At 42.6% G+C, this 144,179-nt stretch overlaps 1 protein-coding gene and 1 long non-coding RNA gene across 2 annotated transcripts; both read left to right on the top strand.

The window, feature by feature from the left end:
- Positions 1-41,025: 41,025 nt before the first annotated feature.
- Positions 41,026-43,620, top strand: POU4F3 (POU class 4 homeobox 3). Its single transcript, XM_075601031.1, has 2 exons — positions 41,026-41,302; positions 41,615-43,620. The coding sequence occupies exons 1-2, from the start codon at positions 41,183-41,185 to the stop codon at positions 42,497-42,499; spliced, it is 1,005 nt and encodes a 334-aa protein (XP_075457146.1). The 5' UTR covers positions 41,026-41,182; the 3' UTR covers positions 42,500-43,620.
- Positions 43,621-44,346: 726 nt separating this feature from the next.
- Positions 44,347-96,861, top strand: LOC142495482 (uncharacterized). Its single transcript, XR_012801746.1, has 4 exons — positions 44,347-44,706; positions 68,471-68,666; positions 84,755-84,868; positions 96,053-96,861. It is a non-coding gene; the product is annotated as an uncharacterized LOC142495482 (long non-coding RNA).
- The last annotated feature ends 47,318 nt before the right edge of the window (positions 96,862-144,179 follow it).

Here is a 144,179-nt window from a genome sequence, read left to right as displayed (position 1 = left end):
GTGGATGCCAGCGTCAACTTTCTCTAAGACTTATGGAAAAAGATTTGCAGGCCTCTTCAAGAATCATTTCTCAAACAAAAGACACAAGTGGACCGTCATCGCCAAAAGGAACCCAAACTAAGGCCAGGAGACAAGGTGTGGCTCTCGTCTAGGAATATTAGGTTAATGACGCCAACATTTAAATTGGCTCCTAGGTTCGTCCTTTTAAAATTCTTGAGCAGGTCAACCCTGTGGCCTATCGCTTGGAACTGCCTTCATCCATGAAAATACCGGCAGTATTCCATGTTTTCTCCTCAAACCTGTATGCCAGAGTTCCAGAATCTCTGACCACCACCGGTCACAGTCCAGTGTCAGGATGAATTCGAGATCCAATCGATCATAAACTCCAGGTACTCAAGAGGCAATCTCCAGTTTCTCGTGCATTGGAGGGGTTATGGCCCCGAAGAACGCTCTTGGGTACCAAAGAACCAGATCCACGCTCCAGGCTTGCTCAGAAGGTTCCACGCTAGATACCCAGACAAACTGGATCATCCGGAGTTCGATCCTCAAGAGGGGGGGGGTATTGTGAGGAATCGGGGAACACGTCCTTTGCGGCGTGTTCCCTCCTCTCCTACCCAAAATACCGTTGCTGATGCTGCCTCCGCTCCCCTTGTCACTCGTGCGCATAAACCCCGCTCCTGTTACAGAGCACGCGCGCACGCGCTCCTCTTACGCGGCCACCACAGAGCCTGGCTCTGCCACCTCTGACACGCCGCGCCCCCTCCTCACGCGGTGTGCTCGTGTGCCGCCGCACAATGATCCCCAGCTGCAAGTCAAGCCCTAATGAGCCCTTGTCTCTTGCGACCTATCCTGTTCTCCGCTGGGGCCCTGCCCCCGCTCCGCCCCCTGTGCTATTGGCTTTCTTCCTGTGTAAATATCCTGCTAGTGCTCAGTTGCATTGTTGAGCATAACTAAGTGTAGCCTTTGTATGAACCTTGTGTGTGAAGTCTCTCCAGTGTGTTTTTCAGAGTTAACCCTTCGTGTACCGACCTGGCTTGTTTGCGGACCCTCTCTGGCTTTCTGATCCCGGCTTGCCCTCGACGACGTGTACCTCTCTACTCCCCGACCTTTGGCTTACAGACTTCGACTACGCAGCTTTCTATAACCCCGGACTCGGCAAGTATCACTGGATTAACCCTCTCTCTCCTGCCCAGACCCGGCAACGCTAACCTCCACCTTCCGAGCACGCTTCTGCTGCTGTGGGTGTGTGGCTCTAAACCTTCCCACCTCAGTACCAGGTTCTTGTCCTGTTTGTGGGTTCGCGCAAGCGTTACAGTATGCCATCGGGGCCAGGTGCCTTGTTTACTTAAATTTTTTCAAGCCGCTTATGAACTTCTTGCTCAGTTAACCAATTGTTCATTAATATCAAGGTTGTGCTTTCCTCCTGCGGCACTACTTTTGAAATTGATTCTTCCCTGGTAAACACAGAGGCAAAGAATTTGTTTAATATCTCAGCTTTTCCCTTATCTCTAATAATCTGCCTGCCCATCTCACACTGAAAGGATCCTATATTTTCTTTTTTCTTTTTTTTGTTATTAAGGTACTTAAAGAACTTTTTAGGGTTGATCTTACTTTCTATTGCAATCCTTTTTTCATTATTCATTTTTCTAATTTGATCTCACTTTTGCAATTTTTGTTACATTCCCTATAATTCTGATACAATGTCTCCGTCCCTTCTGACTTCAAGAATCTAAACGCCTTCCTCTTCTTGTCCATTTCCTCCCTTACCTGTTTATTTAGCCACATTGGTTTTCACTTATTTCTTTTATACTTATTACCCAAGTAAGTCTGCTTTTCTAACAATGTTTTAAAGACTGTCCATTTATCTTCTACATTTTCCCCTGCAAAAACATCATCCCAGTGTATTACTTGTAGATTAGTTCTCAGTTTATTGAAATCTGCCTGTCTAAAGTTTTAGGTCTTGGTTGAACCCAAGTAATCTGTTTTTTGATAATTTAGTTCAAATGAGACCATGTTATGATCACTCTTACCCAAATGTTCCAGGACTTGAATATTTGTTATTACTTCTACATTGTTTGATATGACAAAATCCAGTATTGCCCCTCTCCTGGTTGGTTCCTCAATAATTTGGGTCATATAATTCTCTTTAAGCACCCCCAAAAACCTGTATCCTTTTATTGTAATGCTAATCTCATTGTCCCAGTCTATGTCTGGATTATTAAAATCCCCCATTATGCAAGCATGAGCCAGATTTCATGCCTTTTCCATTTGCAAAAGTATTTTAGCTTCCTCAATCTCACAGATATTTGGTGGTTTATAGCATATCCCTACTAACATTTTCTTTATACTTTTACCTCCACTGCTAATTTCTATCCACAAGGTCTCTAAATTGTCATCATTCCCTTCATAAACATCATCCCTTATAATAGGTTTTAGATCCGGTTTAACATATAAACATATTCCACCTCCCCTTCTATTTGTTCGATCCTTCCGAAAAAGGGAATAACCCTCTAAATTAACTGCCCAGTCATGAGTTTCATCCCACCATGTTTCAGTAATGCCTATGATATCATACTGCTCCCTTGCAGTTATTAATTCAATCTCCCCCATTTTATCTATCAGGCTTCTTGCATTAGCAAGCATGCATTTAAGTTTTTTTTCAGCTTGTACTATTATCTTATCGACTCCTTCCTTTCTGCGCCCACTTGGTTTAGTTTTTATAAGTTTTCTAGTATTATCTGTATTTACTATGGGTAAATGAGACATTGTAAATGAGACATCTGTATTTACTATGGGTAAATGAGCAATGAGATATTGCTTGTCAAACTCGCACTTGCCCCCATTCTACCTTCGTAACCCCTTGTATCTATTCTATTTAGTTCTTTATCTGTTTCATTCCCCTCTCCCTCCATCCTACTTTAAATCCTCCAACCTTTTAACATTCTCCCCCCTAGCACAGAAATCCCTCTTCTTTGAGGTACAATCCATCCCTAGAATATAGATGGCACCTCTCAGAAAAGGAGTTCCAGTGCTCTAAAAACCCAAACTCCTCCTTCCTACACCACTTTCTTAGCCATGCATTAACCTCCCTAATCTCTGACTGTTTCGCTACGATAGCGCACGGCACTGGTAGTATTTCAGAAAATACTACCTTGGAGGTCCTTGCCTTAAGATTTTTGCCTAGATCCCTGAAATCAATTTTAGGAGCCTCCATCTTTCTCTAACTTTGTCATTGGTGCCAACATGTACCAAGACTGATGGGTCAATCCCAGCCCCCCAAGAATCTGTCTACCCGATCCGCAATGTGCCAAACCCGAGCACCCGGGAGACAACAAACTGTTCGGTTCATGCGGTCATGGGAACAGATTGCCCTATCTACGTTCCTAATAATGGAGTTCCCTACCACCACAATCTTTCTTGGTGTCTGAGCATCCTAAGTCCCCACTGTGCTGGAGGAACTATTCCCCTGGCTGCTAGAGGAATTAGTCTCCCCCAGCCTTGCCATTTCTGCCCTGACACTCCCAACATCAGCACTCAATATGGCAAATCTATTGGGATGTGTCAGCTCAGAAACGAACTGCCTCTCCCTTTTGCCCCTGATTCCCATTCTAACTGTTGGCTACCTACATGCTCCTCACTAACAGCAACCAAGCTACCTACCTGCTCCTCACTAACAGCAATCAAGCTACCTACCTGAACCTCACTAACAGCGCCCCCATCTGCACCACCAGTCGTACATACTCTTTGTGCTTCCCAAATTGATGGGAGAGCCATTCCCAGTGTATTGTTAATAGAAAAAAAATTCTATTAAATGTGAGTTTATTTAGTTAATTACACCAAGATCACTCAGAAGGGAGTCGTTAAGCTTCCACATATGTCTCACCCTAGTAGGATTGATATCTTTTAGCGTGCATGTTACAAGTGCGTGATCAGACCAGGTAATTGGATTGATTTTTGACTCTGTCACAGCTGGGATTAGTGAGTGTTGTATAAAAAAATTATCTAACCTTGAGAATACTAGTTGGGGTGCTGAGTGAAATGTTTAGTCTCTCTCTTTAGGGAGTTGAATCCTCCATATATCCCATAATGCTATATCTTGTATACATCTTGCTAAATCTGTATCTTTAGGATCTTGCACTTTTAGAGTCCTTTTGGGGGCAGCTTGATTTATCTATCATTAAAATCTCCAGCCATAATTATTTTCCCTTCCGCAAACTTTGATAATCTAGGGAAGACTCTCTCATAAAAATCTACCTTTTTCTCATTGGGGGCGTAAATGTTAGCCAGTGTGACCATTGTGTTTCCCAATTTGCTCCCGAGGAACAAAAACAGACCTTGTTTGTCTAAGTCACTTTCCTCAAAAGCAAATGGTACGGACCTTCTGACCAGTATAGCCACTCCTCTTTTCTTCACCAGCGCTGATGCAAAGAAACTCGAAGAGAAGACTGGGTTGATCCTGTTTCCTAAAATGAGTTTCCTGTATAAAAACAATAGCCAACATTTGCTTATTAAAATCTTGCAAAGGTAACTTCCTTTTTCTGGGATTGTTTAAAACTTTAACATTTAGCATATCTAGATTTAACATATTAAAATGAAACCATATTTCCTAGCCATTTTTGTTATTTGAATGTGCACAGGGATTTTGATCTATTGTTTGAGTAGGCTCTCTCTTGCCTCGGTTATGTGAGGGAAGGGGAGGGGTAAGAGAAGAAAGTGGAAAAACAAAAACATATACATATATAACCACATTTACTCAGAGACTTCTGGGAGGATGGGGAAGGGGGTCTGAATGAGGGCGGGGTTTCCCTTTTTCTCCATTCTCTAAAAAAAGAAAGAGACAGAGGAGGGGAGAGGGGGTACAGATTGGGACCCCGAACAAAAAAAAAAAAAAAATCAAACACCACCAGAAAGTAACTTTTAGGGAGCTTCCAGAGCTCCTGTGTCCTTTTCTTCTCCGGATCAGGCTATTGGATGAGTTGCAGCTGGAGGCCGGCTCCGATGTCACTTCACATGGAGGCCAGCTGGCCTTCCTTGTCTCTCCAGCAGGGGAGAAAAAAAAATCCGTGTGGGATCAGATATGTAGTCCTTTTCTTTATTCTTTGTGTGAATTCTTCTGTCTGGTAAAACCTTTGGAGACGGGCCAGTAGTCATTTTTCAGAAACTTTTTGGATGCTTTCTTGGTCCTCTTGGTCTTTTTGCTTGCTTCCTTTCTGTGTCTTCCCCTGTGTCCTGGCGGGTATCGTGGTAGATTTGCTGGGTGACCCCACAGTTGAAAGTGATTTAGATCTTTGTGTTGGACCCAATTTGATCAGTGCTTTTTCTCCTTCCTCTGGATTCTTCACCACTATTGTTGAACCATTATGCCAGATCACGAGCTTAAATGGGAAACCCCACTTATATCTGATTTGGTTGTCCCTCACCGTCTTTGTGACCGGTTGCAGTTCCTTTCTTTTTAGCAGAGTGGAGGGAGCTAGGTCACTGAATATTTGGATCTTTTGTCCTTCAAATCCTATCCACTGTTGCGTTCTGGAAACTTGCATAATGGCTTCTTTCACCGAATAATAGTGAGCCCCCAATATAACATCTCTTATCTTATTGGGGTCAGATTGTTTATGACCCAGAGCCCCTATGCACTCTGTCTAGTAACAGTCTCTCTTCCGTTTCGTCGGGAAGCATGCTCTGGAGCAGTCTTGTGACAAAATCTATTAGTGCCTCAGGCAATAGAGTCTTCGGTATATTCTGTAGTCTCAATTTATTTAATCTAGTGCGATTTTCTGTATCTTGCAGGGCCTCTGTCAGAGTGTTTACTTGTAATTTTAAGTCTCGCAGTTCATGGTCAGTGATGTTTTGGGCTGATATCAGCTCGTTAGCTACCTCTTCTAGACAGTCAGTTCTGGCACCCAGTCCATGCAAATCTCTTTCCAGTTCCGACACTACTTTGGTCATTTTTGTTTGCATCTTTTGTACCATACATTTAAGTAAGTTGTCAAGATCACCTTTTGTAGTGGGTCTGGTACTTTCATCCATACTTCCTGCAGCCCCTGCTTCAGCCTCTGCCACTCCCTCTGATCCTGAAGGGGTCTTGTGCGGCCACCATATTGGCAACCCTGTTGATTCCGCAGTGTTCTTTTTTCAAAGAACTTTGGTACTGCTGGGGTTGCCTGCCTCTTCTCACTGTGTGGCTTCATCTCCCTGCAGCTGATGTCGGCAGTTTGGCTCTTTGCCCAGATGCGCGAACAGCTGGTTTTTTTAAATTTCCCTGCCCGGGGATCGGATGAGCTCCGTGTTAGGCGGCCATCTTGTCGGCCCTCCGTGCATGCCAGTAATAAGGACTTTAAAGGTGCAATATTTCTTGAGTCAACCAATGGCCGTTATTTATTTAAGGGATTAAACCTGAGTGATTGACGCCTTGTTTAACAAATCAGCCAATCATATTGTAAGAATGTTATTATCATTTTTTTAAGTTCCCTAAGATCACCTTTATTGAGAAGTCTGTTATGCTTATGTGATTAGCAAGAACATTAGCAGACATACTGTTTCAGAAAGTGAATTATTAATGAATGTTCCTCATTAATTTCTCGTTAAAGCCAGTCATGTTGGAGATATTTGCTGAATGAAGAAATATAACAAGAAAGAGATGGCAGGTTGTGCCAAATTAATGTTTGGCATCTGGGAACGTACAGAAGACCCAATGCTTTGTTCAGATGAAACAATGAAAGAAGATGCATTGTTAAGATCATTTTAACAATAATTCAAATGTGTACCTACCACAAGAGGATGGTTCTCAAAATGCAAGGCTCATGCAGATTTTAATGCAAAATTGATATTGATAATGTGAAGACAAATCTTTTCTTTAAAAGGTAATCAGAGAAGATTTGGAATGATGGGTTGTATCATATAAAGGATGGCATACTCTGCCCAATGTAATCAAATGCACTTCTCTATGATAAGATTTGCAGTAGTATGAACTGTTAGGCATTCTTCTACATCAAACACACACAGATAGGTATCTAGTGATATGGTATTTTTATCAGATCAATTGGGAGACGGAGCGGAACCTGGTTCAATTCCTGGTGTCGGCTCCTTGTGACCTTGGGCAAGTCACTTTATCTCACTGTTCCTCAGGCACCAAAATCATAGATTGTGAGCTCTACAGGGCAGGGACCTGTGCCTGCAAAATGTTACTGTAAAGCACTACGTAGAACTTGCAGCGCTATACAAGAACATGCTATTATTATTATTATTCAAGTTTCTTTAGCTTTTACTTACTAGCAGACATCTAGCTACTCAATGTAGCAGCCTCATTCATTTAAGGTAATTATTTTTTTGAGAGCAGGTAAAGGTTGCATGTTTTCATGGTGAGATTTTTCAATCATAAAACAATGTTAAATATATGGTGCTATATATGAGTATCATGGAAAGCAATAAATAAGGACAAAGAAATTGAAAAAAAAAAAAGAATAGCATTTACCCAGCAAAACAGCAACCACATTACTACAGTGGATTATGTTAATAAATATTGTGACAATAATGTATTTTGCAATATAATATATCAGGAGTTCCCAGTCTGCAATATTAGCATCACAGCTGGTAGCCATAATTTTACAAAACAGTACTATATACTCTTGTGGCTTCTTCTGAGCCTGGCGGAAGGGAGAAGCAAAAAGAAAACCAGCACACAAAATAGCAATAATTAAAGTCGCAATTTATCCTGTTGATTTCATTTTTTTTTACATTACCTGACAGGGGAACCCTCAGAAGCTGAATTGCAATACAGTATGCTGACCCTCCCTTTCCGAACACCTCCCCTTTGCACATACACAGTTACTGTTGGTGTTTTACTGTATGTGCTGCATGGGAATACTTGCCAGGTGTGCAAAATATATCCGATAGGGTCACCCTTACTCCAACGGCATCCAATAGAAAGCCTGTAACATCATCACAGACTTTTGTGTATGTATATTTTTGTTTATAAAGCACCATTTATGTACATGGAGCTTCACAGCAGTAATACACGTGACATAGTAATATAACACATAATGGGAATAAGCGCTTCAGATATGACAGTAACAATAGGAAGGGGGTCCCTGCCTGGAAGAGATTATAGATAGATAGATACAGTAGATGGAAGATATATTAACAATAACAATGCTGATCTAATAACTCTGGCATCCCAGATGCTGGGGTACTTCATACTCAGGCAGGGATTGATATAGTGCAGTGGTTTTTTACATTGTGCACACCTGCTAGATAATATTTTTTTCTTTGAACCCCTAATTAATAAATCTTATTGCTCACTCAGACTATTGCTAATGTAGCCCCCTCTTTGGGGACTACAAGGTCTTTTAACGGTTTATGTCTTAAGGGGTTCACCCCTCCCCTTTCTACCCCATGGCCAGTGATGTCATAATAGAGAGTGCAAATGGTATATAGCCTCAATCTTTGTTCAAGAAGTATGTTCTTCAGAGGTTTGACTGGAGTCCTCACTGTGAGTCCTGTAAATAGGTGTGTGTGTGTATAGTCATGTGTATTAAGATCTGTCCTGTCACCGTTTGTTTTTTCCCATTAGGAACATGACCTTTTAGATATCGCGTTAGAGGAACAGGGACCTTAAGTTTTGGGAGAGGGATGCCACTTGTCCGGGACTAATAGAGTTGCCCCTACCGCAGCCTGACCACTACTGTTCCCATAGAGTTACCAATACTGTAGCTTACATTCAGATAGAACCTACCTGTCCAGCGGGTTCTTACTGCATTATAGCCTCCCTACAAGCGGTCCCCATGATATCCTTTATAAAAGGCCCTCTGGCTAAGTACTTCTCGAGCGTAGGAGTGAGAACTAACAGGGGATGAAGTATTTAAGTATATGGTTTTCCATGAGTTTTCTGTCAAGTGCAATGTGTGTTGATACCTGTGGCTTATTATAGACAGATGTCAAATAAAGCTCCTTTTTGTTTCATAAAAATTCCTGGTGCCCCTCTTTTTTCTCTGAGAGACTGAGCACTTCCAGTGTGTTTAGTTAATTTGCTGTGACCCCCTTTAGAGCTGGGTAAGGAGAGTTACAATAACAAAACTGTTTGACCGCGGTCCACACACGGGATCAGAAATCCACTATACTACCTGGAATCCACATTTACATCATTTTTTTTGCGACACCCTTGGAGCCCCTATGGGTTCGCAAATCCTCTGTTGTGAATAATTGGTATAGCCTGCAGGGGGCAGAGCTTCGGGGGCCCACCGGTGCAGTGGTACCTGTAATAAAATTGTAGCAACTTTTTATTTGTTATGGAGAGAGTTAGAAGAGACTAAAATGACATGATGTGGAAACCAAAAAAGAAAAGAGAAATGTTGAAAGAAAAAGAGTGAAAGCTGAAAGTAGTAGAGAAAGGAGAATACAATATATCCAAGTAAAGAAAATATAGAAGTATAGAGACTGTGATATATACTAACAGAGATAGGTAAGAATAAAAGATAAGGCAAATAAGTAGACAGATAGCTATGTAGATAGACATAGAGAAGAGAATAGATACAGATAAAGGGATCTATATATATATCAGTTAAAGAATTAAGATATGGAAGCATAGGGATATAAGAAAAGGGTTAGATATTTGCAGTGGTTAGTAGACAAATAGAGAGAGAGATGGGTGACTGAGAGAGATAGTGAGAGTGGGAGAGATAGAGAGATAATGACAGACTGGCTGAAAGAGAGACAGGGAATAGTAAAGTACATACAGCACTAGCTAGTCCGGTCACACATAAAGGACAGACCGACACATCAATGACCACAGGAAGACAGATATTCATAATATACTATTATGATGGATGATAGGGAAAGATGGAAATAGAGACAGCATAGCTAGGCGAAGCCCAGAGATGCGAGAAACAGCTGTCTGGCTTTGCAAGGTGGCAGTTCCTCGAGAAGGATTCAGCAACTGCATGGCCACACCATGAGGTAAATGCACTTCCAACCGGCTCCCATCCATCCAGGCGATTAAAGGGCTTCATAAAAAAGCATCACTGGACAAACAGATAAGTTGAGTTGCAGCCAACACCATCAGCAAATACTACATATCAGCAGAGTCACATTAAGTGCAGGCGTAAGTGGCAGCACACCAACATAGTGCTGATCATAGCATTATGCAGTTAAGTCCTGGCCAGCATTAATCCACAGTTGGAAAGAGGAACTTAAAGAGATACATTTGGGAACTGTTTTTGATATTAGAGAGCTCATTATTACAGTCCTTTCCAATACAATTATATTGCTAATTCTATTTGTTATGTATTGATTTTGTTATAGGTGAAGTTCCAGTGTAATCAAAGTATGTATTGCTCTGCCTCTTCATTTTAGGAGTTTGCTATCTGCCTGGTCTCTCCCAAGAAATGGGTTTCCCACACAGGTAAATTGGAAGGGACCTTGGGTTTGGGTGGGGTCCAGGTTTGATATATATATATATATATAAACAGAAAAAGAGAGAGAGCGCACGCCCCATAGCATAACACTGTATGTTTATTTTAAAAGGGGAAGGGAGGAAGGGGAGGGAAAGAATCGCACTCACAAGATTAAAATGTTTAAAAGGCAGTTTGTGAATATATATCACCACCATCCGGTTCTGTAGATCGGTATAGCTCTGTGGGCTCCTCCAGGACTGCCTGTACACACCGCTGCTACCCGGATACCAGGAACGCCGTGTGCCGCCTCTTTGCTGTCCAGAAATCAGCTCTCCACTCCGAATCGCCGCTGTAAAATTCCCACGCTAGGTTTCGGCCTCGTGCGCGTGCGCAGCGTCGTCGTGACGTAATTGCGCTCTCAGTATCCCTGACGCGTTTCGTCACCAACGGGCGACTTTCTCAAAGGCCCGAAGACCCCCCGTGTTTACATCCAAAACCTCCTATTATGGACTAACTTTGAAGGACTGGTTGGACTTTTTTTTTATTATTATATATACATTTTTATTTCCTCTTTTTTAGCACTTTTTTGCACTTTATTCAATTTTTTCACCATTTTTATGGTTGTGTAGTATTGTTTAGTATAATAGAATACAAACGTTATATGTTATATGGTTAATATTATTGCACATTTCACTTTAAAATACACTTATAGCACTGTATACACTTCCTAAATTACATCTATAGTCACTTTAGTTCATTTAATCACATTCTCACACAGTACTGTTTTTGGCGCCATATCTTTTGCTCCCATATATATATATACAGTGGTCGACAAATCACCAAAAAATCTACTCGCCGAACAAAAAAATCTACTCGCCACCTAGTACCAAACGTGTGCTGCTTGGGCCAATAGGAGCTCGCCATGATGTTAAATCCACTCACCCGGGGCGAGCAAATGTATAGGTTTGTCGAACACTGTATATATATATATGTATATATGTATATATATATGTATGTATATATATATATGTATATATATATATATATGTATGTATATATATGTATATATATGTATATATATGTGTATATATATATGTATATATATGTATATATATATGTGTATATATATATGTATATATATGTATATATATGTATATATATATATACATACATACATATATGTATATATATATATATATATATGTATATATATATATATATATATATATATATATATATATATATATATATAATGAAGATATTACCAGATTGGAGTCCAGTAATGAGGAGACAGCACACCAGGAATGATATTCAAAATGATTCTGTATTGTAGAAAAAATACAGGCACCCCAGCCAATGTTTCGGTCTGCAGAGAGCGACCTTCTTCAGGACAGCCTTCTCTGGAGATCGAAACGTTGGCTGGGGTGCCTGTATTTTTTCTACAATACAGAAGTATTTTGAATATCATTCCTGGTGTGCTGTCTCCTCATTACTGGACTCCAATCTGGTCATATCTTCATTATTCTTACCTATGGGATTAGCATCTGGATTTTTCATTAATACAGGGTGCTGGTTGTTGCTTTGCATTATTTATATATATATATATATATATATATATATATATATATATATAAATATATATATATATATATATATATATATATATATATACCATACATTTTACATATATATATACATACATAGTTTGCATGTATATACATGTATACATAGTTTGGTAATAGAGGACAATAGGACATTAGTAGCAATGGTTATACTGTATATCTTAAGCAAAGGATTTTATCATTATATATTTCTAAATGTTACTGGAGGACATTTTGAAAATGATATAATCTTCACTCGCCTAGTGACCTAAGTTAAATGATAATGTACTTAGTCTTGTGTGTTGGCATTTCTAGCAGCAAAGGCCTGAAGCATGGGTTGAAGGGCTCCTGAAGGCTTTTTCCTATAACTTCAGTTAGTCAATAGGGGTATCATTTGTATATTACATTTTTTCATACTGTAACAAACTATTGTTTGGGTAATCCTCATCTTTGGCTCCATACCCCGCATTCATATGATTAAGAATTAAAAATAGCTATTAACATATATTTCTGAATCATTAAAACATGTACTATGCAGTAATTATCATTATTTTTTTTTTTTTACTGAATGCAAGTAAGAACCAGTAAATAAGCTGAATTTGGTGGTTTTCAAGTCTGCAGACAAGTTTTTGTGAAATGTGTACCACTTCTTGTATCTTTTTACAGAACCAACACTGTGTTTATAGTTTATGTAGACGGAAACTCCTGTCATTGGCCCATCAACTCTTGTAACTTAGCAACTTCCTCTGGCTTTGTTAGGTTGGGCTGTCCAATCTCCCTAATGAATAAGAGCACCATGACAGGTAATTGATGCTGGGCTGTTTAGTTGATGAATAATTCACTGTCTGGGTAATCCTATACATATCCCAAATCAGATTATGCAATGGAACAGCCATGTCATACCTGCTCCAGGTTCTTTTTTTTCTTCTGTTTTATGATGTCAGACAGGTGATAATACCAGCCACATGCTCTCCTTTCAACCTATTCAATGGGTATTTAACTGTTTTATTGCTGGATAGAGTTGCAATGTAATATATTGATGGACAAAGGATGGATGTGCTATAACAGCCATCAAGGGGTTGAAGATAGGATTTTTGTTAAATTATCTATCAGGTCATAAGAGCTAAAAAATAAATGGAAAAAAATAGACCAGTAACAGTTCAGCTACATAAAGTAGCCAATATTGCTTGCTGTTCTGTAAGTGAATGCAATAATTTTTTTTTAAAAGCACAGTAATGTCCTATGAAAAACATTATTAATAAATTGAAAAGACTCATCATTTTTAGAATTGATGTGAAACCAAGTATCATGTAAGTGGCCCAGGCAGTGTACTAATTGTTGGAAATAATCTATAAAAATTAGGTTTTATCAATGGCCAAATTTTAAAAGAAAACTGCAGTTGTATAGTAAAACTGAATTATTGCTTTCTGACAATTATTCTAAAAAAGACAAATTTCTTGGGTAAAAATTGCTCCTTTGAAATATCTATTAAGTATCTATCTAGTCTTTGTGTATATGCATTAAACATGGTGGATAAAAACATAATCCAATTGGACATAATTTGCTCCAAAATGAAATAAACAATAATTTCAAAAGACAAATACTGCAAAAAAAAAAAAAAAAGTGTTTTGGCCAAGATGACATCTGTGGGCATTGTATCTGTCTCCTAAACAAAGTAGCTCCTAGCAATTTAGAAACAGGTACAATATAGGACATCTCTTTAACTGGCTGTCCACAGGGGGTCTTGATGAGGCCCTTAGACTCTGCTCCTGATAATTGCATACTAGTTGCTCAGTATCTAAGTAGCTAAGTGCAATTTCTAACACTGAAACTCACTTGTAAGTTAAGGTAATGTTTATATATGTACACATATTATAATTACTTGCAAAATGTTAAAATAGAGTTATTTTTAAATGTGTTGAAAATGACATCACAATAAGCTTGTGGTCCTTCTACTCCTAAATGTTTTTTGGTCTGGCCCCTTTGGTAGGATGACCAGATTTGTCCCGGTTAATGTCACGCATGCACAGTCGGCGCTCGCCAACTGCGGATGCACAATCGGCACTTGCCGGCTGCTCATGCATGATCGTAGCTTGCCGGTCAGGTAAGCGACCGGCTAACACCGATCGTGCATGTACGGTCGTGCATGCGCACGAGCAGTTGGCAAGTGCCGATCGTGCATGTGTGGCCAACGGACTAAAAACCCAGGACAACACCGCAAAAAGTCGTGAAAAAGCCCTTAAAAACGGGCTGTCCTGGCTATACCGGGACATTTGGTCACCCCACCCTTTGGGGAACTTGTTGAAGAGCACTGTGATATACAATTTTACACCCACAATTTTTGTTTAAAAAGAGTGGCTTTGTCTTCTTTGAAGATGGCCTCCGGGCAACTTCCTGCCTTAGTCACACTGTGACATCATAGGTAATAGTTACTCTTGTGTCTCTTTAAGTTTCCTGTCTGTTGCTATATTAAGTTCCCAAAAAATGGTGGTACAGCATGTTGAAGATGAACATCTTCTGCAGGGGTGTAGCGTGGGAGAATAAAAGACATCCCAGTTTAAAGCTGCAACCCCCCCAGAAGCCTATATGAGTTTAACTTATATGTTTGTATCTTGCCCCATTAGCATGTCCTGCTCTTTAAAATAAAATCTGCGCTGGGCTCTGGGGAAAGCTCTATTTTAACGCCCGAGACTTAATATTTCAAATGCTTATACTGTGTCTCCAGAACAGAGCATCAGAATGAAAAAATAAAAAAATGTGTTGGAAAAGAGCTCTCTTAAAGTAAGTAAAAAAACTAAATGCAAAACAAATGGCATACTGCTGCTTTAAACAATGTAAAGAAAACTATTGAGCAGCACAAATTGGTGTTTAAAACCAATTGTTCATATGAAATAGTCCAAAAATGTATAAAGAAATATGAATAAAGCCGACACACTCACATGACACTCACAGTTAATATTTCAGACATATCCTTTTTCTCCAGTAAAGGAATGAATCCTTTGTCTGTGTGAGTCCCTAATACTGCTGGATAAAAGTGAAACCCTCCATCCTATTCCATTTTTGCATATTAATATTCTACACTTTGGGAAATCAGGACCTAACTGTGCCTCCCTGTAGGTTAAAATATTTATATTTCCTATGCAACACTATATACAACAGCAGTCTTTCTGTTTCAATAGTTTATGGCAGAAGGAAAACTGCTGTCAATATTTTCTGTTAATATGACTTTCCAAAAAACCAAGGAAATGCCTCGTCAGAAGCGAAAATAAATGTTTATAGGTTAATAGTGTGTGTGTGTGTGTGTGTGTGTGTGTGTGTGTGTGTGTGTGTGTGTGTGTGTGTGTGCGTGTGTGTGTGTGTGTGTGTGTGTGTGTGTGTGTGTATGTGTGTGTTGAGAGAGAGAGCTCATATTCCCAATGTGGAATGCATAATTTTAGATTTTACAAATATCCAATCATTCAAAGCAAAACCATTTAAACAATTATTTGAACAATTCTATCTAAGTAAAACAGTAGTTTATGTGTATCAGTTTATCAGCTTATATATCTATTTTACTGACACCTTTCAGTCTGGAGATATATTCTGCAGACGTTCTAGCTAGGGCTCTTTTTCTTGCTTATTGTTTATCCTTGGCTCCTCTTGTCTATTTCTACTGTGTAAAGTCAATAGGATTGGCCAGCAACATAAATATTTCAGGGCTTTAATTAAAGCTATCTTCTCAGATATATGGGGGAGTCTGTTGAAAATAAACGGTATTTGCTCTGTATTCTCCACAGCCCTATATTTAACCCATTCACTGCACTGTGACAATAGTGTAGGAACTTACTATGTAAAAGATAGCCACAAGCTTCTTGAAATACACACAAAAACACACACACACACACACACATTTATATATATTTCTTAATTTCGCAAATATTTAGTATTTTCTAAATGTCTTATTTCTTGTTTTTTTTATGTTACATCACTCCAGAGATTTCTGCTTTCATTTATATTTGGGAGGTGTCTTTTACCAGAGTGCCAAAGCTCCTCCGCAACTTCACGATCAAGTGGCCACTCCGCAGCAGTGATCACGTGATCATAGCATCACTGATGATGGAGTCCTTGTCTTCCTCAGCGGGCCAGATCATGTTCTGTGATTCTGTACAAGCAGATGGAATATGACATAGATATGATGTTATGGGGTCCCTGGAGTTCCAGATGCCATGACATGGTAGCAACCTCATTGGGTCATCGAAGAAGTGAAAATGAATGCCTGCTAACTAACCCCATCACTGCCGACCCCTCTAGCAGTGAATGGGTTAAACAAATGTCCTCAAACTTGAAAATAACAGAAAAACAATTAAACTTTGAGATGAGTATGTAGATGAGCAGCTTGATCTCTGTTGTTTTTTTTTAAATAGGTTTAGTGATCTCAGAATATTAAATATGTTGTCTTTTACATGTAGTGCCCCATGCCATGTGTTTTCTGGCCCTAGCACTGAAAGTCCTGGTAAGGAGCAGGCAGTGTTAGGGTTAAATTCCTCTTGCATGGGCCAGCACGTGAGTCTCCCCCCTGGGTGGTAAATTTGTATTGGTTTTCAGGTGCCTAGTCTGGAAACCATTGGAGCATGTGTCAGGGTGAGTTGGCTCACTGGAGGAGTACTGCCCAGTTACCGGAGCTTAGGAGTGGGACCCTCCCCTGGTATAAAACATGGCATCCTTCCAAATTGTGCAGAATGTGTTCTAGTGTAGCCTGCTCCTTAGGGAGTAATCTGGATTTTACCTCACCCCATCAGGGGTAGGGGGGTGAAGACTAGCTCAGGGGCCTCAAGCTTCTGGGGGCCTAATCAAGGGAATGCAACCTCTCCTGCATGGGAGTTATATGGAAAGGAATTGCATGAGCTGGTCCAGCAATAAATCCAGTTGTACTGTTCTTGGTCTGTGGCTGAATTACTATCAAGGTTACTGTAGGGATAAACCCTACTTCTAGCAGAGCCCTGCAGGATGGAGGCGCTGCAACAAAGATTGAAAGACGGTCTGTTGTCTACTCCCCATACCAACGCGGAGACTCAGACCTCCTGAGAGTCTACATGCCACCATAACACTGCAAGTACTATCAGATCTCCCTTAGGGGTATAGGGGTGTTACATACCTAAAATACAAGAGTTTAGATATTTTACAGCAGCCCCCTATTCTATCTAATATATACAGAAATCCCCTATTCTAGCTAATATATAAATAATCTCACTATTATATCTAATAAATAAAAGAGCCCCCTATTCTAGCTAATATATACAGTACAGAAGCCCCCTATTATAGCTAATATATACAGTAGCCATCTATTCTAGCTAATATATACAGCAGCCCCCTATTCTATCTAATATATTTATTTATAACTACATTTATATAGCACACCTATCCAGGGCGCTGCACATTAGTTAGTAAAACTTGCTTGGTTAGTGGACAGGGATTGGGGTCAGGTCTCTGGATTTAATCTTGTTGGTGGCATGGTGTTGGGTCTGACAGTGGGGGCAATTGGATCGATGAGGTGGGTGACTTTGGAGAGTTTTAGAGGGACTTTAGGAAGGTTTAGTAAGGGTTGAGGGTAGGGGAGATCATGGGCATTGGAGAAGGTGGGATGAGGAAGGAGATGGGATAGGAAGTTAATGGGGGATCATGGAATGTAATGGAGAAGAGATGAGTTTTAAGTTGGCTTCTGAAGATAGTTAGGGAGGGGGCATATTAAATGTGGTGGGGAGCTTCTTCCAGTGGATGGGGGCGAATAAGGCAAATGATCTGAATTGAGAGTAGGCACAGGGGGCTTGGGGGGTGGGGGGACTTAGGGTTGTGGTAGTCAGGGAGCGAAGAGGACGGGAAAGGATGTAGCGAGAAATGAGTGCTGAAAGGTAACGAAGAACAAATCCATGTAGAGATTTGTAGACACGGTGAGGAATTTGAAGAGGGAACGTTGTTGGATGGGTAGGCAGTGGAGTTGGGAGAGGAGAGGGGTGGGCAGAGCAGAGGAGAATGAAGAGTGTATGGGCTGCAGCGTTTTTTATTTTTCGGAAGGGTATGGAGGAGTAAAGGGGGAGACTGAGGAGAAAGGAGTTATAGTAGTCGAGATGGGTGAAGATGAGGGAGTGGATGAGAAGTTTGGCCGAAGTGAGAGAAATGAGCGGACAATTTTTTTTATGTTGTATAGGTGGTAGCGACAGGTGGTAGCGATGAAGGGGATTTGTTGGGTCAAAGAGGAGGGAAGGGTCAAAGGTGACTCTAAGGTTACGAGCAGAAGGGGAGGGGGAGATGGTGAAGGGAGGAAATAAGATAGTGGGGATTGGGGAGGATGGGAGGGAGAAGGAAGCAGGAAAGTAGAGAACTTCAGTCTTAGCTGGGTTAATTTGTAGGATATTGGGAGGAAAGTTGTGGATGGTGAGGAGGGCAGTTCAGCAGAGTGTAAAGGATAGAAGCCAGACTGGACAATGGGAAGGAGGGAATGGGTGTGAATCAAGGTGGCGAGTTTGTTGTGAAGAATACGCTTGAGGAGTTTGGAGAAATATGGAAGGAATGAAATAGGGCGAAAGTTGGAGGTGAGAGCAGGGTCAAGAGATGTTTTTTTGAGAAGAGGGATGATTACCGCAGTTTTGAAGGAGTCTGTGTATTGTCTGCTGGATAGGGTGAAGTTGAATAAGGAAGAGAGATAGGGGAGGAGGAGTGGGAGGAGAGGAAGGATTGTGGAATAGGGTCAGAAGGGGGTGTGGTGGGATGAGAGCGTTTGATGATTAAGAGGAGATCATCGTCAGAGATTGGGCAGAAGGAGGGGAAAAAGTGGGTAGGGGAGGTGGATGCAGGGGGAGGGGAGGCAGCAGTGGGGAAGGAAGCACAGATGTTGTTAATTTTTTGTGAGAAGTAGGAGGCAAGGTCCATGGCTGAGAGGGTGAGGGTAGCTCAGGTGAGAGAGATGTGGAGGGTCGAAGCAGATTATTTAGGGTGGACAATAGTTGATGTGGATGAGGTGATAGGGATTTCATTAGGGTGTTAAGGTTTATTTGTTTTCGTGATTTCAGAGTAGAGGTGTATTGGTGGAGGAGGGATTGGAAAGTGACAAGTGAAGATGTGGAACTGAACGATTTCCATGATCCCTCGGCTTTGCGAAGGGAGAGACAGAGTGTTTTCAGTTGGCTGGTGAGCCAGGGTTGAGGGGGATTTATGGTGGGATGCACAGGGTGTAGTGGTGTCATTGAATCGAGGGAGGATGATAATGCAGAGTTGAGGGTGGATAGGGCAGAGTTCAGTGGGAGAGAGGAAAATTATGGGAGTGGAGGGAGGAGTGATGAGGTGGAGGAGGTAAGGGAGGATGGATCAATGGATTTAAGGTTTCTACAAAGGATTGGATTGGGTGGGGGTGAGGAGGGAGGAAGAGCAGGGAGGGTGATGCAAAGGATGGTGGAGAGGAGGGGATTGGCAGGTGGGAAAAGGAGTGGGACTCGGCGTGGAATCATGCCATGAGGATACGGTTGAGGGTGTCTCTTTGTATGTGGGTGGGGGGAGATTCAGTGAGAGTCCAAAGAAGGAGATGAGAGGGATGAGAACCGAGGCAGACGTGGGGTTGTCGAGGTGAAGGTTAAAGTCCCCGAGGATGTAAAGGGGGTTGGGAGAGGGTGATTGTGAAGAGAGGATACAGTCGAACTCATTGAAAAATAGTGTGGGTGAGCCAGGGGGACGATAAATTATGTTGATTGTTATGGGTACGAGGAAAGAGAAAGAGCAGGCATTGAATTCAAAGGGAGGGATGGGAAGGAAGGGGATTGGTGGCAGGTGTCCAGGATGAGGGGACATGAGGCCAACTCCTCCTCCAGTGCCAGTGTGACGTGGAGCATGGGTAAAGTAAGATTGCGTAGATGTGAAGGCAGCAATGGTGGCAGTATTTGTGGTGTTGATCCATGTTTCAGTGATTGCGAGAAATGCAAGAATGCAAGAATGTTTTGTAGGAAGTGATCGAGGGAGATGCGAGTCCCATAGTCTTTCTAATATATACAACAGTCCACTATCCTATATCATACATACAGCACCCCCCCCCCCCAATCAATCTAATTTATACAGAAGCCCCCTATTCTATCTAATATATACAGAAGCCCTCAAATGTATATAATATATACAGCAGACCCCTATTCTGTCTAATATTTACAATATCCCCCTATTCTATCTAATATATACAGAAACCCCCTATTCTATCTAATATATACAATATCCCTTTGTTCTATCTAATACATACAGCAATCCCCTTTTATATCTAATATATACAGCAGCCCCTAATCTATCTAATATATACAGCAGCCCCTATTCTATCTAATATATACAGGAGTCCCCTATTCTATCTGATAAATACAGCTGCCCCCTAGATCATACCTTGATCCTTCCAGAAACATTGCTTTTCTCAAAAATAAAAATAAGTAATTTATTAACATAACATATTAATTAGCCAAAATACATTTGCTTCACTCATTTTTTAATTAAAAAAAAAAGTGGTTAACCTTCCCCCCGCAGAAAGTGCATGGAATTGTTGCTTACATTTTAGCAAATGGCATTTATTAATGTAATATTCCTGGTTCCTCTGGCCATCTCCAGAAACAGCTAAACAAAAATGTGCTGTGTTTCTCTCCTATAGTACAGTGTTAAACTTTATTTCCACAGTGGAGAAGTTGTTCTGCTCGGTATCACATGGATTGCAGTAAGTCCTAATGTTAATGCAATATTTCACTTTGTTTTATTGTGCTTACAGTAAATAAAAATAAATAGATGTAGAGTTTGGGAAGGTAGTCCCGAAATATATCTGTCTATTAATTACCTCCACCAGAAAAGAGCTGACTATAAATACTGTGCTACTTTGGATAAAACTTTCATGGAGCTATTTAGGCCCCTTAAAATATAAATGATTTCCTTTAAATTTTTTATCATAAATTAGGGCATTAGGATATGCTACAAGACTCTGATTCTGTTTCACCCCCATTACGTCCAGAATAGAATATTTTAGTTTAAGAGGCAGGTAAAACAGCAGTTGGGCCATATTTCTCTTGTAAATATACATGCTGCAATTCCCTATGATGTTGACTATCTGTATGTATTTGTGGAACACCAAAGCTTCTTGATGTGCTGGAAAAATACAGTACCTCCAAAAATATGAAATCTTCCTGGATCAATCATTGTTTTAATAATAAACCAGATCAACTGTTCAATTCTTGTTATAAATGATCTCAAAGTCCCAATGTGAAACTCCAATTTCTCTTCTGCTGTTTACAGAGGGTTAAGAGCAGACTGCAGGGCCGCAGACAAATTTCTCGGGGCAAGTACTAGTTTTTTAACTGTCCCCCCCCCCCACGTCAGCGGCCTTTCAAGCCCTCCCCCTTTCACACCTCCTCCTGAGCCCCTCCTCCATCCTCCCTCTCAAACCTACTCGCAAGCTGCCTCCTCTATCTTCCCCTTCTCCCCATGTATTCTCTTCCTCACCTCTGTCTCCCCTCTCTTCTTCACTAACTCTCCACCGCTCACTCCCCAACCTCCTTCTTCCACCCTCTATCTCCTTTATCTCCCCATGAATATCACTTAATTACCCCTCCTCACATCCACACTTCTGCCCCCCACACACAAAATCCCCCCGATACCCATACAACCCACCCACAATCCCCCCCACCCACACAAAATATAATACCACCCCCCACACAAAGTACAATACAATACCCCCCACCCAAAGTAAAATACCCCACCCCAAATACAATCAAATAACCCCACTCAAAATACAATATCCCCCCCCCCCCACAAAATACAACACACTACCTCACGGGAGGTCTGAGGCCTCTGCTGCTCCAGCTCTCCCCAGCTGTAGCCGGGCCTCTCTCCCACACCGGGCTTCCCTCTCTGCGAGGCCAGGCCTCTCTCCCACCCAGAAATCGTGCTCAATTTCCGGTGCTCACTGGTGGGAGAGAGGCCTGACCGGGAACGGGGCACTCTTCTCGGCTCTCCTCCCCCCCCCCCCGTCAGCGGCCCTGTGCTGACTTGTCTGAGACGTGAATGTGCTCACAAGGGCCATTTATATATATATATATCACAAACACACTCCGAGAAGCCCACCGCTGGGCGAAACGTGTAGAGTGTCTCTATTGGTAGCCTTTATTTCATTATTTCTGCAAGATGAACTTTCCATGGTGCACCCCTTGTGAACTCCATCTACGATCCTGACATGTGGAGGAATTCTATTCTATCAGGATTCCAATGGACTTTTCATCTCCATCAGGAGCTGAGTATTTCTCTGCTTGTCACCAGGGGTTTCCTATTTATGGGACTGTTTTTTCCACTTTAATTTTGGCATGTGTTGTTATCAGTATTCTGTGACCGGAGTAGTATTTTACCTCTCTGTCTCCTTCAGTGCCAACCCCCCTTTTTTGTGGATGCTTTCTGGCACCTTGATATGTTCATGGATATTTATTTTTTACATGCTATGTTTGTCCAGGGTATGAGTAATTTATTCATCTTTTTTCTCCCCTTTGTCTCCCCCGTGGTTGTATACTTTTCAGTGTGCTATATTCTTAGCACACATAAGTTTATTACAATTTACATTTTTTCTCTGTTTCTGCCAGTTTTTTGTATTTAACATTGTTTTGAGTTTAGAAATTAGTTTTTCTTTTCTCATATTATCTGGTAGTTAGGAGTATTTAGGGGTGTCTCTACTTTTCAGCTGTTTTGTATCACTCCATTTATTTGTTGGATATTAGTTGAGATACTTTTTGGCTTACTAGCTTAGTTCTTTCTTTAGCATTTTTTTTTGTATATTTATACCAATATCCTTTCTTGCTTGTTATTGTTGTTTGGCTACCATTAGTATATTTATGTTTTTAAATGTTAGTGTGTTTTACTGCTTCTCATTAAAATCTTTGCCGTATTTTCTATGCTGACTCCGGTTCTGGGTTTTTGTCTCTTTTCTTTATTCTATTATTTTAGGTATATTGTGAGTGCTATTTATAGGGATCTTGTCAGTCTTTTTGTATATATATATATATATATATATATATATATATATATATATACACATATATATATACTATATATATAGTGTGTGGCTCAGTCAAGCAGTTGTAATTGCTACTTTAAAGTAAAAGGGTATTTGTGTTACCTCCTTCTGTACAAGAAGAAATGTCTTTATTACATGTAAGATGGCAGCAGTATTAGAGTAGAAATAGTTCTGTCAGACAAGGGGTTAAGCCTAGCATCTTGTATTACTTTTGTTACTGCAGCATAAAAATATTAACCCCCTCAGTATCGGTGCTGCAAAGTCATGCAGGTCCCATCATTTACTCGCGTTAACGGTGCTGTGACAGTTTAAATCAGGAGCTTTAATTATTGACTTTTCGCTCCCTATCAAGTATGTTTAGAAGTATAATCATAATTATAAATCCTGCATACAGCATCAGGTGGGAAGGGAATGCCCAAACATGTACTACTGTTTTTGCCATTCTTTTATTAAATCCTCCGCTCTCGCGGGTATCAGCAACGCATTGTGTCGGCTTGGCAGTAAAGGGGTTAATAAGGTTCTTCTGAAGGCTTAATGCAGATTGATTTAAAACATGGCGATTGTTTCACAGTTTGTGCTTTGGATAGGAGACCAGAAGTTAAACATCACCAAACATTTAAGCCCACAGCAGGCCACTGCGAAGCCTCCTGTCCACAGATGCAATTGTTTCCCTTTACAATGGGACCCTTTCTGTGCCATGACATTGAACAGCTTGCACTCACATGCATGAAAGTCATTCTCCTCAGTACTATGTGACTGACCAATGTGCTAGGGGGCGAACCAGCATTAAAAAGGCTAAACCTTTCTTGGGATGTCAACATATCCCATTTAGTGCGAGCTATTGGTGGGGCTATCCCATCTGTTTTGTTTTCCTTGCTGCTTGTGGTGAGCGGTTATGCTCTGACTGCACTGCGGTTTGTGCACAGCTCTTCCAGTTCTTTTTATATCATGTAACAGGCCACAAGCATTTCCCATAAAGAAGTTGCCGTCAATGTGTCTTTCACTCCTGAAAACCACACGCATGCCACAATGTGTGCAAGTGAAGGTATTGATCAGCTATCAAACTCCACACTAACACCCAATAATATCCTCACCCCCAGACTTTAATGGCACCAGCTGTGTGGCTGGCAATACTACCTCCTGAGATATAGTCCGTCCCACAATGAACACCCACCTTACCTTTTGTTTCAAAATTGCCCCTTATTCCCTCTAGGTTGTAATCTCTAAGGTGCAGGGTTCTCATTACCTTCCGTATCTGTTTGTTTGTGCTTCTTTGTCCTTATTTGGACGTCATTCATGCACTTCAACATAATAACATAATAATAATTGTCATAGGGCATTTCATAGAGCATCACAGTTTAGGTTAACTGTAACAAGTCCTTAATTTATGATGTATGCCTTTTTACAACAATGTATTGTTTCTACCAAAAAAGATACACTTACTTGCACATTTCATTTGGAAGTTTGTTCTGAGAAGGAAATAAAGTGATTTTACCAAGGTTGCATGGAGCGTAAGAGGCCCAGTAATGAATTAAATCCCATCATACATTCAGGATCAAAACCTAAACAGACGAGGTATTGCACACAAATAATAGCCATATAGTTCCAAGAGAAGTATAGATGTGTTGTAATTTGTGATGCATTTTAATGCAAAATAATAGTTATTCATAGGAAAAAAAATAAAAAATTATGGAGCTTTTTGACATCCCACAGATCTCTTCTTCAATGTACAATCTTCAATAAACCTATTGTGCTTAACATCCCTTATTACCACTTTTAATCAATAACACTCTTTACTTGGTCCAATGATATTAAAACTGCCTTTTCCTTTTATTTATAGTTGCTCACATACTTTTTGTGTGAAACCCAACAGACATTCTCTCTCTCAATAGAATACAAATGATATAAAAATAATACTCACATATTTATCCACATTTATCCACATTGGCCAAAGACAATAATCTGCAGATCAATATAGTTATAATCAATGATGAATCAACAGGATCTAAAATGTCTGCAGAGAAGGATTGTCTCAAATATTACATCGTTTAATATGAATTAACAGCATTGCATTCAACATAAGAATAACTGAATGTCTTTTTTATTATCGCCTTGTGTCTTGTGCATCAATGACATCGGCTAAATCATCCAAATGGTGCTCACACTTCTTGTCACTGTGCCATTGTTATCATTGCCTTCCTCCGCTATGCAAAATCAATATAGGTTGAATATTTCCAGGTACTTAGTGGTTTGAATTTTAAGGCCTCAGTATGAGCCACTATTAAACATATTTTAAATGTGGGGAAAAAACAAACATTAAATTAGTGAAGGCTGTAGAGGTAATTCACTCATCGCATAGTGTAAAAGAAAATGTGGTGCTAATACCATTAGTAATGCTGTCCTTTTTCAAATGCCATTCATGCAGTTTAATAAACTGTGCTAGTGACTTATTTAAAGCTGCAGTTCAGTCAATATTCTGCATGTGTGTTTTTTTTAATAAATCAGTTCTGTAGTAAGAAAAAATACATTTAGCATTTTCTGTTTTTAAAAAAACAACTTTGAAAGACCAATTTTCTTGTATTCTATTTTAACAGCCATTTGCTAAGGCACTGCCCCTTCATGTCCTGTCACAAGCCCTGGCACACCCCTTTGTCAGCCCTGCCCTCCCTCTTGCACATGTCAGTGCAGAAGTGCTCATGAATATTCATGAGCTTCCACTGACTGACAGAAGCAGATGAAAAACATATGCCATATCTAAAGATGTCGCCAAATTTTGCCGATCAATACATGGAGAACGAATTGACTGGCAGCTATACAGTTCTTTAGGTAATTAGAGATTGCCCACATGAAACTATTGAATTAAAAAAATAAATAAATAAATAAAATTAAAAAAAGACTGAACTGCAGCTTTAACATACAGTCAAACAATAGACAGCATTGTATATGCAGATTTAGAAGTGGGCATATTATTAAATTGTTAAGACAGCAATATACTTTGATGTTTTAACACCAACCAGTTAGGTGCTGACAGTGAAAGCCAGATCAGTTGTAAAACTTGTCCCAACTCAATGGCAGGATGGTGAATCAAGCATTTTTAAGGAAGAGTTAACTTGTAAAAAAAATTGCTGAGACCTACTAACAAGTGCATTAGTTATTGTGTTTCTTTGTATAACAATTGATTAACAAAGTGGGAGTTTTAGTGATAAGTAAACAAAATGCAATTTTATGCATATTGACTATTTGAATTGGTATATTTAATTTTAGAGTACATAGGGAGAGATGACTATGAGTAATGAAACTGCAAAATAATAACCCCATTCATCTCAAATATGGACAAATAGTGTATTGTGTTTTATTGCAGCCTCTGAGGTTCTCTCTTGCACATGCTTTATATTTTTTAATAGATGCAAAATCTTTTAATTTAAGTTACATATCAAATCTTGGAAATACCAGTTTGGGGAAGGACAAATTATTTAAAGAGAAAATGAGTCTTGTCCATGGTTCTGAATACCAAGGACTGCCCTTCCTGTCAATGTTCATTTATATTACTTTGTTAAGCGTTCTCGTGTCACTCTTTAATCTCATACGTTTGTAAAAGTACAGAGGTTCAACACACTTCAAAATAATGCAGAATTCTGTTCCTATTAACCATGCTCATACTGATAATACCCAAAAGAATAGATGTCTGTGAGTAAGTTTTCTTACCATGCACTTTTTAAACTGTGCTTAAAAGTTGTGTAATATCACGGGTATAAGCCTGTAAAGATTTATGTTAAAATGATTAAGAAGCAAAAAGTGACACACTGTGAGTGCTGATTTGCATGTCATTACCCATAATCCCTGGCTGCAGTGGACGCATTGTATACGGAGTGATTATGGGGAAGGCAGGTTCCTCGACCTTTATGAAACATGGGGATGTATTCTTAAGTGGTATTTTAATTTTGTTTGTAACTTTTTTACTCACCATAAATTATGTTGTGTACCAGTTTCTATTACAAATACATATACATAATTCTTATTAGAAATCAGAAAGTAAATACACAATTATGCAGGCCTAATTATTGTTGCATAGGGGAAACAGAAGCCAAATAGAAAAAAATCCCCAAAAAGCTACTGTCAAATGTCACAGCATAGAAATCAGAGAAATAATCCCTTTGTTATAGTAAAGTTAATTAAAAAAACATTTCAACAGTAAGGGTGAATTTGAAAATTAAGTATCAGGATCTGAACAAGTGCAAATAAAGTAAAAGTTTAACCAGAAGTTAAACAATTCACTTTTTAAATATTTTCTTTGCACTTCTAAATTAAATATTGATGGGAATCCCTATACAATCCCCACTAACAAGCCTCAAAGGGGCAGTTACTCCTACTCATTTTTTTCAGATCAAGGAGCCCCCCAGTCTCCAAGATAATTACCAATAGTTACCAGGTTTAAATCTCAAAGGAGAAGAAAACTGGCTGCCAACTCTTGTGCCAATAGGAAGATGTAACAATCTGTTACATAGTTACATAGTAGGTGAGGCTGAAAAAAAGACATATCCATTGAGCTCAACTTATGTTAAATGTAAAAGACGGAGATTTGCATTCTACCTATATTTGTATTTACAGTACAATATATTGATCCAGAGCAAAGCAAACAAAAAACACCACGTTTAAACATTATACAATCATGTCATAAAGGAAAAAAATAATTCCTTCCTGACTCCAGTAATAGCAATCAGATTTCTCCCCGGATCAAAATCCTTCCAGTGTTTGGATGGCTGGCAATTTAAATCCCATATAAAAACCCTGAAGTAATATTGTAACTTCACCAGTAAGTATCTCAGGAACTAGGGGGTCCACTGAACTGGAAATAATGCAGTTTAGTCCTGGAAGAACCCCTGTCCCAATCCTGTAATAATGGTGGTTAGTTAGGGTGAATTGTTCATTTAATGCATGTTAGTCTTGCCCTGGTAGAAAGTACGATGTGAAGATTTCAGTTAATGCAGGTAAAATCTTCTCCAGCCCTGGGAAGCAGCTTCACTGCATTTTAAATATTCAATCTCACTTTCATTGGGTGAACGAGAAGAATGAGAGGATCCCAGAAGAAAGAGAGATAACATTATAGTAGTTATATCAAACTCTATTCAAAAATAGCACAATTTAATAAATCCTTAATGCTCTTAGAGTCTAAGGCCGCGTCCATACTGCATGCGACCACGCGCGCACGGCGCAAACACCAGGCTGCACCTCTATGAGGCAGGCCATGGAGCGCGCGATGGCCGGGTCACGTGAGCAGTTCATCCAATGAGGGTGAACCGATCATGTGATGTCAAGACCACGCCTCCGCCATGCCTCCCCGTCGCTTGGGATCTCTATCCACAGATCGCTCAGCCTACAGGCACGTGTGATGCCATGTGCTCCTTCGCACGTGCGCCCACTAAATCTGAGGCCTGAGAGAATGTCACAAGGATCGCAATTTTGGTGGCTCTATGATGTTCGTTCCCTGAACATCATGACATGGTTCTTATGTCTAGTGAATATAGCAGCCACAAGAATTCCGCTTCCATTCCCAGTGTGAGGGTTAAAGGTGCAGTTCCACATAGGTCCAAATTCAACTAAGAACATTGATGCATTTATTAGGGGAAAATTACATAATTCGTACCTCTTGTAAGTATAGGTATCATACAATCATTTTTGAAAATCTGGGAATATCCAGTAGGTTTTTTTTAGCACTTTTTTTATTTATGATTTTAGATACATTACAGCATATGAAAACTGTATCACAAAGTAGATGGCAAAAAATTATAAGAAAGAGAGAGTTCATTAATACAAGAGAAAAAAAAAAGGTCGAGAGAAAATGAAAAAAAAAATAGTGTTGATGGTCGTAAAAATGTTCAAAGATATTTAGGGGTTTATTCTATAACGGCTGAAGCAGACAATTGAGGGAAATCCTACCATATAAACATGAAGATTCCCTTTTGACCACATTTTCCCAAACAGAGCACAGAAACATGAGGGTTAAAGGCATTCAGTCTAGAAGCGGTAAGATACCAGTGTTATATTATTTTGTATAGATTTTCTTATTGTAGCAGATTTTTGTTGCTGATTCCTATATATCTTGCCACTCTTCCAGATCAAGCTCTGTTACAAAATCGCTTTCCCAATTTAGCAAATATTTATCTTTTACAGAAATGTCATTAGGAGCTAATAGTTGGTACAATTTGGAAGTCAGACCAGACAACCCTTGGTAGAACGCACACCAAGGTTAGAAAAAGGTGGCAGTGAGTTTTAAATATGTTACTATTTCGATTGTAAACTCTGTAGAGCAGGGACTCTCTAATTCCCATTGTTTAACTTCCTACTGTATGTTGCGCACTTGTGTGACTTTGTATATTATCTCCCTTACTGTTTTGCTAATTCTGTAAAATACATTGGGGGGGCTATATAAATAAACATATACATACATAGCCAAGGAAGTTGTATAATTTAAGATACTGTATATCAATAAGTCTTTAGATGAGATACCAAATTGCTCTTGTAAACAGGATTATAGAAAAGTGTGTCATCATTCATATTAAAATGAGAGTGGAAAGTCAAGAGTCCCACACACGCAAGAAAAATAAAGGATTGGATTATTTTATATGTCAATGGACCAATATTTTTGTTCAACCAAAAAAAATTCTGGAATTCCTTTGAGGAAGATTTCAAGGATTCTAGTTTTACCCATCTTATAAATTCCAAGGATGTTCCAGACAATAAATTGGGGAGTTGGGCTGCTCTAAAATTAGTTTTTTAAGGCTGAGATTCGCCAAGCCGTAATTGACTGTTTGTATTGCTTAGTGAATTCCAGCCTAAATGTGGTCAAGCCAAAACCATAGTGGGTTTAGACAGTATATATCTATTCAGTTGAGGTATTTTTAATTCCAATATAAGCATGTTAAGCTTAGCTGGCAGAAATTATAGATCTAAGCCGGGCAAAGGAATTGGAAGAGTGTAAAAATAATATAACATTCTTGGTAAGATATTCATTTTAACCATTCTTGTACGTCCAATCTATTAAATCATATATGTATTTCATAACTACAAAACAGCTAATGTTGTCAGATAAGCATTACTCCCTTTGACTCCTAAAAAAGGCCCCTATTCAATATGTGGTTCAGCTGCTTCCCACTACTGGAGAAGAGTTCAGCTGCATTCAAATGTATGGAGCCAAAATCTTTTCCAGCACAGGAAAGTGGAAATGTTTTATACTATGTCCACGTGCTTATTATATTCTCTTCTGCATGGTACTTTTCTGGCAGCTCTTCTTTTTTTTATTTTATTGGACTTGTTGTCATACTGGCCGATATTTGAAAGCTCCTTTCAGGGAGATTTAGTATGAAAATGCTGGAGATTTATACAGCTAGCATTGATTTGCATTGGTGTGAGGACAATATTGAAAAGGGGACAGTATAAAGTTTATGGTGCATATTTACTAAGCAGTGCTATGCCGAAATACACCTTTCAGCATGGCAAGACCTATTACAGCCCAGTGACTTGAAAAGGTCCTATGGTGTCTTTCAGCAGTGCAGTGTGTCTAATGGCATAGCACTGCTTAATAAATATGGGTGTATATATTATTGACATAAAAACCAGGGAGTCTCCCTGACAGATCGGGAGACACGGGCAGCATTTTTGTAGTTTTCTGTTATAATTACAGGAAGTCACAAGCAGAGCTATTTTGGGTGGAGAGGGGGACTGAATTGCAATGGCAATGAGATGCCGTGGGACGTCACATTGGTGATGTCCGTGGCATCATTTGACGCTGCGATTCGAAAGGAGAAGGAGGGTGGTTGCAAGGAGGCTAAGTGCCTTCCCATTAGGCCCAATTCCTACAAAAGCGTGGCAAACGTATATAGGGGCTGACATTTTTGCCGGCCCAAAATTTAGCCTACTGGGAAATCCACCACTGCCCATATATAATACATATTTTATAGAAGTCAAATGAAGAAGTGACTATAAAGATGTGTATTTTGTCTCTGTTTCTAATAGTGGGAGAAAGTGATATCCTCATGTTTGGGTAAGTAGATACTAAAGTGTGTTACTAGTTGTGAAACAGAAATGAACCACGCTATCCTCCATCTGTATTGAATACACAAAAGCTCAAACACAAGTTATACTGTTAGTATACAAATGCGACCTTAATAACAGAAAGATGTTCAGTGTTGGCTTTGCGTAGTAAAGAGCTTTAATAATCATACTGCTCTTGGAGAAAAACAACATTTTGTGTTTTCAATTGACCCACATTTGTAGCAGTTTAATTATTTAAACCACAAATTCATCATTCATCAGACAGTTAAAACCCTGACAATTTATCTTCAATTTCCTAACACATTAAGGGGCAGATCCATCAAGCATTGGTACGGTTTGGGCACCTGATCCGGCATTAGCACTCATTGACTTGAATGGGAGTTAACGCTGGATTGGGTGCGCTAACAAGCACTGGCGCTTAATTAATGTACCTTCGTGTCACTTATGAATTATAACTACCGGTATAACTATAACATTTGCTATGTGTCTTCTCTGGTAGTCATTTAAAAAAAATCTTATTATTATTATGATAGTATATTTATAGTGTCAATATATTCTGCAGCACAGTACAATGGGGGAACAGAAGGATATCAATCACATAAACAGAATGACATATGTGGGCTCTGCTCATGAAAGCTTACAATCTAGAGCAGAGGCGCTCAACTCCAACCCTCAAGACTGCCCAACAGATCAGGTTTTCAGGATATCCCTGCTGAGCCACTGAATGGGCCACCTGTGCTGAAGCAGGTATATCCTGAAAACCTGATCTGTTTGGCAGTCTTGAGGACTGGAGCTGAGCACCACTGCTTTACAGGATGCAACATTTTAATGGCAAGTGCCAAACAAAGGGTCACCAATAAACAAAGCCCAAACTGGATAGTTAGTGACGTGATTGAGAAAGAAAATACATTATTTCCTGGCATGACTACTGGAGATTACAGACCCATCTGGTATTAAAAAACGAACGACAATAACTGAATATAAAACATGTAACCTGTTGATGATGCAGTAAACGTGAATATATAAGACAGACTGTCCACAGTTTTTATCATTAATTCCGTTGTTTGCATAAGTAGCATATCATAAAAACAGATTTCTGCAAACATCAATGGAATATGTATTTAAAATGATAATCTCTAACACAAGAAGTAATTTTCAAATCTGGCATTTAAAATATGCTGATGTAAATGAATGTTTTTCTTGGAAATAACTTGTGTTTATACTAGTGTTATTATGAGACATGAATCCGTGTTCCAAATCGCTACATTTCTCAAACATTGTACACAAATAAAACTTCAGAAACCCTTCTGTGTTATTGAAAATAAATGGCTTTGGTGAAGTACTCCTTTTTCTGATCCCTGTTATGTCTCAGGTTTGAACCAGTGAAATAATTGCCTCTAAGATAATTAATATAGGACAAGCCACACATGCCAACATATTGCCAACAGACCATATGGCTGTTTTCCTTGTACTTTATTGCCTTAGAAATTAAGGAACTCTTCAAGAAAGTTTTCCAAGGTCTACAGCTTGGATCTTCCAGTCATTACCATTCTGTGACTGTGTCCGCGTGGATTGGTTGATTAAACTACGAACACATGGATTGACATCAGGAAATATTACAACACATAATTTGGGTAGTTTTTATTTAATAATAGCTGATGGATACAGCATTTTCTATTTAAGTGTTTTATTCTTATACTGTACTGCTGTGTATAAAGGGTCATTAGTGTTAGGAGAATCCAACACTAGGTAAGTACAGTGAGTTGGATGAATCCATCAACAATCCAAATGAGCTATAGATGTGGGGTGTTACTATATATTTGATGAGCCATTGCTGCTGAAAATATGGGGTGCAAGTGATTATTAGGGTGCAGTTGCTTTCTGACCTGTTTGTCATTTTTTTTTTTTTCAAATATTTTTATTAGGCAGGTATAGAATATACATACAGGGAACATTATACACAGCCTAATACAGAAACATTTTTGTATTTTTTGGAGGAGAAGAGTGGCAAAACCTGTTGCCAGAAGTTGGTGGCCTTCCGAAAAAGGAGAGGCCATGCAAATAGAAAGAGGGGGGAGAAAGAGCGGGTAGGGGGGGGGGGTGTCTACCCTAGTCACTGAGTGTCCACCTTAGGCGGACTCTTACTAAGCACTGATTGTCACAGGCTTCCTTTTCCCGGCGTTTTATCTTCTCGGCTATACCTTAGCGAGTTAGACTCGTTCTATAAAGTTATCTATGGTTCCCAGATTCTATAGAAAGCTGTCGTGTTTTGCTTAAGAAGCGCAGTTAGTTTTTCCATAAGCATCACTTTGTTTATTCTTTTTTTTAGCTTTCCTTTGGAGGGGGGGGAGATACTTTCTTCCAGGAGGCCGCTACCTCACATCTCGCCGCTGGGAGAATAAAGGAGATTAATTTCCTTACTGGGCGGTCAATTTCTTTCATTGGCCTAGCCAGCAGGAAGGTCAGTGGATCAATAGGTAAATCGAGGTTGGTAACCTCTTTTAGTAAAATTTGAACCATGTCCCAATACTTCTTTATTTCTGGACATGACCACCAGATGTGGGCCATGTCACCCTTTTGTCCACAGCCTCTCCAACAGAGATCAGATGCCAGAGGATAGATTTGCTTTAGTCTCACTGGAGTGAGATACCAGTAGAACATTATTTTGTAAATATTTTCTTTGGTTGTGGTGCATATGGAAGTTCCTGAGGCTACTTCCCAAATATCGTCCCAATCCTCTCTGTTGATATTTATATTCAGGTCCGCGGCCCATTTCAGCATATAATCATGAGTTGGAGGGTCCGCTGATATCTCCAATTCAGTGTAGATTTTTGATATTAGCCCCTTTTGGTGAGAGCTATCTCTGCATAGTCTCTCAAACTTAGTGAGAAGGGGAAATTCTGGATTCGCGGATATTGTTTGGGTGAAATGTCTAATTTGGAGGTATTTGAATGTATACAATTGTGGTATATCATATTTAGCACGTAAATTTTGGTAGCTCAAGAGTTTCTCTAGGCTCCGAATGTCTCCGATTGTCCTGATCCCCTTCAATTTAAATTGATCGTATAATTTAGACGCACATCCGGGAGGAAATTTGGGATTATTAAAAATTGGCGTGAGTTGCGAGCTGGTGGAAGCAAGTCTGAATTTAGTCTTGGCTTTCAACCAGACCTCCCAAGTGTGTCTCATCGCCCCCAGCTTAAATTTGTGCTGGTGCATATCTCCTCTATCTAAGCTCCAAAGGCATGCTTGCAGAGAAGGCATTTTAGCATATTGCGATTCTATTTCGAGCCAGCATCGCTGGTCTGGGTCTGCGTTCCACATGGCCGCTTGTTTTAGTTGGGCTGCCTGATAATATTTAGAGATATCTGGGACACCCATACATCCCCTTGCTCTTGATGCCAGCAATACTGATCTTGCGACTCTGGGTGTTTTGCCCTGCCAAATAAAATTGAACAGTCTATTTTGGATGTTTTTTAGTTCAAAACCAGGAACGTGGACCAGAAGTGTTTGAAAGAAATATAATAATCTAGGGAGTATATTCATCTTTATCGAGATCATTCTTCCGATCCAAGAAATCTGGTAACCTTCCCATTTATCTAGGTCTTTCTTGATTTTTTCAAACAGAGCTGGGTAATTGTGTTGATATAAAAATTGGTAGTTCTTTGATACATTTACTCCCAAGTATTTGATGTACGAAGAACTCCATCTACAACTGAAATTCAGTTTGAGCAGTTTCACTTCTGGTTCTGAGAGGCTTAGGTTGAGGGCTTCAGATTTATCGCTATTTATTTTGTATCCAGATATTTTGCCAAAATCTCCTAGTTCCCTTTGAAGGTTAGGAAGGGAAGTTTGGGGTCTGGATAGGGTCAAGATAATATCGTCAGAAAAAAGGGAAATTTTGTAATTTGTTTTTCCAATTTCCTTGGATGTTTCTGTTATTTCGTATTTTAGACGCTAGAGGTTCAATAGTGAGAGCAAAGAGGAGGGGGGATAAGGGGCATCCCTGTCTCGTTCCATTTTTTATTTGGAACCTTTCAGTGTTCCCTCCAGGCAGTCTAACAAGGGCAGACGTATTTTGGTAGAGCGCTCGCACCCCTTCTAGATAGGAATCTTTTAAGCCGAATTTTTTCATAGTATTATCAAGAAATAGCCAATCAATTCTATCAAATGCCTTCTCAGCATCTAAACTCAGAAGCATTGCCTTGGTGCCTGTGAGGTGCACGTCATCAATTATGTTGATTATCTTACGAGTATTGTCTGAGGCTTGACGCCCCGAGACAAACCCCACTTGGTCTAGTTTTATTAATCTGGGCAAAATTGGGTTTAGTCTATTTGCTAAGATCTTGCTGTACAATTTAAGATCATTATTTAGGAGGGAAATTGGCCTATAGCTACCACATTGTGTTGGGTCTTGCCCTTCCTTATGTATAATAGCAATGTTTGCCAGGGACATTGACGATGGGATCCGGTTTCCCTCCATGAATGAATTAAACAAATTCAGCAAATGAGTGGACAGTATTGGTAAGAATTTCTTATAATAGACATTGGAGAAGCCGTCAGGGGCTTTAGAGGTTTTTAGTGTTTTCACCACTGCAGTCAGTTCTGCCTTCGAGATTTTGAAGTTGTGAGGAGTTCTCTTCCTCTGTCAATGAAGTAAGATTGCAATCATCGAGGTAATTTGTGATTGCTTCCAACCCGGTTGGCTCTGATGTGCCGCATTGGGTCCTCACGTTATATAATTTGGTGTAAAATTTGGTAAATTCTTCTGCTATTTTTTTTTCGTTGTATAGTATCTCACCAGACTTACTCTTAATCGCTGTTATTTGGGATCTTTTCTGCACTCCTCTTAACCTGCTACCAAGAAGTTTGTTGGCCTTGTTGCCCTTATCATAGTATTTTTGGTTGGTCCATTTAAGAGCTTTTTCTACATTCTCCAATTGAATTTGCTTAAGCTCATTTCTATTGGTGGTCAATAGTTTATATATATTTTTTGAAGGATTGGTTTTGTGTTGTTTCTCCAGTTCGAGAATTTTGTCTGTTAATGTTTTTATCATTTTTACTTTAATTTTCTTTTTGTGGGAGGCGATTGAGATAAACTTACCTCTAATTGTAGCCTTACGGGCTTCCCACAAGATTGCTGGGGATAATACCAATCCGAAGTTAATATTAAAGTAGTCTTTGAGGGCTTTTTTAATTTCTTTTTCTACTTCCACATTGTTTAATAAGGAGCCATTCAATTTCCAATTATAAGTGATCTTTTTGGTAAATGGTATGGAGATTGTCAGGGTTACAGGAGCATGATCTGACCATGTGATCGGGCCGATGTCTGAATTGGTGGCGGCTGCTAAGATATTCTTGGTAGCTAGAAAATAGTCGATGAGTGAGTATGTCTGGTGAGGGGGAGAGTAAAAAGGGAAGTCTATTTGGCCCTGGTGGTGGGTTCTCCAAATGTCCATCAGAGACAACTCTTTAATTATCTCTTTAAATTTTTTCCCAATTTTATGCGATTGGACAGAATGCGAGCGGCCTGGAATAAGTGATTTCTCTTCAACAGGGTTTAATGCATATTTAGGTTTCCACCTAGTATTATTGAGGATAAATATTCAGGGTCCACTTCTTCCAGCACTTTTTTTAAGAACTCGGTTTGGTTTTCATTTGGTGCATAACGGTTAATCAGTGCGATCGACGAGCCAGAGAGAGATCCATATACCACTAGAAATCTACCCTCTGGATCCGTTGTTACTTTTGTTAAATTGAATGGAGTACCTTGGCGAATTAAAATTGCTACTCCTCATTTTTTATTACTAAATGACGAGTAATAACTCATTGGGAATGCATTTTGAAAAGTTTTGGGCGGGTCCTAGGATGTAAAGTGCGTCTCCTGAAGGAATATAATATTTCCCCCAGAACTCTTCATCTCTTGAAGAGCTAGCCTCCTCTTCCTATTATTTTGTAAACCTTTTACATTCAGGGAGACCAGTTTGATAGCAGATTGGTTAGCCATGGGGTTTGCTTTTAATGTGTGTTTTTAAAGCCTTTCCTTTCCCAGTGGGGAGGGCTTGCTTCAAAGCCAGATTATCTGTACTTAGTTTGGCTATCAGTACTGCTTGAGTCGTTCTTAGAAGTGAATCTTTCTCAGCTGATCAGGGCAGGGGGGGGGCAGGAGTAAGGGGGGGGAAAGGAGAGGAAAGAAGGGGCCTGCTGGTGACAGTATCAGCAGGTGATAGTAAGAATAAACTAGGCCTTGATATGGCCTTAAAGAGCTACAACTGGTGTAACTGTTAACCGGTTATTGGGCTGAAGGCCCTTGGGGGGTAAGTCCGGTGTCGACAACCCTTGAGGACGGGGAAAATGTGGGCCAGTGAATATACAGTACATAACTTTGCCCCCTTCTGGGGGTACGAACAGCAGAACTTGTGCATAATATTTTAAAATCATTGTATGACCGATTGCCCAACTTGGAGGACCCTAGCATCCTCACTTTAAGCGAGAAAGCTGGACAACATCAAGACCAGAGTGCTTCAACGATACAGTTTCTCAATTATTACGGAATATGTGGTGATAAGGTATCTGGTTTCTGTGATGCCTAAACCGGGTTCCGGTAATCATATTGCTTTCTTATCTAGCTGGGGGGGGGGGAGAGCAGGGGTGGGAGATGGGGGGGTAGGGGTGAGAGAAGCGGGAGTAGGGTTGAAGGGGGTGGGGAGGGAGGCAAAAGATGAGGCATAGGAAGGCCCCTTGTCAGGTAGGAGGTAGGGGAACGGGACTGATGTACATTTTTAGACATTGAACAGTTTCACCATTGTGCATTTCAATAATACTGGATAGAAAGGTTGAAGTACAGCTAAACATGCAACATTAACAGTTGAGTTTCACAGTGTGTCATCTTGATTTATAGCTTTGAGCAAAACATATATACAATATCGAGCTCCCTTCAATTCAGTGTTACATTTTCTTGCCAATTGTAAGGTATTTAACGGACAGATATCTAGTCTCTATGGCTCTAGTCTCTGGGGGGGAGAGGGAGGGAGGGAGGATGGACGGGAAGGGGGAGGAGGGAAGGGGGGGAGGTTGGGGAGAGGGGGGGGAGGAAAGGGAGGGGGAAGGAGTGGGAGGAGGGGGAGGGGCAGGGAGGGGGTGAGGTGGAGGGGGGGAAGGAGGGGAGGTGGAGGGGGGAGGGGAGCAGAGGTGGGAGGCGAGGTAGTAGAAGGTAATGGGAAAGGCAGGGGGCAGGTGGACAGAGCTAGTATTCCCTTTCAATAATTGAGCAGTTTCAACATTTTACACATCCCTGACAATGAGTAGAGACATTGACAGGGTATGGCCACACGGGTCTCTCCATTGAGTGGGTCTCGCCATGGACTGTATCAGTTCATAGCTTTTCAAAAGGAAAGGACATCGCTGGGAGAAATATGCAGGCCTTAAGCAAGGGGGTGCCAATTATTCTAACAGGGAGGGGTGGGGGAGAGGAGGTGGGAAAGGGACAGTTACAAATCTTTTATACGAACCCTAAATCTAGAACTGAGAAAAATGCAGCAGGTTTGCCGGGAGATCTAAAACCTCTATTAGGGTACCTCTTTAATGGGACATTAAACTGGGTAGGGGGGGGGAGAGACCATATTTTGTCGACGGCGGGGCATAGAGTATTAATAGTCCCACATCTCACTCCCTCACCCGCCAGCCCCACAAACCCTGCGACGCTCCCGCCTCCGATTCTGGTGCTCGGGATCGGCTCTCTCTCTGGAGTGATGAGCCGACACTCGGTTGCAGTCCCGGCTTCCAGGTGAAGTCGCCGCCAAAGCAGGCCCCCCACCCACCCAACAAAAACTTGAGGCAGGAGCCCAACGGGGCTCCAGCTTTCTTCAACGGGAGTACTGGGATGGCTGGTTACAGGAAAAAAGAGCGCTTACAACTCTCGGCGACTTTTCGGATGTCCTCCTCCGTGGTGGGTCAAGTGGGCTGCATCTCTGGTGCTCGCGAGTCGGCGGGAACAGGAGCAGTCAAACGGGGTAAGAGCACCTCCATTATTTGAGGTAGGGTCTCAACGATTTCACCAGGTAGTTATTTATTTTTGGCATGTTGGTGAGCAGCAATTCTCACTGATGCCCACGCCAGGCCTCCTCTGCTCACGTTGGGGTCTTGGTTCGGTGGCTCAGTCGACCATGATGGTGGGGGGGTCAGGCCAAATGCACGGGCGAACGGCTGCATATCCTCTGGGTGGTGTAGGATCAGGAATCTTCACCCTTTGCTGGCAATCAATTTGAAAGGGAACCCCCAGCGGTATTTAACCTCTTTCTCGCACAATAGGGTAGTAAGGGGCTTCAGTTCCCTTCGACGGTTGATGGTGTGTCTCGAGAGGTTGTTGAACATCAGCAAGGGTTCTTCGTGGAATATTAGGGATTCCCTCTCTCTGCAGGCCGCTATAATCTTTTCCTTAGAGGAGAAGCTGTGCATTCTCACTATGATTTCGCGTCTGCGTTTAGGGTCATCCGATTTCGGGCCCAAAGCACGGTGGGCCCTATTGATCTCGAGATCTTTTTCATCAATGTCTCCGCAGATCGTGGTGAATAGCTCAATCAGGTATGGTCTGATGTGCTCAGGCGTTACTGCTTCAGGGACATTTCGGATGCGCAGATTTTGCCGTCTGTCCCTATTTTCCTTCTCCTCCAGACCTTCTTTGAGGGTTGATATCTCCTCTCCTAATCGGATGATTTCTTCTTCTGCCACGGCCTGCCTTGACAGGTACTCCCCCACTTTGTTTTCAGTGTCCGTTGTTCTTGTCGCCAGACTCGCAATATCCTGCCTGATATCTCTGACAGCCTCTTTTATGTCCGCTTGTAGTGATATATGTAATTTGGAATGCATTGCAGCAAAGAGCTCCTCTAGGTAGGCTCGGGTTATCGGTTCTTCAGACCTCGGGCTCGCTCTCAGTTGTGCCCGGTCATATGCAGCCATTGCAGCACCTCACGCTCCGCCGCCATCTTGCTTTTCGCCCGGCTCCTCTGCTCTCTTCTGGGGCGGCGAAAAGTATTTAGAAACCCCTTGGTTTGCCGTTTTTTTTAGTCTAGATGACATTCTTGGTCTTTCGGTCTTCTCGGGGAGTCTAAGTAAGTAAATATTTTCGGGCCAGAAGGGTGTTTTCTATTGATAGAATGCTAGCGGGGCTACGGAGCTCCACGCTTACTCGACCATACTTGGTGATGTCACCGGAAGCCCTGTTTGTCACATTTTGATGCAGAGAGCTGCTTAGTACTGTGTGCAGTAGTCTTTAAGACTCTCCTCAAATGTGATTACACTTTTGAGTCTAGTAATAATAATTACAATAGTGGTAATAATAAATATTGTCTAATAATAGAATTCTGATGACATTTCAGCTTGGCTAAACAACACATTACTGTGGCACTATATATATTTGTATATGTATATCATATACAGTACAGATAGATAGATAGATAGATAGATAGATAGATAGATAGATAGATAGATAGATAGATAGATAGATAGATAGATAGATAGATAGATAGATAGATAGATAGATAGATAGATAGATATGTAGAAACATATAAACATATACTGTAAATGTAGAGCTAAATATTTCATGGAGCTTTTGGGATAAGAACAGCTCACTATGTGTGTATGTATATGTATGTGTGTATGTATGTATATATATAATATTATAGCAAGGTATGTATATAATGTGATAATGCGGTCCTCTGCCGCACAAGCTCACATCTGTACTTGGGTTTCTGCAAGGTACAGTACATAGCAAACTGTCAGTGTATCTGTGACCTTCACATTAGAGATAGTTTTTCTTTATTAAACAGGCATTTTGTTAGTAATGAACACGTCATGGGAAGCGCCTTTAAGCTTCACTTCCTCGGGCTACTTAGCTGCTCTCCTAACTTGGAGCACGCCTGCGCACAGCGGCTGGACCTATTCTTGGCATGCTGGTTGTAAGATGAGTGAAGAAGCAGGTGGGGGAGAGAGAGCTAGAGAGCAGCTCTTTCATTGAAAATTGCTCACTTTTACAGTTGCAAGCCACAGAGACAACCCTGAGTCTATTTCAGGGCAGCCTACCTGCCAGGTTAGCAAAGATGATGACCATGAACAGTAAGCAGCCGTTCACCATGCATCCTATCCTCCAGGATCCCAAATACTCCAGCTTGCATTCCAGTTCAGAGGCTATGCGCAGAGTTTGCCTTCCAGCCCCTCAGGTATGTACATCAGGCATAATTACTGCTTTAAGGCACATTTTTTGACAGGCACTTGCTTAATGTTTTTTTCATGTCATCAGAACAATTGCACATCTCTGAACGACTGAAACTCTCTCTCTCTCTCTCTCTCCCTCAGTACCTCTCCCCCTCTTTTGTCTCAGATTCATATGTCTATTCAAGCAAAGCTTCTGTCTTCATATTAATTTTTATGACCTGAGCTTTGAGGAGAAATCTCTGTGCTTGAAAATGTTTTTTTAATCCTGAGTTGACAGTATTCCCTACTGACTCCAATATGCGCATTCTTGCTTGCAGCTCCAGGGCAATATATTTGGAGGCTTTGATGAGAGTCTGTTGGCCCGTGCAGAAGCTCTGGCGGCTGTTGATATTGTCTCCCACGGCAAAAACCATCATTACAAGACAGACGCAACCTACCATACCATGAGCAGTGTCCCATGCACTTCTACCTCTACCATATCCCATCCTTCAGCACTGACATCGCACCCTCACCATTCACTGCACCAATGTTTGGAAGGGGATCTCCTGGACCATATATCACCTACTTTGACTGTAAGTTGCATGGGGGGAGCTGACCACTCAGTGATGTCCACACAGATCCATCCACATCACCTAGGAGCCATGGGACACCTGCATCAAGCCATGGGTGTGGGACACCCCCATTCTGTGTCTACTCTCAATGGGATGTCCTGCATCAACGACGTGGAGTCCGATCCCAGAGAGTTGGAGGCATTTGCTGAGAGGTTCAAGCAGAGGAGGATAAAACTTGGAGTTACCCAGGCAGATGTTGGGTCCGCTTTGGCCAACCTGAAGATCCCAGGTGTTGGGTCTCTAAGCCAGAGCACCATCTGCAGGTTTGAGTCCTTGACCCTGTCCCACAACAACATGATAGCCCTGAAACCTGTACTCCAAGCATGGCTGGAAGAAGCCGAGGCTGCTTACAGAGAGAAAAACACCAAGCCCGAGCTTTTTAACGGTAGTGAGAGGAAGCGCAAACGCACCTCCATAGCAGCCCCAGAGAAGAGGTCACTGGAAGCTTACTTTTCCATCCAGCCCAGACCCTCATCAGAGAAGATTGCAGCCATTGCAGAGAAACTGGACCTTAAAAAGAATGTGGTGAGGGTTTGGTTTTGCAATCAAAGACAAAAACAGAAAAGGATGAAATATTCTGCAGTCCATTAACTGGGGGGTCTGCAAAGCCTTGACTTTTATTATAGAATTTATTCAAAGAGCAGGGATCTTTATTCAGGACTTCTGAGGACTTGCAGAAAAAAAAAGCAAAAAGCCATTGATTGACTTGTTTTTTTTTTTTCCACATGATCACAATATATTAAAATAGTTTCCGGTTGGCACTGAGAAGATTGAAGTATGAGCTATATACATATTAAATTGTCACTATCACCTCTACATCAATAGTTTCTCACTTTTAATTGTACTAATGAATTGTCTTGTTTTTAAAGATCAATTGCAATAACAAAAATGTTAGTCATTAAAACACTTTGATAAAGAAATGCGTGTGAAACCAGTAACAATGTGTTTTCCTTCAGAAGGTTATGACAGTATTGAAAAAGTGCTATTTGATGAAAGTCACAGCTACCTTTTGCTTACCTTTCTTGTCTATTTTATCCCTTGCAGTTTTACCTCTAGCACCCCAGAATTTAACACCTACGTGGTAATTTCAGCGGTGTGCTAGTAACTTCCACAAACACATATTAATGTGGGGTATTGTTTCTAATGATACTTTTCCCCCCCAGCAGCAACACCAATATGAATAATAAATGAGAAATGCAAAGCAATTTTCAGCTGATGGTTTTCTGTTTGCAATTATGGTTTCCTCTATTTCCAGCCATCTGTACTTACTGAGACCAAATTGTGTTCATTCATTTTTGTTCAGAAGTGTGCTCAGTTGAGTCTGTCTTGCCCTGTCCTGTCACAGTGACTGTACAATACACTGTTTAGAAAATGCACTGTGATTATTGCCTATGGTTATTTATTCAACTTTTGTAACTCCAAAAAGATCAATATGCAACAGTTTCCCCATTTCATGCAACAGAGCTCTTATTTTATTTTAATGGCTGCATCTAAAACCTGTATTACACACCAGGACAATGCAGGTCCCTTTGTAAATGCTTTAGTTCAGTATTTTAAATCCCTCCTCTATGCATTTAGTGTTTTATGTAACTGTACTTTGTGTAGTTCCTGTGTTTGTGTGTGTGAATATACTTTTGTTCTTTGAATACAATTTGAAGTAAAAGTGTTTTATGCCCCAAATCAACCTCTGCAATAAATACTTTATTTTTGAACTCTGAATACGTTTCTTTCATTGTTGCAGGAGAAACAGTATTGAATGCTTACGATATGTGAAAACTAAATCGAGAAAGGGAGTTTAGGAAATAAAACATGATGTGACAAGAACAACGTTTCTGTTTGCTACAACACAAACACCAATTGTATTTTCAGAGATTCACTGTGTAATACAATTTAGTATAACTCTTGGTATAATAATTTTAAGAGACAGCAACATTGATTATGTAGCAGTCTTGCAAAACTGGAGCACAACATCTCACAAGATTTATTAAAGAAAAACAACCCCGATGTTTTCAATAGGATTTTTTATTTTGATAAAGTTCTGCTATATTATCTTAACTACTTTTTGTGCCAAATTTGCACCCGGTAGACATTATATTGAGTCCTCGTAGTATACCACAGATACATATTCTAATATATTTAAATCTTAGCTAGAAGGATAACATTATTTCTTTAAACGTGCTTGCTACAGTAAGTGCAATATATGGGAGTTACCAGAAAGACAGGAATGAGACAACGTTGATTAACTTGTAATCTTCGCAGAGGTGCAAATTTCTCATCGGATAATACATCTAACAAAAGTTCATTTGTAATTCTGTGTTTTAAACTGGCCTTTTTATTCATGAATCCCAGAAGCTTCTTTAAGATTAAAAATTAATGCTCTCTGCACTGGCATCTTCTGAATATTTTACTGTAGCATTTCAATGAGTGTCAAACATCAAACCTCACATCAGCAAGAAAAAGACTCTCCCAGACATGGAAGGGGAAAAAAAATCAGGTTGCAAACTCCTTCTTTTAGTATTTAGCTATCCTCTGAGCTAGACTTGTAATGTGTCTACTTCCAGAGTATGTTTAATCACCCCCAATGATTTTCGTTTCCAATCAAATGCGCTTTAATAATAAATGCCCTTATGCCATTACATTATATTGTGGGTTTTGAAAATTTAAAATAAGGCTAATGCAATATTAATTGACTATAGTGGTATAAAATAGCACAGAATAGAGCCCAGGCTTCATAAGAGACTTCACCCATGTCCACTAGGATTTAAGGACATACTGTACATGGGGGATATTGCACTCAGGTAAGACTTCTCCTTACTTTAGTTTGGTTTCTTCGATTATAACACACAGGTTCCTGCAGCTTTATTTATCACAAGTGCGAATAGACAAATACAAGTTTTTATATCATCAACTGATCTGTTCTTTTTATAGTGTTTCTATTATTTTATTTCCTTTTTTTGCATCAATTAATATAGCTTCACATTGTATTTTTGCGCATAAAATAATAATATTCTAACATGTAAATAATTTAGGAAATTAGAGGAAAAATTCCCAAAGGAGCAACACAAAAATAATTAATAAGTATTTAAAATGAAATCTGAACAACTTTGCCGAGCTATTTGAGATCTTTGGATCACTATTACATTATGTTACAGTATATTATTCTCTAACAATTTATGTAGGAGCATTTGAAGCTTGTGTAAATTATGCCCAATCATTTACTATGTACTTACCATTTCAGATATATGAAAATTACGTTGGTTGCCTCGGGTAGCATATCATGTTTTATCTATTTAAACGCGGATTTATACTCAGCTTTTTTGTTCTACCATCGTGCTACTGTAGGTCTATGCTTCGACTTTCGTATATACAGTATAATATTACTATATTATATTATTTAACATGAATAGATGACAAGACACTTACTGTATTCGACTTGTACAGAAATGAAATGAAAGTTTTATATTTTAATAGAATATATTATTATGATTATTATTATTTTATAAAGAACAGAGCATACACATCAACGTTAAATTATCTTGTTTTTCCTTGACATACCTCTATATGAGTTAGTAGAATATTATTAGTAGGATAGTAGGATCTGCGAGCATATAACATGTATATTTGTATGCCACTAATTGACAGAGCTAGTCATTTATATCTGCATATAAATAGCAGGTGGGAAGGATTAGGCATAGGAAGGTATATCCCATCTTGAGGTCCCAATAAATATGAAACATACTGATTTACATACACACCTTCAAAATGTCTAATAATAATTTCTACAATTTAGCTTTGGATGTACTATTGTTTTATCGGATCACTTTAGATGATTAAAACAAAATGCGGGCTTTAGTGTGAGAGAGCATACTAATATTTCATACTATATATAGTACTTTATTATGTTGATTTTGTGGAATATTTTGGGTTTATGTATGAAAGTCACCCGACTGGAAAGGTGTGCCAAAAATAACACAATATTATCGAATATATATATATATTTTGGTTCATATGGGATTTTTTTTCTAGCGCTATGTTTCTCCCTTATTTTGCAAACGCGATTCTTTGATACACATCTCCCCTTATCCCCAATGTATTTTTTTCATCTTTGCCAGCACATTTTTCCTGCTTTAATAACTACAAGTACAGGGAATTATCAATGAGAGGGAGCCCAGGGATACAGACAGACTGTCAGTAAGTACAACACACACTGCATGCGTTTTACACACATATTGCTAGGGCATCCTTTTCCACAACAGGAACAGGTGTCTGATAACAGTTATTTTATTACTTCTGCAGCACAACTTTTTTTTTACCTTGTCTTGGACTTTAACTTTCTTTTATTATTTTCAGCTCGCAGAATGCTAGGCAAGAATTATTTAACTTGTTGACAGATACTGTAAGTGAAAAGCATATCATTGTGCTCCAGCTATTTTTGTGTGATCATCCATCTATCAAAAGGCTAATCTTATAGCATTAGTCTATACAATAATTGTGTGTGTGTGTGTGTGTGTGTGTATGTATGTGTGTGTATATATATATATATATATATATATATATATATATATATATATATATATACACATACATACATACATACATACATACATACATACATACATACATACATACATACATACATACATACATAAAATACATTTACAGTACAATAGACAATTCGTGGTTTAACGTGTAAACAGCCAGGTAGTTTATATAAATAAAGCTTTGGTTCACTAGTTATACTAGCGATGCTAATATGTATTAACACACACGTATGTATCGGGTGTGTGTTAATACATAATATATGTATTATTATTTTTTTGGTTTATCTGTATCTATACTTAATGCGTTTAAATGCTGACTCAGATTCAGAAGTGTGTCATTTCCTCATGTGGAGGGGAAAAGAAGAGAATGTGTTTCCCAGATATAACGACCGGAAACAAACTTCTACTTTTTCAAGAAACTATAACAATCTCAGAAAAGAAAGATATCTGCAGGTGTACAGGTAGAAATAGTTCTGCAAGCACATCATAAACATTAGCCATATATTTGCGTTAGCCACAGAACGGTATCATCTATTCGTTTTTTATTTTATGTGTGTGTGTGTTATGTGTTTTCACCAGATGTTTACTTTTATTAATTTTAAATTGAGAACTTTTGAGAATATATTTTCCCTGTAGAATGTGCTTGTAACCTAGACAGTACTGTGAAAGGCATGCAAAGTTCCCACATCTTTCTAGCAAAGTGTCACATTCCACATTGCATTGTAGAATATTGGTTTACACGAGGGAATGGGATTCATTTGTTTTTATTTGTAGGGATTCTTTAATTTATTATGCACAGTCCAGTACCAAGTAACGATGCCTCAGATTTCCTCTGCCTTATAATGCCAAACATATACATACAGTGTATGTACATCATCAATCAAGCACATAAAAGGCTTACTTTATATGCACTCAATTTCTACCAAACCCAAACTAATTGCATACATACCTCTAGGCCACTTAGGAATCTGATCAATTAGTCATTAGGCACTCCATTAGATGGGTTTTAAGCTTGCTAATATAAATGTCCTCTGTCAATTTGCTTGTAATTGAGTGAATCAAAAAGATACAATTATTTGCACATGGAACATAAATGATGTATAGCCAGTTTTATTATACAAAATATTAATCTATTACAGCATGTACTTCTATTTCCCCTTGCTATCATTAGAAGACAATTCCAGTCACGTTATGGCACTGGGTATTTTATATCTACTTGTAAGCAATTAATACAAGTTTGGATTTGTGTCATCCAAAATGAGAACTTATTTCTTAGGCTGCTGGATTTCGTTACCACTAGTCAAGTCATTAATGTTTAGCTATTATTTATTTGCACAGACAGCATATGCAGCTCATTACACTGCACGCATGTTTTCAGTTTAAATACAAGAGATTGATGATAGGACACTGGCAGGAGAGCACCAGGCCAGGAAAAAGAACATATGCCTGGAACAGGTTACTGTCCATCTATGAGAATGCATGGTACTGTACGTTAAGAGTGAAGTTCTAGATACCATGTCAACGAATGACAGTGACATGTTGGGGTAGATATTAGTAATTCAATACAGATAAGTATTTCAAATATGTAGAACTTTCCCCATTGTTTTTATATAGCAGAGAGGATTCCTTATGGGTTTTGATAACGTTTAGTGAGATACTTGAAGAAGGCACCTGTCAGGTTTCCAAAACACTGAACATTATAATCTGTGAGCATCTGTTGTGTGAGTCCCCGAAAAGGTGTCACTACTCGCATTAAATCTATGCTTCTGCAGAACCAAAACCGATACTGGAACTTTGAACCAATAATTTACAAAATGGCTTGGATTGGGGGTTTGTGCTGGATAATCTTCTTTGCTCCGACTATCTTTAATCTTCACCCTCCACTATAGTAAGATAAAAGGATAAAAGAAGAGGTGAGCATAACATATGCACAGTAAATGTTAATGTACCGGGTTTACAAACAGTTCAGATTATTTTTAAAAATAATGCTTCTACCTGTGTGATATTCTAAAGGCACCAAGCGGCTAGTTTTAACATATTAAACATCATTTGTCAAGTCTCTTGGCTGCAAACATGCAATACAACGGCACCAGAATAATTCTCTTTATTTACATATCATTTGAATATTATTTGGTTATCTGGCCAGGGATCTAGAATATAAGGTAGAGAACTATTGACAGAGTGGATCCATGAACATTTAACGCCTAAAGTCAGGGGGGGCTGGGGCCCTTATTGCTTAGCACAGGCAAGGCTTATTATAAGTAGTATGAGTGCTCCAATCATTAATTATTCACTCTCATCATTTCTGTGACATATCCAAATTGTCAATGCACATACAAATCTTACTGATCTATGTATCAAAGCAAAGTGTGCTTTTGGAACATAACAATTTCATTTTTATTTTCATCTTAGGGCTGTGGCAAATATATGAAGCCTATTATACATGTTTTGTACATTGAATGCAGATCTTTACTCAGGGAGGTACCTGACTGTGCAGACCTGGCAGAGTTTTTGAGCTAGATTGAAGGATAATACTGTAAAATGAGGGAGGTAACATATGATACATTTCATTATAATGTGGGTGTCTCCCAGCTCTTTCTTTACCCAAATCACAAGCTAATGAAGAAGGAGTAAAATAAATTCAGAGCAGGATTGCAGGAACTGTATGTTGGGTGGGTTTGCTGTAAAAACAATCTATAAAACACATACATTACCATAATGTAATCATGTATGAACCCAGGAGGGGCTGCAGCTCCCACTGCACCCCCAGAATAATTTCATGCAGTAGGAGCTATTAATTCAAGTGTCCCAGTTATAAAGCTAATGCACCAGGTTTATTAAAATATATATATTTTATATATATATATATATATTATATATATATTTTTTAATTTGGTATTTCTTGCACCACCTTCCAGCCAACATCTTGCCCTTTTGAAGTTTGTTATTGTATCACAAGTTCATATGTCGACATTATTCTGGAATCCTTTCATGAACTATGTACTGTATACTGTACTTTAAAATGTAAAATAAATCCAAAGACCAAATCTGGGGCTTCAAAATACAATCCCAACAGTGAATTTGGGGCACTGTTTGTCTATATCAAAAAACACAACAATAATGTCCATTCCTTTGTTTCTTTACCAGAAAGGTATCCTTGTCAGCTCCACTTATAAAATGTGTAAATGATCAGTCTTGGGGTTATATAAAAAGATGGTGAGTGGCTGGTTCTGCTCTGTTAAAGAGCTTTCACAAATCAGCTGTAAATAATCACATTGAATGGCACCTAGTTAACTTTTTGAATCAATAACTGTAGACTTGCTCGTCCCCCTATACACTAGACTGTATCCTCAATAATAACGAAGTGGAGACTCACGTTTGTGAAAGGTGCATAAGTCCAATCTTGGTCCCGTAGGTTGCTGCAGGGCACCTTTTGATGTGCTGGTCGCTGAATAGATAGAATAAAGGGAAGAATGCGCCACGCAACACTGGAACAACAAATAAATAAATAAACTGGAGAGAGGGTAACTACAAAATTTGCTTTTAATTACACATATGATCAGATGACAGGCGACAACAACGGAGCCGACATGTTTCGTGCTTGTGCACGTTATCAAGGCTCCTACTTATGAGTAATTAAAAGCATATTTTGTAGTTACCCTCTCTCCAGTTTATTTATTTTTTGTTTCCGGTGGTGCGTCGCGCATTCTTCACTTTATACTTTAAAATGTGAATTTCATTACTGTAACATATTTTGTATGGTGTCAAATGGATACATTAGTAGCGATAGTTTGATTTTGTTATTGGTGGCCCAGCCATTAAATCCATATTATCCTACAGAACACAACATTTTAGCCACAGATATCCTTGGGAACAAATGTAATTATGAAGAACCTTTCATGGCTTAACCCTTTCTTTGCTCCACAGGACTGCAACACATTGCAGCTTAAAGGCCTACCTACCTGAGGATGCGTTAAACTCCTGACCGTGTAACTTGAAAAATAAAATATTTCTAAAAAATTGATTATAGAGTAAGAGGGCAGTTTAAAACAGCTCTTGATGTAAATGTGTCTTTCCTGTATGACCCCCATGGCAGTACAAACAGATTCATTATTCCTGAGAGAGGACGAAATAAACTTTACAGGTAACTTCCTACTTCCCCAATAAACAGACCACACCTCCTCTCTTTGCTAGTCTTCTCTGTCCTAAACGTATAGAAAACAAATACATAGAACCTGCGCTCCTCCCTTTCTTTATGGAGTTTACAGCCGGTAGACCGATTGGCCTTACATTTATTATGGAAAACAAATATACTATTCCAGTGCAACTCCCAAATGGGCTGGCAAATTATTAGTGAGATTAGGTTAAAAATGTACAAATCCTCAATAATAAATCACCAGCCAAAATGGTAGGAGTGCTGGAATTGTATATTTGTACATTTATTCTCTGTCCTACCATGGGTTTGTTCTTTTTAAGCATATGGGCTCACCTCACTAGGCCCAGATCCACATAGCTCAGTTATTGACCAACAGGTATCTTCAAAGCTCACTAATGCAGTGTTTAGTGCTGTTTTTAGCCGTAATGAGCCCCTGCGTTAATATAATGGACGTTAGTGCTAATGATATACCAAAGCGGTATTCCCTCTATGAACGCCTATCCGCATAGCTCCATTATAATTAACACAGGGATTTAACAATACATTAGTTAGCATGTTAGCTCATAGCTAAACTTGGCATCACATCCAGATGCTGAAACAGGTCTTTTGCAGGGTCTGCATAAGTGTAAGACCACAGAGGTATAATTTAACTATCATATTATTTATAGGATTTATTTTCCTCTCCTGCCTTCTCTTTTTAATTGTAATTAAACACCATATTTAGGGTCTTGATAGGAGTAATGCTGCCTTTGGGTAAGGAAGGCTTCAAGGCGTGAAGCTAACGCAAGGCAGTGCTTATTTCACATGGCATTACGCCTATGTTAATGAGATAGCTAATGTCTGGTACTTTTTGCATATATTTAGCTTTTGCGAGGCTTCGTGGGTTCTGCGTCCAAGTTTGCGTGCATGTGCCGATTCCAGTGCTGGATACTTTACACTTCCACCCAAACTGAGGCGGCCGTGGCCATCTTGCCTTCTGGCAACCTGCCTATAAATAGGCTGGATATCCTCCAGGAAGTTGCCAGAGCATGGTTTCCTGTTAGTCTCCAGCTTTGAGCTTGTTTGCTTGCATCAAGCCTTGACCTCAGCCTGTGACCCTGACTCTGATTCTCTGCCACCTGTCTCGACCCCAGCCTATGACCCAAATATTGCTATACTCATTCAGGACTCTGTCTCACAGTTCAGGTCGGCGATCATATATCCTATCTCAGCCAAGCAGGTCAACTCCTTGTTTTGAGATGAGCACCGTTACATTATTCTATGGCCACATGGAACCCGCGGAGATAGAGAAGGCCGTGTCCACCCAAGGGCAACTCCTAGGAAGCCATGAGCAATGCCTTTTTGATCAGGATCAGCAACTGGCCCAAATCTCCCGTTACTATCAGGCTATCATTGCCAAACTGGATAACTTGCCAATGGTGCCATCTCCTGCATCACCTCCTGTGGCGGCTCTCTCAACTCCATCCCCATTACCTCCTATACTTTGGGAACCTCAATTCATATTCCTCTACGTTATGGAAGAGATGACGCTACCTGCAGAGTATTCCAAAATCAATGCTCCATCCAATTTGAGCTTCAACCCTCGATGATTGTTAGTGGGTTGGCCTCTCCTATCTAGGAGAGAGAATTGCTGCTGATCAATGAATCCCTCACCTTGATTCATGAGTTTAGAATTCTTTGAAGCCCCAGGTCGGGTGACTACAGCTTCTTCTTCCCTTCTCCATATCCGTCAGAGTACTCATAATGTGGGTATCGAATTTTGCATGCTGGCCCTGGAGACGGTCTGGAACAATAAAGCCCAGGTAGCAGCCTTCTGGCAGGATTTATCTGATCGCCTTAAAAATGAATTGACCTGTCAAAACATTACGACTAACCTGAAAAATCTTATTGCCTTATGTGTCTGGATGGACCTCTGAATGCAGGAACATCAGGCTGAATGGGACTGGCCTCATAGAATCCCACCATCCTGACTGGCTCTACACTTCCAATCCCCCCAAACTGTCCCTATTGCTGAGGAAGAATCAATGCAGTTGAGTAGGACTAAGTTTACATACAGTATGAGAAGAAGCACCAGAGAAAGGTCACTTTGCCTGGAATTGTCTTATCAAAACTCCAGTGCCCAGGGAAAGTGGAGGAATGTTCACTGGGTATTTTGGCCATTACTCCTCCAGTCACGCCCATGCATCTCCTTGTACCCATCCAGATTTCTGGGGAATCTTTTTCAGTCCATACTCAGGCTTTTGTGGACTCCGGAGCTGAGGGGAACTTCATTGACTGCGCCTTCATGGAGAATAATTCTATTCCCCTCTGACCCCAGAAGACCCCATTGGCTGTTAAGGCTATTGACGGAAGAACCCATCCTCAATGTAATTAAATCTCCTTCTGCCATGGTGCTGCCAGGATTCCCCTGGCTGCGACGACACAATTCCAGCATAGATTGGGCTGACAGCTTGGGGATCATCCAGTCAGGACACCTGTCTCCACATCACTTGCCCCATTTCAGCGAAATGCAACTCAGCCCCCCTCTGGACCTCCGCAGTCCATACCTAGACTTCCCTGATGTATTTGATAAAAAAAAGGCAAAATAATTACTCACTCAAAGACTGTATGACTTCCCGATTGATCTCCTGACAGGTTCCGTGCCTCCCCATGGCTGAACCTGCCCATTTCTGAACCCAAGACTAAGCTACTGTATGTGAGAGTATATTCTGTATAACTTACAGTGGAACTCTATTCACAAGTCCTGCTCTCCTATAGGAGCCAGGTTCTTCTTTGTCCATAAGAAACAATGCACCTTAAGTCCAATAATTGATTACTGGGGATTTAACAAGGTAACTGTAAAGAACCAGTACCCTCTCTCGTTGATTTCTGAGCTCTTCGAGTGTCTGCAATGGGCAATCATATTCTTGAAGCTGGATCTATGTGGGGCGTACAACCGTATACGGGAGAACGACGAGAAAAAGACGGCCTTTAGTAATTGGGATGACCATAATGAGTATCCAGTCATACCTTTCAGTGTATAAAATGCCCCCACTGTTTTCAAGAATTTTGCAAACAAAATTTTCCGGGACTTACTGTATTGGACTACTTTGTCATAGTCTATTTGGACAACATTGTAATTTAATCCCACTCTTTGGCTGAGCATCGGGCACAGGTCAGGCAAGTACTGGAAAGATTCCAAGATAACTTTTTCCCCAAACTTGAGAAATGTCAATTCGAGAAAAAGAGGATCGCTTTCCTGGGCTATATTAGTTCAGCTACCGGTCTTGAATTGGATACAGCCAAAGTTGCAGCAGTCATTGACTTGCTTTCACCCTTAGCCTTAAACCTGTCCAACATCTTCTGGGATTCACCAATTATTATAGGCGCTTCATTATACATCTGTACAATGTAGATGTGCGTTGCCCCAAAGGTGGACAGCCTGATGGGGCTCCCCTCTGCACAGGACCAGCGTGCTAAGGGTTAACATTTGCTTGTACTTTGTGGAACGTCAACCCCACCCACTGGAATGTTAATGAGCCAAGAGGACACAAAGAAATGTTTGTTCACAGCTGCATTGAGTCTCAACCACCCCAGTGTACATCTGCATTGCCCCAAAGGCGGACAGCCTTATGGGGCTACCCAAGAGCTGCTCCCCTCTGCACAGGACCAGCGTGCTAAGGGTTAACATTTGCTTGTACTTTGTGGAACGTCAATCCCACCCACTGGAATGTTAATGAGCCAAGAGGACACAAAGAAATGTTTGTTCACAGTTGCATTGAGTCTCAGCCACCCCAGTGTACATCTGCATTGCCCCAAAGGTGGACAGCCTTTGGCGCAGTCAAAGGGCAGCCAAAGGGTGTGAGCTGTTTGTTGCCATTCTCTGATGTTTGGTGGTGTTAAAGTGATGTTAAAGCTGCTCTATTTCAATCTGAAACTCGCAAGCCCTTTTCCCCCTGTACCCAATTTTCCAACTCTATCTGTCCATGAAATGTCTGTGAATTGACTGTATAACCCTGTTATTTTAATGTAACCATGTATTTTTTTATATCTCTGTGCCCAGGACATACTTGAAAACTAGAGGTAACTCTCAATGTATTACTTCCTGGTAAAACATTTTTTATAAATAAATAAATACATTTGCAATGTTTCCAAGCTCGCATTGCCTATTACGGTCCTAACTAAGAAAGGGGCAAATCCTTCAGTTTGGTCTCATGAAGCTTTATTCAGTTTTGAAAAACTGAAGACAGCTTTTTCAATGCCCTAATCTTGATCCATCCTGATCTTGCCAAACCCTTTGCATTTGAAGTTTATGATTCCGATGTAGAGGCAGGAGCAATCCTTTCTCAACGCAAGGATTTTCAGAATAAACTGCACCGTGTGCTTTTTTTCTAAAACATTTTCTCCTGCAGAGAGGAACATGATGTGGGCAACCGGGAGCTTTTTGCCATCGTGACTGCCCTTGAGGAATGGTGTCACCCCTTGGAGGGAACATTCCCCCAGTAACATTCTCACTGATCACAAGAATCTGGAATATATTGGGAGTGCCAAGAAATTGGGTATACACCAGAGAAGGTGGGCATTGTTCTTTACCTGCTTCAATTTGGTAATTTCCTACCTGCCAGGCACAAAGAATGTCAAGGCAGATGTTCTATGTCAATAATTCATTTCCGATGACACTAAAGAGGCTGACGCAGGATTCATAATTTCTCCTGCTTGGGTAATTTCTTCTACATCCTTTGACATCTTGGAATAGATTATCCTGGCACAGCCTGACTCCCGCTGAAATCTCTGTACCTCCTGCAAGACTCTTGTACCTCCAAAGCTCAGGGAAAAGGTTCTTTAATGGGGTCATCATTCTAAGTTTGTTGGGCATTCTGGGAAGAAGACTTCCAACATCCTGGAGTGCAGCTTATGGTGGCCTGAGATCTGAAGAGATGTTAAGCAGTTCGTGATTTCCCTGTCTGTGTCCGAACTAAGGTACTCTGAGCTCTCCCTTGTGACTTACCCCAAACTCTGTCTGTTCCTGACCGCCCCTGGAAACACCTGGCAATGGATTTCATTGTGGAACTGCCACCATCTTAGGGCATGACCACAATACTGGTGGTAGTCGACAGGCTTCACTTGGCAGGCTTACTTCATCCCACTCAAGAAGCTATCCACTGCAGCTGTACTCACAGACATATTTCTCAAAGAGATTTTTTACCTGCAAGGGATTCCTATGGCCATAGTCTCTGGCCAAGGCTCCCAGTTTGTCTCCATGTTTTGGAGGGCCTTTTGTCGCAGGATGGGGATCACCCTCCGCTTTTCCTCTGCCTTTCACAAATAGTTCAATGGCCTCAAAGAGAGGGCCAACCAATTGCCAGAGCAGTATCTCCGATGTTTTGTTTCGGACCGTCAGGATGACTGGGCGGACTTGCTTCCCTTTGCTGAGTTTTCATGCAATTCCTTAAAGAACGATTCCACCCAGGAATCTCCCTTTTTCTGTGCATACGGTCACAGCGCCGGTCTTACCTGTGGCTGGGTCTATGGCAGCATGCTACGAGCAGTGCCCCTCCTACTGCAACGTAATGACGTCATGGCATAATAATGTTGTGTTGTCATGGCAAAGCGGCGTGTTGCCATAATGTCATGGTGTAACGACATTGCATTGTCATGCAATGCGTCGCCATGAGAATGCAATGCTGCAGATGGCCACTCTTCATAAGGTAAGACATCCCAGCTATATAAACATGCCTGAATGCACATACCTCCCCAAGCGAAAGACATACCTTAGGGTGAGCAGTGGTGTGATCCTGTGCCAGTTCGGGGACTTCCCAGCTTCCTCCTCCAGCTCTCACCTTTCCTGTCGGGTGGAATTTTGATTCTGGTGCTGACAGTAGGAGGGAGATCAGGGAGTGTGGGGCCTCCTAAAGGTGCAGAGCAAAAGTCAACGCCTTGCTCAACTTGCCTTAAGGCTGGTCTGGATACCACCCTTCGGTCCTCACAGCTTTGGCTTCACTTTCTGGAGTCCCCACAGTGGATTTCAATTCCAGGTGATTCCGAGGAAAGCTTTAGTATCTGGTCCATGGGATGGGGCTACAGCCTTGAAGAATGTTCTTGGGTGAATTCTGAGGATGTTTATGCCCCTCTCTGGTTAGGGTGTTCCATTAGAGGTTCCCATTCATGCTCGCCTTGGAACACACAGAGGTCGCTCCTGAAGGGGGGAGTACTGTGATGCTTTGGCATGCTCTGCATCCAAGTTTGCGTGCATGTGCCGATTCTAGTGCTTGAGACTTTACACTTTCGCCCACAGATTATTTATATAGCGCCATCCAGGTACATAGCGCTTTACAATACATGTGACATAATATTATAACACAATTGGAATAAGGGCTTCAGACAAAACAATATGAATGGAGTCCCTGCCCTGAAGAGCTTACAATCTAAGTGGTAAGTGGGGAGAACTTACAGAAACAGAAGAAAGATAAGTACCTCTGCCAGTGGTCAAGGTCAGTTCAAATGAGCTATATAGTGCCGGATGTAGTAGCCATCTTGACTACTGGCAATCTGCCTATAAATAGACTGGACTTTGTCCGGGAAGTTACCAGAACATGGTTTCCTGTTGGTTCCTGTTAGTCTCCAGCTTTGATCCTGTTTTCTGGTATCCTGCCTTGACCTCCTGTGACCTCGACTCGGATAATCTGTTGCATGCCTCGACCCCAGGCTGTGATCCGGACATCACTTTCCTTATTCAGGACTCTGTTTCTTGGTTCAGGTCGGTGATCCTATATCCTACCGCAGCCATGTGGGTTAGTTTCCTATTTTGAGGCGAGCACCGTTACAGCTTTGTGAATTTGTGGTAACCTTAGGGAACATAATGTCCATTACTCATTTTGATAACGGAGTTTTGTGGATCTGCTAGTACTTTCTGCAGCCAGATTAGAAACCTGAAGTTCTGATGTCATACACCATGGCAAATACAATTCAGGGAGGACCTTATTTGACTCAGGTGCACACACAAACAATAGCCTCTCCAATTTTCTCCTAAGAAAGGGCAAGGCATTGGTTTGGGCTTCATTACCTTAAAAAAATTATACCGACTAGATGTGCAAGCATCAGCAGATGTAAGTTTTGGCAGTTTCCAAACAGTAGGGAAATGACAAAATAAGATAATTTGTGTATCTGCAGCATGTCAGGTTCAATGAGTATTGGTTGGGTACATTGGAGCATACTGACATGGACCTTACAGGCAGTGTCGTCGACAAGGGAGCACTGCCAGGACAACTGACAAAGGCCGGTGTTGCAATGGATCCTAGCGGGGCATACTCAGAAGTTGTGTCCTGTCATAAAGCAGGTCTAACCACCACTATTGAACACCTGAACAGACCTTTAATTCTGACAAGTACCTTGCTGATGGGTAGTGTGATGGTAGGGTTAGCCAGCCTCACTTAATAAAGATAAAGCCTGACTGGCTGCCCCAAAACCATGTGTAATGGCCGCCTCTGTGAGCCTCATTTTGGCCAGTGAGTGTAATTATTTGTGTAACCCCTTCCAGAAAAGAGCTAATCACTGTGTGATGTCTGGAAGGGGGAATACTGTATGGTTTGGGGACTGCAATTGTACAATAAAGAAAAGCACTTTTATTCCCCATGTTAGACTGTAGCATGTTCTCCATACAGTTACTCAACAAGCCAGTACTGTACTTTATGTGTTTTAGCACTTCTCTGTATCCATACCCAGTAATTCACTTAGCTGGGCTGTCTGCAGAGAAATGCCGGGTCTTCACAAAAGGCTGGTAGCAGCTACAGATAGGTGGATGTTGGTGGATGTTGAACTGGGGCGCTCCCTGGAATATGTGGCTAGAAAATACTAAAACGCCTAGGATATATTAAATAATTAAAAAATGTAAAAATTATGTTTCAGTATAAAAGAGTATAAAAATGTATACTGGCCCTTTTTGTTGGTTTTTTAGCTGCTGCTTGACCTTGAAGAAGGAAACCCTGAGTCCTTCTTATCGTTGCAATTGAAGTGTGAAGATGGTCAGCGCAAACTCATGGACCTCACGATGTTGATGGAACAGAGTGGAATCGAATAAAAATAGAATAAATCGAATCGAATTTATTCTATTTTTATTCGATTCCACTCTGTTCCATCAACATCGTGAGGTCCATGAGCAGCTACAGATGCAGCTACCAGTATTAGAACACTTGCCTGGGAAATTCTGGGGCAGTCTCACAGTAAATGCCTCAACATTGCCTTAACATTTCTGTGAGATTCTTAATGGCCCATCTGATTGTATTGTATTGTACTGTATGTCTTTATTTGTATAGCGTCATTAATGTACATAGCGCTTCACAGTAGTAATACATGTGGTAATCATATACATTATCAGTGTTCGACAATCCTATACATTTACACGCCCGGGGCGAGAGGATTTAACCTCCGGGCGAGTAAATATTGGCCCAAGCAGCACACGTGTTTTTTTTTTTTCATTTCACTGCTAGCGCTGAAATTTTCCCTGCTCGCTTAAAAAAAAAAAAAAAACTCCCCTGCTACCTGACTGCTGATTGGCGCGCGCTCCCAGGCTTTGTGGGCGCGCGGCCAGGCTCTATATGAGCCTGCCCCCAACGAGCGGCCATTTTTTCTGGCCGGAGATCTGTTGGAGAGTAAGTACTCTCCAATCCTCCATCTTGCGGCCCCCCTGCTCCTTCCCTGCAAGCCCCCTTACTCCCCGCTTCGCGTGCGGGGCAGGAGATGGTAGTGGGGTTGTCCCCCCTTCTCTCCTTGTCCCGGCTTCCCGCCGATCCCCGCGCGGGGCAGGAGATGGTAGTGGGGGTGTCCCCCCTTCTCTCCCTGTCCCCGCTTACCTCGACTTCGCGCCGATCCCCGCGCGGGGCAGGAGATGGTAGTGGGGGTGTCCCCCCTTCTCTCCCTGTCCCGGCTTACCCCGACTTCCCGCCGATCACCGCGCGGGGCAGGAGATGGTAGTGGGGGTGTTCCCCCCTTCTCTCCCTGTCCCGGCTTACCCCGACTTCCCGCCGATCCCCGCACAGGGCAGGAGATGGTAGAGGGTGTGTCCCCCCTTCTCTCCCTGTCCCAGCTTCCCGACGATCCCCGCGCGGGGCAGAAGATGGTAGTGGGGGTGTCCCCCCTTCTCTCCCTGTCCCAGCTTCCCGCCAATCCCCGCGCGGGGCAGGAGATGGTAGTGGGGGTGTCCCCCCTTCTCTCCTGGTCCCGGCTTACCCCGACTTCACGCCGATCACAGCGCGGGGCAGGAGATGGTAGAGGGGGTGTTCCCCCTTCTCTCCTTGTCCCGGCTTCCCGCGCGGGGCTGGAGATGGTCACGGGGAGGCGAGCGGGATAGTGGTGGTGCTCTGTCACGTGGCCTTTCCTCTTCTTCCCCCTGTCGTATGCGTGTGTATGCGTGTGTATGCGTGTGTGTGTATGTGTATGCATGTGGGTGTGTGTGTGTATGTATGTGTGTGTATGTATGGGTGTGTGTGTATGTATTGGTGTGTGTGTGTGTATGTATGGGTGTGTGTGTGTGTATGTATGGGTGTGTGTGTGTGTATGGGTGTGTGTGTGTATGTATGGGTGTGTGTGTATGTATGGGTGTGTGTGTGTGTATGGGTGTTTGTGTGTGTGTGTGTGTGCATGGGTGTGTGTGTGTGTGTGCATGGGTGTGTGTGTGTGCATGGGTGTGTGTATGCATGGGAGAGTGTGCCTCCCCCCCACCCTGCCGTAACAATTTTTTATGCTGTCAACAATTATTCCTAATGTATTTGTCCCATTCTACACCCAGTCACCCACCACAGTCAGTCACCCACCCCAGTCAGTCACCCACCCCAGTCAGTCACCCACCCCAGTCAGTCACCCACTCACCCCATCAGTCACTCAGTAACCCACTCACCCAGTCACTCAGTAACCCAGTCAGTCAGTCACTCACCCAGTCACTCAGTCAGTAACCCAGTCACTCACTCACCCAGTCACTGTCAGTAACCCAGTCACTCACCCAGTCAGTCAGTCAGTCAGTCACCCACCCCGTCAGTCACCCACCCCGTCAGTCACTCACCCAGTCAGTCAGTAACCCAGTCAGTCACTCACTCACCCTGTCACTCACTCACCCAGTCACTCACCCAGTCAGTCAGTAACCCAGTCACTCACTCACCCAGTCACTCACCCAGTCAGTCACCCACTCAGTCACTCACCTAGTCACTCAGTCAGTAACCCAGTCACTCACTCACCCAGTAAGTCAGTCACCCACTCACCCTGTCACTCACCCAGTAACTCACCCTGTCACTCAGTCACTCACTGTCAGTCACACACACACCCAGTCAGCCACCCAGTCAGTCAGCCACCCACCCAGTCAGCCACCCAGTCAGAAGTCAGCCACCCACCCACCCAGTCAGCCACACACCCACCCACCCAGTCAGCCACCTACCCAGTCAGCCAGCCAGCCACCCACCCAGTCAGCCACCCACCCAGTCAGCCAGCCACCCACCCAGTCAGCCAGCCACCCACCCAGTCAGCCAGCCACCCAGTCAGCCACCCACCCAAGTCAGTAACCCACCCACCCAAGTCAGCCACCCACCCAAGTCAGCCACCCACCCAAGTCAGCCAGTCCGCTAAGTCAGCCAGTCAGCCAAGTCAGCCACCCAGCCACCCACCCAAGTCAACCACCCACCCACCCAAGTCAGCCACCCACCCAAGTCAGCCACCCACCCAAGTCAGCCACCCACCCAAGTCAGCCAGCCACCCAAGTCAGCCAGCCACCCACGTCAGCCAGCCACCCAAGTCAGCCAGCCACCCAAGTCAGCCAGCCACCCAAGTCAGCCAGCCACCCAGTCAGTCACCCACCCTCTCTCTCTCTCTGTGTATCACCCACCCACTGTGTGTGTGTGTCACCCACCCTCTCTCCCCTCTATGTCTCTCCCCTCTGTGTCTCTCCCACACTCTCTCTCTCCCACACTCTCTCTCTCCCACACTCTCTCTCTCCCACACTCTCTCTCTCCCACACTCTCTCTCTCCCACAATTTCTCTCTCCCACACTTTCTTGATCCCACACACTCTCTCTCTCCCCCACACTCTCTCTCTCCCCCCACTCTCTCTCTCTCCCCCACACTCGCTCTCTCTCTCTCTCCCCCCCACTCTCTCTCTCTCCCCCACACTCTCTCTCTCTCACACTCTCTCTCTCCCACACTCTCTCTCTCCCACACTCTCTCTCTCCCACACTTTCTCTCTCCCACACTTTCTCTCTCCCACACACTCTTTCTCTCCCCCACACTCTCTCTCTCTCCCCCCCACTCTCTCTCTCTCCCCCACACTCGCTCTCTCTCTCTCTCTCTCTCCCCCCCACTCTCTCTCTCTCCTCCACACTCCCTCTCTCCCACACCCTCTCTCTCCCACACTCTCTCTCTCCCACACACACACTCTCTCTCCCACTCTCTATCATACTCTCTCTCCCACACACACTCTCTCTCTCCCATATACACTCTCTCTCTCCCACACTCTCTCTCGTACACTCTCTCTCTCTCTCACACTCTCTCTCTACCACACACACTCTCTCTCTCTCCCACACACACACTCTCTCTCCTATACACACACTCTCTCTCCCACACTCTCTCTCTCTCTCTCTCTCTCTCTCTCCCACACTCTCTCTCTCTCCCACACACTCTCTCTCTCTCCCACACTCTCTCTCTCTCTCTCTCTCTCTCTCACACTCTCACAAACTCTCTCTCTCACAAACTCTCTCTCTCACAAACTCTCTCTCACAAACTCTCTCTCACAAACTCTCTCTCTCTCACAAACTCTCTCTCTCACAAACTCACTCTCTCACAAACTCTCTCTCTCACAAACTCTCTCTCTCTCACACTCTCGATCTGGATATCTTATTTACCCTATATATCTTAACTGCCCTATACTACACCGAAATAACCTATACTGCTTTCTTCCAGATCTGACTCAAGCTTCACACGGAAGACATCGGAATCCCCCCTAACCCAGAAGACAGGTAGGGAACACATCCCCTCCAATGTATAACATTGCGCGAATGAGGTTACCTGGACATTGAAGGACTGCGGATCAGGTAAGATCCCAGGCGGGATTGTTGCTTTAGATATTGTGAAACGGGAATGTCCAAACACTGGTTAAGGGGTTCAGGAAACTAGTAATTCACACCTGGCTTTTACTTCTAGATCCGACATTTACACACACACCCATACACATACACACACACACACACGTAACAAGGACTAATTGTAGTATAATGTAATACAATAAATACATTTATGTAAAAAACGAATGTTCTGACTAGGAATTTATTAAATGTATTTTATTAATATATTTTATTTTAAAGCGGGGTTGGGGGCAGGACTAGGGTTGGGGGCAGGACTAGGGGCGGGACTAGGTGGCGAGTAGATTTTTTGGTTGAGCGAGTAGATTTTTGGGTGATTTGTCGAACACTGTACATAACAAATAATATAAATAACAGGTCATGGGAATAAGTGCTTCAGACATAAACGTAACATTTAGGAAGAGAAGTCCCTGCTCCGAGGAGCTTACAATCTAATTGGTATGTAGGTGGAACGAACAGTGACAGTAGGAGGGCATTTTGGTAAGTGCTTCTGCAGGGGGCCAAGCTTTATGGATCATGTGTCTAGTAATATCTACGGTGCTTCTCATATGCTTATTTAAGCAAGTGTGTCTTAAGGTGGGTCTTAAAGGTGGATAGAGAGGGTGCTAGTCGTATATTGAGGGGAAGGGCATTCCAGAGGTGTGGGGCAGTCAGTGAGAAGGGTTTAAGGCGGGATAGGGCTTTAGATACAAAGGGGGTAGAGAGAAGACAACCTTGAGCAGAACGCAAGAGTCGGGATGGTGCATAGCGAGAAGTTAAGGTTGAGATGTAAGGCTAAGGCCCCGGTAACTCCACTGCAACGCGCGCCCGCGAGATTGGCGGCGCGTGCAGCCGATTCCCCGGTCTGCAGCTCCCTGCAGGAAGAGAGACCGGGGTGGGGCATGGCGGGGAAGTGACAGGGGCGCGGCCATGACATCACCCGGCAGGTTTGCCCTCATTGGCTGAACCGCCGGGGGGCGTGGCTTATCGCTCCGTCGCGAGTCCTGCTCTCAATTCTATTTAGAGCAGGAGCAACTCTCGCCACAGTGCTGTGCCCCCCCTCGCAGCGGGCCCAGCACCATTGACGATAGGGCTCTCGTCCGTGCAGCGTCCGCCACAGCGGGCGCTGCAGTAGGCAGCGGGGGCAAGGCCTAAGAAGGGGCAGAAGAGTGTAAAGCTTTAAAAATGAGGAGGAGAATTACATGTGTGATACGGGATTTGATAGGAAGCCAGGAGAGCGATTTCAGCAGGGGAGACGCTGAGGCAGATTTAGGAAGGAGTAGAGTTATTCTGGCAGCAGCGTTTAGGATAGATTGTAGGGGATACAGGTGAGAGGCAGGAAGGCCGGACAACAGGAGGTTACAGTAGTCGAGACGGGAGAGAATGAGGGCCTGAGTCATAGTTTTAGCAGTTGAACAACAGAGGAAAGGGCGTATCTTTGTAGTATTGCGGATGAAAAAGCGACAGGTTTTTGAGACGTTTTGAATGTGAGAGTAGAATGTGAGAGAGGAGTCAAGTGTGACCCCTAGGCAGCGTGCTTGGGCTACTGGGTGAATGATGGTACTTCCAACAATAATGTGGAAGGAGTTAGTAAGGCCAGGTTTGGGAGGAAGAATGGGTGAATGATGGTACTTCCAACAATAATGTGGAAGGAGTTAGTAAGGCCAGGTTTGGGAGGAAGAATGAGGAGCTCTCTTTTTGTCATTTTAAGTTTAAGTCGGTGGAGGGCCATCCAGGATGATATCACAGAGAGGCATTCTGAAACTTTGGTCTGTACAGCATGTGTAAGGTCAGGGGTTGAAAAGTAAATTTGTGTGTCGTCAGCATAGAGGTGATATTTAAACCCAAGGGATGTGATTAGTTCACCTAGAGAAAGTGTGTACAGAGAAAAGAGACGATGTCCCAGGACAGAACCCTGCGGCACCCCCACAGAGAGATCTATGGAGGAGGAGAAGGTGTTAGCAGAGGAGACACTGAAAGTACGATGGGAGAGGTAAGAGGAAATCCAGGATAGAGCTTTGTTACAAATACCAAGAGTATGGAGAATGTGAAGGAGAAGAGGGTGTCCACAGTGTCAAATGCTGCAGAGAGGTCGAGTAATATGAGCAGAGTGTAATGACCTCTTTCTTTGGCAACATGGAGGTCATTAGTTATTTTAGTGAGGGCTGTTTCAGTCGAGTGGACAGTGCAGAAGCCAGATTGTAGAGGGTCTAGGAGAGAATGGGTGTTGAGAAAGTGGAGCAAGCAAGAGAATACAAGGCGTTCAAGGAGTTTAGAGGCAAAAGGCAGGAGGGAGACAGGTCGATAGTTAGAAAGACAAGTAGGGTCAAGCTTGCTGTTTTTGAGTAATGTTATAACAGTTGCATGTTTGAAGGAGGAGGGAAAGATACCAGAATAGAGGGAGGTGTTAAATATGTGTGTGAGTGTAGGGGTTAAAGTAGGAACAAGAGGTTTTAGGAGATGGGAGGGAATGGGGTCAAGAGGGCAAGTGGTAGAGGGAGATGAGGAGATCAGTAAAGATACATCCTCCTCTGTGACAGCGGAAAAAGAGTCAAGGAAGGCAGGAGGAGAGTTAGGAAGCAGTGTAGGATGGGAGGAGGAAACAGAGGGGATGTTCTGACGAATGGAATCCACCTTTTCCTTGAAATAGTCAGCAAAGTCCTGAGGTGAGATGGAGGAAGAAGAGGCAGCTGGGGGTGGTTTGACTAGAGAGTCAAAGACAGAGAAAAGTTGGCGTGGGTTAGATTTGTGTGTGTTGATTATTAAAGAAAAGTAGGTTTGTTTAGCTTGAGAGAGGGCAGAGTTGAAACAGGATAGCATAAATTTGTAGGGAAGAATGTCTGATTAACACAGCAGGGGTCCCTGCAGTCCCGGGGATGGGATCTCAGCTGGGTAGAGCCTTTGTTCCCTGCCGACACTGAGGCTCCTACCCAGCAGGAGGTATAGAATTTGCCAAGGGAACTGTTTGCTGGGTCTGAGCCCCGTAGGCACGATTCCCATTGGCAAGTTTTAATTTGCCGCTTGCCAGCAGCTCCATCATCCCGGGGTAGTCCTGAGTGCCTAAGCCGGCCCCCTTCTCTGATTGGTGCTGCCGGGCGAGCCCTTGCCTCTGATTGGCTGCACCGTCACAATCCGCACTCTGATTGGCCAGCGGCACTGGCTCCATGTTAAGTATAGCCACCAAGGTCTATTGGACTGATCGGAGACACGGCTGGCGGGAGGTTTGAAAGTGCTTTGTGTGAAATAGCACTGATCTCAGCGGAGAAGCACCGGAGACGCACGGGACGTGAAGCGGACAGGATAAGCCTTCTGAAGCAGGCTCCTGCACCTAGTTGAGGCTAGAGTCTTCCCCCAAGACCCCCAGTTGGTGAGTGTTTTATTGTGTTTATGTATTTTGTAAGTTTGCTGGCTTGCCAGAATAAACTTTAGTTTATTCAATTATTGTGTCCTATTATTGTGTGATAGTGATCCCGGTGGTTTCGGTGTTAAAACCTCTGGTCCCCCGTAACAGGTACTGTAGGCCCCCACTCAACAATTTGTAGAGCCCGCCACCTGCTCCTGCTTAAGAACCTGTGACACAGCTCAAGACTGTAGTCTTGGGCCCTGGGAGAGCTGTCGGCAACACTGCGTACAGGAGAAGAGAATTTTTTTTGCATACCATAATTTTCTTTTTTCTGTAATCCTTCCATTACTGTACACCCTTTTAGTTTCCCCCCTAGTGGGGAGTTCCTAGAGACTGACAGGAAAAGAATAAGTGTTTTTCTTATAGCGGGAGTAGGAAGTTATTTTACCTGCATAGTTTTGCTGTCCTACTTCAGTTAAACTGATATTTTTAAAATCTCACAAATTGTGTTGTTTATTTTTTTCATTTTCATTGAATAGAGCTGAAATCTTTCTGAACAAGGCAAAGAACCACCCCAACATATTAAATAGGGGTCAAAGAAACTGATGTTAGATAGGGCCCACTTATTTTAACTCAATTTGATCCCTTGCTTTCTTTCCATATATAGGATAACCCTGTGTCTATCATTTTATTATTCTGCTAATACTGTGCACTGGTCTCCACTTTCTCTGCCAAGAGCCATATCCACAATTTGATGCAGACAGAAACTCCAGTGAATAAAGACTTGATAGTCTGTGGGTACAAGGACATTCTGTAAGAAAATATTTCTCTTTTTTCGAATTGGGGATATGTCTTGATAAAGGGCTAGAATTAGCTCAAAATGTCACCTGCCCATAGGACTTCTTTTTTAATCATAACGATCCTTGTTATACGGAGGGGGTGCTTTGATCTGCAATGGGTTTTGGATTTAGTACACTTGTTTGTGTTTTGATTTTATACATGTAGTACCTTTTCCCCCACGCTAAGTGAGATTTTGTTGCTTCCGGTGTATTCTGGTGCTGATGCATACCTGTAAGGTGGAACAGAAGGCCTGAGATCTCCACGATGGTATGGGGAGACAGCAGGACAGGCTATCATAGATGGTTCATCAGCTAGTGGCAGCGCCTCCAGCCTATGAGGATCCTGGTGCAGCCAGGATGAACCTCATAGGCAACTCGTCTGGTGGTCTTAAACAGCAGACATCATACAGAGATTATATAACTGACTTTTATTGTATATCTACAGGCATCACAGACTTGGTTCCCTTGAGGAAGTACCCCAGGCTTGAGGCCTTGAGCACTTCTCCTCAGCACACCTTACCCCCTAACAGGGCAAGGCCTCAGCCCACTCCTACCCAGGAGAGGTCCACTGCTGCATCCTCATAGCAGGGAGGGCAGCACAGAACTAGCTCCCAGAACCCTTACTCTAACCTCTAGAGGGAAACCCCTCCTTCCCAGGGGAGTGGCTTTTAAGCCAACCTCCTATCAGTCATAGGCCCCCCTTGTAACACCAGGCCACTCCTGAATTTAATTAGGTAACACACACATAACAACATAACCAGGCCCTGCAGGATTTGTTCCCAACACTACCTACTCTTTACTGGAACTTACAGTGCTAAGGGGGTCAGAGAATTAGTAGCCTAAGGGGGCTTGACTACATCCTCTATTTCATATAAAACATCATTTTTTTTTGCATACCTTTTTGTAGTCGTCTTATTCATTTATTTGTATTATTCCATTTATGTTGGAGACCACTTTATATATACCATTAGCTGCTTGACTGGTATGCAGCAGATGATGCCCAGGAGTCTTGCTCACACAGTGGACCAGGGAGGCGCAACTTGCTCCCACAGTGGGACTCAACTTTCCCTGTCTTGACAGAGAAGTTGCGCCTCAGAATTAATTGCATCTCAGTGCAAGTCCTAGACTTTGCACTTGAGGCGAGAGGCAGAGGAGGACAGTGGAAGTACTGTAGCAGGCCTGGCTTGATGACTTTTTTTTTGTCAGGCCTTCACCACTCAAGCCACTGTTAATCAGATTGACATATGAGTGCAGTTGTATCCCTGTAAGACTAAGTACTGTATGTTAAATCAATATACAATGGCAGAAGTGTGACGGTAATCCGTGGTACTGAACATTTTACCCTTTACTTTACTTATTTACATAAAAAAAAACCTCACATTTCTAAACAATGTTTGCTACCATTTTCCTACCATAAAATAATCCTTTTAATAATAGGATCCATCAAGCCATCACCCCCTTGTTTCCTGCTTTTATGGCTAGGACTAGTACTTTTTTTAACCCTCTTGCAAAGCAATAGTTTTAATAACTTCATCCATTTTCATTAAAAAATAAATGTTATATCGCCTTTGCCACTGAACTAACACAACTTCCACTCAATTTAATTCCAGATGCCTGGGAAAGAATGGAAAATGGTATCGCTGTGTTATGGAGTTATTGAACATTTACCAATATTGTCGTTAACATAATGGTACAACTAACAGAGGAAATGGATAATCCTGACACTGATGGGGTTATTTACCAAAGTTATCTGGCTGCCAAACAGACAAGACTGGTACAGTATACAGAAAAACAGTTATCAATGAAGTAAGTTGTATTTCTTTCTATTGGATTTTTTTCTATGAAAAATGCTGTGTGGTATTTTCCCCGGAAGACTTCGAGTTGTGCATCCCTTTCTTTTAAACCCAACACCAGATACATTTAAGATAATAATAATATCATGTGTGTGACTTCTTGTAATTGAATGCACATTTCTATGACTTACTCTTTTTATCGGTTATCTGTGAAATTGTGACCCATATTTACACTTTGCTTCTGAAAGAGCATTTGAAAGCTTATAATGTAGGTCTGAATCAGACACAAACCCCTTACTGACCTGTCTGATAAAAGAGAAGTACAATATATTTTGGGGTACCTTCTTCCCAGACTATTAAAATGACTTTGCAGTAGTAAGTAATCCCTTATACCATACTATTGAAAGAATGGCGTTCAATGCAAGGCTGTTTCTGAAGTGCCTTATTGCATGTAGCCACATCTGTCCTTGGGAAAGTTCTAGGAGATCATATATTAAAGTCTCCAGGATACAAAACTGATGCAAAAGCATTTTATATCAATTGTTTAGTTTAACTTTTTTGTTTCGTTGATAAACCTATGACTTTGGTGAGGTACAGTACTTAAATAAGCCTTTCAGAGCACAGGCACAAAGATCCAGATATAATAAAGAATACTAAGCATTATGGTCCAATGATTTCATTGCATGTGCGAAGGTTTAGTTTAATTTAGTAAATCTGAGCCCAGATCACTAATTGCTTAAATAATTTTGTGGGAAACTAAAGTTTCCTGGCTGCAGAACTAATGCAAAAGTATATCACCAGATTTATCACAAGGAAAACTCACACTGCTTTGAATTATATTCGGAAACATTTTTTTTTACTATGATGCTGTTTATGTGTTGGTTCCACGCCAGTTTTGCAGCAGTTAGACCCGTGTTGTGGAAAGAGGACTTCAGATTTACCATACTGCCTGCTCTTTGAGAAATGGAAAATGGTTTTGTTTTATTACTCCGAAAAGGCCTTTAGAAATTCATATATTTCCACCACTGGAGTTGTTAAACAAAGGCACTCTAATGGCTCTCGGATGTGTCTCTTTGGGCTGTTGAATTCTTACATTTGAATTTGATATTTCCGAAATGCCACCTCTGAAGAATATGAGGTCTAGTTAATAAAGTCTACCGACTGCAAAACGTTATAAAAACAAAACAAAAAACTTCATTAGATGTATTAAGAAAAAACATCCCCAGTGGAATTTTCATCTTTAATAATATGGGTGCAGTATTTTTACACCAGTTTTGCACTTGGGACACTTTACCCCATCTATGTTTCTATGTACATTGATTGTACCAAGGCACGCACTGCAATCTAAACCCTGACTGATTACAGCTTTACTACAGACATATAAATGTTTTCAGAATCACTAAATGTGCACCTCTAGTGCCTGTTCTGATTAAGCTTTGCGGTTCTGAAACACAGAACAATAGTTGAAACACAGAGCAATAAAGAACCATGTCATAGTTTAAAAAAAAAAACATTTCCCCTCTGGAGATTTCCAACATGAGAACATAGGAAACCTCTTTTGCTTCTTGTGGGGTTTTTTTTCCCCCTCTGATTTTTTTTCTCGCAGGTTGAAAGTTGTTCTCTCTCGCTTTATAACGATGTCAGCAAACCCATCTGGAGTGGTGATGAATTATTCAGCATCTTCTTTTCTTTATGTAGCCTTTTTATTGTCATCATCATAGCAGGATTACTTTCAGTGACTACTCTACTGCTCTTCGCATGTTTTGACATGGGTGGGGGGTGGACTATTCATCAAAAGCAACCCAACACACACACACACAACATCATATAAATATTGATGGTTCAGTTCTGTTAACTCTTACTAATTTGGAGTGTGCCACACCCACTGTATTTGTATATATATATATATATCTTTATTTATATAGTGCATCCTTATACACAGCAGTAATAGACACTACAAAATAATGAAACATAACGGGAATAAGCGCTACAAACATTAGGAAAATGAGCCACTGCCCCAAAGAGGTGGGAGTGTCCTCCGCGAGTCTCCCTTTGGCCCTTAGCACTGCACATAGCCTATACAAATGCTAGTCCTCTCACTCACAGTGTGCCTGATACTTAGCCATTGTTGCTAGCCAAGGCACACAAGCCAAACAGATAACACTTAACATAGTGAAAAGCACATAGAAACATCTCAAAATAAGTTAAACATTACTCGGGTGGGACATTTTCCATCCCTAAGATGGGAAATTAACCCCTTTTGTGGGTCGCAATTTTGACGAGCAGAGGCAGCAAGAGGGCTTAACCTTTATTTGGGCAATGCCATGCTGCCCCCGCTGTCACAAGGTGTATAACATATCACTCCAATTTTGCAGCTATGAGACTATAGTTAATAGCCCCCCTAATCCCTCTGTTTTCCAGGAAGATGTAAATCTCACTTTCCATTATTAAATAGTTTCTTCTTTAACATCCTTTAAATGTTGTAAAATAACTTCTTAATAAAAGAAATGGGTCGCACTTTCACTCCTGTGTATGTCAGTTAACGCATTTGCTATTCTGATCTCTGATATTCTTATGCAACGGTGTTTTATAGGTAGACTAGAGGTGGAGCATCAATGAGACACATACTGGATTTTGGTTCCTGGACCGACATGCTGGTTGTCCAAACTTCTTTTCTTTTTTACACCTGGAGAGGGAGGAACTGAGTTCTCGTGAGTAAGGGAGTGAGGAGGGAATTAGGTTCAAGATTCCTTGTGTTTCATTAAACTATATATGCACCCCTCAAAAATGCATGAGCATCTAACTAGAAAACAAGGCTAACATACCCCGCTACTCAACACCTCTAGGATCAACCCACATTCAAATTCAGTAAAACCCAACATTATAATTCATTATTACCAATTTTTTTATTTAGTATCATGAGGCTTTCTAATATTTTATTACAATGTATTTTTCTACATAATTTGGCCAAAGTAGGATGTATAAAATAATGGTAAAATGTTGGGTTTTCTTGAATTTGGTTGTGTGTTGACCATGTATTTTTTTCATTTGAACTTTTTTTGGTTGCCCTTCAACAGCACTCCAGTGAAAAATTATAAATTGTTGCAGTTTCTGTATGTAAGTACTGGGTGAGTTTAACATAAGACATGGAAGAGAATGAGTATTTGTGGAAGGATAGTGACCACCTTCTAATTGTTTAAGCCCTCTACCCACCTACTGTCAGGTGATGCGCTAATGGCAAGGTAAAAAAAGAAATGTAAGTATGCGAATCAGATTTCTTAATGAAAACTAAATAGATAAGAAGCAGAAGGATTTCAGCCTGGAGGAGAAGGTAAAATAACAATTGCGTTAGAAGTGAGGACATGCCTGATATGTGGTTACCTTGATGTGGTGGACAATCTTTGCATACTTTGGTAAATTTATAATACTACTTGTGAAGGTGAGTGGGTAACCAGGCCATCAATAAAGGTATTATGCCCGGTAGGTTACCTCTGATCCATATTTGCTGGTTTAGAGTGTCAGCTCTTGGACCTGTTTATTGTATTTGCAATGTATGTAATTTTGCGACAATAAATAATTTTCTGTGTTTTACCTTTCCAGGTGTGCCAGCAAGCAGAGTTTGCTAGGCTATTAGTGTCAAGGGGGGGTTTACGGAGAAAGTTTTGTCAGAATGTGTCTAGGTAGCGGGGTTCCAGAGTTTCTAGATACCCCAAAAATGTTCCCGGTAATCAGGACAGATTCTCGGATACATTGAGACACATTGCTCCGGCAAAATCTCCCCTTGAAAACGCTTGCGCGACTCACCGCTAGGACTCCCTGCTTCATCATAGACCAGAAAGGTAAATGGGGCATAAGGATGTGTGGTATCCCTGAAATTGAGACATGGTCCCTAGTATAAGTGGGGAGGGGGTGGGGTGGGCTAGCGAGAAGTCAGCCTTCATCACTCCACTCTATGAGTTTTCAGTGATGCCATTTGGAATGAAGAATGCCCCGGCTTCCTTCCAACAGCTGGTCAATAGGTTGCTGGAAGGGATACAAAGCTTTGGAAGGGCATACCTAGATGACATTGCTTAGTTCAGTAATTTGTGGGACTCACATTTATTGCATGTAGCCGCGGTGCTGAAAAGGACCAGGGAAGCAGTGCTGACATTGAAGCCTTCTAAGTGTCTAGTGGGTATGGCAGGTGTTGTACTTAGGGCACAGAGGGAGGGGAGGACACCTTAAGCCAGAACCAGCTAACGTGGAAGCTATAGTGCAGTGGCCGGTACCTAGGACCAAAAAGCAGGTCATGGCTTTTTTAGGCACCGCAGGCTACTATAGGAAGTTTGTCCTGCAGTATAGTGCCCTTGCTAAACCCCTGACTGACTTGACGCAGAAACGACTCCTGGTTCTGGTAGCCTGGTCTCCTGCCTGTGAAAAGGCTTTCCAGGCATTGAAGACAGCACTGGCTAGTGCTCCTATCCTGGCTGCACCAGATTACACTAAGAAGTTTCTTGCACAGACCGATGCCTCGGACTATGGTATCGGTGCTGTACTCAGTCAGGTGACGAGGGGGGTGTGAGCATCCTGTGGTTTATTTGAGCAGGAAACTGCTGCCCAGAGAAGTGGCTTATGCCACCATTGAAAAAGAATGCCTGGTCATTGTTAGGGCTCTGAAGAAATTGCAGCCCTATTTGTATGGCAGGGCATTCACAGTGATCACGGACCACAACCCACTAAGTTGCTACAAAGGATGTCAGAGGAGAATGAAAAACTGCTTCGCTGGAATCTTGCCCTGCAAGAGTTTGACTTTACAATCCAGCACAAGAAAGGCAGTGAGCATGGCAATGCTGATGGACTCTCCCGGCAGGACATTCCCTGTGATCCAAAGTCCTCAAGAAGTGCCAGGCTGGTGGAGCCAATGGACGTGGTGACTGCCACCAAGCCTTCATCTTGAGGGGGAGGTGTGACAGTGGCTGGGTAACCAGGCCATCAATAAAGATGTTGATCTCATGGGAAGGATGTTGATCCAGGGATTAATCCGATTGCCAATTCTTGGAGTCAGGAAGGAATTAATTTTTCCCCTTAATGGGGTTTTTTGTTTGCCTTCCTCTGGATCAATAAGTAAGTATAGATATAGAATAAAGTATCTGTTGTCTAAATTTAGCATCGGTTGAACTTGATGAACGTACGTCTTTTTTCAACCTCATCTACTATGTAACTATGCAACTATGTAAGGTATTATGCCCGGCTGGTTACCTCTGATCCATATTTGGGGTTTTAGAGTGTCAGCTCTTGTACCTGTTTATTGTATCTGCAATGTATGTAATTGTGCGACAATAAAGAATTTTCGGTGTTTTACCTTTCCAGGTGTGCCAGCAAGCAGAGATTGCTAGGCTATTAGTGTCAAGGGGGGGGGTTTACGGAGAAAGTTTTGTCAGAATGTGTCTAGGTAGCGGGATCCAGAGTTGCTGGATACACCAAAAATTTACCCAGGAATCAGGATGGTTTCTCGGATTCATTGAGAAACATTGCTCCAGAAAAAACTCTCCTTGAAAACGCTTGTGCGACTCACTGCTAGGACTCCCTGCTTCAGCACAGACCAGAAAAGTAAATGGGGCATAGGGATGTATGGTATCCCTGAAATTGTGACAGGGTCCCTAGTATAAGAGGGATGCCCAGTTAATGCCCTGATCACCTAGAACCTGGTATAGAGGTTCTGGGGGTACTCCAACCATATATGAGGTTGCAAGGATGTTTATGAAACCTAAGTCCAGTTTCAAAAGGGAATGAGATACAGCCCTGAAAATGAACCTAAGTATTTTTTCATTCTACTGAGAAAAAATGTGGGAAAAAATATTTTGTTTCATAGTGTTTGAATAGTACATATACTTGTGTACGGTATTATGAGCTGAGGACTTCCAGATCCATGGTTATGAGAGACCATGTGGCTACCAAGCCTGGTGACACCAAGCCTGCTTGTGTCCCGGACATGAAAGCCTTAGAGGTTGCCAAGGTGTGAAAGCCATTTGGGCACCGGAGTTATGCTCAAGTACCCACGTCCTGGGATGAATGGAGGTGATCGGACCACCATTTGCCCCAGACCAGACTGTGAGGAGCCTAACTCTACTGGTGGCTTCTGACTGACAAGTGGCAGAGGTGCAAAGTGTGTTTTTCTTCTGTATTTTTATTCCATTGTGTGTAAATCTGTTTCAATGAAATAAATGACAATTTGTTTTACTAACTTGTTTTGCTCAGTGAATGATCCCGATAAAAAGGTGTAAATACCTGGTCTCCCGTGACACTACTGTAAAACACCAATGTGGAAAATCAGAAATAGTTCAAGATGTGCAGGCGTTCATGCTGCGTCATTTAAGTAAAAAATAAAGAATTACTAATAATGACATGTTGGGTTTTAGTGAATTTAAATGTGTTGATCTTGTGTTTTTTCTTTTTAGCTTTTTTTGGTAACTTTTCAGCACCACCCCAGAGGAAAATGATCAACCTTTGCCAGTGCTGCATGTACTGGGTGAGCTTGAAACCTTTTATCAGATGTCTTCATTAATGTTGTTCTGCATAGGGGAAACCAAGTCTGCACAGCAGCTTGAAGAGCTTACTTACAGTGTACTGCTCCAATGAAAGCCTCAGTGATAACCAATACTGTAGTCATTTAATGGGAAAAAGACCACTGGTATGCAAACTAACCTGAAAATATTACATTAGGGGGTTGTCTGCTAAAGCATCCTGACTGTAAAATGGAGTCAATGTTGGTACAAAAATCATCATTTAACAAATTTATCAAACAAATATTGAATTATTGTGGAATTAGATTTGCTTTTCTGATACTACTTGTTCTGTATTGCACTTGGTTTTGCTCTATATTTTTATAAAAGACCTGCCACTGTCATTTCTTCAGTGCTGGACTGACCAGTAAGACATTTTAAAGAAATATATTTCAGTCCCTCTGACCACTGAAGGTGTCAAACATCCTTTAAAGATCTTCAGTACAAGATACAGTCTCACAGAAACCTAATTCTTGACACTATATTTCAACCACCAAGAGTTGATTTCATTTTCTTTTTTTCTCCCCATTCATTCCTACCATTCTAAGCTTGTTCCTTAATATCCTGCTTTTTATCTCCAGGGACTATGTGCGCATGAGATGAAAGCAAAGAAAACCAAACAAGCCATCCACGGCGCTCACTCAATTGATTTTTACACAAAATTTGCCTTCATGCACGACGATGGAAAAATGATCCCATACATAATTAATAACAAAAACAAATGCAGAGAGAGAATTAAAAGAGGCACACTGGGAATCACAAGAAGATGGGGATGAGTGCATGCAGCTATTAGGTGATATGTACTAATGCTGCACAATGGGGAAGCCAACCTGTTACTAGCTGTAAGGTCATGGCTAGCCAATGTCACACCTGTTAATGTAACCCCCATGGGATCCTGTCACATGAGAAGAAGAGTTATGGAGGATATTCCATTGCAATTCTCTGTAAATAATAACTTGGTCAGAGTGACAATCAGTATAGAAATAGTAATTCTGTAGCAGCTTTCAATTTGTAATGCTTCCAATGTGTTGCAGAGTGTGCTTATCATTGACTATCTTACTAACAAAGAAGGGTTAATGTGATAGAGCAATGAGTACAGATTTACATCCCCGTTCAATTTAATGAAAATAGAATTATGGTCATACTTAGTATCATGAACTGCTAAAAGGTTAACATGTGTGTGCGTGTGCGTGTACGTATAAGTAGACATTGAAAAATGTATGGTGGGTGTAGCAGGGACAACCCTCTTAGTACAAGCCTGGGGCTTTTTGGGCAGCTAACAGTTAACTCCTGCCTAGAGCAGGCAGGAGCACTAATGAGCCACCTGGGCTTAAAAACAGGCGGCCTGCAGTTCAGTTTGGTTGTTGTTCTGGTCTGTAGAGTGATGCTGGCTCTGAGGACTGTTTGTACTGTTATATTTGGCCACTGAGCTTTGCCTAAGGTATGTTACCCGGTTATTCCTTGTACCTTTGAAATTTGGCTGAGGAAAGCTATAATCTGTACTGCTGTACTTTGGCTGAGAAAAAGCCATGTTTTTTTTGTTTCAGGAACTAATAAAAGCCTACCTTTATTTCTCCAACCACAAGTCTCCTGTCGTTACCTCTGCTGACGTCTCCCACAGTAAAATGTGACAATAACCCTTCACTGTAAAGTGTACAGTAAATAAAAAAAAACACTTGTGGTACATTTCTATGTCTCAGACAGGTTTACAACCCCGTCTTTCCCCATTATCGCTTAGCAAACAATGCTTCCACTGCAGCCAGGGATTCTGGGTAATGAAATGCAAATGACCAGTGTCAAGCTTTACTTCTTATCCATTTTAACATGGACACCTATAATCTTATGCCTTCCGTTTTACACAGTGTGAGAACACTGGGGATGATAGAGACTCAGGAAGGAAAATCAGGGAAAAACATCACACAGAGTAGAGTCAAAAGAAATTCAGGTTCATTCACAGGTTTATGAAGCAAAGTAGCATGATGGTTAGACAAAGCAAAGTCCAATACAAATATGAGGTCATACACATTATAGTAGACAAGAATACTTAGTTGACAGGAACAAAGACGTGGATGCTCTGGTGGAGTTACTGTGGTGGTGTCTGCGCATGCGCTCTTGTGAGCTGCCAACACTCGCTACAGCCTCTTCTGCCAGTGACATCACTTCCAGGACTGTACTTCCGTCTCCACGAAGGTGATTTGCTCTCAGGGAAATTTTCTTTGCTAGGTGCCAGCATAGGCATTTCACTTCAATAACATCCTTTTCTATATCTATTGGTCCTGAGAGTGCCCGATTTCTCAATTGTTATATATTATTTACTTTCAAAGCACTCAGGCAGATTTTCTCATTGAGTATGTGTGTGCCGCTTTTCGATATCACACTTTTGTCCAAGAGGTCAAAATCCAAGAGGAACCCAAGACGTTGAAATCCAAGAGGAATCCAAGAGGTCGAAACAACAGTCTGTGAGTAGGTTAACAGACTATGCACTTTAATCCAGGCTGTGCTGAAAAACTGTATAATACGGCAGAGATAAGCTTATAAGGGTCCATGTCAAAATTGATTTGAAGCAAAAGGTGACACTGTGCTCATTTGCATGTCATTTCCCCAAACCCCATGATGCAGTGGAAGCGCTATATGCTAGGGAAAATGGTGAAAAGCGGGGTTGCAAACTTGTCTGAGACGTGAATATGCTCACAAGTGATATTTTCATTTGCTGCATGCAACACACATACATATTGCAATATTTCTAATTAAGGGGTCTAAGTATTAGCTCACAATTACATATTGCATCATATGTAACAAGTTAGTTGCTCCAGATGCTTACATCTGGCATTGATTTCTAATCAAAAAGTTTATGACACTACAGATCTCCAAAGACAGGTTTGGGGAGCGCAGATTTCACCATATGTGGAAAAAATATAAGAATATATAGTGTAGTTGTTTTTTAAATGGGAGACATCTTGGTATCAACAGAAATGGGGACTCACACTTTCCCAGTGATTACAGATCTAGCAGATTATTTGATGCAAACTAAAGGGAGAAAAAAGTGACGCCCACAGAGGTGCACATTTTGATACATCTCATTCTAATCTGTGCGTCATTTAACTCCCCCCCCCCCAAAAGAGACGTGTGAAACTTTAGACCTAGAGCGAAAAACAGGCGAAATTTGTCCTTTTACAGCAGCAAAAAAATCTTGGCAGAGTTTGGAAGCAATTTACCAAGTCTGTAAGAGTGAGAAGGAGAAAGGGACAAGGTGACTGGCAGAGGGAGAAAGACAGGGAATAGTAAAGTATATACACCACTAGCTAGTCAGGTCATCCATAGAAAACGGATGGAGATGCCAATGACCACAGGCATTCATGAAATGAACTTAATTCTCAATAGCGAAAGACAGAAATAGACACTCTCTCTACTAACTTTATTAAGTTTGTTTTAGTGAACTCTAGTGGTGAAAGACGAAATTGCATGTTTAAACGTTTTTTTAAAGCTAGGCGAACCTAATATTTTTTAACGAATTCGTGAAAGTTTGTGCATGAGCAAAAATGTAATTTTCACAGTGTTATCCATTGATTAATACACCTCCCCAAACAGTCATCTATACAACACGTGGAGATATACCTGTGAGCATCCCTGAGAAACCCTGGAAATATTATATTTGCATATTTAAAATAGCTTATTTGACAGGTATCTCTATTCTCTCTGACTCCCTGTAGCAAAATCCTTATTTCAAGGTGCAGCCTTTAAAAGGCTCAGCGCTACTGCGAAATCTTGGCGAAAAGGTGGGGTTTGTGCTCATTTTTGAGCAATGTGAAAATTCTTTGGCAACATTTACAAACAATCCATGAAAAAAATTGATAAGACCTTTTGCACACCTCTACTCCCTAACTACTCCTACTGATGCTCCCAAATTGAAAGCCAACACGCACACGGGGTACATATAATATAATTAATAATAATAATAATTGGAGCAAAGACCTGGATACATTGATACAGAGGACCAAGACAAAAATTACGCTCCAGATTTGCCTTAGTACGTAGGTCCATAAATGTTTATGATCACAGTTTTAATAAGTAAAACTTAGTTACCGCTGTAGTATTGCTTTCTCAATTTGGAATACAATAAATTCATAGTAAATGCCTAATATACTGTGTAGTACAGTATATGGAATTTTGTCTGTCTGTGTAGGGGGCATGAAACTTATTTATTGGAGGATAGGTTCACATTTGTTTTATAATCAGTGGTCCCATTGGGGGCAGGGTCAGGGCACTCAATAGGAGTTTCCATGCGATAGTGCCCCTGATTGGCACTATAACAGTTTAATGCATAACCCCTACTTACTTCAATGTCTAATTTTTCTAAATAAGAATTTTACAGTTTTATCATTCTTTGTGTCGAATACCCAAATTGTACTCAGTTCATTCTTATTGTTTTAAATGACAAATTCGATCTTTGTCTTTATTTGAACTACCAAGCATCCACATTTATCCTCAGACATTTGGCCAATGGGACAGATTAAGCTTTAAGGATATCCCTACATAGGTGCTTTATTGAAAATAATTGAGACACGCATTCAGCAATTTGTGCTAATGCGAGGATATTCATAAAAACTGGACAGTTAGGGGTCCTTGAGGACTGACATTGGAAATCACTGCTCAATGAAAGCATTCGGCTTCTTAAGCTACCAAATTAATACATGGGATGGAAAATGAGGAGGGGCGGGCTAAATTAGTTTGTTCACATTACAAAAGATCGTCTAAGAGGGAATATTATAACTATATACAAATATATTCGGGGACAATACAAGGAGCTTTAAAAAATGTATTCATCCCAAGGGCAGTTCAAAGGACTCAGGGTCATCCCTTAAAGCTGCAGTTCAAGCTCCCGTTTTTTTTATTTTTTATTTATTTTTTTACTTCAATAGTTTCATGTGGGCAATCTCTACTTACCTAAAGAACTGCATAGCTGCCGGGCAATTCGTCCTCCGTCTATTGATCGGCGAAGTTTGGCGACATCTTTAGATCTGGGGAATGTAAATGGTTGCTATAGGAACAAACATGCTTGTTAAAATAAAATACAAGAAAATTGGTCTTTCAAAGTTATTGTTTTTTAAAACAGAAAATGCTAAAAGTATTTTTTCTTACTACAGAACTGATATATTTAAAAAAAACGCACATGCAGGATATTGCTTGAACTGCAGCTTTAAGGTTAGAAATCAGATACAGTATCACCAGCACGAAAGGAAATGTTCTTAACAGTAAGGGCAGTTAAAATGTGGAATGTATTACCCATGGAGACTGTGATGGCAGATACAATAGATTTGTTCAGGAAAAGGTTGGACATCTTTTCAGAAAGGAAACGTATACAGGGATATACCAAATAATTCAATATGGGAAGGATGTTGATACAGGGAGAAATCTGATTGCCAATATTTGGAGTCAGGAAGGAATTTATTTTTCCCCTTATGAGATATCATTGGATGATATGTCACTGGGGTTTTTTGTTTGCTTTCCTCTTGATCAATATATTGTAAATACAAATATAGGATAAGTATCTGTCGTCTAAATTTAACATAGGTTGAACTTGATGGACATGTCTTTTTTTCAACTACCTATGTAACTATATAAGCCGGGGGCCTCAAGCCTCAAGACCGTCGCAGCAGGTCAGATTTTCAGGATATTCCTGCTTCAGCACAGGTGGCTCAATCATCCCTGCTTCAGCACATGTGGCTTAATCAGTGACTCCATCTTCAACTGAGCCACTGATTGAGCCAGCTATGCTGAAGCAGGGATATACTTAAAACCTGACCTGTTGGGGGGTCTTGAGGACTGGAGTTGAGAAACCCTGACTTAAGCCTTATGCTACAAATATATAAATCATTTTTGGGTGGGAAAAATGTTGTATTCAATTCAGGCTTTCCTAACTTCTATCAAGTGTAGCCTAGCCTCCGGCCTCTACTTATTTTCCTGGGCCCTACTAGTGTAAGTCCTGTTAGGTGCAGGAACTGGATGGGTTAATTCCTTCCGAAAGGCCTTGTGCTATTGTAGCCTTGGATACATTTGATGTATCCAATGGCGGGCCAAGCAACAGCCAGAAAGTGTGAGCCGGAGGGGTGTATACTGGTTGGGTTACATGCTGGATGTGATGGCCTGTAAGTATCCAGACCTTCTCTGTTATGGGGCAGGCTTACAAACACAACCCATGGGTATAAATACTGGCACGTTCCCAATAGTGGGTGTGTATCTTTCCTCCCCCTGTGGAGTGAGTACCAGCTACCCTGGGTCTCATTAGGGGGCCTTTGGACGAGCACCATGAAGAAGGTCTGGTATGGGCCTCAAGCCCTATCAGTAATACCTTCACTAGGGGAAGCAAGGAAAAGTGATGTACAGATGCAGCGGACGTTATTCAAACAAATCTCGAAATGGACCCTCAAGATATGCCCGTGATCCTTACTAGTTTTGCCGGGGCAGACTATAATGGCCCATCGGATTAACACAGCAGGAGTCCTTGCTGTGTGAGTCCTACCGAGGTCTGCCTTTTTGTAATAGACATGCAGTAAGAGATAGGCTGAATCAGTCACTCTACTGTGCACCTCTCACAGGCAATTGCAGGGGTTTTATTTAATTTTAAACATTACAGTAATGTAGCAGGGGGTCTCCAGAGCTGAACCGCATTGATTTCAAGTCCGGGGACCCCCTACTTCCCAAGATACAGGCCCCATTATGGATTGCCGGTGTCTCCTAGGCATGGAAATGTCCCGATCATGTGACGCGAGACATTTCCATGCATAGGAGATACAGGCACACCATAACGGGCCTGTATTTCGGAAAGTAGGGGGTCCCCGGACTTGAAATAAATGCGGTTCAACTTCGGAGACACCTTGCTACATTAATGTAATGTTTAAAATGAAATATCTAGTAAGCCCCAATACACAACCCACATACTGTAAAACCAATATTTATTTTTATAGACACAGGAATAATACCACAGGCCAGCGGGGGTCCCTGGGTGGTCCCACCGGTGTCCACAGGCACCACAGTGCACCCCGGGGGGTACCAATGGGTGCCTGGGGGCCTCCGGGTGGTCCCCGCTAGGCTCTGTGGCCTCCACGTGGTGCCCACGGGTCGCCACAGGGTCCATGGGTGGTCCCCACAGGTGTCTGGGGGCCCTAGGGTGGTTCCCACAGGTGTCTGGGGACCCTAGGGTGGTTCCCACGGGTCCCCGGGGCCACCACAGCTGTGGGGCTCCAGGTTCTTCCCCACAGGTGTCCGTGGGTCCTCAGGTGGTGTCCGTGGGTCCCCGCTGGCCTGGGGTACCATTCCTGTATTTAAAAAAATAAACATGGCCTACATTTCAAGAAATACACCCCCCACCACCACCACCACCACCCCCTCCAAATACATACATTACAGTAATAGCAAATAATCTATTATCCATATCTGAATAATAATTATTTGCCCATTATTCAACACAACATTAGCCGTGCAACATAAAGAAAGTAAGTAAAAACCGTTCTACTTACCCCTGCCAATGTGAAGGGTGTCCTCATCAGCTTAATGCAGGTCCATGTCCTCCGTTGCCAGAAAGCATAAAGTACACAGCAAAATACAATCTAATGGCCCCCAGCCCCTAAATCACCTTAGCGGTTAATACTCACTATAGTAATTAAGGGGTTTACACACCATTTCCAGCCACCCACCCACCCGGGAGGCCTAACTACCCACCCCGGAACCACTATACCCACCCTGTACCCATTGATTGTTATAGTAGTACATAATACCCATATATTAATATGGGCATGATCAGTGGTTGACAAATCACCAAAAAATCTACTCGCCACACAAAAAAATCTACTCGCCATCTAGTACCAAACGTGTGCTCCGTGGGCCAATATTTACTCGCCCGGGGGTTAAATCCACTCGCCCGGGGCGAGCAAATGTATAGGTTTGTCGAACACTGGGCATGATAAGCTACTGTACTATAGCAGTCAATGGTCACTCTAATACTAAAGCCTGGCAATCCAAAATACACAATAATAAAACCTACAGTATACAACAAGCACCTAAACCCCCAAACTGTAAAATTAAAAGCAATAGGCAATCCATTACATAAATAAAACCACTAGCCCACCAATCAATTAAAGAAATAAAACCTCTAGCCAATCAATTAAATAAATCACACCACTAGACAATCAATTAAAGAATTCACACAACTAACCAAACAATACATTCCATATATAAAAGCAATTAATTAATACATCCACTAGGCAACACATCAATTATACCATTAACCAACAAATTACAGTACATCATTAATAAAAACGACCAACAATCTGTAAAAAAATACAAATCAAAACAAGCCATCACAACAATATACTGTAAAAGCAGTAACCAACACATCAATTAATTAATGCATCCACTAGGTAACACATACATTTAACCATTAGCCAACAAATTACATAATTAAATAAAAACAGTAAACAATCTGTAAAAAAAATACAAATCAAAACAAGCCATCACAATTAAACACAATTTATTCAAAACAATAAACAATAAACATACATAGAAAATATAACAGTCAATAGAAGAAATGCATTTGACAAAAAATGAATTGGCAGACACCTGTGGGGACCACCCAGGGACTCCCGCCAGCCTGTGGTATTAATCCTGTGTCTATAAAAATAAATATTGGTTTTACAGTATGTGGGGGCATGGGGTGGGTTGTGTATTGGTGCTTAATAGATATTTAATTTGAAACATTACAGTAATGTAGCAGGGGGTCTCCTGAGCTGTACTGCATTAATGTTTCACGTCACGTGATCGGGACATTTCCATGCATAGGAGATACTGGCACCCCATAACGGGGCCTGTACCTTGGGAAGTAGGGGGTCCCCGGACTTGAAATCAATGTGGTTCAGCCCCGGAGACCCCCTGCTACATTACTCTGTTTAAAATGAAATAAAACCCTGCGATCGCCTGTGAGAGGCATGCAGTTAGAGTGACTGATTCAGCCTCTCTCTTACTGCGTGTCTATTACAGAAAAGCAGACCCCGGTAGGACTCACTCAGCAGGGAACCCTGCTGTGTTAATCCGATGGACCATTATAGTCTGCCCCGGCAAAACTAGTGAATATATCTCAACCTACACGCGGCATAATGCCACATTTACCCAGGTAAATGTTCGAATAAGGGCTGCTTTAAGATCCTGAACATACAATAAATACAATAGTAACATCTATCAGAGTGATTTACTGTCTTGGGTTAAAGGTGTCAGTATGGGCCATCCTTTTAGCCAGAGGATCCATGCTGCCTGGAGGCGCTGTAACCAATAAACAAAGGTACTCTGTAAATCCTGTCCTGATGATTCCCCACACCACTGTGGAATTGCTCAGCCCTCCTGTTACCTTACAGGTACGCACCACACCACAGTACACATGGAGTAGCATACCTAATCTCAGTTTGAGTGGGGGTAAAGGGGCTACACAAGTATTGCACCTTTTAACAACTATAATCATATAAGGTGTAAGTTATGAAAAGTATCTTTAACTTTTCTTTAACTATTTCAGATAGTTGGTCATGGGAAGTCTGACAACTGAAAACATCATCACTTCTCCAACTAATTCATAGATCTCCTGGTGATAACTCTGCACTTCCAACATTGTTCACTACAATCTAGACAGGTAAGCTATATTGTTAACCCTTTTCTCACCTAATACATCATAAACCACATCCATACTAAACTGTTTCAAATAAAACTTTACTATTACATATTTATTCTTCCTTTGTTGACTATTTAGCATTGAATGGGACATCATTTATAATATTTGACTTATGACACATTTCAAATGCTAAGGGATTTTTTTTTATAATACAACACATAAAGTAAATGTGCAGTTTGTAACTTGTTTAAAATGTTATATATATATCTCGAAATAGAGAAGAAAAAAAAGCGCAATCCTACATAGCAATTGAAAATATAGGGAAAATATTTTGTAAAACAACAAATGCTTGGTTGCTGGACATAAATACTAAAAATACACAGACAATAAATGTATATATAACAAACACAATTAGAGGGGTAATCCAAGATGAAAATAAATAGATAAAATACCAAATAAAATGTCCAAAAAGTCTATTGTGGAGGAGTGTATTGCAGATGATGAATCACTTGTAGCATAGAACAGTAGCAAATAGAAGAGAGTAAAAAAGCCGTGTATATTATCAGTAGTGGGCTGAAAGACTGAAAGATAACCTCCGATAACCAGATATTTCAACATCCTTCACAGCGATATAAACTACTATACGCCACTGTTTACAGTATCTGCTGACCTGAGCAGCAATTGATGCAATATATTTTGATGTCCATATAGAGCGGCATGAATCTATTTCAGAGATATACTTACCTTTGACGGCTGCTCTATTAGCCACTTCATTACGGGGATTTTTAATGTACATATATATTTTTAAACATTATATGAATTTAATAAAACTTTATTATTTTTTTTATCTTTCCGGTTCCATTGGGTCAATAGACCAACTAACAGCAATTAACTGTTGGACCACTGTTGTCCGTCTACTAATATCCAGCATGGAGTGCTAGAAATAGGGGGAACCTTTCTTATCACCTTTGGATCAACTCTGTTAATACAATTATATTACTCCCCCAAGCACCTGCTTAAACTATATTCTCATTATTATTCTGCTTGGATTTATGTGGTCATATAACGAAAAAGGTGCTTGATAGCACTCTAACAAACCTAGTGAAGTAAATACAATAAGTGCCCAAATAAATACAGTAGGTGCCACTATATAATGACAAAATAAGTGATGTGCATATAATAAGTGCCCAAACAAATAGGTGCCACTATATAACAAGTGATATTATAAAGTGAACAAAAGTGAAAAAATATGAGGCTAAAACAAACACACTCAACCCTTGTTTTAAGACTGTCTCAAAGGTCTTGCACGTAGAATTCTTCCAAAGGAAACAGGGGAGCGCAGCTTGTAGCCATGAAAGAAAAAACATCACATAGTACAGAGATGTCTTAGAGTGATTAATTAATACTTAAATTTAATTTTTAACATTTTAAAAAAATTATAAGGATCGTCGATTGAGGTAGTCTCGAAAGAATAGAGAAACAAGAAAAATATTAGTACATTTCATCATACAAAATCAATAAAATTCTAAAGAAAAACTCCAAGTTCAATATCTACATTTAACCCCTTAGGGACTAGAGTTTTCATTGTAAAGATCCAGTATGTTTCCCTTTTTGTTAGTAATAAATTCCTATTACCTCCCCACCAATGTGGCAACACATCTTCTAGGACAGTAAAAACTAGTCCTGTGGTGTTACCCTGATGGTGAGGCAGAAAATGTTCAGACAAGAGATGAGTAACAACATTTCTTCTGATGTTTCCCTGATGTTCAAGGATTCTTATTCTTATACATCTTGTTGTTTTTCCAATGTATTGCAATCCACAAGGACATGTTATCATATAAATGACATAGTCACTTCAACAAGTGATATGTTGTTTAATAGAGAATTTTTCTTTTGTCACATATGATGAAAAAGTAAATTTGTCCATTGTTTTATGTTTACAGGCTTGCATGTGGTGCATCGATAGAATCCTTTGATTGTTGGTAACTGTAGGTGGATGCTCACAGAGGTATGCAAGGGAGTCTGGTTATAGTGAAATTAAATAAGGCTTTTATTGCGCCTGTTTCCTTAATATCAGGAAACCATCTAAACAAGGGGTAAACAAAGCTTCTATTCACTTGGGAGTATTTCTAGTGAAATACTACTGTATGCAGTCCACACTCCCTTTAGATAAGCATGTCTCCCAGCCCCAAACATATGGCATGAAATAAGCAGATATATAAAGTCTCATAAATGAAAATCTTATCTGTTCCTTGTGGTTTGGAGGGAAAATCTTCTCTGTTCCTGCGTTGCTACCTTTCCTCAGGTTTTGTCAGCATTCAGGTTTAGAAGTTTCCCCTGTGTCTTGAAAGCAGCTCTGCTGTTTCTTCTGGCAGGGCTCAAGACAAGTTGTGAGAGTCAAGGACAATCTCTGCTCTGTCTCCAAGTTCAGCTCATGGGTGAGCTAAGGAGTCTCACTTCCTGTCTCAAAAGACAGGCTTTTCTAAGCAATCTAATCCGGCAGGTGGTGTTTGTTAATTGACTACCAGCAGTTAACCACCACACTGCTGGATTAGAGGCACATTACCTGAACAGGGATAACTCCCCTGTTACAGTAACCATCTCTTTTCATTTTTCTTAATTACAGGTAATGAACTTGGTGCCAATTTATTCTTCAGAGTTTTGGCTTTTCTGAATATAACTGATGGTGTTTCAGGGACTATTTCTCCAAGTAATATGTCATTCTTGACAATATGCCAATGTTTTCTTATAATTTTCCCAATTTATTCTCAAGGATTTTGAAGATCTCACTAAGAAAGAGCAAAAATTTCATCACAATATAAACAGGGAGGAAAGAGAAGCTTTAAAAAATCTAATAGAAGACACTTATATAGTCATAAAACAGGCCGACAAGGGGGGAGGAGTGGCTATTCTTAATAGAAGTGATTATGTTAAGGAATCAAATAGAATACTAGAAGATACTAAAACCTACCAAAAACTTACTAAGGATCCAACTTCTGATTTCCTTAAAAAATTGAAAATTTTGTTAGACAGAGGTAAAATGGAAGGAGTATTGACAGAGCAAGAATACAATTTCTTGCTAAAAGAGACTCCAATAAGACCCATCTTCTACCACCTACCTAAATTGCATAAGAGCCTTACCAACCCCCCAGGCAGGCCTATTATAGCTGGCATTGACTCATTGACATCTAATCTGTCATCTTACATTGACATATATCTTCAAAAGTATGTACCAAATCTTAAGTCATATCTAAAAGATACAACAGATATATTGAAAGTATTGGAGAGTCAGGAATGGAATGATGACTATTTCCTGGTGACTGGAGATGACGTCTCTTTGTAACGGGTATTCCCCCCCCCAATCGCAGATAGAGTGAATGTGAGGGGGAACCTATATGTTACCAGGTGTGGTGCGTATACCTGCAGGTTCACAGGAGGCTTGAGCCTCCGCTGATGGGAACCTCGGTGCTTCTCTGGAACGTTCGTCGGTCAGCGCCTCCACCTATATAGGATTTTATAGGAATGTAGACTCGCCCTAACATAGGAACCCACCCAGAAACCACATACACCAGGGTTATGGCTAAAAGGTTTACTGGACAAGCAACACAACACAATAGTATCATATATAACAGTGCAACATCATCAGTATGCACAACGATATATATACCACCCTCTGCCACTAGCTGGCAGCTATAATCTTGCCCCTAACTGGGCTATAACTTCATACACCCCCTTCCCAACCCCGTGTCCAGAGCGTCCAAGCCCACCCAAGTGTGTGAACAGGCCTGTCACTTGTGAGGAGCAAGGTAAAGTTGGTGCACGTGTGGAAGGCTGTAAATACCTGCGCAAAGGGTCTACCGGCGCCGCTTGGTCCAGCGCTGATCTGTACCTCCACGTGGGATGGGGTCCAGCCAGACGTCCCACCGTAAGGACAGTCTCTGGATCAGCAACACAGCTCACAGGAACATGCAGCAACACTATCACTGGTCCCTGCACTAAGGAACTGCACAGGGTCTCTCTCTCTTCCTGCACTAAGGAACTGCACAGGGTCTGTCACTAGATCCCTGCCTAGCACACAGCTGAAGGGGCACAGGGTCCTTACCTAAGGGCCTGTCCCTATGAACACCCACCCTCACTAGTGGGGAGTCAGGGTCTCAGCTCTAGCCCAGGGGATTTCTGGTTTAGGGCAGAAGCTCGCAACTCTCTGCCCCCCTCCTTCCCCCACTGTCTCCTCAGCCTAACTGAACAATCCCTGTCTGCACACAACATTGTATCTTCTTTGCAGCATGAGAATCTGTCAGCCTTAGTGGCTGTCTGACTGCATGTGACAGGGATCATAGGGCAGTCCCCAGAGGCTGCTGGGAATCGTAGTCCACTCAGGACCTCTTCTCTATTAGCGCCGCGTGCGCGATCTCTACTGCGCATGTCTGAAGCTGTAATGGCCGCCGCTACTCTTAACTGAGCATGCACAACTTCCAAGAGCTCTTGCACACATGTAATGGCTGCCGCGACTGCTCTGCTTACGCGCAAGCCTCCACACATGCGCGAACACATTAAACATGACAGCGTCCTGTGGCAGCTGCCACCGGGAGCCCCTGGGAACGCGCTTGGCCCGCAGCAGCCCACACGCAAGGGGGAAAGAAACCGGCAGACAGGGGGACTGAAGGGACCCTGGCTACATCTTTATACGTCAATCAATCACGAACAAGGTTTTGAGGCCATTGATAGAATTTTAGCACAGGATCAGGAAATGTACCATGAACATGCAAATTTTATCCTAGATGGAATTCAGTTCATTCTAAGACATAATTATTTTTGGTTTCAGGACATCTTTTATCTGCAGAAATGTGGAACCGCCATGGGTACCAAATTTGCACCCAGCTACGCAAATTTATTTATGGGAATATGGGAAGAGGACTATATTTGGTCAATTGTGGAGTTGGGTGCGAATTTGGCCCTATGGCGGAGATTTATTGATGATATAATTTTAGTTTGGAGAGGCGATTAAGTTAGCCTTCTCAGATTCATTGATTATATTAACAATAATGATTCAAATCTTAAATTTATCTGTAATTATAGCAAAGAGAATGTTAATTTTTTGGATTTTACTGTATTTATTGAACAAGGGTGTATAAAAACAAAAACGTTCTACAAAAATGTAGATGGAAACAATTATATATTACCATCCAGTTGCCATCACCCCAGCTGGCTAAAAAATGTACCATATGACCAGTTTAGACAAAACTGCACGGACACAGACATTTTTGAAGAACAATAAAAAACACTGTAAAATAGATTTTTAGATAGACAATATGATCCTGTGAATGTCCAAAATGCTTTTTTTAAAGCAAAACACCTAGACAGAAAAGATTTGTTAAAAACTAGTATAAGTAAAGACAAATTAAATAACAAAGACAAATTTCGTTTTTCTTTTCTGACAAATTTTAATAAAGATGCAAATAAAATAGTCAAAATTAAAAGAAAACATTGGCATATTGTCAAGAATGACATATTACTTGGAGAAATAGTCCCTGAAACACCGTCAGTTATATTCAGAAGAGCCAACACTGAAGAATAAATTGGCACCAAGTTCATTACCTGTAATTAAGAAAAATGAAAAGAGATGGTTACCAACAATCAAAGGATTCTATCGATGCACCACATGCAAAGCCTGTAAATAAAAAACAATGGACAAGTTTACTTTTTCATCATATGTGACAAAAGAAAAATTCTCTATTAAACAACATATCACTTGTAGAAGTGACAATGTCATTTATATGATAACATGTCCTTGTGGATTGCAATACATTGGAAAAACAACAAGATGTATAAGAATAAGAATCCTTGAACATCTGGGAAACATCTGTAGAAATGTTGTTACCCATCTCTTGTCTGAACATTTTCTGTCTCACCATCAGGGTAACACCACAGGACTAGTTTTTACTGTCTTAGAACATGTGTTGCCACATTGGAGGGGAGGTGATAGGAATTTATTACTAACAAAAAGGGAAACATACTGGATCTTTACAATGAAAACTCTAGTCCCTAAGGGGTTAAATGTAGATATTGAACTTGGAGTTTTTCTTTAGAATTTTATTGATTTTGTATGATGAAATGTACTAATATTTTTCTTGTTTCTCTATTCTTTCGAGACTACCTCAATCGAAGATCCTTATAAATTTTTAAAAAAATTAAACATTTAAAAAATTACATTTAAGTATTAATTGGGCATTATTAGGTTAGATGTAGTAGGTTTAAATGTTTATTTTATTTTGGATATTTGATGTATACATGCGTCATTTTTAAATAATGAATAGTATTGAGACGTCCTCAAAAATATGTAATTCTTATAAATGTGAAGTTTTTAATGTGTATTTTACATAAATGTATTTTAACCTTGCGCCGTTTTTAAAGACATGTTAATTATAACTCAGAAATAATGAGCCAATAGTAGGATTTAACAGTCGTAGTTTCAATGGAACTCTAGTCCACCAATGTCTATGCAGCTTATTAGAGAGCCAATCAGATCTGAGCATAGGCAGAGAAAGTGGATACTTAAATCTCCCATGTGCAGCCGATAATCACTCCTGATGAAGCTGTGCCCCCATACGGCAAAACGCGTAGAGTGTCCAGCCTCCAACATCTAGAGGGAAGACCAGGGAAGCGCCCACACAACAGAAACCGGAACCCGGAAGTCCGAGACGCACCGGAAGTGACGCGGATCGCCGGCGTGGATGCGGGTGCATTCAGAGGCAGTAGCAGAGATCCATACGTCTCACAGGAGGATCGCGACTCCTGTGTATTCGTGATTTGCTGTTTGATACCATCTTAAGTGTAAGCCTCCATTTTTATTGTGTTATAATATATATCTTTTGCTATCTACCCTATTTGGTCCTTTTTTCTTCTTTTCTTGGATATTGGTTGCTGGTAGTTGCTGCACCACCCACAGGGACTATTCATCCTTTTAAGTTGGATGACTGCCCTTTATTTGCTACCTTCGTGTGAGTAGCCATTTGTGAGTTGGTCATATCACATTTCTGATTCACTCTAAGACATCTCTGTACTATGTGATGTTTTTTCTTTCATGGCTACAAGGTGGTGTAAGCGGTCTCATTCCTTTATGTGTTATTTGGTAATTTTACCAATTTAAACAGTGGCGTATAGTAGTTTATATCGCTGTGAAGGATGTTGAAATATCTGGTTATCGGAGGTTATCTTTCAATCTTTCAGCCCACTACTGATAATATACACGGCTTTTTTACTCTCTTCTATTTGCTACTGTTCTATGCTACAAGTGATTCATCATCTGCAATACACTCCTCCACAATAGACTTTTTGGACATTTTATTTGGTATTTTACCTATTTATTTTCATCTTGGATTACCCCTCTAATTGTGTTTGTTATACATACATTTATTGTCTGTGTATTTGTAGTATTTATGTCCAGCAACCAAGCCTTTGTAGTTTTACAATAAATGTTCCCTATACAGTTAAACCCCCTTATAACGCTGTGCTTGGGGCCCAAAGAATCACATCGCGTTATAAGAGGATCGCGTTAGAACTAATGTACCATTGTATGCATTGTACAATAAAGTATTTAAGATACCAATAATCGTGTTGTAAAGTATTCATAAATATGATAATTGGGAGCCATGATTGCATCGCGTTATAAGCGGATTCGCGTTGTAACGGATCGTGTTATAACGGGGTTGAGCTGTATTTTCAATTGCTATGTAGGATTGTGCTTTTTTTTCTCTATTTCGATATTCTTTGGATAGGCATATCGTAATTAGAGCTGCATCCTACAGGCACAATATCCTTCTTCAATACTTGATTTGCATTATATCAATTAATTATTTTTGCACATTATTTTTAAATACAATTTCACCAATTGTGCTAGTCCTAGCACTGATTTTACTTTTCTATATATATGTATATATACAGAAAAAACAAACAAAAAACAGGCGCACTCATAGCGTAATAAAGTTTACAACATTTATATGGAGTAGGATAGGTTAAAATGCACACTCACAAATATAACGGGTAACAAAGCATTCATGAGTTATACTCAATCGCCAGCCAGGACACATCTCTGTTTATATTCATTTACGTTTAATATTTACATTTAGGAAATCTGTTTGTTATCTAGCAAAGAATCAGTATTTATTATACATGTATTTTATTTTTATTTTTTATTATATATTTTTTTCATTGGTTATCCTTGAGGTTTAAATATATGATTGTATATTTATATATTTATATATCCATGTATTTATTTTTGTATGGTCATGTATTATAGTGTTATGTTCTTTTTTGACATGCTTTGTATATTTAATTCAGCATTTATAAGGGTTAATTTAGTTTCCACCTACTCATCTGATATGTATTTCATTGATTAGCTTTTCTGTTGTTCTATTGGTCAATTTGACTATAAATATATGATTCATACCTATGCTTTTTACCCCTGAAGAAGTCTTTATAAGACGAAACTCGTAGGGAGTGCTTTGTGATATAATATTATCCAGTTTTATTCATTGTATGCCACTTCACCTTCGGGACTATATAATTTTTTGGTATTCATTACCAAACGCCGCCATACACAGTGTTTATCTTGCGGAGACCGTCGCAGTCTACCTGTGGGAGCCCAATGACATCACCAAACCTCGCGAGATTGCTACCAGAGGCTTACTACTGTGACGAAGGGCTTGGATTAGAGAGACACCTCCTGCCTGCTCCGGTACACGGAGTGAAATTGCAGTGCTGCCGGTTTTTTTCTCCACACTAGACGGTTGTATTGGAGCTGCTGACATCCTGTTTCCTGGCTGGCGATTGAGTATAACTCATGAATGCTTTATTACCCGTTATGTTTGTGAGTGTGCATTTTACCTATCCTACTCCATATACATTTTGTAAACTTTATTACGCTATGAGTGTGCCTGTTTTTTGTTTGTTTTTTCTGTAGATATCTTGAAGGGAGTGGTATCCCCCTGCATTCAGGCTGCAAAGACTCATTTGGACAGCGTGTGGAGTTGGACTCTGATCTGTATTGTATTTTTATATATCTGGACAATATTCACATATATTTTTTGTATATATTTTTTATTTTTTTAGCATAGATTATCAATTACATTTACCATATTTGTGTTATAATAGATTTAGGTGGCGGCATATCTTTTTCTTTTCCTACTTTATATATATACATATACATATACATATATATATATATATATATATATATATATATATATATATATATATATATATATATATATATAAAAAGAGAAGAAAAAAAGCGCCGATTCCTAGTGCATTACTGTGCAATAAAATATTCAATTTCCCAAAAAGGCTCATAAAATGAACTCACAAACATAGATAGGTAAAAAGCATGTTATGAGATAATACTCATGCTCCAAAGGATCAGCAACCGCCGCTTCACTGCTATACTGCTCCGTGGCTTCACCGTGTCCAAACTTGTCCTCGTGGTTCACCGTCAAACAGGAACTCACGAAGTCGGGCTCACCGCAACTACTCTCCCCGGTCACACACCAACAGATGAACTTTGGTTCCCTCCGGGGACGATAGATGTGGCTGGACTGCCACCTTTTGCTTCAAAACCATAAACATGGTTCCCTAAAGGCTTAAGCTTGCTGCATGGTCACAGCTTTGAGCACAGCCAGGGTTAAAATGCATAGCCAGCAAACCCACCCAAAGACAGACTGTTTCGACCTTAATGGGTCTCCTAAGTGTGGGGTTGGTTATACTGGCTATGCAAAAATTAAGCATGGGATAGGTTTTACCATACTTAGTTAAGTTATGGTGGGTAAAAAAAAGTGACAAAAACCCTCCACAGCAAAGCATATAGCAAATGGAAGCACTGTGCTGGGTGATAATGGTGAAAGGCGGGGTTGCAGACCTGTCTAAGACATGCAAATGAGCATACAGTAATATTTCCATTTGCTATATATATATATATATATATATATATATATAGAGAGAGAGAGAGAGAGAGAGAGAGAGAGAGAGAGAGAAGAGAGAGAGAGAGAGAGAGAGAGAGAGAGAGAGAGAGAGAGAGAGAGAGAGAGAGAGAGAGAGAGAGAGAGAGAAGAGAGAGGAGAGAGAGTGTAAGGCTGATGGCACTCACATAAGACTAGAAGGCAGGTGCTGTCCCATAGAGAGAATAAATATAAAGGCTCCTTAACAGGAAGACCAAGAGTCCTTGGTGAGTGTGCCAGTTTTTACAATAAACATTTTTGGATCTATGTACTGGAGTGTGCTGTCTCTTCCCTGCTACGTGGTCCTAGGACTCTTGGTCTGCCTAGTAAGGAGTATATATATATATACTCTGCTGAGTGCCTGACATAAGGTGAAGTATCTTTTTATTGCTGTAACAGACTAAGGTGTGCTTTTCTGTGAGTATCTATGTGTTTTCATTGCTAACTTGCTGATATTGCTATGCTATACACTTGTCCCCAGAACCAGGGCGACAGCATTACTCTGTTACCCACAGTATCAGCCACCTTACTTAACTATTGAGTTGTGTCTGTTAAAAGCTACGTGGTATATACCTTGTCAGGTACTTTGTCAGTATCTATCCGTCTATTAGACTTCTGAATTGTTTTTCAGGGTTACTCCCTGATTAGAGGTTTCTATCAAGTTTGCACCTTTCAGGGGATCCATGCCGTATTTTATTTTCTGTGCTTTTAATTTTACTTTATGTTCTGTGACATTTTCCAAATAAACAATGTGGTTTTGTAATGTGAGGCATACTTGAGTGCTTTTTTTGGGGCTCTTTTGTTCTTTTTACAATATATATATATATATATATATATATATATATATATATATATATATATATATATATATACATACTTGCATGCACACACCAAAGTACATTTTATAACAAACATTAATATCTCCACTCTTTATGAGGATGTCACTAGGAAGTGGCATGTGTGTCCAGGCCACAAAATTGTTGGTAATTTCCTCTTGGTGTTGCACAAGGTAAATTAACATACATTTTTTTTTAAATGGGATTTATTTAAAGGAATAGAGTGGTCAACTGAATATGTTGCCTTCAATTATGTAAATTAGCAGCAATTTGTTTGTAGCCACTATATTTTTCTGCCCAAAACGTTGCCCAATTTCTGTGCTGCCTGCAACTGCTTTTTGTGTACTTCTAATTGATGTATTTCTTTTTAATTCCAGGATGTCTTTATGGATGCCGGTGTTGGTTTCTGTGGCTTTGTGTCTGTGAATGCATACAGTTTGATGAAAGCAAAGGAACTGAAAAAGCACTGCTACCAAGTAGAAAAAGTACCTGCCAATTAACTCTGTGTAAATGGAGGTGGTGCTCCCTGGAGTAAATAGATATATGTACAGTATCAACCAAGAGAAAGTTGTAAGCCCCACAGAACAGGACTTACAGAAGCTCCAAAATAGGGCACTCTAAGGAAAGTACAAAATATAATAAGTTTATTTCATGAACAAACAATTGCAAAGGACAAGACAGACTACGATAAAAAATAAATAAAAAACATTTAGTGGACCGTTTCCATATCCTGCCTATAATAGGTCAAGGACACTCCCATAGTGGGCAAAAAATACACAACTATCCCAATGCTGGAGTGGGGGGGAAAAGGGGTAATTATCTCCCCCAAAACACAGAGTATAAATGTGTGTCTGGCTAAGAAATAATTAGCCTGAAATATGTTGTGCAAAAGAATGTGTGACTACAAGTAAGCTACAACAAGGTCTACCAATTCAAAAGCCTTAATTAATTACAGCAGTGTTCATTGCAAAGAATACAACTAATTCAGAGAGTAATTGCCTGAACTGCAACAATACAACAGTTAAACTCCCAAGATGAACGTGGTGTGTGTGGTGCTCAAACCTGGGCAAGTGTCCTATGACGCGACGGACACCTCGTGGCAGTCCCTATACACTACCTGATGCGCCCTATCTCTGGGGAACGTGCGTCATATGGCCGCGACTGGCAACAGCTGCCGGCTATTGGAGCCGCAACCCACTGATTAGAGGCGCACAGGGTGAGTATAAATAGGCAGTTACTTGATCCCTATGTCACCTTGATAAAGTACACCTGTACGAAACGCGTAGGTGCGTTCCTCTTGTCCTATTTTTGTTCCCTGTATGTGTTATTAGCTTTCAATACAATCTTTATTTTTTATTACTGCGGAGTGGCCTGGTGTGTTTCTTCCTGCTTGACATTGCAGGACGTCTGGAGCTGTGCTCTGTCTGCACCCTCTGCACTTCTGAAACTCCCAAGATGAACAGGGCAGATTGTGTAATAAAACAGGATGGCATAATATGGTGTAATTGTGTAACAATGTTAGCCCTAGATCTAATGTGAATGGCCAAAGGGACTATATTACATATAAACATCCATATTATCTCTGAATGCCATTATAGTTGTATGTCTATGTAGCCCTGGCTGGTTTGGGCTACAAGTCTGCCCTCCTCCTGGCAGTAATTCCTTGTAAGGGTAGGTTTGTCAGTAGTAATCATGGGTTTTCCCCACACATTGCAGCTCAGTGAGTGAGTCAGAGAAGGTAGTGCAATCAGGCCTGGTGTCCTCAGGGGCATGGGGCTGGTTCTTACTAGAACTGACTTAAGGAGCTACATTTCCTCAATTTAGCCAGTTGCCTCTACCACTGAGAAAGGCTAGTCTATCCAACCCAGTAGTGCAGGGCTCTGCTTACTGAGGCCCTCCCTGCGGGGAGTGGTGGAAGACTATTCCCTTTACCCTACCAGAGGGTAAGGGAAGAGCAAGGACTGCTCCTGGTGACCAGTGGCTCTGAGTGAAGGTCCAGGGACATCTTGAGGGTGAAGACCTGTTGCTGAAAATTGATTTCGGTGTAAGCTGTACACTGTCTTTGATTGCTGTGAGAGTAACAAAAATAAAGAACACCTGTTTTCAAGTACTTCTTGCCTGAGACTGAAATCTATCAGGAAGAAGAAGAGATAAGGTCTCCTGCAGAGACTTCTCCCCACATCTCTGGGGGCTGCAAGAGATGGAGGCGCTGTCACTGTGAGTACGATTCGGGCAAGGCCCCAGGACCCTGTCCTGACCTCCCCTATAACACCATGTGGGCGACTCAGGGCCACTGTTTATCAGCAGGTATGCACCACACTACCATGAGTAACCAGCGCAGTTTTCCCCATGATAGACCCTATATGAGATTGGGGGGGGGGAAACAGGGTTACATTTAAAAATGGTACAGATAGCTAGCATTGAATCCTATAAAGCCCACAGTCAATCAGCACTACACACGCCCAGTATAAACTTGACAGAACCAAATTCTGGGCAGTAATGCTAACAATAACTCAAACCTCAGACTCTAAGGTGGTGTAATAAATGTCACAAAGCAGGGCTGAATATAGAGATAGCCCATAACAGAGTTGTGTGCTGAGGTGAAGTAAGCGTGCAGGTAGTTCATACATGTCCTCATAGAGCATCAGTGACTTGCGGTGCTGTACCCAGGCATAGCTTGTGGCGTCATTACGCATGGCTAATCCTCTGGCTGTGGCCGCTGTTGAATGAGTCCTTCTTATTCCAGAGCAGTAGCAGGTTCCTGTGTGCCTTGTTCTGTTATGGGCTGCAAGGTGAGGGGGAATGTGTTCCTCTCAGATGACTCAAGCTCCAATAGCAGTGTCTGTGAGAGAGTCCTGAGCCTGATTGATGCAAGGAAGGGCCTTGAAAACAAAGTTATAATACATTTATAACCCTATTTATTGCATTATTCATGAGTAATCATTTTGAAAGGTGGCCAAACTCAACGACATTCATGCTATAATATAAATGTGATATTCTTTACAGCTACAAGGTAAGTATGAAAGCACTGTTTAATAAGTTGTAGACATACATTAATCTGTAATAATTAATTTACATATTATACAGAAGGTATTATACTGTACATGTTATAAAGTTTGTACCATCAGAGTTATGTATACAATATTGTACAATTGTAAGTGTGACATTGTATTGTTCGTACACATTCTTCTTTTATTAATTATTCTGTTTCACCCCATTAAAGTAAAGCATGGCTGTGTTATATCATGAATGTTAAAGCTGTACATTAATATATATAGTTTGTCCTTCCCTGGTTCTTCTATTTCTGGTTCTCTTCCTGTATCAAGGACATACTTGTGTGATGGCGCTCGTCTCAAATCAGTAAGCGGACCCGCAGAGCTGATGTAGGGATGCAAATAAACCGACCACAGCCCAGGGACAGAGTCCTGTAAAAGTATCCGTAGTCGGTATAGAAGCAGGGGTCAGGGCTGGTGGCAATGGTGCAGAGTCCTGGATACAGGCAAAAGGTCAGGGCAGGCAGAAAGCAGCGAGGTCGGGGTCACGGTCCAGAGTCAGCAACAGGGAATCCAAACAGGTAACAGGAAAAGGTAACAGCAAAGACCGACAGGAGCTGCAAAAACACAGAAATTTGCTCGGCGACTACCCACCAGGAAGTTCAGCCTTATATAGCAGGTTGCCAGTAACCAAAATGGCCAAACTGAGCAGAAAGGGCAGGCAGCCTGGAAAACATGACCTGGCAGCAAAACCCGGCACAGATCGAGCAGAATCCTTACAACTTGATTCCCTGCACAAGGTCAGGGTGTGGCATACGGTCTTATAGAGATTGCAGGACACCTACCAGGCAAAAAGAAACGATTGATTGTGTTAACTACATTTGTGATTTCCAAGAATTACGCTTCCCATTGAGTATATCTTTTTTGTGAGCATATATATATATATATATATATATATATATATATATATATATATATATATATATATATATGTAAGGATGTGGTAGGAACCTCATATGTGTGTTCAGTTGGTGTTTGACGCTGTTCAGTGAGAGGCCTGTGGAGTGTCTGCAACAGTGTTGCAGTGTGTCAGAGCAGAGTCAGACAGGCAGTGGCTGATGCAATAGCTGTGTGTCTGTGCAGATTAAGGCAGAGAGGCTCCGTGGAGAATCGACAACTCCAATGAGCTCCTGGGCAGTCACCTGATGTAAAGAACCAATCAGAAGGCTAGGATGACGGGAGCAGGAAAGGGAAGCGTGGGGGAGAGACCACGCTAGTCAGAGGAGATCTGGATGGAGCTGAAGGAGGTAGTGTGAGTGCAGGGGTCCGTGAATCCCCTGCATAGGCCAGCTATCCCCTCAGGCCCATAGGAGCATTCCCTGAGTCACAGTAGGCTGCTGTACTGCAGGGACGCCCTGTAGTGGAAGTGATTGTCACCCTACTATACATTAGTTAGGGACAAAGCACAGAGTTGCGGCCGGTTACAGTCATCTGGGACCAGACGGCTGGACACCGCGACATCTGGAGGTCAAGGGTCGGAGGCATCGGATCCTTTGTGAAGAGGTACCGGTCACCGCCGTGACCGGAAGGTATATTGTAACAACAAGTGCACCAACACCGGTCATCAGGCGCTGATCCCGCCTTAGGCTAAACTCTTTAGGGACACTAGCGAGTGGCTAGAGGACTGAGCCTATACCACATAATTCAATACAAGGACAATACTCTATAAGAGCGTGGCTGAGCCACTATTGTACAGGACAATATTCCCTAGAGGTGTGGCCGAGCCACTATAGTATAAGGACTGTAGCAATTATAACAGTGTTAGGTATTGCTGCCAAGACTAGCATTATAGTATAAGAATATGTTATGTGTGATGTCATATAGAGTATAAGGTATGATTGCATAGTAAAACTTGGTTGCACGCACTGTGGTGGTATGTTTCTTGCCCAGGGGAATCTTGCATAACGGGGATCCTGGGTAAGTGGAGGCGCTGCGCTAGAATAGTTACCCCAGGCTCCCAGCTAGCGGAGGCTCAGATCTCCTGGAGCCGCAGGTTGTGTACTGTGACCAGTAGTCCCTTTGGGAGGCGTCAGAAAAAGGGCTATATTTGGAGGCGCTGCTGAGATCTTATACCTGGGGTGCCCCATATATTTTTCTCAATTGTGCAACAAGTTTTTTTTTTCATCATGTTTGTGCCTTCGCAGCCCGAGGTGCGCAAGTGGGCCCAGCGGCATGAAATTCCCCTGACACGTGCTTTTTGGCCTGGGACATGTTCCCGCCATCCTCTCCCTAGGCACCGTGACTGACCATGTCAGGAAACTCCCGCTCATGGACACTGCCCGAGTGCAAGATCACTATTTCGACCGGGAACAGATTTGGCGCAAAATACTATATGTCACTGAACAGGACATATGCCCCAAAGCCCTGCCCTTAGTACTACTGTATTGCTACCAGAGGCTCCCGGCATACACTGTCCAAAAGTGCAAGTGGATTCCACCGAGCCACTGGCTGCGTCCACACCACTGAGGGATATCCCGGCTCATTAGGCGCCGTCACTAGCAGCTCTGACCGCACCCCTGAGAACAGTTTGAACCCTCGATGGCCTGCTGCAATGGGCCTAGGCACTTCGTTTACCCCCTTCGCCATGAGGCCCGCATTAAGTAGAATCAGTATGTCAAGACTAGATGCCTACTCCCCAGCAGGGAGTAGCCTGCTGGATAATGCCTCTATCCCTGTGCTTGCAGAAGCCATCCACCACTCCACACAGGCCCACTAATACTGGAAGTTAAAGGCATTTTCAGGTGACAAACCCACACCCCTGGGAGAAGTTGGATTTGAAGAGTGGCTGGATCACACGGAACAGGTACTTCCTGAATGGTCATGCACCGATGCCATCCGGAGGCAGCGTATCGTTGAATGTCTGCGACCCCCAGCGTCCCACATGGTGCACTGCTATCGGGACGATAACCCGGACGCTGATGCGGCGGGCCTAATTTACTGCCTTACGAAGACCTATGGGGTCCCTGTGGATGCCTATGCCCTGGTGGCCAAGTTCCATGCTCTGGCTCAGAACGAGGGAGAAATGGTGTCCGACTTCCTTAGACGTCTGCATCTGGATCTGTGGACTCTGGTGAGGAAGGGGGTGGTGCCGAATGTGGATGCCGACGGACTGCGCACTGCCCAGCTACTGAGGGGGCTCCTGCCACTGCATCCGGTGTCCGTACGTGTCAGCGGCTGCCTCGTACCCGGACAAGCCTTGGCGTTTAATGACCTAATGGACCGGGTCCAAGCACGTGAAACTGTGCTGCTGGGGGGTGACTTAACCCCAGGGAGGAAGGCGTTGAGTGGGAACAAGGACACCAAAAGGTCGGAAGCTAAAGCCGAGATGTCCGAGAGTGGGGACCCCGACAAGGAGGACTCGGAGGCGCCGACAGCTGCCCTGGAGTGCCCTGTGTCGGGACGAAACTCGCCACCCATTCGAGATGATGACTACCTCAGTCAACTCCGGTGTTATGCTTGTGGAAAGATGGGGCATCTTCGGGCGCACTGCCCCTCCCTACGGAAAATGGCGTCTTGACCGGCCAAGTCCATGCTGTGTACTCCCCAGGACGGCGGAGCCGTGGCCCAGCCTTCGACGAGTAATCGGATCGGACCAGCCGCCATCGTCCGAGTAGTGATTGAAGGCATCTATGCTTCTGCGTTGATGGATACGGGGTCTCAGATGACCATAGTGTATCGGCCCTTCTACGATCAACACTTACACCGGCTGCCTCTGTTATCTGCTGACTCTTTACGGTTGAGAGGGTTGAGTCACGAAGATTACCCCATTGATGGAGTGGTGAAGGTACATCTAGACATTCCCCAGCTGAACACCGGTAAGCACCACCCCATGGAAGTAAAAGCCTTAGTGTGTTCAGAACCACAAGACCACCCCAGTGCCCCGATAATAATGGGAACCAACACCGACATTGTGCAATCGGTGATCCGCATGTACTTACAAGAAGCGGGCGAAGCCCCGTTGCTGGCTCTCGCTACGTGTCCGGCACTACAGAGGCTTGCGGTAAAATCGCGACTGAAGAGGAGCATGGAATGCTGTACAGTCAAGTGGGGCGTGACCCAGATCCCTCCTGGGGAAGGGAGAATGATGATCGCGGCCTGCCACTACCCGGATAGACGTCCGGATGATCAGCTATTCTCATTGGAGAGCACAACACGGGATGATCAGCGGCTTGGCTACGAAATATTAGCTTCAGTGGAGAAATGGGGTGTATGAGGTAGAATCACAGATGCCTGGCCTCCCGGTGTACCGCATCAAGGATTCAGAAGGCCGGGTAAAGGTATGGCATAGGAATCATCTGCTCCCCATACCTCAAGTAGGGGACAACGAATTGGAAGTGCCCACTGTTTCAATAGATGGAGAAGATGAAAATACAGAGGTTGGCCCAGAGACTGTAATAAATGCCACCTCTGAGAATCCTATGGAGGGAACCTCTCAAAGGGGTCTTCCGGCCACGGGGGCATCTCCCGAAGGAGCTACGGGTAAAGAGCCCCTTGGTCCAACGACAGAGACCCTGACTCCAATGAGCCAGCCGCTAGATCCACAGAGCCTGTGCTTTGTGCCACAAAGAGACTTTGTAGACTTATCAAGCCCCTCAAGGGCAGAGTTGGAAATGCCAAATGGGAATTGCTACTCTCCAGAGGAGGTAGCTGAAGAACAAATTCGCAGAAGCCAAAGAGCTGGTCAACCTCCAATGAGGATGGCTTATGATCAATTTGGGGTACCCCATTATGAGGCTCAGCAGGGGGCTCGCCGCAGAGTACAGTCGGTAGGGGTAATGTTCATTGAACTGTGCAATTTAATATAGAGCAATAAGTAAGATGTACTGTGTTGCGTTATTTTTGGTTATATAACATTCTGTGTATAGTTATGTAGGTGTAGCCCAAGCGGGGATGTTGGATTCTGCAAGGGGGAGAATGTAATGATGTGGTAGGAACCTCATATGTGTGTGCAGTTGGTGTTTGACTCTGTTCAGTGAGAGGCCTGTGGAGTGTCTGCAACAGTGTTGCAGTGTGTCAGAGCCGAGTCAGACAGGCAGTGGCTGATGCAATAGCTGTGTGTCTGTGCAGATTAAGGCAGAGAGGCTCCGTGGAGAAACTACAACTCCCATGAGCTCCTGGGCAGTCACCTGATGTAAAGAACCAATCTGAAGGCTAGGATGACGGGAGCAGGAAAGGGAAGCGTGGGGGAGAGACCACATTAGTCAGAGGAGATCTGGACGGAGCTGAAGGAGGTAGTGTGAGTGCAGGGGGTCTGTGACCCACCTGCATAGGCCAGCTATCCCCTCAGGCCCATAGGAGCATTCCCTGAGTCACAGTAGGCTGCTGTACTGCAGGGATGCCCTGTAGTGGAAGTGATTGTCACCCTACTATACATTAGTTAGGGACAAAGCACAGAGTTGCAGCCGGTTGCAGTCATCTGGGACGACGGCTGGACACCGCGACATCTGGAGGTCAAGGGTCGGAGGCATCGGATCCTTTGTGAAGAGGTACCGGTCACCGCCGTGACCGGAAGGTATATTGTAACAACAAGTGCACCAACACCGGTCATCAGGCGCTGATCCCGCCTTAGGCTAAACTCTTTAGGGACACTAGCGAGTGGCTAGAGGACTGAGCCTATACCACGTAATACAATACAAGGACAATACTCTATAAGAGCGTGGCTGAGCCACTATTGTACAGGACAATATTCCCTAGAGGTGTGGCCGAGCCACTATAGTATAAGGACCGTAGCAGTTATAACGGTGTTAGGTATTGCTGCCAAGACTAACATTATAGTATAAGAATATGTTATGTGTGATGTCATATAGAGTATAAGGTATGATTGCATAGTAAAACTTGGTTGCACGCACTGTGGTGGTATGTTTCTTGCCCAGGGGAATCTTGCATAACGGAGATCCTGGGTAAGTGGAGGCGCTGCGCTAGAATAGTTATCCCAGGCTCCCAGCTAGCGGAGGCTCAGATCTCCTGGAGCCGCAGGTTGTGTACAGTGACCAGTAGTCCCTTTGGGAGGCATCAGAAAAAGGGCTATATATATATATATATATATATATATATATAAAATCAAATTTCAGCTTGCACTCAATGTACTAAAAAACATCAACAGGTGCCAGTCTCTAATAATAATAATAGAACAACATTACCATTCTCACGTCCGGTAAAGGAAGACTGCACTCAGATCAGTATAGGCAAAAAAGTCTATATTAGGCATTAATACAAAATGAACAGGCCGTCCAATCCGACGTTTCGGTTCCGGAGTGGAACCTTTCTCAAGGGGGGTGCAAAGACAGACAGACACACAGACATATATATACCCCCACCACATGTGACCAAACACCTGTGCTCAATTACCTGTTGGCTGCTACACCCATAGGAGTATGACATCCGGAGCTCAGGCTGTATAGACACCATCTTGGAGGGGGGGATCTATTTAGGCTAAGATCTAACTAGCCATCTGGACCGCACTCATGCGCCCCACCCAATATGGCGACCACCCATGTGCAATGTGCAGCAATACACAGCAAACCCCTGAAGCCCTATGAGAGTAAAATAGTAACCTCAAGGTACAGAGTATGCTCACCCAGGGCACCTATCCGCTACCACGACAGTTGGTTCCTCTATCCAGTACGCGGGTAACCATCCATGCGTGCCACCTGCAGACACCAGGCCTGGCCTGAGACCATCCACAAGACGAATCTATGCATACAGGTACACCGCGACTGCTGTGAAGCACTGTAAAAACAGTTGCTTGGAAGTACAGAGAGTTCCTGGCAGAAATATAAGAAATCACCACGCTGAGCTCCTGATCCCAGAGAGGATAAAAAGCTGACACTGATCAAACTCACTGTAAGTGCATACCTCACCAAAATTGTTATTCTGATTGTTGGACATACTACCCTATGATGGTTCTTTTTCTCTCTCTCTCCCTGGTATTTTGGCGCCTAGGTCATTCTTTTTTGTACATTAACTATCGGCAATTGTGAAGCCGTGGACATAAGTGGCAGCAGATTTAACAGGGTCAGTCAGTATTTAAAGGGTTAATACCTCTCGTTTAAAATTGAATTGGCTAGGTACAGTATTTGTATTAATTACTGTTTTGGATTATTGTTGGGAGTTGCGCTGTATGTATCTTGCTTTATATATATATTATTATTATTAGAGACTGGCACCTGTTGATGTTTTTTAGTACATTGAGTGCAAGCTGAAATTTGATTTTATATATATATATATATATATATATATATATATATATATATATATATATATATATATATAGCCCTTTTTCTGACGCCTCCCAAAGGGACTACTGGTCACTATTATATAGTATATATAATATTTTTTCAATAAAAAACCACAGTATTCCTGAATGGTAAATCATAATTCCTGTGGTGTATGCTGAAAATTGTATTCTAGCTTAGCTTCTTCCCTCTTTAAAGACTGGGTTTCAGTGACCCATTGAAAAACATTTCAGCACTACCCTACAAAATGTGAACTAAACCTGACATCCCAGTGAGTGAAATAGTCACTTCCCCATGCAAAGAATGGAAGGGAATTCAAAAAGTGGGATTTATTTAAAGAAATAGAGTGGTCAACTGACTATGTCGCCCTCAATTATGTTCTGCTTAGAGCTCAATCTCTTTGAATACAATGCTACTTCTTTCGAAGAGAAACAGAAACGTTAATGGTCTAAAGTCCTGACTTGGGCTGCCTGTTTTGTATTGTGGTACTCCCTTAAGTGGAGCCGTGCTTTTACTTAACAAATAAATGATGATGATAATTACAGGCCTTGTTGTTTTCTATACAGACAAGTTTAACTGTTTGCACTGATGGGAGAAACCACTGATAGCATGAAGATTACTATCTTTCTATATATTATATTGGTACTGAGGATGGTTCCAAAAGGGGAAGCTTCTTCAGGGATGGAAGGTATCGCTGAAGAAGCTAGCTGTGTTTGAGTGAAACGCGTAGGAGGCAAGGACAAGTCATTCTTTGCTTTCATGTGTGAGTGTATTTTAATTATTATTTTATCCATTAAAATCCCAAACTTATTTCACGATGGAGACATTTCTTTGTGCTTTCTTCTAGGCATTCTTTACTTCATCATTCTTTGGGTCAAGGATTTCCCCTATGTAAAGCAACAAGAGCCTGGTTCAACAATTACTCAAAGTGACTATTCATTCTTTTTTTTTCTCATTCACCAACTATTTTTCAACGTATACATTTGTTCCTACTGCTGCCCATATATTACCTATATTCTATATATTTATATCTGTTTTTATTGATATAAATTGGTTTTAAGATCATTAACCTGGATTCTACTGTAATACCCAAAAGATCTTTCTCTCAGCACACGACATGGGTTGTTTTCTTTCTTTTTAACATATATTTAAAGACAGATTTTTTTTTCTTTCAATTTAAATGTGTTTTACAAAATGCATACCAGCACCAATAATGTGTTGCTTTGTAGGAACTTTTTATGGACCTACAGTATTAGTAGTGGTAAGCTTTTGACGCTAATCAAATGTTAAGAAAAGGTCTCCATGAACATTGGACAATACTAATGAAAATATTCCATTTGCCTAATTCCATGAAAGTTCATATCATTACCCTGATGTCAACTTTCAATGATCCTTCAGCTGCCAACCCTACTTTAGAGCAGAGTAAGGAGAATATACCACAGCTTTAAAAATTAACTGGGAAAGATGTACAGTAAACCACCATAATGAGTGAGGGACTAATTTCATGTGCTGAGACAAAATGTAAATGTAGTGATCGAGAAAATAAATTGATTAGAAGTCTGAAATATAGATTACATTGTGTCTTCACATCGTGTTCAAAGTGCAGAGAGTTGCTCCCCAAAGTATTCCTATAACTAGACGCTTCTGTTATGCTGAACAATAATTCAGAGAGATGAAATTGCCTGAGCATCTGTCCTACAGAAAGTAGCCCCTCACATGTCAAACGTGTCAGCCTTTCTAAGTGCAGCTGTCTGCTAGGGAAACAGTACAGTATGTGCTGTTTATTTTTAAAACTTTTATGTAAAACTTGAACAAGTTTTAATGTCTTGCAGCTTTCCTGGGACTTTAACTTGAATAATAATAGTATGACAAGCTTAATGTGACAGAGCATATATGGGTCATATCATTGATTATGTTGCTTACATAGAATGTCAAGGCAGCTATAAAAACATAATTCATGTTACCTCTTTTTTCCAAAAATGAACTAGTATTCATATTTTTAAACTAGCTTTGTTAATATTTTTAAAGGTGTAGTTTCACTAATATTGTCTTAAATTCTTAATCAAATTGCCATAACATTACTTTACCCTTTTTTATATACTAAGCTCATGGATCATCGTGAAATATAGTAGATTTATTGGTAGAAGTATTTGTCCTAAAATTATTTTCATACCAACTATATAGAGTTGATAAGCCTAAGGCATCTAGTGACTGGAAGGGTGTACTGGTGTCAGACCCAACAGAACTAGAACTCACAACCACTGCTTTTCTAGGCCACAGCTCTAGCAGTGTGAGCATAACCAGCTGATTGGTAGCATCACTGTCACATCCTACTTTTGAGCTGTTCACTACTTCCACATGTAGCTAATCTAGCTATTAGCATATTTTTCAGGTATCTCAGGTTTGCTCCACAATGAACATTAAACTGTCAACCAGAAATGGAAGCTGTCTGCTTTTAATAGGAACCAAGGGAGAGAGAGCTACTACATCTATGAGCACTCATTTAGTGATACATGACAGATATGCACAAAGGTGGCTATGGTATAACAGAACAGGGACAAAAATATTCACTGTGCTTTTGCTATGACCTGGCCTTAGTTACTCATAGCCCTCAGTACATATTACTTTGTCCTTTAAGTCCTTTCAAGGTTATAATCAACAAAATAGATATCCCTTTGATGTATGCTAGTAGTAGACAGTGGTGCACTTTCAGCCATCAGCAGGTTTAGCTCTCACTGTTAGAGCTTCTGTCTAGAAAAGCAATGGTTATGGGCTCTAGTCTACTCTAACACTATTCCAGTCATTAGGTGCCTTAGGTATACAAACTCTATATACAATAGTTGGTATAGAAATCTGTTTCTCTTTCTCACTTGATTTTGGATCCAATAAGGAATCCAAGTCCAGATTCTTAAAATCTCATCCGTATTGTATCTAATGACGGATTTGGAGTAGACCTGGAGTACTAACAGGTTGAATTCATTTTGCTTCCCATTACTTACCTGGGATCTCCAGCAGTCTGGTGACACTTTGGCACTCTAGTTTGGTTTTTAATCGCTATATGTTTTTTGTTTAGTTCTGATTTCAATAAAATTTAATTATTTTTTGTATTAATAGAAGAGTGTGCATCTCCAATGGTTCTTTTCTCTTTTTTGTGTGGATCACATGCTTTAGCCCTGATAGCACCTCTTTAGAAAGAATTAATATATCACATATCATTGGTTGAGCAGAGACCCTCCATTATTTGTCTCACCGTCTTATCTCTGCCTTAACAAGTGTATGAAGTTATTCAACTCTGTGCTTCATATTTTTGTCCATTTCAACTCGTCAGAAATTTTTTGGGTTGGCGTAAAAGTTTATGACCAACAATTTGTGCCATATGCAAGATCCTTGATTATGAAGCTTGCAGTCATGATCAAACTATTAAATTAGGACAATGTCATAAAAAAAGACATTCAGGTAGAGGGTTCTTTTTTGTTTCTGATCACTAAAGGTAGGATGTTTACATTGGTTGCTTAGAAAATGTATCTTATCACCCAATACCTTGTGGCATTGGTTTTTTGGTTCCCCTGAGTTCCTCTAAATAAAAAATAAAAAAAGCCCTGCAACCTTATTTAGTAAACAGTGATGTGGTTATCTACTAATGTCTCATGGCTGCAAAACTGGAACTACTCCAGTACAAATTAATAGCACCAGATTTATCAAAGGAAAAGCTCCCAATGCTGTAAAGCATCAATCCCCGGTAGTCCATCCACATTGCTGTAAAACATCAGACCCTACTTGATACTTGGCTTTCTATTGTATTTAGCATTTTCAAATTCCCTTACTGTATTAGCCTATACCAAATTTGTTGGAGGCTTATTCCATCACTAATGCAATGAAGATTTTTCCTTGACCCTGCCACCATCCTGTTTCAGAGCACAACCCCTCTTGTTCTAGCACTTCCCTTTAGCTCATTCCTCTCCTGTAGTTTGTTAAACCCTTTTTTAAGTGTCAATTATACCCCCTCTCCCTTCCATTCTCTAAACATACATGCAAAAGCTGTACATATTAACGGCCTTCAGCCTTTCCTGATAAGTTTTATGCAGTTGACCATGCACCATTTTTGTAGCTGTTCTTTGCACAATCTCCAATTTAGTTATGTCCTTCTGGAGAAATTCCATCCACACCTGAAGGCAGTACTCTAGATGAGGTCTTGCCAATGAGCTATAAAGTGGCATTGCTACACCTCTCTCTGCTGCTAATACCTTTCCCTATACAACGTAGCATACTGATGGCTTTCTCCATTGCTTTATGGAGGAACATCCCTGACATTGCCTGCTTGCTCCTATTTCCATCTTGCAGTTCCCCTGTTTGTCAACCGGGACTGCTGTTCCTTCTGCCAACTCTATCAAGGAAAATTCCAGACTGAATCCTAATCACCTGCACTGTCCACTGCCTTCAACCTGCCTATTTAAACCCTCATTTCCTGCTTGTCAGGGTCTGTTCATAATGGTCTTGCCTGTTTCCCACCCCTGTTTCCACTTACTAATGATGTTACCAGGTTTAAATCTCCCTCCAGGCAAAACAAAATTGCTGCCACACCATAGGCAAGTAGCAAATTGCACCATTCACAGTTGTGGCTTCCTATCGGATGCCAATTTAAATCTCCCCTGTAAAACCAGGAAATAATGCTGGTAACTTCACCAGTAAGCATCTCGGGAAAATGGAGTCCCCAGAACTGAAAAAGGCACAATTACCATCCTGTACAAAAATGGGGATTGCTGCTTTGAATTAGATTTTTTTTTCTTTGATACATGAAGTGCTGTTTTTTTGCACTGGGTTAGCCCAGTTTTGCAGTCAGATAGTTTAGTTAGTAGATCCCTATGCACATAAGAAATCACTAGGGAGCTTAAAAAGCCTGATGAGGGGGCCAGTTATGGGATAAAACATTGTGTTAAAGTAAATAAACCGCACAACTTCATCCAGAAATCAGCACGTGACTATCTGTTTTTCTCAGGAAGGCTTCATAACATAATTTTACATGTGAGTTTTTCCTCAAGAAAAAAATTACCAGTTGATTTCATGAAGACATTTTCATCAGATTGAAAAAAAAAAGTGTGGGAATTTTTTTAGAAATATCCTCATCATTTTTTTTTATAGACAATGTATCATTTTTTTATACACAATAATATATTACAATGTGGAGCAATGACATTTCATTTATTTTTGTTTAAATCTCAGGAGTGTTTTACAACCTGCGGGTCTGACCAGTCTAGTGGGGTCCAGCATACATCCTGTACAATGGAAAAATACGGGGGATTAACCCCTAGAAATATCGAGGCTAACAACCCAGACTGTGATTGATACCAGTCCGTTGGTCATGGAGAAAGACACCACTTTTTAGGAGATAATAGTATGAAAACTATATAAAAGCTCATCAAGACTAAATGGGGTGGTGGGCTAGGAGGTATACTCCGGTAGAAGTACAGAAAGGTACCTCCAGAGAGGTGCCTCAAGGTAAGTCACTGTGTCCGGTATCCGTAGGCCTCACCTCCACCCTGTGTCCACCGATGTAGCAATAGAGCTGGTCAGTACTCACAGAATCCTTGTCGTCTGCCCATAATGTTGATGTATGTGCAGCTTCTGTCCTGGCTGCTCGTGGTGTCAGCGTGCTCTAGCCGGAAGTGACGTCAAACGAAGAAAAAACAGTAACAGCGGTCACAGCAACTCCAAACAGCCAACGCATTGAAAAAATAAAAAACTTTATTGTATACAAATTGTGAACATCAGCAGCAGTTCACTCTGACGCATTTCGTCCAATAGTGGACTTTATCAAAGAGTACATCCTGTACAAAATGAACTCGGGTAACGGGAAAGAAGTGAACACTGTGATATGCAGGAAGTGCCCAGAGAAAAAGGAGGGCATAGAGAAACAAAAACACTGCGGGGGAGTATGGACCGGCGAGCGGCTCGCCAGAGGCTCTCTCTGCAGGGCACCACCATTTTGAGTAGGATTGCGCATGTGCGAGAACCGGCGCATGCGCAGTGAAGTGCATCAGCAGCGGCCATTACCCACACAGGGCTCCGCGGGGACTACAAGCCCCACAATGCACAGGGGCAGTTAGTCAGGTGCCGGGAACCAGCCAATAGAGCGGCAGCAATCCCCTGATATTGTTACATTTCGCGCACTGCAAGTCACGCCAGTCGGAGCTGGGTCAAGGAAGGAGTCAGTTGTATGTGCAGGTGTCTGTGGCACCTGCACTAGGCCAGATACCCCCTGTTAGGCCCAACTCCCCTTTGCTTGTGGTTGCTGCAGGGACAGGCCCATAGATAGGGACACTGCCGCTGTAGTACCATAGTGAGGGACACAGCCAGGACACGGCTGCATCCTGGCCTCAGGTGACCTGGGACCAGACACCTGCAACCAAGAGACATTGCATATGGTGGAACCATCAACGAGGGACCCACCCACCATAGAGGTGGAGGCGTCACGGTTCATCATCGGATCCGTGGATCCCATCTGTATGATCGGTGTGTCCGGGTGTGGGAGCACCCGGCAGGTACCCAACTCACCAGTGCACCAACTCAACACTTTAGTGGGGCAGCGCTGTCTCACACATTTGGGTGGGTTGGTTCTTTGGGGGACACTGGACGGTTCGGTGCCAGGAGCACCTCAGTATATTGGTGTAAACCCCACCGGGGTATGGACACGGTGTCGGGGAGGCACGGTGATGGGTTACGGCCTTGCAATGCCAGGGTTATAGTTGTGGCACTCTTGTATGTGGTGTACAATCATTCTGCTATCTACAGTGAACTTGTTCTAACTATAATAACTATACTATTGTGTATTGATTATATGGGTCATTCTACACTATAGAATCCCATACAGGTGGAGGCGCTACCGAGCATCACTCTGGTGCACCCTAGGTTTCCAGCAGATCTCCTGGGCACCATCAGGTATTGCACCACATCCACACACCGTAGCCTCACATCTCCCAGGGGGTGGGGGAGAGTGCGCTACATTTACAATTAGCTCAATACTATACTATACTATATACTATATACTATACTATATGTTTTGTGCACCGAATGCAGAATGAAGGTCCCAAAGACAAAACAATTGCTTTTGGAGGAGGCCCGTTTAAGAATATTGGGATCCATTACATTAACGGTTATGGAATTCAATAACACAGATCTAGCATTTCCCCCAGATAACACAACATATGTATTGCTGTATAACTCAAAATATCATAGAGTTTGCAAAATAATAAATTGCAAGGTATGCACAGTACTGTATATCTCAAAGGGGCTTATGTGATCTGAAGCAGCCGATTGGGCCATTTTCAGCCCAAATTTCCCAATTGACTTCAATTATCGGCTGCTTCAGATCATATAGAATAAGCCCCAAAATATCTTACCACATCACACCAGAGGGAACAATGAAGCCTGCTACAGCTATACTCATTGAACCTACTTGTAAAATATTGCCAATACATTTGGCAAAGTAGAGAGATAATTGTCATATATGAAAAACAAGAAGCAGCAAGATTTAGAATACTAGACTAAAGTTTGTCATGTAAAGTGAAGTTTGCAAGTGGAGAACCTCAAGGATCGTCACTGGAGCCCCTGCTTTTTAACTTGTTTATTAATGACCATGAGGTTGGCATTTTTGCAGATGACACTAAATTGTGCAAGGTAGTATAATCTGAACAGGATGTTATTTCTGTCCGGAAGGACTTTGATAGACTGTAAACTTGGGAAGGTAAATCTACAGGTGAGGTTTAATACAGAGGTTATGCATTTGGAAAACATGAATAAAAAGCAGACATACAAATTAAATGAGGATAAATGAGGTGAATCCTTGATGGAGAAAGATTTAGGCGTGCTTGTAGACAGCAGGCTTAGCAATAGTCCCCATTGTCAGACAGTAGCTGCAAAGGTAAATAAGATCCTATCTTGCATTAAACGGGGTATGGATGGAAGGGAAGCATAATTATTCCACTGTGTACAGCATTAGTAAGTCCTCAAATTGAATATGGAGTACAGTTTGGGGCAATTGGGGAATTAATAACTTGTTTATTAATGACCATGAGGTTGGCATTTTTGCAGATGACACTAAATTGTGCAAGGTAGTATAATCTGAACAGGATGTTATTTCTGTCCGGAAGGACTTTGATAGACTGTAAACTTGGGAAGGTAAATCTACAGGTGAGGTTTAATACAGAGGTTATGCATTTGGAAAACATGAATAAAAAGCAGACATACAAATTAAATGAGGATAAATGAGGTGAATCCTTGATGGAGAAAGATTTAGGAGTGCTTGTAGACAGCAGGCTTAGCAATAGTCCCCATTGTCAGACAGTAGCTGCAAAGGTAAATAAGATCCTATCTTGCATTAAACGGGGTATGGATGGAAGGGAAGCATAATTATTCCACTGTGTACAGCATTAGTAAGTCCTCAAATTGAATATGGAGTACAGTTTGGGGCACCACTCCATAGAAAAGACATTATGGAACTAGAAGAAGTGCAGAGAAGAACCACCAAATGAATAAAGGGGATGGATAATCTGATTTATGAGGAAAGGCTAGTTAAATTAGATGAATTTACATTAGAAAAGAGTCATATAAGAGGGGATATGATAACTATATATAAATATATTCAGGGTCAATATAAGGAGCTTTGAAAATAACTATTCATCCCAAGAGCAGTAGAAATGGCGTACCTTAAGGTTGGAGAAAAGGAGATTTCACCATCAATAAAGGAAATTATTCTTTACAGTAAGGGCAGTTAAAATGTGGAATTCAAGACCCCAGGAAGAAGGGTCTTCCCGAATATTTCGGAGACGGGAGATCCCGCAGGGCGACCACAGCAATGGCCCCCGCCTCCCGCACGGGCTCTGAATCAGAGGGAGAAGGAGAAATAAGCGACCAGGGGCTTTTGCCAGTAAGACGATGCGACATAGAGAGACTATATGCAGATCTTAAAAATCTACTGCAAGCCGAGATACGAGCCGTGGGTAAGGAGGTGGGACTTTTGGGGACCCGGACACAAGAGCTGGAGGTGCGGGTTGATGCAAACACCAAGGCGACCCAAAAAAACGTCGGACTTACAAGCCCAGGTAAACGAGCTCCGTGACCGACAAGAGGACTCAGAAAACAGAGACCGCCGCAACAATGTGCGCCTCCGGGGGATCCCAGAAAGCGTTGGCGACTGCGAGGAGTTCGTGGGACGATGGCTAGAACATGTCTGCCCGGAATCTCACAAAGATAAATTACTCATGGACAGGTGCCATCAGGCACTCCACTCTAGACCGCAGCTGTCTGAGCAACCGAGGGACATTATCGTGCGCCTACACCATTACCGAACCAGGGAAGAGGTACTGCAGCGCTCCAGGAATACACCCATCATGGAGTTCGAAGGCGCCAAAATAGCGGTGTTCCAGGAATTGGCACCATCCACCCTGGCCCTCCGGAGGAGCTTATGGCCCATTACGAAGGTCCTGAGGGACAAGGAGGTCTGATATCGGTGGACATTTCCCTTTGGCCTCATGGTGGTTCGCAAAGGCCGCCCCATTCATATAAAATCTCCTGAAGAGGGGCCGGGGTTCCTCAAGAAGCTAGGGTTGAGCGCAACGCCCGCTACCCCGGCCGGGGAAGTAGAGGAGCCAGCCCCACGACCTTCGTGGACCACGGTGGGGAGAGCGGCCACGGCGGGGACCGATCAAGGCTGAGGCCACACCAAGAACACCCGGGTTCTCAAAATGCCCAAAGTTATAAAGTTAGTCAGTTCCTATGGCTGCATCGATTCCCTGAATTAGCATTATAAAACTCTCTGTGCTGAAGTACCAACAAACCCGAAACGAGAAATGTGAACGCTAAAACTCATGTAGAGGTTCGCCCTGCAAAAAAGATAAAACTTACCTCGTGGTCCCTTGATGGCGGCTAAGATGGCGTCGGGGAGGCCTCCATCGTGGAACACAGATCGCGGAAGGCAGGTAGGCGGGAAACGCTCCCCAGGTGGGAAAAGTACCCAAGCAGGAGGAGCAGCAACAGACACGTCCTCCCCGATGGGCCGCCTTTTCCACAAAATGGCGGCCGGGGAAGGACGTCACAGGAAGGGGCAGTCCGGAAGGCGGCCATCTTGGAGGTGGCGGAAGTGGAGGGACATAAACTGACACAGTAGCCGGAACGGACGCAGAGCCGGCAGAAGCATCAGCGCAGCACCAGAAGACTGGCAGCGACGCACCCCACAGGCGCTGGGAGAGGACATCGGACCTACCCTCGAGCGGAGAACTAAGACAACATCAGCATACACAGCGGGACGGAGGCGGAGCAAACCGGGAGGCGGATTCCACTCAACAGCAGGCATCGGTGGCGGTAAAAGAAACTACGGAAGAGGAGATCTTATGGCGATCAAGGGGAATCCCGGTCGGAACCCCTCGGAATCCGGGAGGCGGAAGACGCAAGAAGTGGCCAGATAGGGAGTTAGAGAGAGTAGGTTAGGTGGAGGGAGGCCACCTTCAGTTACGAAACAAGGTAGGAGCCCAGGAAAGATAAAGATAAGGAAGTAGAGCAAAGAGAAGGCAGGGGGATGTGAGTGAGAAAGTCGGAAGGGTCACGAGGAAGTGAAACAGGAGGGAATAGATTGAGTAGTAGAAGAAGGGGAGGTGAAGCGGTTAGGAGAAGAGGGGAAAGCAAGTTAAGAAAGGAAAGTATGTAGCAGAGAAGGAGATAGGAAGTAGAAAGCGGAAAGAATAGATTAGAGTGATGTGTGAATATATATAGGAGAGAGAGGAAGATGTCGAGGGGACGATGATACAGATGAAAGGAAGCAAACGTAAGATCTCGACACAGCTAGTTAGGCATCCTCGCAAGAGGCCCAAAGCCAGAGGGGAAAATTAGTCATAGGCTTACTCACCCTGGGGTGCACTGCAAAGTGGCCACATGAGATTTGCAAGTAGCAAGTCTGTTCTCCCTAGGGGGCAGGTCACCTCCCTGTTACGCAGGTTATGCCCCGGGACACTCAAGCAGAAAGAACTCGCCACAGGGCGCCTTTACAGGGGCAGGCCAGAGTCAGGCGGCACCAACAGACTGAGGAGGCGGCATATTCACAGCGCAGGGAGTATCACGGGTGAGTAGGGGTTCGATGCAACTCAAAGTTTCATTTTTTCGTTTTTCTATAAGACATTCACCAGAGCGGGAGCGGGCTAGAGGAGTTCGAGCCTGCCCTGATTTCCGCATGAGCTCCACGTCTGGGCCCACCAGGACATTGTCCCGAGGTCGCCGGCCAAGTCCCTTGGGAGGGATGCTAGAAGGGGGCGCGTCAGGTCTCCCCCGCTGTTTACCCAAGGGCAATGATCCCAGAGCCGAGGTACAGGTACCAAAGCTCTGTGATCACAGTTTAAGCAGTTAATTTTATGTGTCTCCATGTTCCCCCCCCCCCTTGGTGTGTCATTCCCTCCTTACCATTGAATGCAGGATTGGAGGAAACGAAGAATGACAAGGAACGGCAGCTAGTTCCCAGCAGAGACAAGAATCTGAGCTGGAGTCAGAGCGACATGTGGAGCATTCACCAAATACAGATAAGATGAGTAACGAATTAGTTAATAATAATGTGCAACATAATGGGTGAAAAAGGGTTCAATAGCCCCACAAAACGCAGAATAGCATTCAGGGAGTATAGCCGTAGGAAAGCAGATATTATCTTCTTACAAGAAACGCACTTCTCACGTACTAATTATCCAAAAAATTTAGATAAAAGTTATAGATCGTATTACCTGACATCGGTAGATGTTAAAAAAAGAGGAGTTGCAATCATCATGCACAACAGACTCACACTCACTATAGACAAGCAATACACCGACACAGAGGGCAGGTTCTTAATTCTGACGGGCACAATACAGGGCCAACCGGTTACACTGGCTTCTGTATACGCTCCATGCGAGCAGGACCCCACATTTTTTGACCAGCTCTTTGGTAAATTACATAAAGTCGCACAAGGAAGTGTCTTCCTCGCGGGAGACCTCAACCGCACCTTAGACCCTGACTTGGACAGATGCACAAGACTTAACACCGCCCACAGACAGGACCTATTAACAATACATAACTCCAGGACTGTCAGCTGATAGATGCCTGGAGAGAACAACATCCAGACGCTCGCGAATATACCTTTTACTCCCACCCCATAACAGATATAGTAGGATAGACTACCTCCTAGTGTCTAATAGAGTGGTTCCAGTGGTCGGCCATACAGAGATTCACGAAATCTCGTGGTCTGACCACGCACCCATAGAGCTGAGGTGCACATTGGCAGGGCTAGACAGACCCGGAGCAAATTGGAAGCTTAACGAGCTCCTTCTCAAGGCCCCGCCACCGAACGGGAAATAAGAGAACGGATCCAAGAATTCTTTAGAGAAAATGACGGCAGTGTCCCATCACAAGCCACGCTCTGGGAGGCCCATAAGGCTACACTTAGAGGTATACTGATGAGTATAGCTGGCAAACGGAAAAGAGAGAAACTATCCAAAATAAAGGTGCTGCAGGTGAAGCTAACATCACCTCACTGCACAGCATACTGTTAATAAGAGCTAGAGCACGTGGCAAGAATTGTTAGATACTAAGGGGGCCCTTAATTTGGTGTTATCCTCCCAGGCCGAAAAGGAGCTGGCATGGTCCAAACGCAGATTCTATGAGAAAGCCAACAAGCCAGATACCTTGCTTGCTAACAAGCTCCGAAACAAGCTTCAAATTTCCATATAGCGGTCATCAAAACACAGAGGGGGGGACCTTACCTCCGATCCTAGACAAATAGTGGAGGCGTTTAGAAATATTACGCTACACTGTATGACGGAGATAAGGTCAACCACAACCAAAAAACAGCTGATACATTGAGGACATTCCTATCCGAGGCAAAACTGCCAACGTTGAGCAGGGAGGAAAGGGAGTCCCTACAAGGAGATTTCACCATTGAGGAAGTAACAGAGGTAATTAAGTCCCTTAAACCAGCCAAGGCCCCCGGGGCCGGGTGGCTACTCTAATTTATACAACAAAAAACTCTGTGAGACCCTGGCTCCACACTTGCTGAAATTATTTAACGGGATACTAGCTGGGGAGCCCTTTCCGACTCAGATGCTCCAGGCGTCCATCTCAGTGATGAAGAACATGGAGAGGAAGAACCTGGAGAACCTGGAGAGGAAGAAGCCGCGGGTCCGCAGCTCTGCCTGACTGTGAGGGGGGGGGGGGGAGGAGAGTCTCAGGCAGAGCCGCCGCGGGTCCGCAGCTCTGCCTGTCTGTGAGCGGGGGTGAGGGGGGAGGAGAGTCTCAGGCAGAGCTGCCGCGGGTCCGCAGCTCTGCCTGTCTGTGAGGGGGGGGGGGAGGAGAGTCTCAGGCAGAGCCGCCGCGGGTCCGCAGCTCTGCCTGTCTGTGAGGGGGGGGGGGAGGAGAGTCTCAGGCAGAGCCGCCGCGGGTCCGCAGCTCTGCCTGTCTGTGAGGGGGTGTGAGGGGAGGAGGAGAGTCTCAGGCAGAGCCGCCGCGGGTCCGCAGCTCTGCCTGTCTGTGAGGGGGGGGGGTGTGAGGAGAGACTCAGGCAGAGCGCCGCGGGTCCGCAGCTCTGCCTGTCTGTGAGGGGGGGGGGGTGTGAGGAGAGACTCAGGCAGAGCCGCCGCGGGTCCGCAGCTCTGCCTGTCTGTGAGGGGAGGGAGGAGAGTCTCAGGCAGAGCCGCCGCGGGTCCGCAGCTCTGCCTGTCTGTGAGGGGGGGGGGTGTGAGGAGAGACTCAGGCAGAGCCGCCGCGGGTCCGCAGCTCTGCCTGTCTGTGAGGGGAGGAGGAGAGTCTCAGGCAGAGCCGCCGCGGGTCCGCAGCTCTGCCTGCCTTTGAGGGGGGGGGAGGAGTCAGGAGAGAGGGGGCAGGACACAGAAAGAGACACACACATACAGTGACAGAAACACACACATACATATATATACACACACACACACACACACACACACTGACTGACACACATACACACACACTGACTGACACACATGCACACACACTGACACATACACACACACTGACTGACACACACACACACACACACACACACACACACACACACACACTGACTGACACATACACACACTGACTGTGAATAGGTTAGGGGGATGTGTGAGGTGCAGGGGGGCTGCGCATACGTCACACGGTCACACGGTCACACGGTCACACGCACGCACACGGTCACACACACACGCACACGCACATGGTCACGCACAGTCACGCGCACACACACACAGTCACAGTCACACGCACACACACACAGTCAGTCGCACACACACACAGTCAGTCGCGCACACAATCAGTCGCGCACACAGTCAGTCGCGCGCACACGCACTGTCACGTGTACCGTGCACTGTCACGCGCACACGCACTGTCACACACAGTCACACAGTTACACGCACACACACACAGTCAGTCGCACACACACACAGTCAGTCGCGCACACAATCAGTCGCGCACACAGTCAGTCGCGCGCACAGGCACTGTCACGTGTACCGTGCACTGTCACGCGCACACGCACTGTCACACACAGTCACACAGTTACACGCACAGTCACACGCACAGTCACACAGTCACACGCACAGTCACACAGTCACATGCACAGTCACACAGTCACACGCACAGTCACACGCACAGTCACACAGTCACACGCACAGTCACACGCACAGTCACACAGTCACGCACACACACACACACACACGAGGAATTCACGCTTAGTGCAAATACAAGGGATGTGTACGCATGTTCTAAGTCAAATTTATTTGCGTTTTGTCAATGAAATTGTATTTTGATTTTTAATTAAAACATCACCAATACAAATACAATTTCTGTGACAAAAGTCAAAGAAGTTTCACTTACTATGCGCGTGCACAGCACACACAGCTTTTTTTTTTTTATTTGTCTTCCTCTGGGTCAAAAAACTATAAATACAAATACAGAATAGCTATCTGTTGTCTAAATTTAGCACAGTTTGAACTTGATGGACATACTGTATGTTCCAAATGCCACAATTTTTAGCTCAGGGGACACCCTGGTTCCTGAGATACTTACCATTGAAGTTACCAGGTTTAAATCTCTCTCAGGGGAAACAAAATGGCTGCCAAATCTCAGGAAATCAGAAGCTTCAACATAATTGGCTGTAGCTTCCTACTGGATTACTATTTTAATCCCCTTCAAAAATCATGACCTGTAACTTCACCAGTCCTTGGATCCTCGGGGGTCATTGGAGCTGAAAATAGTGTAGTTCTGGTAGTTATTAAAGTATGTTTGTGCCAATTGGGATACTATTGCATGGAAACTCCAATTAACTTTGGTTACACGCTTGCAGATCGTCTTGTACAGCTGTGATCAGTATTTTCAAGTTTTTTTTATTGCATTTTGAGAATTGCTTCATGTCTTGTTATCTCAACAGTAACTGCTTTCATCTCATCTGCTATTGTCTTATTCTTTTTTTTGTTAGTGACTCCTTCCATTTTCTCTGCGCTTTTAACTATAATCTTTATAGATTTTTTTTTATAATTGTTTGTCAAAGTATCCCCATGCATCGTGTGCAAGCTGAAATGGTTTTTCAGCACCAGTTGGACTACATCCAAGTTGTACAAGAAGTGATTTCTTGATGTAATGAATATGATCTACCACTCAGCTTAGGATTCATAGATAACGACAAAGCATTTGATTCTGTCTACACTTCAGCTGTTTTAAATTAATTAGGAAGACAAAATGTTGAAGAAGGGAACATTAATATTATTAGTTACATTTATGAGAATGATACATCAACCATTAAATTACATGAAGATACAAGCAAGATAAGGATCAGAGAGTATGTGTGTGACAGGGAGACACCGTGTCACTAAAGCTTTTCACAGCAACACTTGAAAACATTTTCAAAACATTGAATTGGGGGGAAAAAGACTCAAAGTCAACTTAAGTCTTGTACAATGTTCAAATAAATGTTGTATTTTTGTCACAATACAAAAGACCACCAGCAATGAATCAGAGAACGTACCGAAGCAAGTAAGAAAATAGACCACTATATGAATCTCAGCAATTTCAAAGTAATGTTCAAGAAATGTGTCAACCCTACAAAGATCAAAATAGGTGGGATAAAACAAGAAGAATTTGGAAAACTGTCTACCTTGACCAGGAAGTAACAATAGATGTCAACCTTTCAAATGAAATCAATAGGAGAATGAACATGGGATGGAACATATGTGGAAGAAAGAAGACACTCTTTCAAGAGAATCTTCCTCTGTTCCTCCCAGAGGAAAGTGCTTAATCGGTTTATGCTGTCTGTGCTCACATATGGATATGAAACTTGGATCCTAAATGCAAAGATAATTCAGAAGCTTCTGAGAACTTGGAGAAGTATGGAAAGGATGCAGAAAAAAAATGGGATCAGACGCAAAGAAAAGTGACATCATTGCAAGGGTGAAAAATGGTAGAGTGCCAGTCATATTGCAAGAACAAATTACCATAATTGGACAAGAATGTTACTCAACTGGATTTATAGGGTCTTCAAAAGACCAAAATGAAACACAAAAGTAAGATGGGAGGATGTTATGAAATTTGTTGGAGCAACAAGGAAAAGAGAGGCTTGCAACTGAAGCAACTGGAATATCATTGGAGAGGCTTTTATACAGCAGGATATGGACAAGGAGAAAAAATTGGCAAATAGCCAAAGCGCCACACATAACCAGATAGTGAAGAGGGTAGACTAAATGATTTTAATGCCAAGAAAGAGAAAAATTACGCTGGCATGTTTCGCTCAGAAGAGCTTTATCAAAGTGTAACGCTCTGCTGAGCGAAACATGTCAGTGTAATTTCTCTCTTTGGCATTAAAATTGTTTCGTCTACCCTCTTCACTATCTGGTTTGTGGTGTGGCGCTTTGGCTATTTGCCAATTTTTTCGCTCTGCTGTATCTCCTGCGCTTTGCACACTGGACTCCTATATCCTGCAAGTGAAGATTTTTATTTAGTCTGGATTACACTATACAGTAGGAAAAAAGAATACCATCTATCTGTGAGTAAATACATATATATATATACTAGCTGAGAGACCCGGCGTTGCCCGGGATGTAAATGCGTAATAGGTAGTATTATTTATAAATCGTGGAACAATAGGTGAATATTTGTTATAAAGGTTTCGGGGGGGGAGAAAAGGGAGCGGGGGGGGAAGAAAGGGGAGCGGGGGGGAAAGGGGAGCGGGGGGAGGGGGAGAAAGGGGAGCGGGGGGGGAGAAAGGGGAGTGGGGGGGAAGGGGAGTGGGGGGGGGAAAGGGGAGTGGGGGGGAAAGGGGAGTGGGGGGGTAAAGGGGAGTGGGGGGGTAAGGGGAGTGGGGGGGGGAAGGGGAGTGGGGGGGTAAAGGGGAGTAAAGGGGGGGGGGAAAGGGGAGTAATTGGGGGAGATCTCCTATAGTCTCTAGGGGCCTCATGCAGTAAGCCCCGATACAAAATTTTCGGCACGAATTGCGAAAAGGCCCCCCCCCCCCAAAAAACCGTGACATATGCGGCGGCGATAGCCGCCGCTCCTAACGGCCGCTGCCATGCCACACAGCCTCTCTCCTCCCTACCTCCGCTTTCCTGCGTCCCGCCGGGGTGTGAGGGGGGGGGGGGTGTGAGGAGAGACTCAGGCAGAGCCGCAGCGGGTCCGCAGCTCTGCCTGTCTGTGAGGGGAGTAGGAGACTCAGGCAGAGCCGCCGCGGGTCCGCAGCTCTGCCTGACTGTGAGGGGGGGGGGGGAGGAGAGTCTCAGGCAGAGCCGCCGCGGGTCCGCAGCTCTGCCTGACTGTGAGGGGGGGGGGGGGAGGAGAGTCTCAGGCAGAGCCGCCGCGGGTCCGCAGCTCTGCCTGTCTGTGAGCGGGGGTGGAGGGGGGAGGAGAGTCTCAGGCAGAGCTGCCGCGGGTCCGCAGCTCTGCCTGTCTGTGAGGGGGGGGGGAGGAGAGTCTCAGGCAGAGCCGCCGCGGGTCCGCAGCTCTGCCTGTCTGTGAGGGGGGGGGGGAGGAGAGTCTCAGGCAGAGCCGCCGCGGGTCCGCAGCTCTGCCTGTCTGTGAGGGGGTGTGAGGGGAGGAGGAGAGTCTCAGGCAGAGCCGCCGCGGGTCCGCAGCTCTGCCTGTCTGTGAGGGGGGGGGGTGTGAGGAGAGACTCAGGCAGAGCCGCCGCGGGTCCGCAGCTCTGCCTGTCTGTGAGGGGGGGGGGTGTGAGGAGAGACTCAGGCAGAGCCGCCGCGGGTCCGCAGCTCTGCCTGTCTGTGAGGGGAGGAGGAGAGTCTCAGGCAGAGCCGCCGCGGGTCCGCAGCTCTGCCTGTCTGTGAGGGGGGGGGGTGTGAGGAGAGACTCAGGCAGAGCCGCCGCGGGTCCGCAGCTCTGCCTGTCTGTGAGGGGAGGAGGAGAGTCTCAGGCAGAGCCGCCGCGGGTCCGCAGCTCTGCCTGCCTTTGAGGGGGGGGGGAGTCAGGAGAGAGGGGGCAGGACACAGAAAGAGACACACACATACAGTGACAGAAACACACACATACATATATATACACACACACACACACACACACACACTGACTGACACACATACACACACACTGACTGACACACATGCACACACACTGACACATACACACACACTGACTGACACACACACACACACACACACACACACACACACACACACACTGACTGACACATACACACACTGACTGTGAATAGGTTAGGGGGATGTGTGAGGTGCAGGGGGGCTGCGCATACGTCACACGGTCACACGGTCACACGGTCACACGCACGCACACGGTCACACACACACGCACACGCACATGGTCACGCACAGTCACGCGCACACACACACAGTCACAGTCACACGCACACACACACAGTCAGTCGCACACACACACAGTCAGTCGCGCACACAATCAGTCGCGCACACAGTCAGTCGCGCGCACACGCACTGTCACGTGTACCGTGCACTGTCACGCGCACACGCACTGTCACACACAGTCACACAGTTACACGCACACACACACAGTCAGTCGCACACACACACAGTCAGTCGCGCACACAATCAGTCGCGCACACAGTCAGTCGCGCGCACAGGCACTGTCACGTGTACCGTGCACTGTCACGCGCACACGCACTGTCACACACAGTCACACAGTTACACGCACAGTCACACGCACAGTCACACAGTCACACGCACAGTCACACAGTCACATGCACAGTCACACAGTCACACGCACAGTCACACGCACAGTCACACAGTCACACGCACAGTCACACGCACAGTCACACAGTCACGCACACACACACACACGAGGAATTCACGCTTAGTGCAAATACAAGGGATGTGTACGCATGTTCTAAGTCAAATTTATTTGCGTTTTGTCAATGAAATTGTATTTTGATTTTTAATTAAAACATCACCAATACAAATACAATTTCTGTGACAAAAGTCAAAGAAGTTTCACTTACTATGCGCGTGCACAGCACACACAGCTTTTTTTTTTTTATTTGTCTTCCTCTGGGTCAAAAAACTATAAATACAAATACAGAATAGCTATCTGTTGTCTAAATTTAGCACAGTTTGAACTTGATGGACATACTGTATGTTCCAAATGCCACAATTTTTAGCTCAGGGGACACCCTGGTTCCTGAGATACTTACCATTGAAGTTACCAGGTTTAAATCTCTCTCAGGGGAAACAAAATGGCTGCCAAATCTCAGGAAATCAGAAGCTTCAACATAATTGGCTGTAGCTTCCTACTGGATTACTATTTTAATCCCCTTCAAAAATCATGACCTGTAACTTCACCAGTCCTTGGATCCTCGGGGGTCATTGGAGCTGAAAATAGTGTAGTTCTGGTAGTTATTAAAGTATGTTTGTGCCAATTGGGATACTATTGCATGGAAACTCCAATTAACTTTGGTTACACGCTTGCAGATCGTCTTGTACAGCTGTGATCAGTATTTTCAAGTTTTTTTTATTGCATTTTGAGAATTGCTTCATGTCTTGTTATCTCAACAGTAACTGCTTTCATCTCATCTGCTATTGTCTTATTCTTTTTTTTGTTAGTGACTCCTTCCATTTTCTCTGCGCTTTTAACTATAATCTTTATAGATTTTTTTTTATAATTGTTTGTCAAAGTATCCCCATGCATCGTGTGCAAGCTGAAATGGTTTTTCAGCACCAGTTGGACTACATCCAAGTTGTACAAGAAGTGATTTCTTGATGTAATGAATATGATCTACCACTCAGCTTAGGATTCATAGATAACGACAAAGCATTTGATTCTGTCTACACTTCAGCTGTTTTAAATTAATTAGGAAGACAAAATGTTGAAGAAGGGAACATTAATATTATTAGTTACATTTATGAGAATGATACATCAACCATTAAATTACATGAAGATACAAGCAAGATAAGGATCAGAGAGTATGTGTGTGACAGGGAGACACCGTGTCACTAAAGCTTTTCACAGCAACACTTGAAAACATTTTCAAAACATTGAATTGGGGGGAAAAAGACTCAAAGTCAACTTAAGTCTTGTACAATGTTCAAATAAATGTTGTATTTTTGTCACAATACAAAAGACCACCAGCAATGAATCAGAGAACGTACCGAAGCAAGTAAGAAAATAGACCACTATATGAATCTCAGCAATTTCAAAGTAATGTTCAAGAAATGTGTCAACCCTACAAAGATCAAAATAGGTGGGATAAAACAAGAAGAATTTGGAAAACTGTCTACCTTGACCAGGAAGTAACAATAGATGTCAACCTTTCAAATGAAATCAATAGGAGAATGAACATGGGATGGAACATATGTGGAAGAAAGAAGACACTCTTTCAAGAGAATCTTCCTCTGTTCCTCCCAGAGGAAAGTGCTTAATCGGTTTATGCTGTCTGTGCTCACATATGGATATGAAACTTGGATCCTAAATGCAAAGATAATTCAGAAGCTTCTGAGAACTTGGAGAAGTATGGAAAGGATGCAGAAAAAAAATGGGATCAGACGCAAAGAAAAGTGACATCATTGCAAGGGTGAAAAATGGTAGAGTGCCAGTCATATTGCAAGAACAAATTACCATAATTGGACAAGAATGTTACTCAACTGGATTTATAGGGTCTTCAAAAGACCAAAATGAAACACAAAAGTAAGATGGGAGGATGTTATGAAATTTGTTGGAGCAACAAGGAAAAGAGAGGCTTGCAACTGAAGCAACTGGAATATCATTGGAGAGGCTTTTATACAGCAGGATATGGACAAGGAGAAAAAATTGGCAAATAGCCAAAGCGCCACACATAACCAGATAGTGAAGAGGGTAGACTAAATGATTTTAATGCCAAGAAAGAGAAAAATTACGCTGGCATGTTTCGCTCAGAAGAGCTTTATCAAAGTGTAACGCTCTGCTGAGCGAAACATGTCAGTGTAATTTCTCTCTTTGGCATTAAAATTGTTTCGTCTACCCTCTTCACTATCTGGTTTGTGGTGTGGCGCTTTGGCTATTTGCCAATTTTTTCGCTCTGCTGTATCTCCTGCGCTTTGCACACTGGACTCCTATATCCTGCAAGTGAAGATTTTTATTTAGTCTGGATTACACTATACAGTAGGAAAAAAGAATACCATCTATCTGTGAGTAAATACATATATATATATACTAGCTGAGAGACCCGGCGTTGCCCGGGATGTAAATGCGTAATAGGTAGTATTATTTATAAATCGTGGAACAATAGGTGAATATTTGTTATAAAGGTTTCGGGGGGGGAGAAAAGGGAGCGGGGGGGGAAGAAAGGGGAGCGGGGGGAAAGGGGAGCGGGGGGAGGGGGAGAAAGGGGAGCGGGGGGGGAGAAAGGGGAGTGGGGGGGAAGGGGAGTGGGGGGGGGAAAGGGGAGTGGGGGGGAAAGGGGAGTGGGGGGGTAAAGGGGAGTGGGGGGGTAAAGGGGAGTGGGGGGGGGAAGGGGAGTGGGGGGGTAAAGGGGAGTAAAGGGGGGGGGGAAAGGGGAGTAATTGGGGGAGATCTCCTATAGTCTCTAGGGGCCTCATGCAGTAAGCCCCGATACAAAATTTTCGGCACGAATTGCGAAAAGGCCCCCCCCCCCCAAAAAACCGTGACATATGCGGCGGCGATAGCCGCCGCTCCTAACGGCCGCTGCCATGCCACACAGCCTCTCTCCTCCCTACCTCCGCTTTCCTGCGTCCCGCCGGGGTGTGAGGGGGGGGGGGTGTGAGGAGAGACTCAGGCAGAGCCGCAGCGGGTCCGCAGCTCTGCCTGTCTGTGAGGGGAGTAGGAGACTCAGGCAGAGCCGCCGCGGGTCCGCAGCTCTGCCTGACTGTGAGGGGGGGGGGGAGGAGAGTCTCAGGCAGAGCCGCCGCGGGTCCGCAGCTCTGCCTGACTGTGAGGGGGGGGGGGGAGGAGAGTCTCAGGCAGAGCCGCCGCGGGTCCGCAGCTCTGCCTGTCTGTGAGCGGGGGTGGAGGGGGGAGGAGAGTCTCAGGCAGAGCTGCCGCGGGTCCGCAGCTCTGCCTGTCTGTGAGGGGGGGGGGAGGAGAGTCTCAGGCAGAGCCGCCGCGGGTCCGCAGCTCTGCCTGTCTGTGAGGGGGGGGGGGGAGGAGAGTCTCAGGCAGAGCCGCCGCGGGTCCGCAGCTCTGCCTGTCTGTGAGGGGGTGTGAGGGGAGGAGGAGAGTCTCAGGCAGAGCCGCCGCGGGTCCGCAGCTCTGCCTGTCTGTGAGGGGGGGGGGTGTGAGGAGAGACTCAGGCAGAGCCGCCGCGGGTCCGCAGCTCTGCCTGTCTGTGAGGGGGGGGGGTGTGAGGAGAGACTCAGGCAGAGCCGCCGCGGGTCCGCAGCTCTGCCTGTCTGTGAGGGGAGGAGGAGAGTCTCAGGCAGAGCCGCCGCGGGTCCGCAGCTCTGCCTGTCTGTGAGGGGGGGGGGTGTGAGGAGAGACTCAGGCAGAGCCGCCGCGGGTCCGCAGCTCTGCCTGTCTGTGAGGGGAGGAGGAGAGTCTCAGGCAGAGCCGCCGCGGGTCCGCAGCTCTGCCTGCCTTTGAGGGGGGGGGGAGTCAGGAGAGAGGGGGCAGGACACAGAAAGAGACACACACATACAGTGACAGAAACACACACATACATATATATACACACACACACACACACACACACACTGACTGACACACATACACACACACTGACTGACACACATGCACACACACTGACACATACACACACACTGACTGACACACACACACACACACACACACACACACACACACACACACACTGACTGACACATACACACACTGACTGTGAATAGGTTAGGGGGATGTGTGAGGTGCAGGGGGGCTGCGCATACGTCACACGGTCACACGGTCACACGGTCACACGCACGCACACGGTCACACACACACGCACACGCACATGGTCACGCACAGTCACGCGCACACACACACAGTCACAGTCACACGCACACACACACAGTCAGTCGCACACACACACAGTCAGTCGCGCACACAATCAGTCGCGCACACAGTCAGTCGCGCGCACACGCACTGTCACGTGTACCGTGCACTGTCACGCGCACACGCACTGTCACACACAGTCACACAGTTACACGCACACACACACAGTCAGTCGCACACACACACAGTCAGTCGCGCACACAATCAGTCGCGCACACAGTCAGTCGCGCGCACAGGCACTGTCACGTGTACCGTGCACTGTCACGCGCACACGCACTGTCACACACAGTCACACAGTTACACGCACAGTCACACGCACAGTCACACAGTCACACGCACAGTCACACAGTCACATGCACAGTCACACAGTCACACGCACAGTCACACGCACAGTCACACAGTCACACGCACAGTCACACGCACAGTCACACAGTCACGCACACACACACACACACACGAGGAATTCACGCTTAGTGCAAATACAAGGGATGTGTACGCATGTTCTAAGTCAAATTTATTTGCGTTTTGTCAATGAAATTGTATTTTGATTTTTAATTAAAACATCACCAATACAAATACAATTTCTGTGACAAAAGTCAAAGAAGTTTCACTTACTATGCGCGTGCACAGCACACACAGCTTTTTTTTTTTTATTTGTCTTCCTCTGGGTCAAAAAACTATAAATACAAATACAGAATAGCTATCTGTTGTCTAAATTTAGCACAGTTTGAACTTGATGGACATACTGTATGTTCCAAATGCCACAATTTTTAGCTCAGGGGACACCCTGGTTCCTGAGATACTTACCATTGAAGTTACCAGGTTTAAATCTCTCTCAGGGGAAACAAAATGGCTGCCAAATCTCAGGAAATCAGAAGCTTCAACATAATTGGCTGTAGCTTCCTACTGGATTACTATTTTAATCCCCTTCAAAAATCATGACCTGTAACTTCACCAGTCCTTGGATCCTCGGGGGTCATTGGAGCTGAAAATAGTGTAGTTCTGGTAGTTATTAAAGTATGTTTGTGCCAATTGGGATACTATTGCATGGAAACTCCAATTAACTTTGGTTACACGCTTGCAGATCGTCTTGTACAGCTGTGATCAGTATTTTCAAGTTTTTTTTATTGCATTTTGAGAATTGCTTCATGTCTTGTTATCTCAACAGTAACTGCTTTCATCTCATCTGCTATTGTCTTATTCTTTTTTTTGTTAGTGACTCCTTCCATTTTCTCTGCGCTTTTAACTATAATCTTTATAGATTTTTTTTTATAATTGTTTGTCAAAGTATCCCCATGCATCGTGTGCAAGCTGAAATGGTTTTTCAGCACCAGTTGGACTACATCCAAGTTGTACAAGAAGTGATTTCTTGATGTAATGAATATGATCTACCACTCAGCTTAGGATTCATAGATAACGACAAAGCATTTGATTCTGTCTACACTTCAGCTGTTTTAAATTAATTAGGAAGACAAAATGTTGAAGAAGGGAACATTAATATTATTAGTTACATTTATGAGAATGATACATCAACCATTAAATTACATGAAGATACAAGCAAGATAAGGATCAGAGAGTATGTGTGTGACAGGGAGACACCGTGTCACTAAAGCTTTTCACAGCAACACTTGAAAACATTTTCAAAACATTGAATTGGGGGGAAAAAGACTCAAAGTCAACTTAAGTCTTGTACAATGTTCAAATAAATGTTGTATTTTTGTCACAATACAAAAGACCACCAGCAATGAATCAGAGAACGTACCGAAGCAAGTAAGAAAATAGACCACTATATGAATCTCAGCAATTTCAAAGTAATGTTCAAGAAATGTGTCAACCCTACAAAGATCAAAATAGGTGGGATAAAACAAGAAGAATTTGGAAAACTGTCTACCTTGACCAGGAAGTAACAATAGATGTCAACCTTTCAAATGAAATCAATAGGAGAATGAACATGGGATGGAACATATGTGGAAGAAAGAAGACACTCTTTCAAGAGAATCTTCCTCTGTTCCTCCCAGAGGAAAGTGCTTAATCGGTTTATGCTGTCTGTGCTCACATATGGATATGAAACTTGGATCCTAAATGCAAAGATAATTCAGAAGCTTCTGAGAACTTGGAGAAGTATGGAAAGGATGCAGAAAAAAAATGGGATCAGACGCAAAGAAAAGTGACATCATTGCAAGGGTGAAAAATGGTAGAGTGCCAGTCATATTGCAAGAACAAATTACCATAATTGGACAAGAATGTTACTCAACTGGATTTATAGGGTCTTCAAAAGACCAAAATGAAACACAAAAGTAAGATGGGAGGATGTTATGAAATTTGTTGGAGCAACAAGGAAAAGAGAGGCTTGCAACTGAAGCAACTGGAATATCATTGGAGAGGCTTTTATACAGCAGGATATGGACAAGGAGAAAAAATTGGCAAATAGCCAAAGCGCCACACATAACCAGATAGTGAAGAGGGTAGACTAAATGATTTTAATGCCAAGAAAGAGAAAAATTACGCTGGCATGTTTCGCTCAGAAGAGCTTTATCAAAGTGTAACGCTCTGCTGAGCGAAACATGTCAGTGTAATTTCTCTCTTTGGCATTAAAATTGTTTCGTCTACCCTCTTCACTATCTGGTTTGTGGTGTGGCGCTTTGGCTATTTGCCAATTTTTTCGCTCTGCTGTATCTCCTGCGCTTTGCACACTGGACTCCTATATCCTGCAAGTGAAGATTTTTATTTAGTCTGGATTACACTATACAGTAGGAAAAAAGAATACCATCTATCTGTGAGTAAATACATATATATATATACTAGCTGAGAGACCCGGCGTTGCCCGGGATGTAAATGCGTAATAGGTAGTATTATTTATAAATCGTGGAACAATAGGTGAATATTTGTTATAAAGGTTTCGGGGGGGGAGAAAAGGGAGCGGGGGGGGAAGAAAGGGGAGCGGGGGGGAAAGGGGAGCGGGGGGAGGGGGAGAAAGGGGAGCGGGGGGGGAGAAAGGGGAGTGGGGGGGAAGGGGAGTGGGGGGGGGAAAGGGGAGTGGGGGGGAAAGGGGAGTGGGGGGGTAAAGGGGAGTGGGGGGGTAAAGGGGAGTGGGGGGGGGAAGGGGAGTGGGGGGGTAAAGGGGAGTAAAGGGGGGGGGGAAAGGGGAGTAATTGGGGGAGATCTCCTATAGTCTCTAGGGGCCTCATGCAGTAAGCCCCGATACAAAATTTTCGGCACGAATTGCGAAAAGGCTTTTTTTGGGCGATTTGCCCTCGCAGTATTCAGTAAGGGCCGAATCCTTCCGATCCCTGCCGAAGCACTGCGAAAGCAAAGCTGCCGATGACCTGTGGCGATACAGCCTGGCTCCCGATAAGCCTTTGGTGCCGATAGATGTTTACAGCTGAGAGAGACAAGCCGCTCTCTCAGCGCAAACATCGGCACCAAAAAAAGTATTTAAAAACAACTTTTACTCATAGTGTACATGTGCAGGGGGTCTTCGGAGCTGAACCGCGTTGGTTTGAGGTCCGGGGTCCCCCTGCCCCCCGAGATACAGGCCCCTTTATGAGGTGCCGGTATCCCTCGGCGTTTAAAGGTCCCGATCACGTGACCGCAACCTGTAAACAAACCAGAGGGATACCGGCACCCCATAAAGGGGCCTGTATCTCAGGGGGCAGGGGGTCCCCGGACCTCAAACCAACGCGGTTCTGCTCCGGAGACCCTCTGCACATGTACAGTATAAATAAAACACACACACATCAATAAAGACTCGTTCCTTACCTTGGCGGCTATGTGCAACGGTAATGAAGCAGCATGAATGTCTTTTTAATTATACTGTACAGTGAGCAGGGGGTCCCCTGAGCTGAACCGCATTGCTTTGTGGAGCAGGGACCCCCTGCTTCCCGAGTTACAGGCCCCGGTATGTGTCATCGGGTGGCAGTGTCGCCGCCATGTTTATAGCGTCCCCGCAATAAACATGGCGTCCACACTGTAACCGATGGCCCAAACCGGGGCCTGTAACTCGGGAGGCAGGGGGTCTCTGAGCCACAAATAAATGCGCTTCAGCTCAGGGGGCCTCCTGCTTCCGCACAATATTATTAAAATACATTAATGCTGCTTCATTACCATAGCGGATAGCCGCTAAGGCAATGAAGGGGTTAACGCATAGTAGCATGTTTATTGGGGACAAATGCCCCCAATAAACATAGCAGCAATACACAACATACAGTATAGTAATGGGCAGAATGACTATTATCCACAAATGGATAATAGTGCAGTTGTCCATTTACAATACATACACAACAATAAAGACTTTAAATACATATAGCACTCACCCATGTCCCACTGCCACGATGAAGGCCATCCTCATCTTCATCCTGCCCATGCCCCATCCGCTTCTGCAAAACAAACACAAGAATTACAACATCCAAATTAATGTCCCCTAACCCCTTAATCACCATAGCGGTTATTAACCGCTACAGTTACTAAGGGGTTAAGCCACCATCACCCACATACCCTCCCCCACAAAGCCCCCCAACCACCCTCACCCAATACCCACAGGGGAGTCCTACCAAATACCCTTGGGCCTAATACCCCCTCCCCCAGCACATACAGTACAATAATGTGCCAAATAACTATTATCCACATAGGGATAATACATTATTTGGCCATTATTAAACACATTCAATACCGTTAAAATGTAAAGAAAATTGTACTAACCTCATCAATAAGAAGTCTCCGTCGCCAGCATCATCCTTGGGGTCCGTTGCCAACATTATAAATAGCCACAACATTTGAATATCATTAACATAACACTGAACCCCTTAATCACCTTATCGGGTACTAACCTGAAAGGTAATTAAGGGGTGAAGCCATCCTGCAATGCCTACAACAGTTATGCATAACATCCTCAGTGAAATAAAAACCAATTGCCTAACCAAATTCCATTTAATCATTCAATCTGTAGGCTCACATGCCTCATAAAACATTGCATTTACAGTGTATACATGTAGCATAACATGTAAACTGCATGTACACGCTGCAAATCAATGTTAACAATACAATAATCCCACTCAAATCGCCATACATCACAAGAAGTATATTATTTAATCCAATAAACTCACCATCAATGAATTACCACACATCGCTTACATCCCTAAACAATTAAAATACCATCCATACCAATTACACAATGAACTAAAGCTATCCTAACAGAGAACAACTTCAAAACATAGTCAAAAGTACACCAACAATTACAATATACTAAAGCAAGGCTTTCCATATCCTACTGTACGGCCTGGAAGCCCAAAACTTACATCTGTCTAAAAATAAAATACATTTAGCACACATCAATGCATAGCCACAATGATTAACAATACAGAATTAGAAGCTTTAACAACACTATCATTTCTTACCCTGTATATATATCTGTACACATACATACAGTGGGAAGAAATGATATGCATTATAAAAAATGAAAACATGAAAAAGCAACAAAAAAAACAGTTACATTAAGAACATTTCTTTATTTAACTTACCATTACTTGCCCCCACCGACTCCCGTTGATCAGCTTACTCACGTACCAATCCACGACACCATCCACGACACCATCCACGACACAATCCAGGAACAAATCCACGAACCAAACCAGGAACCAATCCAAGAACAAGTGCAGGAACCAATCCAAGAACAAGTGCAGGAACCAATCCAGGAAGCAAGCCACGAAGAAATCCACGAAACAATCCACGACACGATCCAGGAACAGGAACCCATAAAAGAAAAAAACATAACAAATTAAACATTAAAATAATAAAACATGACAATCAAGGGTTGTACTAGTTTTATTCTTAGTGAATCTGTATTAAAATACCTTGTTCCGGGGTCTTCTTGACGTCCGGTGCCACGCCCTGGTCTTCAATCTTCAGGAGGAGGTCCGTCCTCCTCGGCATCTGCCTTCAAAATGAGACGACATAGGCTTTTAAAGGCCTATGACGTCACATTTGTCGTCATATGGTTCCCACGGCCCTGATTGGGCCGTGAAAACCATGTGTTTTGGCCGATGTAAAAAAATTGATGACGTCACTTAAAGGCAATGCCAGCACAGCCAATCAGAATGGCTTTGCTGCTATTGCCTTTAAGAAAACGTCATGAAATGACACATGGCCGGACTCACATGGTAAGCCAGCCAATCAGAGCGTGGGAACTCCATCCCTACTCTGATTGGCTGGCTTACCATGTGAGTCCGGCCATGTGTCATTTCATGACGTTTTCTTAAAGGCAATAGCAGCAAAGCCATTCTGATTGGCTGTGCTGGCATTGCCTTTAAGTGACGTCATCAATTTTTTTACATCGGCCAAAACACATGGTTTTCACGGCCCAATCAGGGCTGTGGGAACCATATGACGACAAATGTGACGTCATAGGCCTTTAAAAGCCTATGTCGTCTCATTTTGAAGGCAGATGCCGAGGAGGACGGACCTCCTCCTGAAGATTGAAGACCAGGGCGTGGCACCGGACGTCAAGAAGACCCCGGAACAAGGTATTTTAATACAGATTCACTAAGAATAAAACTAGTACAACCCTTGATTGTCATGTTTTATTATTTTAATGTTTAATTTGTTATGTTTTTTTCTTTTATGGGTTCCTGTTCCTGGATCGTGTCGTGGATTGTTTCGTGGATTTCTTCGTGGCTTGCTTCCTGGATTGGTTCCTGCACTTGTTCTTGGATTGGTTCCTGCACTTGTTCTTGGATTGGTTCCTGGTTTGGTTCGTGGATTTGTTCCTGGATTGTGTCGTGGATGGTGTCGTGGATGGTGTCGTGGATTGGTACGTGAGTAAGCTGATCAACGGGAGTCGGTGGGGGCAAGTAATGGTAAGTTAAATAAAGAAATGTTCTTAATGTAACTGTTTTTTTTGTTGCTTTTTCATGTTTTCATTTTTTATAATGCATATCATTTCTTCCCACTGTATGTATGTGTACAGATATATATACAGGGTAAGAAATGATAGTGTTGTTAAAGCTTCTAATTCTGTATTGTTAATCATTGTGGCTATGCATTGATGTGTGCTAAATGTATTTTATTTTTAGACAGATGTAAGTTTTGGGCTTCCAGGCCGTACAGTAGGATATGGAAAGCCTTGCTTTAGTATATTGTAATTGTTGGTGTACTTTTGACTATGTTTTGAAGTTGTTCTCTGTTAGGATAGCTTTAGTTCATTGTGTAATTGGTATGGATGGTATTTTAATTGTTTAGGGATGTAAGTGATGTGTGGTAATTCATTGATGGTGAGTTTATTGGATTAAATAATATACTTCTTGTGATGTATGGCGATTTGAGTGGGATTATTGTATTGTTAACATTGATTTGCAGCGTGTACATGCAGTTTTCATGTTATGCTACATGTATACACTGTAAATGCAATGTTTTATGAGGCATGTGAGCCTACAGATTGAATGATTAAATGGAATTTGGTTAGGCAATTGGTTTTTATTTCACTGAGGATGTTATGCATAACTGTTGTAGGCATTGCAGGATGGCTTCACCCCTTAATTACCTTTCAGGTTAGTACCCGATAAGGTGATTAAGGGGTTCAGTGTTATGTTAATGATATTCAAATGTTGTGGCTATTTATAATGTTGGCAACGGACTCCAAGGATGATGCTGGCGACGGAGACTTCTTATTGATGAGGTTAGTACAATTTTCTTTACATTTTAACGGTATTGAATGTGTTTAATAATGGCCAAATAATGTATTATCCCTATGTGGATAATAGTTATTTGGCACATTATTGTACTGTATGTGCTGGGGGAGGGGGTATTAGGCCCAAGGGTATTTGGTAGGACTCCCCTGTGGGTATTGGGTGAGGGTGGTTGGGGGGCTTTGTGGGGGAGGGTATGTGGGTGATGGTGGCTTAACCCCTTAGTAACTGTAGCGGTTAATAACCGCTATGGTGATTAAGGGGTTAGGGGACATTAATTTGGATGTTGTAATTCTTGTGTTTGTTTTGCAGAAGCGGATGGGGCATGGGCAGGATGAAGATGAGGATGGCCTTCATCGTGGCAGTGGGACATGGGTGAGTGCTATATGTATTTAAAGTCTTTATTGTTGTGTATGTATTGTAAATGGACAACTGCACTATTATCCATTTGTGGATAATATTCATTCTGCCCATTACTATACTGTATGTTAGGGGGGTATAGGTGTTGTTGGGTATATATATATATATATATATATATATATATATATATATATATAATTATTTAATTATTTATTTATTTCGTTATTGTGGGGCTGGGGTGTGTTTTTTTATTATTGTGGGTAGTGGGGGTGTGTGAAGGGGGCATTAGCCCCAACGGTGGTTGTTTAGGGCTTGCGGGTGGGTAGCGGGAGGCCTTAACCCCTTCAGGACCTTAGCGGTATTAACCGCTACGGTCGTGAAGGGGTTAAGTGCCCCCGCATCCCCCCCGCAAGTCCTAAACTCACACCCAGGGCCAAATACCCCCCTCACCCATCCCCGCTACCCACAATAACGCTGGCACGGTGGGTTAACCCCTTCATTGCCTTAGCGGTTAGCCGCTAAGGTAATGAAGTGGCTTTTAAATGCCTTTTTCCTGCCTCGGATGCATGCCGGGGGGCTCCGGTGCGGGTATCAGCTCCGGAGACCCCCGGCATCAATCACAGGCAGGAAAAAGGGCTGATTTTTCCTAAGTGTCGCCCTTACCGATGCTTCTCCTTCAGCAAGTTGCCAACTTTAGTTGGCGGGCTGGATTGGCCATAAAATCTCCAATCTGGCCTGCCGATCAGCACCGAAAAGCTGATCGGGGCTTACTGAATTCAGGCGGGAAAAAAAAGTCCCGATAAGTGGCTTATCGGCAGCCGGGTGGCGAAAAAAGTTTTTTCGGAAGAAAAGTTGCCGATAATTCCCACTTATCGGGGCTTACTGAATCAGGAGGGCAAAAAACGGCTATAAAATGCCGAAAAAGCCTTATCGGGGCTTACTGCATGAGGCCCTAGTTGTTTGTGGATAATGGTGATATGTTCTCCTTTCATGTTTGTCTCTTTGAGGGTAATATCTTTTATTCCTATATGTTTATTTATACTGCGGTTTAGTATAAGCTCTCTGTTGTGTGTAATAAATCTTTTTCTCCTGATTATTGGGGGTGTCAGTGTACTTCTCTCGTCCCATTATGTTCAATTGATTGGTCGTATCTCCTTTTTTCTCTTTCAGTGTAACTTTTTTTATTGTTCCAATGCCTCTAATTATCATTTTTGTAATTTTTTTCTTTTCACTTCAAGAATCTCTATTTCAAGATTCTCTAGATTCTCCTGTAATTTCTTATCATTCGGTCAGGAACTGCCCCCACATGGAACTAGCAGGCGGCCACAGTAAACAACGCTTCAGCAGAGAACTCAGGAATGGGCCCCCGCATGGAACTAGCAGGCGGCCTCAGGAACTAGGAATAAGAACTAGAGAAGTTAGTACACCAGGATACAAGCCAGAGCGGCTTGTGGCAGAGACTGTAACGTCCAGGGTAGGAATTATGCTCGGCCCTGTTTCAGTGCCAACGCCCAGGGTATAAAGGGCGGAGATCCAATCACAGGAGGAGGGTGTGTGAGCATTCCTCCAATGATAGGGCACAGAGCAGAAGCTGCAATGAGAGACAGCACATGTGCCATTGATAGCCAGAGGAAGCTTGCAACTGCAGATGTCTGCAAGGCTATAGTACAAGCCAGGAGTGGATTCCTTACAGTAGTCAATTAATAAACACCACCTGCCTGATTGCTTACAAAAGCCTGTCTGTTGAGACAGGAAGTGACTCCTTAGCTCTGACTGAGAGCTGAACTTTGGAGACAGAGGAGTGTTCTTGAGTCTCCCAGGAGAGACTGACCAAGAGAACACATATCTCTGGAGCTGACCGGTCTTGAGCTCTGCACAGCATAGCTGATTTCAAGACACCAAATAAGACTTCTAAACCTGGATGCTGATTTTCTGTGCATGCACAGGTGCGGTTCCAGGAGAGCAGAGAAGCTTACTCTACAGCAGCTAACAGATAAGACTTTCATTATTAAGAGACTGCTTATATCTGCTTATTTCATGCTATATGTTTTGGGGCTGCGAGACATGCTTTACTAAGGGAGATGTGAATTAATTGCATAGGATTTCACTAGAAGTACTCCCAAGTGAATAGAAGCTTTGTTTCCCCCCCCCTGTATTTGGATGGTTTCCTGATGAAAAGGAAAATGCACAATAAAGCCTATTATAATTTCACCTTATAAAGTCTCCAATTGTGTACCTCTGTGAACGTCCGTCTACATATGGTGTCAGAAGTGGGATAAGAGGTGTCTTTGAAGTTAAAAAGGACCGAAGATTTTTATGTGAAATTTTTTTTATGCTTTTTGCCTACAAACAGTCTGAACAACTTAGAAAAAAAAAAAAAAAAAACCTCATGCAGCAGAGATCAGAGTTAAAGGGATACACACCACTGAAACCACACTGCACTGAAACTTACAAAACCACAGATGGACTCTTTGCCCCAATCCCAAGAGGAGAGAGACTGCTGAAGTAGCTAAACCTTATTTTGCCTATCACAAAGTGTAATATGGTCATTGAAATAGGGGTTTTGCCTTCCAGCCATAGTCAGGGTTCAAGAAGTGAGTCAGCCCTTAAAAAGGGATAGGTGTTTGTTGTTTTCAAAAGTTTCGCTGAAGCAGTGATTACAGATGGTGGTCTACGAGTGGTACTGATTTTGCAAATAAAGGTTGCCACACCGCATAGAGCTACCAGCTGTGAATGGAGTATATGCAGAAAAGTGTGAAAATTGATACAAGACTGTGCTGAAGCAGGAGAATTTTTAGCAAACAAATGCTGAGTGTAAAATTGCCCTATAGGGGAAAAAGTGATTTCTGAACTGTGTAAAAGGTTTTTCAAAACCAATTGCTGAATGTTGAGTCACCCTGCCGGGAATGAAAGAAATAGTCCATTGCAAAGAATGTTTTTTTTCTACAAGTAAAAAAGTCTGCCTATATATATCTTGGGAGCAAAAACAGACACCCAAAGTGTGAAGTGTGAATGCCATAATACCCAAAGATGAGACTAAAAATTACTGAACTCAGGCAGAAAACCAAATTCTGTTGCTGAAGCGGGGAGATTGCACCTAGCAAGTAAATGGTGTATAGCAAACAGAAGTTTTTTCCTAGCAACTACACATTCAGCATACCTAATGAGAGATTACACCTAGTAAGTAAATGCTGTAAAGCAAATAGACTTTTTTTTTACCTAGCAACTGCACATCTTGTATACCTGATAAGAGAAAATGCATGCACAGTACTGCTGATATTGAAAAAAATTACCCAAGGAAGAAAAATTCTACAGAGATGCCTGTGAGAGCTACGACTTCTACAAGCAAAATATGCCCACCTGTAGGACTACCACAATTGGGGGTTCTAGCAAATACAGTGGCAACAGCTGCAATAGCGCCTCCTGAGGTCAGGATGAAAATTACACCTGATAGCCTAAAAATGGAGGACAAGATGCAGCGTTCCTGTAATGAACCCTACCCCACGGAAGAGTGGCCCTTCCAGTCCAATAAAGAGGAAGACATCTCTTACGGGGAACCCGAACCGAGTCGCACCCACAAAACACCCCAAGGATGGTGGGGGTGCCTGAACTTGGCACGAACAGAAAAGACCGCTCCCTTTGATGACGAATATGATCAGCAGGAGACAGAGCGGGAGCAGTGGATCACCGAATATTTCCGTCAGCTATTACAGTTGCAAGAAAAGCCGGGTGGAACCAGTGACGCTGCTAAAATTTCAAATGAAGATGGAGAACCCAATATCCCTGAAGGGACGGTGTTATCCAAATCAAAAAAGCAGAAAAAGAAAAAGAAAAGCGGTTCTTCACGTACCGTGGAAGGAACAGACACGTCCGCAGATCCTGTAGAGGAAAAGGGGGACCGAGTTTCTCTGCAGCCTAGAGAAAATGGAGAATTCGTCCCGCGGTTAACCGAATATCCAGAGGGCCCAAGGCAGAAGTCGTGTACCCCAAAGAAGTGTCTGTCCGGTGCCAACAGTGAAGAACCCTCAACCAACCATCCCAGGGAAGTGGAGCCGGAACCAGTGAATGACGATCCCTTGACCATCCCTGAAGATGCCCTGAAAAATGCCAGGCATGACTGGGTACCGCCATGGGCACTGCCTGTGCCCCGACGTATGCCAACTTATACCTGGGCTGGTGGGAGTGTATCCACGTCTTCAGTGAGGTTCTCTCTATGTATACTGACCACATCTCTATGTGGATCAGGTACATAGATGACATTCTGCTCCTATGGGAAGGTTCCACTCAATTACTCCATGAGTTTGTGGAGAAATTAAATACTAACACTCTGAATTTGAGGCTCACGACAGTGCTAAGTACCACCTCAATAACATTCTTAGATTTGAATATATACATTGATGGTGAACGCAACATCCAGACAAAAGTCTATAGGAAAAGCACTGCGACTAACAGTCTGTTACTAGCGCAGAGCCAGCATCCTAGAAGCCTCATAAGTGGCATCCCCATTGGTCAGTATCTCCGCCTTCGGAGAAACTGTTCTACGACCGAAGAATTTGTAACACAATCTAAAGAACTTCGGTCTAGATTCCTCAACCGTGGCTATCACATTAAAACATTGAATAAAGCTTACCACCGGGCATTGCATAGTGATAGGGCCTCCCTCTTGTCCAGAAATAAGACAAAATCCAAGGATTGTACAATCAGAGTCATTGGCACCTTTAACAAACGTTGGTGGGCCATTAAAAAGATATTCACCAGACATTGGCATCTCTTACAGGCCTATGATGATTTGGCACAGGTTATAGGCCCCAGACCCATGATTACCAGCAGGCGGTCCAAAAACCTACGGGACTCATTAGTGAACAGTCACTTTCAACGCCCAAGAACTACAACCTGGCTGAGCCCTGTTAATGGCATGTACCGCTGTCCAGGGTGCAAAGCATGCAGGCACATAGATGTGGGCAAAGTATTCGCCAACTGTGACAATACATCAAATTTCTCTGTGGACAGCTTCATCAATTGTCGGACTCCAAACGTTATCTATCTTATCACATGTGTATGTGGTAAGAGATACGTTGGAAAAACAACTAGACAACTACGCAGACGTGTCTTGGAACATATCAATTCCATTAAACATTCTGCCGAAACATCTGTTGCTAGACATGTGACACAGTATCACAATGGCGATACCAATGCCATCAAATTCATGGGCATTTACCAGCTTAAATGCCCCATGAGAGGGGGTAATATTGACCAATCCCTGCTTCGGATTGAAGCAGAATGGATTTTTAAATTAAAAACAAGGAGCCCTAATGGACTCAATGAGGGGTTTACATTTACACCCTTCATTTGATCACCTGGGTTCCGTTGCTTAGACTCTATTTTCTAACCCGTGGTTTCTTGGTGTTTAAATGGCTCATTCATGTGTGATAGATACTTTTAGATATGTGCAGCCAGATTATTTTCCATGTTCACTGGGTTGCTTTCCGGCATTTGATATTGAAGGATATTTACTTACTTACTCCAATTATTGACTATATTACCGAAGTCCGTTATGTATGACATACGTGTATAGCATGATAATTATATAATGAGAACTCTATGCAAACTTTCCATATGCATACACACAATTTGTTTGTTTTTTATTCTCTTTATTTATCTTACCACTACCTTCAAGCCTGACACATTGTGCAGTATATTACTATGGGGGAGTATATATAACCTAATTTTTGCAATTACACTCTGCATGAAAGAGTTATAAAAGGTACCACTAACCCTTACCTACTACAGTATGAACTGGCTATTATCAGTCATATACTCTTCAATACCCTGCCCATTTGTTAACATCTAGGGCATGTACAGATCGTTTGAACAAACTAAATTACACTTTTTGTTAATATGGCTAAATATTTCTAAGTGCCCACACATGCGCGATAGGAATAACTTTTTATTCTGAAGAAATTTTCTAAGTCCCGACGCATGCGCTATATGAACAACATTTTTATTGTGCGAAATTTTCTAAGTCCCGACGCATGCGCACTGCGCGCAACTATAGACGGCGGTCAGCCAGAAATATCTGAGACCGAACGCATGCGCACCATGTCTGAACTATGGCAGTATTATTGCCTGAGTCCTTTGCACATGCGCATCTAAATGAGGAATTTCGAGAGTTTTCGCGCATGTGCAGTCATATGTATATCGGGCTAGAATTTATAAGTATCCGCGCATGCGCATAGCACTATTTTGATCTGGTCAATTTCACTCTAAGTGCCCACGCATGCGCAGTGGGTGTCATTCTGGTCCGCTGTATTTTCTGAGTCCGCGCGCATGCGCATTAGACTCCAATTTTGCCGATTTATGCCAGACTGATATGAGAGTCTTAATAACACTCGTTTCTACACACTAATTCAGCACTTTTGTTGCTGTATGTGTGGTAACCTACACAGATGGTTTAATAAGCATTTTTGTAATTTGAAGGGTGTAGTTTGACAACGGACCAACTGCGCATGTGCAACAGGTGTAAATTGTTCAATCTGTAATCAAGGTATTGTTTGGGTATATAAGGGTTCATTCTTCCTCCCCCAAGCAAATTTGTCCCTGAGGAAGCTCCTTTGCTGGAGGGAAACGCGTGTTGGACGCGCCATGTTGTCAGTCTCCTACTTGGAGCTGCTTTTATGTAGTGTTTTGTAGTCTACCTGGCTTTATCTATGTAGATCTGAATTGGGTACTTTACTAACA

The sequence above is a fragment of the Ascaphus truei genome, chromosome 5 (genome assembly GCF_040206685.1).
Source record: "Ascaphus truei isolate aAscTru1 chromosome 5, aAscTru1.hap1, whole genome shotgun sequence".
In the NCBI taxonomy this organism is placed as follows: domain Eukaryota; kingdom Metazoa; phylum Chordata; class Amphibia; order Anura; family Ascaphidae; genus Ascaphus; species Ascaphus truei.
Note: the sequence above shows the minus strand (reverse complement) of the source record. Positions and strands in the feature narration are given on the sequence as shown.

What these genes read in the sequence shown, in the direction of transcription:
- POU4F3 (XM_075601031.1), top strand. Translation starts at nt 41,183, where the DNA reads ATGATGACCATGAACAGTAAGCAGCCGTTCACCATGCATCCTATCCTC. An exon ending in TTTGCCTTCCAGCCCCTCAG is followed by an intron (nt 41,303 to 41,614) that starts GTATGTACATCA and finishes TCTTGCTTGCAG; the next exon opens with CTCCAGGGCAATATATTTGG.